Source organism: Parasteatoda tepidariorum, chromosome 4 (genome assembly GCF_982258835.1).
Source record: "Parasteatoda tepidariorum strain Cologne lab strain chromosome 4, Ptep-v5.0, whole genome shotgun sequence".
Classification (NCBI taxonomy): Eukaryota; Metazoa; Arthropoda; class Arachnida; order Araneae; family Theridiidae; genus Parasteatoda; species Parasteatoda tepidariorum.
In genome coordinates, this window is record NC_141758.1 from 114,424,307 (window position 1) to 114,568,485 (window position 144,179).

Below are 144,179 nucleotides of genomic sequence, written 5' to 3' on the forward strand. Positions count from 1 at the left end.
GCGCAGTTGGTAAAGCTGTGTTGCACGTTAGATTAGTAGTCCCGGAGGCCCTGGGTACGATACCCTGCGAGGGTCGATGTTCAAACTTTTTTAATTTTTTTTCGTATTATTTTTTTAATATATTTTTCAGTATTTTAAAGTGAATAATGTGTTCTGTACATAAAAATATCTATTTTTTCTTTGGGAAATAGCGAATAATAGCTTATAAACGGATAAATTTCGGTATAATTTTTATTTATTTATTTATTTTATTTTATACTATTTTTTTAACTTCTTTTTCAATATTTTAAAGCGAATAAAGTGTTCTACATACGAAAGGAATTATTTTTCTTTGTTCAAGAAGCGATTAATGACTGAAAAAGGGACAAAAGTCGTATCAGGAGGCACCACACATCACACCCCGTAAATCCCTATAATATTAACCTATAAATTTCAAACTCCGCCCAAAATAAGAGTTTAATGTATCGAGCAACTGTACCGAAGAATTTTTTTATAGACCGATTAGTGGGCCCACAATGAGCCAAAATAATTATTGTTTACTAACTGGGAGGAGGTGTTTTAAGCCTAATATTCGCATGGTTGGCATGTGAAGCGTGGCACAGTTGGTAAAGCTGTGTTGCACGTTAGATTATTAGTCCCGGAGGCCCTGGGTTCGATACCCTGCGAGGGTCGATGTTCAAACTTTTTTAATTTTTTTTAGTATTATTTTTTAAATATATTTTTCAGTATTTTAAAGTGAAAAATGTGTTCTGTATATAAAAATATCTATTTTTTCTTTGGGAAATAGCGAATAATAGCTAATAAACGGATAAATTTCGGTATAATTTTTATTTATTTATTTATTTTATTTTATACTATTTTTTTAACTTCTTTTTCAATATTTTAAAGCGAATAAAGTGTTCTACATATGAAAGGAATTATTTTTCTTTGTTCAAGAAGCGATTAATGACTGAAAAAGGGACAAAAGTCGTATCAGGAGGCACGCACACATCACATCCCGTAAATCCCTATAATATTATCCTATAAATTTCAAACTCCGCCCAAAATTAGAGTTTCATGTTTCGAGCAACTGTACCGAAGAATTTTTTTATAGACCGATTAGTGGGCCCACAATGGGCCAAAATAAGTATTGTTTACTAACCGGGAGGAGGTGTTTTAAGCCTAATATTCGCACGGTTGGCATGTGAAGCGTCGCGCAGTTGGTAAAGCTGTGTTGCACGTTAGATTAGTAGTCCCGGAGGCCCTGGGTACGATACCCTGCGAAGGTAGATGTTCAAACTTTTTTAATTTTTTTTAGTATTATTTTTTAAATATATTTTTCAGTATTTTAAAGTGAAAAATGTGTTCTGTATATAAAAATATCTATTTTTTCTTTGGGAAATAGCGAATAATAGCTAATAAACGGATAAATTTCGGTATAATTTTTATTTATTTATTTATTTTATTTTATACTATTTTTTTAACTTCTTTTTCAATATTTTAAAGCGAATAAAGTGTTCTATATATGAAAGGAATTATTTTTCTTTGTTCAAGAAGCGATTAATGACTGAAAAAGGGACAAAAGTCGTATCAGGAGGCACCACACATCACACCCCGTAAATCCCTATAATATTAACCTATAAATTTCAAACTCCGCCCAAAATAAGAGTTTAATGTATCGAGCAACTGTACCGAAGAATTTTTTTATAGACCGATTAGTGGGCCCACAATGGGCCAAAATAATTATTGTTTACTAACTGGGAGGAGGTGTTTTAAGCCTAATATTCGCACGGTTGGCATGTGAAGCGTGGCGCAGTTGGTAAAGCTGTGTTGCACGTTAGATTAGTAGTCCCGGAGGCCCTGGGTACGATTCCCTGCGAGGGTCGATTTTCAAACTTTTTTAATTTTTTTTAGTATTATTTTTTTAATATATTTTTCAGTATTTTAAAGTGAAAAATGTGTTCTGTATATAAAAATATCTATTTTTTCTTTGGGAAATAGCGAATAATAGCTAATAAACGGATAAATTTCGGTATAATTTTTATTTATTTATTTATTTTATTTTATACTATTTTTTTAACTTCTTTTTCAATATTTTAAAGCGAATAAAGTGTTCTAAATATGAAAGGAATTATTTTTCTTTGTTCAAGAAGCGATTAATGACTGAAAAAGGGACAAAATTCGTATCAGGAGGCACCACACATCACACCCCGTAAATCCCTATAATATTAACCTATAAATTATATATAATATTAACCTATAATATAACTATATAATATTAACCTACAATCTTTTTGGCGGAGGATATTTTTCTAGCCAAATTTATCGTATCATCAACGTTCTACTTAACAGAAAATAAGAGTAAGACATGTTTGCAAGTTGTTGTTTTGTTTGCGGGAAACGGGAGTTTTTGGAGTGATGGGTTAAATTTCAAAATCTTTTTTTTTTTTTTTCCTTGAGTTGTGGGAATAATTATCAAATTTTTCTTTTTAGTGGGGAATATTTTTTCCTGCTATGTCTATTAGATCTTCAATTCAAAATTTACATAATAAGAAAATTACATTTATAAACAGTGCATTTGTTGAACTAAATTATTTGTTTAAATTTTTTGGAGAGATTTTTAAAAAAATCTTTTTAGGTGGAGCACTTCAATTTACGAAAAAAGCTAGCGACTGCAGCAGTTACTCTGCTTTCAATCACTGAATAAATCTTATAGCTGAAATTATTCCAGTTTTTATATCAGCGCCGCGATGGCTCAGGGATTAGAGCGTTCGCCTTCCACTGATGCGAACGGGTTCGAATCCCAGCGAAGGACGGTCGATATGAACACCCATCCCGCTTGCACCGACCACAGTGCTGGCGTGAAATATCTTCAGTGGTAGGCGGATTATGGGCCAGAGTCTCTTTGCCGTCAGGCTAATCGTGGGAGGTTCTCGTGGTCTTCCTCTCCGTGTAACGCAAATGCAGGTTAGTTCCATCAAAAAGTCCTCGGCGAAGGCAAATTTTCTTCCAACACTTGATCCAGGAGTTCCCTTGTCTTCTGGACTGGGTTCAAAATGACAAGGCTGCGGAGTTGAACATCAGTAGTCGTAAACCCAAAAATTGGGTCGGCTGTTCAACGACGGTTATGAAACACGAAAAAGGTTTTATATATCAGAAATATACTGGATACCAGGCCTTACCCGGCAAAATTTTCATTATTACCAGATCCCGGAAAAGGAATTTTCCTACCCAGTACCAGGTGTACATAGATCCATTTTTTTTTTGTCCAAATTTATCGGCTTTGATTTTGTCTAGATACTGGAAGATGGCTGCTTCTTTGAATGTTGAACCCATTCAATAACGAAGCATACGAGAAAATATGCTTGTTGCTACATTCCATGCTATAGATGGTTTTAAAAATTGGTATATGTATTTACTTTGAAGTAGACATTTCAAACTTATTACAAAAAAAAATGAAGAAAATTAGTCAAAGACAGAAAAAAGTTCCTAATATCCAACTTCCTCTCTTTTTTTGGTTCACTATATATACAAAGAGTAACATTATACGTGTGTAGAAAGGCACGGGAGCGAACATTTCGTTCACTATATCCGGGAGTTCACTATAGAGAGATTTGACTGTAGTTAAACAAATACAGAATTATAAATGGGAAATTATTTTAATATTCATTTTAAGTTAATGAAATCATAATGATTAAAATTTAATGTTAACTGTAAAAAATACGATATATGTGCCCATTACTCTTACAGTAAATTTGCTTTCGGATTTGAAACAGCAATCCGAAACATTCATTATTATAATGTTATCAATAATTTAACATTATTAAAGATTAATTTCTTACTAAATAAAAGCATATCTATGCTAAAATCGTGACACTTGTTTTAACAAAATTTGATGTATAAGTTTTTTGAAGTTTATTTTAAAAACGAGTAAAACTTTTTTAAGTTTTACCTAACTAAACAAAGACTTAATAATAAGCATTTAATTGCATTTTCAATATAAGTTGATGTACATTTATATTTAAAAGAATCGTGTCTATACAAAGTTGGCTAATAATAATTTTAAACTAAATTTTTGCTAGAAAGCATGTATAATAATTCATAAATTCATTTTCCAATCAGTCTGATTAACGTTTTCCTGCCGTCGGGCTAACCATGTGAAGTTTTCGGGACATGTTGCGCAAAAACACGTTAGTTTCACTGAAAAAGTTTTTTTTATGAAAGCAAATTTGTTATTATTATTATTTTTTTTTGCTAGATGTAGGAGTTAATTTAACTTATAAGGGTTCAAAAACATTAGCATACGGATGTGTATCTAATAACCCAACAAAGAATGATAAATCACAGGAATAAAAATTTAAGAAAGAAAAAAAAAAGAAAGCAGATTTATTGAAATTGTATAACTTAAAAACTGTTCTCCTGATTTCGTTTAAATTTTGAATTTCATCATCTGAAATTGCATAATTTAAAACAATAGAAAAATTTGTATACCTTACAAATCCAAATTTTTTTCTTTTTTACTGAAATTATCATTGGACAAATAAATTTCATAATAATATGTTGTTTTTCTTTTGATTCGCTTAAAAAATTTCCGACATATTTAGTAAGCAAATTAATAAATTCTCTATGTAGGCAAAAAATTAAATTAACATTAAGGGACCCAGTCCCGAATTTTGACAGCTTTCCTGAGTTATATTTGAACCCTATTTTCACGATTGCGGCTTCCACAAACTAATGAAAATTGCATCTAATTTAATAAATAACACGAAAACTACAAAACTATTTCAGAACCATGCAAAAATCAGTTCTTTCTCTTCGTTCTCTATATAAAAGAAAAGGTCTGTACAACTCAAGAACGGAAATACAGATTTGGGTTCTGTTTTTTTTTTTTATTTGGTAAATTTTATTTTTATGAAGTGGTTTGTGAAGAATCACCTCTCTCGGGCGTCATTTAGTTTGCGCGTAATAAAGAAGCTGACGAAATTCCATTGCTGGAACCCATTGTTACAGATTTAACTTTCTTTAATATTTTTTTGAATGGCTTCATAAACTGACGAGCCGTTTCTTGAATCATTTTGAGATAGTTTCCAATTCATATTCAATTATTCGTATGAAATCTTGCAAAACAGGGAAATAGCATCCCTATAATTTAAAAACAAGTAATAATAAAAATAATAAACTTTAAGTCAATACCAACTTAGGTCAACGAAGAAAAATTTTATTTTAGTAATTTAATGAATGATTTCATATTTGAAAAAACTGAATTAACGTCAAGTGTCATCCACTACAAGTCTAAAAAAAATGTATTTGAACTTGAAGAAATGGAGAAAATGTATTTTATTAACGATTGAAAATTTGAACAAGATATAGGGAGGTGAAATAATTGTAAGAATTGAAAAAAAAAAAAAATCTTTCGGATAGACCTGAAAAAAGTTAAATAAAGCTGGTTGACAATCAAAAGTCCATTTTAATTACCAATTTAACGTGTGACTATGAAAACTGATTCGAACGGTTTAGCGTAAAGACATGCATGATTTAGTTCAAATCGAATTATTAACTGTTTTGGATCCGTTATTTATAACAGTAAAAGTTCGTTTCATTTTGAAGAAGAAAAAAAACTTACAAATAAAAGTCTTCGTCTCGCAAAAGAAGGATTTAATTGCTAACACAACGATAATGAACAACGATAATTGGATACCTGCAAGTGACGTAGCGTGGATCCCGATTGGTTGTTGAAACATGGCATTTGTTTACGTCAGCAACTGTTCTTTCCATTCTATTTTGAGTAAGCCAAGCCCATCAAGTATCAGTTCTCTTTAGCGACACATTCTAAATTCTTTCAGAAAGATTCTTTCTCGAAAATTTAAATTCTTTCACTATATATTTGGTCAGAGACTTAACACAAAGACAGGCACGAAGCCATGTGAACAAACAAATTATGCATGGGAGTTGCCAGGTACGCAAAACAAAAATGTATCACGGTTACAATAAAATACATAAACAAATAAATCTACGTTAAGTAAAAGAAGTAGACGAGAAATAATTATATTTCAACACATTCGATGTGCGATACGGCTCTGATAGTTCATTAACATTCTAAATTATGTAGAGAAGCTTTGCCCATCTTTAATACGCCATTTTGCTGATAAAGATTAGGTGGCTCTGACATACTTGAAATTCTACTTAATAAAAAAGGCGGATCAGCTGGTCACCGGCTAGTAAACTGTAAAAATTAATAAGATTTGTTTATACATGTACAGCTGAAAACAAATTCTTAAATGCTAAAAGCGATAACAAGTTCCTACTCTTTAAGCGTCATTATTCAAATATATTAGGCTTATGTTTAAAATGCTGGATTTTGCAAAATTATCAGCTGGTTTTTTTTTAAAAAAAATCCCTCATATATAAATGTATTGCAGACGATTAGATATAAAATTTAATTTACTTTTGATAATTAAATAAAATAAATTCTTCAAGAATTGCAAATATCTTAATAAATAAATTCTTAATTGCTAATTGTCAGTATTCAAATGATACTGTTAGGATTTATCAGTTGATTTATGATGGGATAATATTTTCTCACTTCATTCAATGTATTGCAGACGATTAGGTTAAAAATATAAGCTTCTTTTGTTAATTAGGTATACTATAGCCTACGTCACAGATCGTGTTATTCCTACTAAATTTAACTAGTAAACAGCATTTTCTGCGAACCTGATTTCTAGCAACAAGTAAAAGCATCAAACGAAGTGTCTTGTTATAAGTCGCTACTCGCCAGGTTGGAATTGTATTAGTCTAGTTCCTTTGGAAATAATTTATATTGTTGTTTTACCGAAGTTTATGAATTTAGTAAGCATATTTAAAACTCAGTTTATTAATTAAACTAAAAGGTAAATGTTATTCCTAGTAAGTGGAAGTAGTTGTGCTTTTTTCATATTATACCCAACTGAAATTAAATCAAATTCGTTGATAATGCCAATACTTCAATGAAACAAATCGCATCGGTAATGAAGTTCTGAACTTAATCTTTTCAGTTTATGATCTTTCTTCGTGATACCTATCTTCCAACAGAGAGAAAGAAAAAAAGTTCCTTACGAGTTTAGTGACCCAAAGAAAAACAATGCAAGGTCAAGAAAAAGAGAATAAGTAAGAAAACATGAAAGAAGATGCATTATGAAATTCTTACAAAAGTGTTTTGTAGGTTCTTTTTACTATTTTATTTTATTTACTTTTCGGACATGCAATTAATTAAGTTGTCTAATACCTTAAAATAACATGTCTGAAAACGTTCTGTATTGTTCTACAAGTTTTCTTGTCCTTAGACTTCAATGTTTCTGCTCTGTTTAATAAATTGCAAAGAAATGTTCTTTAAACATTGTTGGCCGTCCTGTTTGTCTTAACCTAAAATATAGAAAAGCTATTTAAAAGTGAGAATACTTTGAAAACATTTTAACATAGAATTCTCAACGAAATTTTGAATTCGTACTTCAAATTCTGTATTTCAAAATAGGTGTAAAATTAAATTAAGTTACCAGCGAGTCCTGGGGAAACTAAATATATTCGAAAAGGGAAATAAGATTAAAAAGTAGCTAAAATTTTTTTACAAAACTTACAACTAATGCAGAAAAACTAATTCGTATTTAAGAGAGTGTTTTACAATATATTTTCTATTTTATTTGAAAAAAAAATTAAATTAAAAATGATTTTGAAAATACATTATTCTTACAATCTTTTGCTTTAATATTCTTGTTTTTTCTCACATTTTAAAATATTTAAAAAAAAAAAAATGACACGGTCAATAGAGAGCCAATTTTTCTATTTTTTTAATAGATAATTTGAAAGATAAATTATTAATATTACAGGCGGAATCGTTAAAAACTTCTGCTATCGAGTTTAAAGATATATTTTATAAAAGGACCTAAATCTAAAGCTTAAATTGATCCAAGGTATATTTTATTGTCTATTTAATATAAATAATATCTGGTAATCTAATTCACTAACAATAACTAACCAAATTTGGCGAAAAATGTGGAATAACAATTTTGGGTTAAAGGAATGATTGCATCTCACTTTTGACCTGAATCAGATAAATGATAAAATGCGATATCAGCTCCAGCTATGCACTCAATTTGTGCGTTTTGGGATAAATTATAAGAAGAAGAAAAAAAAAGCCTAAAATTATTTTTCGATATACACGGCGCACAAGCAAGTCTGTATCCCCACCCTCTTAACTTTCGAACGTGAATGGTATCTAGTTTCAGTAAAATGGCTTTGCTCCACAAGATGTGCCATCTAATAAAATAAAACTGAATAAGCCGTTTCGATAAGGTCGCGAAATAGGGAAAAAATAGAATAACTAAGTTGTATGAAATCAATGATTTAGTACGGATTAAGAACGATTAGAAGGCGCGTTTCTTTGTTTTCCATGACAATTTTCGGTTAACACCATAAAAAAGGATGGCTACATAACATTTTCTACTTTCCAAAATTATGTTTTATAGAAAGGGTAATTTTGAGGTGATCTATGCTCCCGACTTTGCTCGTAAAATTGTTGTCACTAAATAATTTTTTTAATTAAAAGTTTTACAAATATTTATGGATTTTTATGAGTACTTTCGTAAAACAAGATACATTCTCTAGAAAATTGTTCCAAATCCCCAAAGAAAAAAGTTCAGCGGCGTTATATCAGGTGATCTGGGTGGCCAAGGAATTGGACCTCCTCGCCCAATCCATCTTCCTGGAAAATGGTCATTCAAAGAACTACGAACGATGATACCCCAATGAAGTGGTGCACCATCTTGTTGCAAAAAGACATGTGGCTGAAGCTCTTCTTGTTGTGGAAATACGAAGTTCTCCAACATGTCTAAGTATACGACTGATGAGACCGTCTTTTCTGTAAAAATGAAAGGCCCAATGACTCGGTCGTGCATTAGTCCACACCACACATTAACCTTTGGGGAATCCCTTTGTGTCTCACGGTATTCATGGGGGTTTTCAGATCTCCATACGCCGCTGGAGTTTTTTCTTTGGGGATTTATAAAGGACAATGTTTACAGGAGGATCGTGTCGAACATTGATGACCCAAAAGTCAGAATTACAACCGTAATAGCTTCTGTGGATGCCGACATGCTTGCCGCTACCTGGCGTGAAATTGACTATCGACTTGATATTCTCCGTGCGACGATGGGGGCACACGTGGAAGTTCATTGACAAGGGTCATGAAATTCAATTAGTCTATCTAACCATTTATGTTATTAATTTTAATCTATCTTTATTATTTTATGAGTTATTAAACATTAAAATGGGCCCGGGACTTTATAAACACCCTGTCTAATGAGCCATAAGCTCACCTATCGCAGAACTCGAATGTAATTCACATACCTATGAAAATGGTTACTATTTTCTTTTTAGATACTTAACACTAACTGCACATAAGGCCGCGATGTCTTAGTGGGTGAAACACTGAACTGTCCTTGTGAAGGACAGGGGTTCGATCCCAGTTACGGCTTAAAGCGCATGCAATTTCAGATCGATGTCTACTAGCTTGTCTGAGAGTAAAGCGGCCTGTGCCAACACCTCCTAGAAGTATGAAGGCCTCAGCACGGATCAATTTAGTAGTCCGATGTGACGAAGTTAACTGCGCAGTTGATGAAAAATAAGAAAGATGTCATTACGTTCGGGGTACTAAGCTGCGCAGTGGTTGAAAATACGATATATGTCATTACGTTTGGACTACTAAAGGATATTAAATTCCCCGATTCCACTGACCACAACGGGCTGCTGCTGGAATGTTTCACTTTTTTATTGTACACACATTCTTTTTTGACAGCAGCTTAATTACAATTAAAGAACTTAAACGAAGAAAGAGTTTTGTTACTGATGTTTATATTTTCATCCGTTAGAAGAAAACATAAATAACGAAACAAAAAAATTCATACAATTATAATATGATTGCGGTGCCTTTAGGCAATTTTAAATCATGCAAGGGTGCCATAACTTAGAAAAAGTTTGGAAACCGCTGATCTATCCTATAAATACAGCACCGAGTTTTCGAATTCATATTTTTTAATTTATAAAAGGAGAACTGTAACTTATTATGTAGATGTACGGCTATATATATTTTATTGGATCATTATTTTTTGCATTTTATAGACTTATTAGTTCAATAATAATCAGAAACAAAGAAAACAATTTGTCTTTACCACGTAACAAAGTGAAATAGTCTTTCACACCAGCAAACGCAGACGATAAGGAAAAGTTAGTTAAATAAAAAAAAAAGAAAAGAAGATTCAAACCCGGAAAGTCGAGCGAACTTCGACGGCGAGCGCGATCCATCAGTTTAGTTGGAACAATAGACACATGATACAAGGAAAAGTCGAGAAATTATGAAAAATTATTAAGGAAAGTAACAGTATTTGGTCGCTAAGTTTTGATTTATTTATAGGTAAACAATTATGATCAAAATGTCAAAAAGTAATCAAGCGAATCAAAACTTTATGGATGTTATTTTATCTCATTTTTCACTATAATCTGCTATGTGTTTTATCAAATTGTATAGATTTCAACTTTTGATTTAAAAAAAACGGAATAAAACAAAAATTTCACGAAACTATGCTTTTCGAATATACTGAATAAGAGAAATAACAAACAATTTTTTAACCGATAAAAAACGCAGGACACATCAGTTTCGAAAGAAAGAATAGAGGGAAAGACGATATAATAGCTCTAGATTTTATTGAAATTTTTTTTTTCTCTTTTTAAAAAAACGCAGTTTTTAAAATAGTAATTTATTTTCTTTTTTAGTTTTGTGTGTGCCAGTTCCTGTACGTTGAAAGGTAGAAGAAATTTTAATTGAGGATAAATTCTATTCGGTGATAAAATGGCGATATAAATCCTGCTTAATAGCGGGGAAGGAAAGAATATAACCTTGTATTGTCCTCATATGCAGAGTACTTGTGATTTCAGCACTCTATTAAAGTGCTCAAATCAGTTTTCTAGATTTATTGACTATCTAGAATCTAGTTAGTTGGAAAATGGTTGAAATTCTTAACTGACGATAAATACTGATTATAGCAGTCAGAAACGAGTAAGACTAAGCATCATTATCAGGCGCGGTGATCCAATATAGGTTTAGTTGGCCGAAAATCGGTTTGAAATTTTGATAGCAAGATTCCCAATATGACAAACACGAAAACAAAAGGCAGTAAAAATGTGTAGGCGATGTAAATAAAATTGAAATTTTTTAAATTTATATACATATAAGGCAATGACTATAACATATGTTATATACAACAGCGTATATAATTATAGAAGAAATTTTTGTATTAATAATGGGAAAATCAAAATCACTCAATTTTGAAAGTCCCCCCACCCCCGAGATAATTTTTGTAATAAATAAATATCTTGTATATTTCCTTGTTGAGAATTATTAATATATTTTGATGGGTATAAAAAAGTAAACATAATTTTGTCATCAGCTGTAAAATTTCAATTTTAGAAAACTCATGTTCGGAAAATTTTGCACAAGTGTCACGTAATCTTTTTGCAGCCGTGTTCCTAGCTTCTTATAAATCTAAATTCTGATATTTTTATTTCGCTTTCATTCGGTTTCGCGAGTGTGAGAGTGAAATCTAGCAGTCGAAATTTTGACTCCTTTCTGATTGGCTAGAGCACTGACAACTCCGCTGGAGCCGAATGGAAATGTAAATTGTAATCATTTCCATACCTCAACAAGCAAAATGTATCACGATATTATCGCTATCATCAATCAAAATTTAGATCACATTCCAACAAGTTAGAGTACTCAAATCTCAACTGGAGCTCTGTGCCTGATGGTAATGCAATGTTCAGTTATATCTTGACAGCTTAAAGTAAAATATATCGTCAATTCAAATTTCGACCACTTTTTAAATAACTTATAAGTTAAAAATCAATTTTTTAAAAAAAAACTGCAACTTGGTGATTGTCAGTATAAAAATAAATGTATTGTGAAAGATAAATTAATAGAAAACACAATAGTCACACAAACATACTTTTTATTAGAGAAACACATATTTCAATTTTAGCTGTTTCAGAATTGTGCAAGCATACACTTTACATGTAGTTTAGATAACTCAAATAGTTAAGTTTACTAAGGAAAAAAATTAAATCCTCCAAAGTCATTAACATACTGAATTCAAATATTAAAAATTATAACATACATATTAAAACATACATATTTTTTGAGGGAAAAACAAATTATAATGTGATAATAAACAGACATTTAAAAAAATAAATATTCCTTAAATTACTGAAATATAAGTATTGAATTGCCAATTGCTAGGAAACAAAAATAGATTTTTAAATGCAATTACAAAACTTATTTATTTATAATGAAACAATTAATAAAAAACACAATTGATTATTAATAAAATTTTTTTATAACTTTTATAATGAATGAAATGGTAAAAAAAAATACAAACATAAACCTGAAATTAAAAGTATTCACACAAAATTGAATTAATTATGAATCTGGATATTAATTTGAATAAATTTCTAAAAAAAGATAAAACTAAAAAAGGTCAACAGCGAATACAGGTTAAGAGTAGCTAAAAATGCTTAGGTTTTTTATTCGTAATAATAATAGAAGAAAAAAAAAATACTAATTAATCCATTTTAAAAGTTACTAATTTTTAATATAAAACTTCATAGGCTATTTGATATCTCTATTTTGAATGCAAACTCTTAGATTAGATGTCCCTGAAAAGAAAAGAGTGCAATTATGTAATATCTGGGGGAGATAAAAACAACTTATTTAAAAGGAAAAAAACATTGGAACCATATTTAGTCATAAAATTGTATTATTTCCCACAAAAAATCTTGAAGATTTAAGACGTCATTATTAAACCTGTTTCAACTATTTTTTTGTAAAACAAGTAAATGAAACAAAGCATTTATTTGCTAATATAATTAAAATTGAAATAATACTAATATTCAAGCAATAGATTTAAAAGTTAAGTGTACTTTGTTGTAAAAAGCATCCTTTAATTGTTGCCTCCTTTGGTTTTTCCTCTGCATGACATTGCATACTAATTAAGCCAAATGTTAAGTTTGCAGTTAGATTATTATAATACTACAGTTAAAAAATTATATTCACACCACAGTGAACTATTACAAAAATTATTATCACAATGAGAATATCCTAATATATTATTATTAGGGATGTTTTTTTAGCGAACATCATTCCCATAAAAAAATGTTAAAAAACTGTTTCAATTGCATGAAAAAACAAATAACTAATAAAAAGAAAAGATTGAGATAATTATTATCTCAAATGAATAAAAGTCGTCGCGGGTGTAACATTGAAATCAAAAAGTATTTACAGTATTCTCTCGATATCTCGAAAATCTTGCTACGTCAATACATATTTTCTTCCTTTGAATAATATATCCACCTCATGTTAATTCGAATTCCGATATCAAAGAGTTTCTTCTAATATATTTTTCTACACTTTTTAGAACATATTTAGTTCTGAGCTTGTTATCTCGAAAACTCGCTACCTGGAAAATTTTTTAGCGCCCCTTCAACTTCGAGATATCGGAAGAATACTGTATAATAAATCTGATAAATTTGCTTCAAAATAAAGTCAAACCATTGAAATATATATTCGATGCAATATCACAGAGATATGCAAAGGGGAGAAAAACAATATTAAGTGAAACTAATAAATATTTAAAAAAAAAAATAATAAAAGAATACAAATTGTACCAGTTGGCAGTATGACTACAAATTAAAAGTTTAAGAAGTAATTCTTTTAATAATAGCAATAATAAAAAAATTTCCAAAAAATAGGAAATGTGGAATATTTGCTTGATATTAAAAATAAATTAAAAACAAATCATAACTAAGTACAAAACTAGAATAAAATTTAAAAAAAAAAAAAAAATTGAAAGAGAAATGATTTTCAATGCTGTAAAACAACGTGTTTGTTATTCATTTATATGCACATAAAACATATTGCCCAAACCATTTAGAATCACGTTGGCAATAAAAATAACAATGGAATCAACAAAAATAGGTGCTTGTCATTTAACCATTGAATGCATTTTTTCATAAGAAGCAACAATTGACAAAGATTTTGCTTAAATAACGCCAAACTCATCAGACACTTAATTTAAAGAGCTAAGTGAATGAATGACATTTTAACTTTTCAGATATATTTAATTTCACAACACTGAATATTTTATCAAATCTTTAAATTTCACAGATACACTATAGAAGCGACTATCGTTCAGTATTTTTGAAGTGAAAAAGGTTTTAAGAGCACTGGACAACAAGCAGTTGAAACGTACTTCTTTTTTAACCGCTTCTCTGAGTTTACTCGAGTTTGTATAGATTGCAAATATTTATTATCCCGAGATAACTCGGGCGTAGCAGAATTTGTAAGTACGTTTCGTTTTATCACGTTTTTACTCAGCCAGAAACAAACAAACAAACAAAAAAAATAATAATCATCTGCTGTGATTGGAAGTTAGCCAAGTTTTGGTGTTGGATTGCACATGTGTTTTGTGCTATTTTATATAAGATGGTTGCTGAATTTACATTGGAAAAAAAAAGGGTAAAATAATGTCGTATCACTTCATTGGTGTTTGGAAAGAAATACTCTGTGTTGTTCCTTGTTTTAAAAACTATCATGCAAAGACAAATATTTAAATTTTTTTCCTTTCCCCTCGATAACTCTGGATAGTAAACTGATGGTAAATTAAATATTTTTTACACACAAGAAAAATTAAAATTTCAACTTAAAACTTGCGTATTAGGTTTCGTTTTAGTTCCTTGTATTTATTAATGAAATTAAAAAAAAAAAAATCTTTGATTTTTTTTCAAAACAATTTGTAAGGAAAGCGCTTAATAGCAAATAAAATACTAAGAATGCGAATGTTAAGAATTTAAATTAGTGTAGATTCCACAAACAGAAAGGACAAGTTAAAAAAAAAAAAAAAATCCTTATCATCATTTCCAAATGTCAAACTTTATAGGTAATTTATTCAAATGTACCCTCATTCACTCATCCCTTGAACTGTACTGAGAGAAGTCAGCCAAAGTTACTTCACATAACAAAAGCATTCAAAGGAATCACCACGCAGAAAGGGGCCATAGTTACTTCACCAAATGCACAAAAGTAGTTATACAGTAATATAAAATAATATCACATTTTCTTTTAGATTGCAAAAAAATCAGATATCTTCATATAAGTGACACCCTATTCAAAGCAAAGTGTCCACAAGCCATTTTTTTTAATATTTAAATTCAAAAACAAGCTCACTATATACAATACAAGTCGTCAACAAATAATGAACATTTAAAGAGTCTCGTCGATTAACCTCACAGCTAAATTTTTGGTAAATATTTACAATCAGCAGGTGCACATCTCTGGTAAAATTCTTTTTATATTTAAATATATAACTAGCAAAAACCACTAGTGTGTGCAGAAAGAGATCAAAAGAATGGTCTCTAAGTATTCTAAAAATAAACTATATGCTGTAATATGGGGGAATAGGATGCAGCTTTAACGGGGTGTGTCTCGGCTTCGTAATTGGTCTGTGCTAGCTGTTTTCGATCGCATGCTCATCAAATTACTTTTCACCTAAAAGAATACACACATTATATTAGTTAGAGTAAATAAATAAACTTTAAAAATTGGTATTCAAAACATAACATGACATTAGAATTTTTCAAGTGAGTATTTTAGGGTGTACTAAATTCAACCCTAAAGTTGAAAGCTAAATATTGAAGTACTAGTCCTTCAGACTGAACATTATGAAACAAAAGGAACAGCTTTAACATTAACCGGTCAGATGACTGCTCGAGAATTTTTGTATCGAAAATGCGCTTGTCGTCTTATCGATTTTGCACATTTGAATTCATGACTTTTTCTAAAAATTATATGCAGTTAATATTCTATTATTATTGGTGTTTTGTTTGTTTCAAATAATTCCTGTCGTTTTCCTATTTCGATTACAACCGGTCATTTGACCGGGAGAACAATTTATTGCTTTATAATGTTACTGGACCTGAAATGACGATGTAATGAACGTTCAACGTATTGCAATGAATTAGTTGCACATATCTGCAAAGACTGTTGCGTAGTTAGTTCAATCAGAATGACTGTGAATTCTAATTTCAAGAAAGCACATAAAATTTTAGATGGGCATAAGAAAAAGTGACAATTATAATTATAAGAATAATAGAAATAATAATAATTAGAAAAAATATGTCTGCGGAAAATGTACAACGGAAACACCCTGTATATGTAAAAAAATATGTTGAGTAATGACTTAAAAATTCTTATTCTTTGTGTTTGTAACACATAAAAATAACCAATATACAATTTTGTTTGATTATAATGAAGATTTTTCAAAATTTCCTTCCTAACATTCATATTTCATACATTCTATAAAGAAACATCAAGTTCGGTCATTTGACCGGCTATGGCAGAAATAGGTATATATTAAGTGATATGTTTAGAGTTAATGAACAACGAAAAAAAAAATAAATAAATTAATAGCTACAGAAATTTATTGTAAAAATAACATCCATGAATAACATTTAAGTTGGTATTAGAGCTACTGACTACTAGTTGAAGATATTAGCAACTGCAGTAACATTCAGAAATTGATTTATTATCCGACTTTATGACAAAAGTAAGATGCATTAAATGATACAATTTCCAAAAATATTTTGTCCACAGCATTTTACTTTTTGGGGTGAAGAGCTATTTAATTTATCGACATTGACAAACTATTGAAGAATTAGATGCTAATTATTGTTTTCCAGAACTGCTACCAGATCAAAATGGTAAGTAATATCTTATTTTCTTAAAAAATAAAAACTTATCTTAAAAGGAAAAAAAAAATTACATGTTTACATACTCTAGTGGCTTTCTGCACTACTTTTAAGACTAATATAATAAATTTACTTTCCTCAACAACTTGCATTTAAGTTGAATGATTAATTAAACACTGATAATAAACAGTAGAATTATTATGATAGCAAGATAAAGAAGATGTGTGTTAACACAATAAAACTAATAAAGATGACTCCCCTCCCCCAACATTTTGCAGACTATCCATGGATAGTTATTCATAATTGTTGTGGTATAGATAATTCTTTGATAATAAAGAGTTAACCACATCAGAAAAATAAAAAGCCGCAAATAAAAAATTACATAAATGTAAAGAACAATATTTTTTGCAGTCATAATTTGAATAAGTGGTAGTGGAATTGTACTATACAAACCTCAAATAATAACAGATTTTTCTGTTGTGCCAAAAAAATTACATTTCCCTATTTAACAATATAAAATAGCAACTATAAAATGAGGCACATCAAAATTTAAGGAATGTTTCATTTTTAACTAGCCTTGAGTCCTTGGCAAAATTGTACTGTAATTTTCCAGCTGTACACTAATTTCCCATTGTAGGGTTTCCAAAACGGTTAATAATATTACCATAAAATGAAAAATTAGCTCTTGTTATTTAATCGTCAAATTTTTACAAAAAAGAAACGAGTTAAACACAAAATATCTAAAAAAATACATAGCTTTTAAGAAAATTTGCCATGAAATGTTTTTTACTTTTTTAGATAATTTTATGTTTAACAAAAATTCTATTTTTCATAAATAAAAGCTGATATACTTTATCTTATTTTGTGAAATTTTGATACTTATTACATATTTAAGGATAATTGAATAGAAATCAAAATTATTAACCACATTAAGAAATAATTTTTTTATTTAAAAAACAATATTGCTAATATAGATTTAGAATCTTTACACAAATTTCGATTATCTTTGAGTAATAATAATAATAATAAAAAAAAAAAAAAAATGCAAATGTGCAGTTTAGGGAAAATTAGATATTTTTCTTTTTAATTGTTTGTACGAACATAAAATTTTTGCTAAAAATTTGTTTCAAATTATGGGTAGAACAGATACAAAATGTATCCTTTTTGCTCTGAATAAAGGGTATACATGTATCGCGATATTATTTTTTTAAACGCGGGAATATGTGCCCTGATTGATTTTAAAATTATGAGAAAATGAATAGTGATTTTTAATTTTACGGTCATGTAAATACTAATTGCAATATTTGATTTTTAAAAAAATTACATGGAAACAAATCAAGATGTTACATTTTAAAATTGCATGAATAGGAATACAGATGGGGCATTTGAATCACAATCATAATGAATCATGTTGCATTATCTGTATATAAAATTTGGTAGCATCAGCATTTTACTTTGTATTATGATCGTCAATATCAATGATATAAGAAATATATATTTTAAAGCAATTGAGATAATCTAAATAAAATATTCAAAAGGCCTTAAAATTATATTAAAAAAGAAAACATTAAACCTTTCTTTCCCCATATTCATAAGGTTTCCTGAATAAAAAGCTTTAAAAAGTAAAAAAAGAAGATATATTTTTTTTTTTTTGAATTAGAAATAAATAAAAAGTGCCATAAAATCTATTGCTCATTATATCATATATCACAATATATGAGGAAATGTATCGCCTAAATCTGCTTTTTAAAACAGTTATTTGTGGGTGCTTTTTGCTCAAAAATGTCGCCCAAGGTAAAAAAAAAAAAAAAGGTCTGTTTTTAGTCGTCAGTGGACGCTTTACACTGAATAACATGGAGAAATTTTTGATAATGATAAACCTTTTCCTAATCCCTCAATTGTTATTGAGAAGAAAAAAAATTTCAGATCCAAAACTGAAACAAAAACAATTACTGAACAAGAAAGTTATTAAATATTTTAAACATTTAAAAACCAAGTGCAGTGCGGCACATTATGAGCATAGAACCAAATCACATAATCTACAAATCAGAGGTGCGATTTACATTCACACACATTCACAAACTTATACAGGGATATAATACCTGTTCTTCTGAATTAAGCGTTGACATTGAGCTGGCTCGTTTCATTCTGCGAGAATAAAAGAATACAATTAAACCACAATAAATGCACAAGAAACTGACAAGTGATGATCAAGGAAACTGGAAAGGATCAAATTATATCAACTGAATACAACATATGGGGAAAAAAAGGAACCACAAAAACTCAAAATATAAAAAGCAAAAAATCAAACTCAAGAATTTCTTCTGCGTACAATTTGGAAATTTCTAGCCATACTATACTTCAGAAAACTCAAAATCTTTAAACTACCCAGAGATTTTGAGAATTTTTTTTTAATATAAAACAGAGAAGAATGTGTTGCTATAGTAAAATAATAAAAGCTATTGTAACTTACAAAAAATGAGAGGAAAATACTTTAAATTAGAGATATACCAGGTATTAGGCAATTACTTGTTGACCAACCAGGTTTTTATTACCCGGCAAATGATTTTCACTACCTGGACCCTTGTATTTAGTCTTAACCGCTTCCCTGATTATCCCGAGTATGTATAGATTGCAACTATTTACTATCCCGTGTAAACTCGGGCACAGCAGAATTCGTCAATACCAGGGCTCGAAAAAACTCAGAAATTTTGCCCGTCCCCGAGGACGGCTTGTCCAACAATGTACCCGTCCTCCTTTGAAACTAACCCGTCGCTTCTAAATAAATAAAAATATAATTTTCTCTTATTTATTACTAACATTTATATAAATTGCACAATGAATAAGTAGTTATTAGGATTACAAATACTAGGATAGCATTATACAAAAATAAATACTAGGTTACTAATAGTAAAACCTAGTATTTCTTTAATGAAATAATTTAAATAACAAAGGTCAAGTTATCTGTCAATTATCATGTCAATTTATCCGATGGTACTGCGGTTTTTAAATGAATCAAATACGACGTTTTCCAGTTCCACAATCAAGCCAATGATTTACAGAGGTTTCTGCACAGAAATCTGAAAGAGGTTTTCCATTTAGGTAGATGTTCATAATTGCGGTTGACGCTTGTTGCTTAAGACCAGCACGTAGTGTTTTTTTTTTTAATGTTCATTGCTGAAGAGCCCCTTTCAACCGCTGCAGTACTCCCAGACAGCGAAAACATCAATTCCACCATGCGCAGTATGTTGCTCTATTTCGAGATTAGAGGGTCATTTTAAAAGTGAGGAGCTAGACTCTTGTAAGATAACAAAAATTGAAAATATATCACGAACATTAACGGGAAAATGGCCGTCCGCGCGGACGTTGGATTCGAGAAATTTGTTGTCCGTGGGGTAGTTTTGACCGCCGAGGATGGGCGGTTTTTCGAGCCCTGGTCAATACGTTTTTGTTTTATCACGTTTTTACTCGGCCGGAAGCAAAGCAAAAAATAATGATAATTGGCTGTGATTGGAATTGCCAATTTTTATTTGGGAGTTCTGCTGTTTGTGGGACTGTATATGTGTTTTGTGCAATTGTATATACGATGGTTGATGAATTTACGTAGAAAAGAGTAAAAAAAATTGCGTTCGCTAGCGAAAGTAATGCAGGTGATTTTTCATATTATGAAAATGTGAACCTATACAAAGACTACTATTTAACTTTTTTCATTTGCCCGAGATAATTTGGGATAGTAAACTGATGGTAAATTAAATTATGTTTTGTTTTAGTTCCTTGGTATTTATTAATGAAATTAAAAAATATGTTGATTCTTTTCTTAAAAAGAAAAAAAAAAATGGTAAGGGAAGCAGTTAAGACGCAGTAACTGTCCAATTTTACCTGGTATCCATACTTGGGTAGCATTTATCCATTTATGTTCAACACTACTATATTTAAATTTATAGTAATTTAAAACTATTCATAAAAATAATAATTAGTAAACCACATATTCTATCAGTTTCTAACTAATCAAGCTAAGATAACCGATACCGGCACGGAATTTTCTTTTTCTCGTGCAGAATTCTATTTCAGGAAAACCTTGACAAAGTTAACACCTCTGTGAGAGAGAAATATGTTCGCTAAAGAGAAGTAAAATTAAAATCTAAAGCTCAAAACTATTTTGAACTAAATAAGTATGAAAGTTAAATAAATAAATAACAAAATAGAAAATTGTATTGATATTTATTTAAGTTAATGAAAGCATAATGATTAAAATTCAGTTGTAAAAGGTACATTAATATTTTCTTTCTCATGACACATTAATTATTCAAATGCTATTAATAATTTAAACATCACTGAAGAACTAATGTCCTAGTAAATAAAATCATATGCTGAAACTGAGACAGTTGATTTAACAAAAATTCAATAATATATTTTTTTTAAGGATAGTTTTTATTAATTTTTTTTTTTTTTTTTTTTACTTTTACACAATCCAAAACATTTTATTATATTTTCATCTCAAGGTAGTTTATGTTTATATCAAAAAGAAACATGCCTGAATAAAATTGACAGTCGGTAACTTTTAATTAAATTTTTACTAAAAAGCGTGTTCCCTACTCATTAGCATTTATAGTAATTAAATAATTAAAAATTAAACCATGAGAGTTCATCAATCATGATTAATATTTTTATTCAATATATTCCATTGCTTTATTAAAATCATCAAGTATTTAACAAAGGCTACATTAAAAAATGCTAATGAAAATTAGTTATAAAGTATAGTCTATAAGTAGAAGGCTTCACTTCATTGCAAAGTTTTTAAAATTTTTTTTAATACTTCGTTCGTTATTAAAAAATTTGTAAGGTATCAAAATTGCGTTTTGAGTGTTCAATTTAATGAAACTTCTAGTTTCGCTGTATAAAAACTATTAAACTAAGAAATTTGAAATGACTATGTGAAGAAAAGTGAACAGGGATTACCAGGGAATAAAAAAAAAATAAACAATCGACTAAACTCTCTAGCACCAATATCTTTCTCCAAGATACTTTCAAAAATAACAAACATATATGTTACTTATTTAAAATAATAATAAGAAAAGCGCTAAGGTTTACAAAAAAAACTTTATAATTTTTTTTTAAAATTAAACATGTAACAATATTTTATTCTAATATTATGGGTGATATTCTTGCATTTTGTTAGGGGGAGGGAACGTACAAATTATTTCTTTCTTTTCATTTAATAAATATTCCTCCCAGTAAAAAAAAAAAAAAACAAACATAAAAACAGCGAAATCCATAGAAGAATTTGCGGAAAAAAAGATCGCCGATGAAATCATGCTAATATGACTTCTTAAATACGTGTTTCGTTTCGAGATTAGGTTGTTGTAATAAACAATATTGCATAAAAAATATCAGATTTAAAAACTATGGAGAAATCAATAGCAATAACTGCATAAAATTCGATAGAATCATTTCTGCCTTAAAAAAGTATATACTCAAATGCACAATTCGAATTTTCCATATTGTTTGAAATATATCGGGATAAATGAATTGTTTGAAATATATTGTTTGAAATATATCGGAAAAAATAAAGTTTTTTTTTGTTGTTAACACAGCCCTTTTGATATTTTAAATTAGAGACATATATGTTCACTATTATCAAAAGTTATGTGCAGAATGATAATAGTGCTAGAGAGTTTCGGAGCAGATATCTCGAAAAAATTCTGCCAAAAGGTGCAAGAGAAGGGCGATCACAGAGATGCCAACTATCCGGACAGCAAATATATATTTTGGAATGGTAATTTATTAACGTGTAGTTCTTGGTTTAATAAATTCAATTTATTAGGTTTTTATTCACCACTATTTCCAAATAATTCGAAAATATATATATTTCATCACCTTGTTTCAGTTAAGGCATGCTACACTGTATAAAAAGTAAGCAAAAGTAGGCAAATGTTTGCAAATTTTAGTTTGTAGTTATTTACCGCTTATTAAAATTGTTATGGTGCGTCCGGAGTAGTTGGCATCTCTGGCCATCATATTAATTATGTCTTGTCTGTACTTTCATTCTTGAGTGTCTAGTACTTTTCGCCATTGAACTACTATAATTTATTTCCGGAGTAGGGATGCACAACCAATGGCCCACCGGAGCTTTTGAACGCAATAAAAAATTATTTTAATTTTATTTTTGTTTAAATGTTATACATTTTCTTTAATTTAAATATTTAATTCCAATTTATATTACTCTATAAAATGTATATATTTGTTACACTTTCATTATGTAAACTTTTTCTGGTTAGAAATCATATCCCCCCACTCAATATTCTTGTATGTATATATATAATTATTGTGAAAAATTTTAGAATACTAACATTTAGATAAAAATGATCATGTTTGCTGTTAACATGACTAAATATGCGTGTGGTCCTTTGTTAATCTATCTTCTCTGCAAGTGGCCCGTCATCCAAAAAGGTTGTGCACACCTTTTACAGAGTGTTTAAAAAAAAAATAAACCCTTTTTTTTTGAAAAAAAAAGTCAGGTACGGGAAAAAAAGAAATGCAATGAAAAGAGTATAGCAACACATCCTTTTCTGTGTGAGAATACCAACAAATGCCTACCTGGCAGCAAAACTGTCCACGTTTCCAAAAGCCGAAGGATCACCTTTCAATTTATGTAGGAGCTTGGCACTACTGAGACGAATCGAGGCCCTCAATTTGCTAAAGCTGCTGCTTCGTTTGAGTTTTCCATTAGTCTAGGGGGTTCAAGTGTAGGTGACACAAGTAAGGATATTTTGATAATAAAATAAAATAAAAATGGTGGCTGGAGAGGCTAAGCAATATTGCGCAAATGTTTGAGCCATGCACACAGTACTAACTGATATGTAACATTAAGTTTTATTGTGTTTAAACAAAATGATATAAGTTATGAGAAAAAACAACAACTTAGAAATAAGCTACGGACGGTAACTTTTTTTTTTTAAATAAGGCAGTTTGTATAAAATTTAGCTGAAAAAATAAACTAGAGGCACTTTTTTTTCTTTCTAATTTTGCATTAAGTATGAAGGAAAGCATTTCAAGTAGAAATATACTTTATGGAAATTTATTTTAGACACAGCATAAAACAAAAATAAAGTTAACATTTCAGAGCAGAGTTCCTTTAGGATAAAGACAGAATATCCAGTAAGCTACAAAAGAAAGAAAAACACTACTTCAGAGCAAAATTGCGTTTTAACTGTACTCAACAATACATAAACTCATTAAAATAGTTTTAAAAAAAAAACTATTTAAAAGGACAAACTAATGCAATCTATTTATTTTTGAAGAATTGTCTGACTAGAAAGAGACATAATTTTTAAAAATTTAAAGTCCCATGAAAATACGTCTATTTTCTGTCAATAAGATTTAACTTTGTGTGGATTGTGTACAAAATAAATGATTAAATGCATATTATTTAACTCACAAAAAGAGATTGATTAAAGATGCTTCATTAAAAAAAAAAAAATGTTTTTCAACTTCTTCAAAGAGTTTGACAGTTATGAGAAGCTAAATTAGATTATTAGTTATAAATTTTTTGAAATACTCAAGTTGTTAAGTTACTATAATTGGAACAATTAGGTTTAAATAATTCTGAACATCAATAGTCTTTCATTTTATTTATTTTAGTAGGCAGAATTAAACATCCAAACTATAACTTCAAAAATCAAAACAAGTTTGAGGTTAACATTAAAAGCAAACAAAAATATTAAAATAATATTAACAAAAAAAAAAGGAAACAAAAAAGAAAAAAGAAAGAAAAGAAAGCATGTGCTAAAAAATTACAAAGGCTAAACCACTCAGAAAAACTTAGTGAGCTGCAGGGGTAAACAGCAATTGATATTCAAATTTTTAAACAGAACAAAACACATATTACTCCCTATCAGAAATTTTTATAAGCAGATTGGGATTTATTATTTCGGAAAAAAAGGCTCACTAATAAAAGCTCCTCTTATTAACATAAACTAACGGAAATGTAAGAAGTTAAATTACATTTAACATGAGGTACATAATTTGTCAGAAGTGATAAATCAAAGGTCAGGCTAAAAATGAGTGCTTTTTCCTGAAATAGTGTTTTATATAGGTATCACTTTTTCTACTAAACCTTGTTAAAATATATTTTTTCAAATTTAAACTTCAAATTATTCTGGAAGTTGAATTCATTCGTTAAAATTATTTTCCTCTAGCTCATTCTGGACATAAAAATGTGCACACGGGAGACCTATTTCTACCATAAAGTCTCCTTTGAGACATAAAATGTGCAATTTTATATATAAATATCATATTATGGCATAATATCAATTACAATCTTATTGGAGCATATTAATTTCAATTGTAACAGGGTTTGCATTACATTGATATGTGCTAGTGTCCCGACAAGCTACTTTTTAGTGCAGATAGTGGCAGAAATTAACGTTAATATAAATTAAATAAGGCAGCTAAAACTGTCTCTAATTGTTTATAATCCTAACAGTTCTGATAAGTATTTGCAATTAGATGCCCTCTTGCGTGTAATAGGTAATTTCAAAATAACAGGAGTGAACTTCAGAAAGTATATTTAATCGTAGCAGAGTTTGAAATAATTAAATGAGCATCAGTGTCTCAACCGAGTGTTGATTAGTTTTCAAATATCTTTAGTTAAATAACATCTTTGATATTGGAAATTTCAAAGTGGCACATTTAAATTTATCTAACAGCTATATACTATGTTTAGTAAACTGAACAACAGAATTAATATTGTAAGACTACTTCGTCATTTAAGTATTCCCATTGAGAACAGAAAAGCAAGTTTTTTTTTTAGCGAAAAGTTTTTTTTAAGGAAACAGCAAATTTTGCGGTGCTGATACGTTGTTTTATTATTCTGGCACTATTAAATTTGTCGCAAAATTTTAACTTGGTTTTGTTAAAAAAAAAAAAAGAAAAAAAAGAAAAAGAAAGATGAGGTTGTCAAAGTGGGATTACATTAGGCTGATGTTGTATTGTGTGATTTAGTGTTACCATTTAACCAGAGCTTTTTTTTTGTGGGATTTCAAGTGAAAAAAAAAATTTCTTAAATGTTGACTTCTCTATACAGTTTGAATAGCAACTTGTTTATAGATTTCGTATTAGAGTAGCGCCTAAACTGAATGAAAATATCCAAGATATGTACTTTATCTAATCAACACGAATTCTGTTCTGAAATTTCTGATTAAAAATTAACACACTAATGTTAAGTAACGCTTATTTATTGATGTGAGTATATTTTAAAGTATTTGCAACTAAAGATTATTTTATTAATCTTCTTGGAGGAGGGAAGTGGAGGAATCTCGATGCAATTTATAAAATTTCACCGTTTGTTTCGAAGTATTACGTGGCTTGCACGCAATGATACGAATTTGCATAACATAGCCCTTTCCTAAATACTGAATTAAAAATAAATATAATTTTTGTAACTTTAAGAGTGTTTTTCTTTCATTTATTATTTATACAATTGGAACTATTTCTTTTCAAAAATTCTGACCAAATTCAAAGCAATTTAGAAATTAAAAAAAGAATTGTTAAGGTAAAAATTAGTAAGCATAAAATATAAAACATTAATATTATTGCACAAGAAACAAAGATAGAAAAGGTTACGCAAAAACAATAAAGGAGGAGCAAAGACAGTAAAAGAAACCAGAGATAAAAGGAAGACACATGCAATTATAAGACAAAATAAAGCATTTTCTACACCAATACTTAAACTTAGAAATGAATTTGTGCATGGCTCTGAGGCTTAAGATCTTGACTCCTTAAAAACAGGTGTGTTATTCGCGCCAACTAATATAAACAATAGTAAGAGAGAGAAAACATGCTTAAATAGCCAAAAGAAAAAACAGATAATGTGAATAATAAATATAGAAAAATAAATCTAATGCAAAGACAAGAAATAAAGGAAAGATATTAAAAAAAAATGTAATAAATTGCAAGGAACAGATTAAATTACATATTTTCAAAATTGCAACTCATTCTAGTTACAGCTAAAGCTAATGATTTGGACTTAAATATACTAATCATTATACGAAAATTAACCATTTGTTGGTTTGAAATAAGCCTGGTTTTAATAGCCATAATTGCAGCATTGGTGGCTGTTTAAGAGACAGTACAGGGCTGTCTATCAAGAGAAATGCATAAACATTAAATTTGACCACTGCAGGGGTGATTGTGGCTAAAAGTGAAAAAAACCCTGAAAATTTTTAAACGCAAAATGTAGATGTTAATTTATATATCATATATCTTTCATATTTTACATAATTTTTTGAATGAACATTTATAATCAAATAACGCTCTAACGCAAAATATATCACACCATTAGAGTAATTAATTCAAGAAGAAGCTTACTTCTAACAAGAACCGCGATATTAGATTTTAAGAAAATCGCTTGCATATCAATCACGCTCTTGGAGTTTAAAAAGGCAAATATACAACTTGCGATATTGAACTTTTGAATCGTTCAAATGCGAATCACTAGATCGTGTGAATACAAATTGTAATGCATAGTTTAAATATTAAAAAATCGATGTTTGGTATTACAAACATGTGAATACAAATTGCAAAATTGGATTTTAAAAAGTGTGAATACGAATCGCAGTCTTCGATTTTAAACTCACGTGAGTAAGAATCGCAATATTCGGCTTTAAAAACGTGTAAATACAAATCATTATTGGATTAATCGATATTGGATTTTTAAATCAAGTGAATACGAATCACAACACAGTTTTTAAATCAGGTAAATACGAAAATCGATGTTTGATATTAAAATTGAGTGAATAAGATTCAAAACATCAGCAGATTCCGTCGCTGTACCATATATTCAAAATAGCCAAAATCAAATCAAAACATTGGCAAAAGAATCACGTAGGACGTAATTCTTAATGCAATCGGTGGAAGAATGTACGAAAATGCCTCGTTAACGGGATTTAGCAAAATCTTCAAAATTTCACTGGATTATAAGTTTTGATTCGCAGAACCAATGGTCTGAGTTATGTGGAATTCTATGATATTCATGCAAAACTCGCATGCACTGCTTCTAGTTTTTGAAACCCGAAATAATTATACGAAAAACCCGGAATTCCGGGGAACTCCAGAGTACAATCATCCCTGACACTGAAAAATTTAATATTGGTTATAAATCACTAATGTTTTACAACAGCATTATTCTTTTCTTTTACAAAAACAATTTCTGGTGACTATTGCTTAAATCAAGAGTGGAAACAGTGACTAAAATTTAACATTGATAATAGGCAATATATACTCATTGGGGGAAGATAAAGTGACAAAATAATATTAAAATAACATAATTTATTAACAAAAAATATTTAAGGAATTTCGCAACGAATGCCATTTTTCAATTAATTCAATGGTTCGTAAAACAAAGAAATAAAAACTGTACAACTTGTAGTAATGTTGTTTAAACAGACTATCAATCAATAAATATCTCCGAACAAAGCTTTGAACACTCTTCATTTTATTATTAGTTGATAGAACTAGTTTATACAATAATGAGTTATCTTGTTTCAAAGTTGAAACATCTAAATTTGAATTAGACATTGAGAAGGCAATTAAATTTTTATAGCATTATGATCAAGATTCAAATTTATTTAAATTTATAAACATATTATCTTACAATAAACAGCTATATTTAAATAAACAGTTAATAGAGATAAATTTAAAATTAGTTTTGTGATAATGAAATTAGATACTTAAATTTTCAAAAAAGCAAGTTTGTACTGTGTGCATGTTGCATAGGCTATAAACAAAATTGGAATTTTAGAAGCAGCAGCATACCAAAATGATTTACACCATTTTTCACTTATAACCAAGCTTATAAAACAAAATCACCACTTAAAATACGGATGGAGAAATGGCTGATAAGTGGAAAAACTCACCAATTCAAATTTATTAAAAAAACGATTTTTAAAAAGAAAACTTAATCTAAGGCAATGACACACCAAGTAAAAAATAAATGTGCAAAACTAAAGATGAAAAGAAAGCTAGTAATAACTAAACCAATAAAACAGAAAATGAATGAAACCAACTCTAAAATAACTGCACAGCAAAAAATAAAAAAAGGCAAAAAATTATAAAATAATGTACTTCCATGCAAACAATAACTCAACCGTTGTGGAGAGACAATAAAAATGACTTAATCGGCAAATTAAATTTTTTAAAGCAACTCTATAATTTATTTGAGAGGCTTTTTGTGTCGAAAAGCCATAAAATAATATAAACCCAACTCAAAATTGCAAAATAAGATACAATGAGATAATACAGTAAAACTTCGCTACAACAATATTTTGGGGACAAAATAAATATAGTGTTGCAGAGGGCCTGTACATACTTTGGGGACACAATAAGATTCTTCTTTATTAATGTATTTATTATTAACTATAAATGTATTTATATATTATGCCAAAAATTAATTTGCAGAGTGTTAATTATGGTTAAATATTAAAAACAATTTAAATAAATTTAGAAAATAAGATCCGTAAACATACCTGAAAACTGTTTATTTATTTAAAATAATCTTTGTTTATTCATTTTTTTGAATGTCAAGTCCACCAACAAAGTATGCATCGGGTCTAAAGCACGAAAATGATTTTTGTTTGTGAATGGTGCTCCACCCGCCCACTACAGAAAATGTTCTCTTTCAGGTGTTGATGTGTGGTCACTTGTGACTCATGATCAGCTTTTAACATAAAGGAGTATGAAATCAGATAAGAATGTTGCACATGTGACCTCTTAAGAGATAAGGGGGGACAATTCTAAGCATGGAAGATCTTGGAGTGGTCAGCAGTGAGTCTTCTCTGGTCAGAAAAAAATGGCAAAAGCTGATAAAATAAGATTTTTTTTTGTTGCTTTATTTGAAAACCAACAATAAATGGGGAAAATAAGGTTGAAACTTGGAAAAAAAATTATTTTACAGTGGTTTATTGCTTCAGAGAATATCATAATATTGAGAGGAGCATGACAATAATTCATATGGAAGTTCGTCGGGACCAAGAAACATTATCGTAATAAAAAGAGCTATTGTTGCATTGGATATCGTAGTAGCGAGAAATTACTGTATAAATGATTTAAAAACTGCACACCCACTAAAAATGTTTTTCCCCCTAAACATTGACATTTTATAACCCATATGAAGCTCTCATAGTTTAATAAAACTATTAAAAATTATTATTCATTAGATATTTATTTGAAAAAAATAAAATATTAGGGGCCTAAGTTTTCTCTCGTTAGGTTACTCACAGAATGCATAATTTTCCCATATAAAGGCATTTATAACACACCTGATCATTCAAGGAGGATACAAAATATCATTAGCCTCTCCTTAAGAAAATAAACAAAAAGATATAATCAAGAGCAGGATAAATAAATTGTAATAAAATAAAATGACACACAAGGTTATAATAAACTAGGAAAAATGCATGCATTTTCACACCACAAAAGATGGGTTTATAAAACTTTTTCAATGACTGCTAAAAAGCAATCTTTAATTCAATATTGGGATTATTTTAACATAAATATTAGTAACCCTTTAAGGGTCACATTACCCTTTTTTTAAAAATAAATCTATAGTCATTCATTTCGTGGCTGTTTAACTTAGAAACAATAATTTATCTTCAAAAAATAGTTAAAGTGTTTAACTTTTTTAAAATTTAAAAAAAAAAAAATTGAAATATTTAAGGCTTTTATATTTTAACATATTTCCAAATTTTTTTTCTTCTTCTTCTTAGTGCTTACAGTATTCATCTTATAACTTTTGTCCATTCATTTGTTGATATATCAATTAGAAAATTTTTTAAAAATTATTTTGAAATATATATACAGTGAATTCGCGATAACTCGAATCTGATAGGACTAACGAAAAACTTCGACATATCGGAAGTTCGACTTACCGTTAGTTTCGGTTTTGGACTTTCAAAATATTGTCGGATTATTTAATTAATGCTTATTAATTACAAATCTTCTAAATGCTTGCAATATTTAAGATCATTTTCTGACAAGCCATTTACGATAAGACTGTTTGAAGCACTTTATGATACCTTGGTCCATCGGCTGCAACTTTGCTGTTGTGTTTGGCGGGAGAAACTGCAAGTTTACTGCTTTCAAATTAGGTAGATCACTTTGCGCTGTGCATTTATCCATAAAGTAGTTATCAGTTTTCTTTTCCTAGCGAAGAATTTCTGATCCAATTTTCTTACATAGTCTTCAAAAAATAATGATGTCATCCGAAACTTTTTGTTAGACTTGCAATCCAAAGGATACGTTTTTACATTCTTGAAACATCGGGGATTTCGGTATTTTCCGATAGCAAGTAAGGGCAATTTCTCTGTCCCAGACGCATTTCCTCCAACTAAGACAGTCAAACGTTCCTTGCTCATTTTACCCCCTGAGCAGTTTTCATCCTTAAACATCTTAGTCTTATTTGGAAGACATTTAAAAAATAAACCCATTTCATCAATATTGAAAACATCATTTTAACTGTATCCTTGAAGTAAATTTTGTAACGTTTAATTTAACCACTGTTCACATACTTCAAGAGGGACAGCTTTAGCTTCTCCATGAAGAGTGCGAAAGACATTGTGTGTGTGTTGCAAAGGAAGGGACAAGATATTAGCTCCTAGGTTTTTTTTCTTGCTTCAAAAGATCCAAAAAAATTCGAGTTAAAGGGAGTAAAATTCGAGTAATCGAGAATAATTAACATGAAATTGAAGATAAAAGGGTCGGGACCTCATAAAAAAATCGAGTTATAGTAATATTCGAGTTATCGTACTTCGAGTTATAGCGAATTGACTGTATATAGAAGAAAAAGGATAAAAATTCCTGTTAGGTACAATATATAAAATGCTGTAAAAATTGTAATACCTCATTAAATGCTTATTCCATGCACTGTTAAATAAGTGTATTTATACTTAAAATAAAAAAGCTTACTTCAAATCTTTATCTTAAGTGGAAAAAATACCCGAAGGATTTAATTAAGATTAAAACACAAAATTATCTTCTATGAGAAAAAGCACTTTAAAGCCTGTCTGCTGATCAAATTTCTGTTTTAGGGCAAAAATTATTCAAGAGAGATGATTATTTTTTCAGTGCATTTGAAATAGTTTGAAGTTTTATTATAAGCAATAAAAAAACATTGATAGTTTTGTCATTTTTTTGGGTACTGTGACCCCGTAAAAAATAATTAAAAATATTAAATTAAAAAAACATTAAGAAAAGTGAATTTAAATATTTTAATTAAAAATACAGAAATTTATTTTATTATCAACATGAATTTCAGATACTCAAATTAATTTTGAAAATATTATTGGAAATAAACACACTGTCTTCAGAACGTAATTTTAACAAACATGTATAAATTATAAACAAAATATGCTTGCAGAAAATATGCTACAATTATTTATCAGTACGCAAAATTTACTGATGATTAGAACTAATTATCAGTAAGCATAATTTTAGACGATTATATTTTTTTAGCTAATTTTTGCTCTGTCAAAAACTAGGACTCAAAAATCTATTGTGAAGCATTCAAACTACGGAATGCTCAATGTCAAAACATATGTTTAAGAAAGCAAATATACATCGAATTGTATAGATATATATATACATAAAAATTGTGATTAAAGAACTGTAATGAGACATTGTAAGATATTTTTTATGTTTACAAAATTATTTATTACAGAAAAACCCAGATTATGACACAAACGCAGGGTATTGCAGAAAACCAAAGCCATGATTTACAAATCATGTATGTAAATCGAACTGAATCAATATTATTTCAATAACAGAGAGATAATTTAGAAAAATTTTCTTTTAAGGGGAATTATTTGAGATTTTTCTGACAAGGAAAATAACAATAAAAGAAGGTCACAGTTTGAGAGCTCTAAACTCTAAGCAAAGATTTACTATTAAACTGTGTAGACTATTTTATTGAAAAAAATTATCTGAAAAAAACAACAACATTTAACCAAAAAATAAAGAGAGAAAAAATTACCAACTTAGTTGAATTTTTTCGACTACGTTAAACTAATTAAAAAATTCAATTTTTACATTCTTTTATGAGTCTAAACAATGCATAGCATTGTTGCAACTTTTCAAATAATAAAAAAATTAAATTGTAATTTCTTTTCATTGTGATTTTATAACTGTCAAAGAAGGCATTTGCTAAACATAGACAAAACAAAATTTTAACAGTCATGAATAACTGTTACAAACAGGCAACAGTAATAAAAATAGAATATTGTTTGCCAAAACGTGCTACTTCCTCCGAGATTCAGCCTTAAAAAAATAGCTTAATACAGTTAGCAATAACTAGATCTATTCAATAACAAGTCACAACAGGTATCAATACTGACAGATTGAGTTGTATAATCTAAGTTCTGCTAGCATATTAACAGAGTGAACGCTTCAAAATATTGTAATAAGGAAATGAAGTAATATAACAAATACAAAACAAGTTAATAAGTATAATTTAGAAAACATTAAAAATTTGTTTGCTATATTTTTTAGTTTTTTTTTATAGATATTGTTAGCGAAAGTATTATCTACTTTTTGCACAAGGCAAGGAACACTAAGCAGAATAAAGAACAGTTATACATTAGTGTCATTATCGTCTATATTACACATAGCAGTTTTAAACCAGGGGCAGACAATGTAAGGAAACATTTAAAAAAAAAAAAAAAATGCTGCAGAAAAGGAAAGCAACTAAATGAGCAAAAAGCAAATTGTTTGTTTGCTTAACAACATTAACCTTTCATCATAAGCACATTCATACAAACATTCACACAAGTCTTTTAAACATACCTGCAGAGTTGAAAGAAAAATTGATAAATACGTAAAAATTTCATCTATAATGAATACAAGGTATTGAAGATTGAATATCCTAAATTTTCAGAAAAAGAGACTGATGGATTTATCTTGAGAATAATATGCTTCATATCATTAACGAAGAAACTTGCCCCATTTTAAATTACGCAAAACAAGATTTCTACAAGTTGGCATTGAACATTCAGAAAAACAAGAACAGAACATAGACAAAGGTTTGCATTGAATATTCAGGAAGGAAAAAAAACTAGATTTTCCCTGGCTGACTTCACTGAGTTTCCCTGAATTTCGTTACCAGTGTCATAAATTTAATTATTACTTCTTCAAATATGCCTAGTTCGTATACAAAAAATAAGTTACAAACGCAAGGAAATTATTAAAGCGAAAATAAAAAAATTAAAAAATTATTACAAGACCCCAATATCGATTTCAGAGGGCAGGAAATGAAGCCTGAAATTGAGAATCTCTTGCAAAATGTAGCAGATTTACGGATGAGGGGCAAAAATCCTTCCAACTGAATATACTGATAATGTCTCAGTATACGCACACGTAGCACCCACAAGTATTTCATCAAACATGTAAAATGAATGGTGTTTTCATATGCTACAGGTATGCCAAAATTGACTGGGGTTGAATTAATTTTGAATGCATTGATTAGAATAATGTCTTTTTGTATAATTCGAGGTGCAAAAATCAATGAAGTAAAGAAAAAACCTCACTACACTTTCGAAAAGGGAAAAATTAAGCCCTTTTTAAAAACATCTAATAAAAAAAAGCACTTTTAAAAAACGAAAATAAGCATCTTTAAAGAATGCTGTGCACCCTGCTATATTTCTAAAAATTCATTTGTAAAATCACGTAGGACAATATATATGAAAGAATATACAGGTATCTCAAAATTGTCCTAAACTTTTATGGGGAATAATAACTAATGAAAATATATATATTGATTCAATTGTAATTCTAAACTCTAAGTAATTAAAAATTTCTCCTTTTTTTGTTAGTAGTGTGGCTAATTATGCAAGCAATAGGAATACAAATAGAACTGGAAAAGAATAATTAGAAACAAAAAGAAACAGCCAATAAAATAATCACTAGATATACAGAAAAATACAGGAACGTTGTTAAGTTTCAAGCATGATGGGAATTCGAATTAAACAAACAATTGTTCAACCCACGAAAAAAAAAAAAAAAAAAAAAAAAAAGATGAATTTTCCACAAAAATGCATGTCCCTTGTACTTACTCAAGCAAGATAGGACATGGAATTTCACAAACAATAGAAAAGCTCAGAAAAACAATAAATTTTTTATAAGATTATTTATGCACCTTAGGGATAAAAAGAAAGAATGAGAGATATGTTAAACAGGAATTAATGGAAGCATGGAAAATCCACAACACTTTGAAATGAAATCTAACTGATCCTAGTTTGATATCTCCTGAAGCCAATGTACATTATCTAGGTAAAAGCTTACATTCTTTGAAAAAAAAAAAAAAAAAAGAAGGCCGAATACTGCGCATACTAAATAATCCAAGAAGATTAGGACAGAATTCAACTTGACTAAAGCAGATTTTTTAACTTTAAGTTGACCACATTAAATACAAAGCAAAAAGAATGTACTCAAACAAGATTTCATTTTATAACCAGCGTTGAACAGCTCACCCAATTTTTAATTTATGATTATTAATTATTCAAATCCATAGCCTTGCAATTTTGAACCTAAAGCAGAAGATAAGGGAACTTCTGGATCAAACATTGGGACTTTTTAATGGAACTAACCAGAATTAGTCCTACATGGAAAGAAAAACTATGAATACCTTCCACGGATAGCCCAATGGTAAGGAAGTTTAAACCTTTGATTCATTTCCTAATGAGGATATTTTACATCAGCATTAGGGTCAGAATTCTAATCGATCAGCCATCGCTGGGATTCGTACCCTACTCCCAGTTTTGGAAGCGAACTTCTTGGAGCAACATATCATATTCTCCGACTTTAACTAGCAAAGATTGGTAATCTTAAACTATTAACCAGTTAATCTTAGGTTTCTAACATGGCTGCTTCATGCTAATATGTTAATAAACATAATAAATACAATTTCTCTATAAGTTTTACAGGATGCATAGCCAAATCTCTCAACAAAAAATAAGCACCTTTTAAATACTTTTTAGGCACCATATGCATTATCAAAATTCAAGATAATGTTCAAAGATTTTACAAGATGATAAAGCAACTTATTTCTGACAAAGAACTCTTTTCTTGATTATATTAGCCACCCTAAAAAGATACGAGAGATTTTTCGGTTCGATTTCAGAGGGTGGAAAAGGGAGCCTGAAATTAAGAATATCTTTCAAAATGCAGCAGAATTGCACACAAGAGTGCTAGAATCTCACCAAACTCAGCTCAGTAGACGCACATGCAAACTCGCAAATATTTAATCAAACATATTAAATGATCGGCACTTTCGTACCATACGAACCAAAGTAGGCCAAAATGGATTGTGGTTGAAAGAATTGTGAAAACGTCGAATAGAACAATGTGAAAAGCACGCTTTTGCATGATATGTGGTTAAGAAGAAAAAAATATCATTTTCCAAAAATGAAGCACTTTTTAAAAACACCTAATGAAAAAAGCATCTTTAACGTCTTTTTAAAGTCGAAACTAAGCACGTTTAGACACTTTTTAAAGAAAGAAGTGGCATTTCGATGGTAACAATGGAAATTCTTGGGAGGAGGAAAAACAATCCGCAGGTATAGATGTCAAGACAGAGAAAACTCTTTCACACAGTATTATGACATACACACACACAGAGGAAAAAGGGATCATTCACACTCACCTAAAAAACGAATACAGACAACATTATTCTTTTCTGAATTTAAAAGGTTTTGAGAGAGATCTTGCTGCACTTTGCAGGGTTCCTAAAAAGTTTTTTTGTTCCTAAAAAAGGTTGTTGAAATTGTGTTAATATTAAACCCAGGAAGGCTTTCATCTTGGTTAGTACCAAAGCATAAAATAATAAATAAAATTGCAAATAATAAAATAATAATCAAATAAATAAAAGATAAAAATAATATAATCGTTTAAATTCTCAGCTGTTGAAGGAGTAAAAATCCCTAGGTGGCACAAAAGATAATTAGTAAGTATTAAATTTTGCCATGCAAAACTGAAAAAATAATAGTTAACTTTCATGAAGATTAAACAGTAATTACAATAGACTCGGACGAAAGATTTAAAAAGACATACTACACAGAACTAACAAACAAGCACAAAACTTGAATGCCATGACCTTCAATTGTTTACGTTACGAACATCGGTTGGTACGAGACACAAAAAAGATGATCTAACATAATTATTAATGTTCCAAGAGATGCATTCTTGATAAGTTTAATGGGTAAATTTTTAGATAATAAATTTGGGAAGTTGCTAATAAAATAAAGGTGGCAACTAAATACATTTTCGAGGGAAAAACTTTGAAATTAAAGTATTTATACACTAAGTACACATTTTTAAACAGAATTATGACAACAGTTTTAATTATTGAATGAAATATTTATTTATATATAAATTTAACATTAATATCATTGTTGAGTTTTAGAAGGAAAATAATTTAAAAACCTCAGTATAAATAAACTTTAAATAATCAAAAGCAACATAATTTTCTTATAATCAGAAATATATTTAAAAGAAATCAAATATTTTTCTTAGAAAAACTACACAAAATCAATGGCTATAAATAAGTTTTTTTTCCCTCTATTTACTGAAACATTATTTAGACCTTAAGAGTTTTTTCTATGCCGTTGCCATTTCAATGATGCACCTATTTTATTTTTACCTCACTTAAAATAATTGTTTTTAAAAAAATACCAAAATAATTTTTTGTTTTTGATTTTTCAGATTTGAAAAATATAGCAAAATACATTAAGAATGAGCATTTTTAAATTGCATGCATAGAATAATATTCTAAAAAGAACAAATACTATGTTTCCTTATCACAGTCTACCCCCAAGTAACCACATTCATAATTCAGTTGGAAGTATTTTAGTACTCACGTCCTCAGGGTCACCACACTGGTCGTAGGCCATACTGTCCAGCGATTCCCTCGAACCCCTTCGACTGAAATCTTTAGATCGACGCTTATCTTTATTAATGACAGTCAAATCAGCACTTAGGAAATGAGATGACTTCCCTTGTCTACCCGAGTCTAGAGCCTGCAAACAATTATTCATTTTATTAACAGATATATAACATTAACCAATATATTAACATTATAAAAATAAAAAAACCTGGAAAGGATACAATGAAATAAAAAAAAGATAACAAAATTTTTATAACTTAGAAGAACACATAGAAATGGCACCAAGGCCAATTTTTTTTAAAAAATGAATTTTAACAATGTAAGTCCACATGGATAACAATGTTTTATGGATATTAACACAAATATGTTATTTATTTTAAGGACAATTGAACAGCAGTTAAGTTTAAGTAAGTGTGAAACTCTGTTGAGGCAGAATAAATGCGTAAGCATTCTAAGGTTCAAAACTTGCAATAAATCTTCATTCACTTTTTTTAATATCTTGACAAGAAGATTTATTTTCTTTACCAGCAGTTTTGTTGTTATGAAAGCTATATACAACAAACATTTGACAAATTTTTTTTTTTTAGATTCAAAGATAACAATTAGAAGATCACAATAGAATATTTCAGTACAATGTACAAGCAAAGGGGGGGGGGAACGTAAAACAAGATTTCGAAATTTTGACTTAACATATAGATAATTAAATATGCGGAGTTTTATTATTTTTGAAAGAGTTTTTATTCTGCACATATAAATTTAAGATGAAACATATGCAGAAAACTTAAACTGCTGGCTTTTTAACTTTTATTCAATCCTATTTTCTAAACATTAATTGAAAAAAAAAAGAAGTATAAAAATAGAAGGAAAAAAACCGAACACAGAATTATAAATATCTGATTAAACTTACAAAGTTAGGAAATAAACACATTTCTTACATTTCGAAGATGTTTTAATCTAAAGTGTGTAGATCTTTTTTTTTTTTGTGTGGATACGTTATGTATACAAAACTGATGCTACATTACTTTTCACAACATTATATGAAACAGTTACCGGGTTGTTAATTTCAAATTGCTTGAACTTAATATAAAAGGACAAAATAAAAATAGATACTTCCATTTAACTTTCTCACGCAGAAGTGTTGAACAAAAGTATGCAACAGCTTTATGCAGAAGAACAGTACAAGAAAGTAGGATACAAACACCAATTTAAAATTACTATTTCACAAAATCTAGAAATTTAAGAACTAACAAATTAATTACTTTCCAGAGTGAAAGACTTAAAAAGCTAAGAATTAGAGATTTAAATCATTTCATTATTTTTTAAAAATATATTTTAACAGAATAAGGAAATTTTGCTCAAAAGAAATGCATCAATGTTAAGAAAACTCCTACAAAACAACAGTAATGAAGTCGGAATTTATTTAACAAGCTTATAAAACATTTTTAATGTTAGTTTTGTTAACCTATCAGGAGTCTGTCTGGGTTTTTTTGAGAGGTACCTATTTTGTGAAAATTAAAAATTTTATTAAAAAGATAAAAATATTACTAGCACTAAAAAATATTTTCATTATGAGAACATTTTTGACTAGGTCATACAGAAAAAAGTTTCACAGAGAAAAAATTTTTTTAAATAAAAAATAAATGTCTGTTAGAATAAATTTACAATAGTGTTTAAGATAATGTTCGAATTTTGACTCTCTGTAAAGTTTACAAAGAGAGACCCCTGTTGTTTCATTTGAAAAAACTCAGCTAAAAAAAAGAAGCTCGCTTTGATATGGCATGAGTGACCATTTAGGTTTACCATATTGCAGTATCTGATCAAACATGTGCTATCTTTTCTTAAAAAACATCAGTCAAAAAAGCTCTTCTTTTCCCTAAATTGCAACGAGAACAGTGTTTGCACGAGAGCTTGCTTCATTGAAATTATTTTGTGAAACTATCATTTTTCCTAAAGTTGAATTTGTGAAAGTACCGCTAAACGGTAGTTAATATACCAGGGACAGACCCCTGCCTAAAATACGAAAGAAAAAGACGTAGCTATTTTACTGAAAAGAAATTAATAAAAATATATACTTCGACACAACATACTTTATACAGGAACATTGAAAATATATATTTCATTTAAGACCCTATTAATGCATTAATACAATACAAAAAACTATGAAATGAAATACATTTTCCTACATTAAGCAATTAAAGTACCAATAAATTACTTTAATTGCTTACCAGAGAGTCAAAGACAATATGATCGTAACAAAACAAAATGTGTAACAAAACAAGTAAACAAAATGTGTCAACGTCTTTAAAGCAAGTTTACCTATTATATATGGCCTTTAAATTTACTCTTAGAATAAAGTGCATAAAAAGTGATTTATTTTAAATTGCTCATACATATTTATTTGAAAAGGTTTCAAAGTTACTGATACTACAAATTCAGTGTTAATAAGTTACTAGTCATTATTTATTTGTTTGTTATTAATAAATTTGAGAAAATTATTAATTACTGAAATATATAATCCTGTATATACATAAATTATCTTAATCTTGAAAATACATAAATCTTCCAGCAGAAACTCTGGTCTTTAGAAATCTTTAGTAATTGATAATGCAGTATTTAATTATTCAATTTGAAATAAATCAAAAAGAAAATTAACTTTAAAAAAATGTTTTTTTTTCACCCTGTAGTTAATAATAAAAAAACAACAGTGTGTGTTAAGGCATAAAGCAAGCTGAGACTAATGTAATTACATTTTGAAGGGAAAAAAAAAGAATACTATTAAGTTTTCTAAAAGGTTAACTAATAATTAGAATGTTATAAATCAGGGTTGGCAAGGTTTAGGACATAATGGATTAATTCAGGGTTTAAACCTTGGTTTAAACCGTTCTGTCCAAAACCCTTTTACTCAAATTATGTCAAAATTTTATCTGAACAATATTTAAGAGGTAAAAAAAAACATAGAACTAATAACATATCTATATTATATAAAACGCTGATATGTATGTATAAATAAAACCGATGATATTTCTTTTCTCGCGTTGGCAACAGTTTTCATTTTTAATTGATAGGCTTCGGCGCGCAAGAGTACGTAGTGAGCATCATATGGCTAATCTATATTATATAAAACGCTAATACGTTTTAATTGATAGGCTTCGGCACGCAAGAGCACGTAGTGAGCATCATATGTCTAATCGGGTGAATTCTCACCAAATTATCAAAAAAATTCTCAGAAAATTATCTTCAGCGAAGCCGATGCTTTACATCCGCCGTTCAGTACTATTTCATGTTGTTTTACAACACATCGTTTTAGCCCTCTGGTGGGAAAGACTTTAAAACAAAACTTACAACAGTTACTTTTCTCAACAACTGAAATTTAGAATAGTGTGATTAAGAAAAATATGCGAACTGTTTTCAATTTTAAATTAATATTGAAATGCACAGGTTTAGAATTTTCTACAGTGAAAAGTTTTCGGAACTTCAGTGTTCAAAAAAGTATACAAAAGCTAGACGTTAAGAACATATCCAATGAGTGAGCAAAGTGAGCATCGGATTGCGAAGCAACCCGAAATGAACTGCGAAAGCAGTTTCGGGGTCGGCGAGCGCTAGCGAGCAGGGGGCGAAGCCTCCTAGTTGATAATTAATATACTAGAGAATATTTGTTTTTAAAAGTATAATGTTTTATTAATATTGTTTGACTCTTCAATTTAAACAAAGGAAGATTAATCAGTAATCAAGTTCATTCAATTGGTCCTCTCATTCAATAGTACATAACTGCAGTTTGGCCTTGCCATACAGGTTAAAATATTAGGGACTAAGTGCTTGGTTTGTCATAAACATGTTTATTTATCTATAGTACTATTCAAGAGTACTTTTATTTCATTCATGTTCAATTCTTTTAGCATAGTGGTGATACATCACCAGTGTCAGTAACTGAAACTGATGTTTTGCCCTTCAAAACTGTTAATACATTTTTCAGTTATTTTGTATTTTTAATTTAAACTAATATATTTATATTTAAAAACAATTTTTTTAAAAATAGATGTCTTTTTTATAATCCTGTAATGCAGAAATTATAAAATTTTTTAAAAAAAATATTGTGAAAAATAAAAGGTTAATTTTTGAACAAATTTAGTATTTTTTTTAAGAAAAATTATTCTTTTTAATATTGCCATATTTATCTTTATGCAAAAATATTATTAATCAGTATTAAAAGCATATTTATATTTAAAGGATTAGGTATTTACTTTTGTTGTTCAATGAATTGTGGAGATTCAAAAATTATAAACTTATTCCAATTATATTATATTATTTTCTTTTAATAAGTTATAGTAAATTGTATAAAAAATAGTAAATATTTATTGATACATGTAATTATTATGGGTACAATGGTTACAACTATAGAATTTTTACCTTATACCAAAGTTCAAGGTTTTGGACACTTTACCCAGTTTAGGACAGTTTTACCCACGCGTCCTGTCCAAAACCAGTTTAGGACGTCCAAAACTCCAACCCTGTTAATTTACAAACCCTGTTAATAATAAAAATTATTTTTCAAATTTTTTATATATATTTTATTTGTTTAAAGATATATTAATAGCTGTCAACATGGATAGAAAAAAATCCAGTAGATTTTACGAAATATTAATTTTTATGATAATTGTTGCATAATGTACATAATATTTTACACATAGGGAATTTTAGGGATTTTTATAGTCATCAAAATAGAAAAACTGCAATATTTTCAATTATGACAGACATTAAACATACATGTTATGCATTATGTTTATTCATAATTTCGAATATTAATAGGCATTTAATTCATAATAAATAGTTAAAAGATTTTTTTAAAGAGAGTTATGAATAAAAATAAACTGAATGTTTTAGAACAAAAAATGTTTTGAACTAATTACTATAAATGAAGTTCGCTTTCTCATGTATTAGTAATACTTATTTAAATATTCAAGCAAGCAATAATCTGCACAAAAATTCTATTTTACATTCATTCATCCACAGATCGTAATTTTGACCTGAATCAGAGAATGATCCATCTCCAATTCAGTACCTCCAGAGGTCTTGATTTACTATGGGGAACATGGAGGATTTTGCGACTTGACAGATTTAACGTGCATCAGTCACCATTTTACTACATGGGGAGTGTTCGGCCGGTGGAGTTTGAACCCACGAACTCTCGGACATGGGCCCAGCGCTCGAACGACCAGGCTATCAAAGCCTATTTAAATGACTGAAAATATCAAAATAAAGATTACAGTTTAAAAAAAAAATAATGAGTCACCTCTTTCCTTGCTCTTAATGCACAGTCTTCCAGGGTGTCTGCAGCTTCATATTTTCCCTGACGTCTATACAAAGCGCCCAAATTTTTCAGGGTTGTTGCAACAGTTGGACTATGAAATATAAAATAGAGAAAAAACAATAAAAAAAGGGCAAATAATGTTTTATTTCCATTATTACAATGATAGAATATTTCAATATTTCATTGTTACAAAAAAAAAAATGACATAAGGTACTGTAAAAGTTCTAGTAGTAAACATTGCAATGCAAATTTAACCATGTTCTAAGATTGAATGAGGCAAATAAAGTAAATTTTAAAAAATTCTAATAACGCAAACTTCACAAGCCTTTTCCAGGCACTTAGAAAAGAAAGAGTTGAAACAATAAAATAGCTGAAAAAAATTCAAAAGCAAATATTTCCCCCCCTTTTTTTTCTGCAAAATTATTATCTAAAGATACTTTTCTTGTTCATTAGAAAGGAAAGAAATACTCCTGATTTTTCTGTTCTCATTTTGGAATAAAATACATTTGCCACTGACTGGCTTGCTTCAGCTAGAATTTTAAATTGATAAAATAATAACAAAAATTCTGATATCACAGAAGTCAAAAAGATAATTCGCTCTAGAAATGATGTTTTTTCTTTCATTTTTTGAAAGAAAACCAAGAAAGTAATTTATAAAGAACACGATAAAAAACATTTTATATTTCAATAAAATATGACTGTGGGTGGGGAGGACAAATTCAGATATTCGGAACACCATGAAATTGGAGGGAGGGGTAAAATCCATTATGAAAATTAGATTTTTTAAAGACCTAAATCCATGATTTTTTTTAAAAAATAGTTAAAATCATGACAAATTTTGTTCAATGCCAAAATTCATGACTTTCCAGGTGTGCGATACCCTGCTTGAATTACACAAAACGTCATGCATTTGTACATTCCTATGCACTTTAAAAACTAAGTTAAAATTATAATTTTGAAAAACCTTGATGTGGAGAAATATTTCAGATGAAATCAGATATTGTTCACCATACTTTCCAAGGAATGTTTTTTTTTTTTTTTTTTAAAATCTCATTTGATTAGAATGCAATATCACAATAACAATTTACCATAATGGATGCACACTTTTAAAAGGCAGGATACTATAGACAAATTAGATTTTATTTACCAAGAAGTAAATTGTTGCAATTTTAGCTAAAATAATATTTAAACAACCATAAAAACATTTTAAAGATATCAGAAAAATAAAGTTTTAATAAAAACCTGTCAACTTTAGCAGCTTTATGCCAGCCACCATATTCCCCATAAGGGGAATTTTCTTTTTGTTTGCTCTTGTTTTCTTCCCTTTCTTCAGCTACTTGCCATATTGGCTTATTTTCACCTGTTTGAAAAATAGGATTAAACAAATTGCTATGATGAAAAATAAAACCTATATAGTCATATTAATTTAATAAATTTTTTTTCACTTCAACAAACTTCACTTATGACTCAATTTTAATTTTATTTATTACAACCAAAACCTTATAATATATCACTTAGTTTTTGTTACGTAAAAACAAAATGCAATACATATACAGGGATGAGATTGGCCAAAAGCCAAAAAAGCTGAATTTTCACGCGAGTAAATCTTACGAGTAAATCAATCGTTTAATAATAAATTTCAGACAATTCAAGATAATAAATAATTATGTGTTGATATAAAGTTAATTGTGCACTAATTTATTAATATAGGTATAATTATATCGACCCTTAAGATTTTGCAAAAAGTAAAATTACAAATTGAAAAAATAAAGCTGGAAATTATATTTTTCTTGAGTCACAAAGGAGTCAATTATTACTGCCTAGTTTAGCACACTAATCTATTGAGAACATACATTAACATTTAATTTTTTTTTTTTATTAAAAATTACTAATACGTGATTTATAGCAAAAATAATCAGCAACATATTCTCATCCAGTTTGGCTGATGTTGTAATGCCTATATACCAAAAATCGTCGATAGAACAACTGCCACCTATATAGTAACTAATTCAAGAAAAAAACTTACTTCTTATAATAATTGTGATAAAGGATTTTGAAATCGCGAGAATACAAATTGCGATCTTGGATTTTGAAATCACGTGACTACGAAACTCTATATTGGATTTCAAAAATGTGAAAATACAACTCACGTTGCCTTATCGCGTAAATACGAATCAAGATGCATAATTTTTAATTAACTGAATATGCACCCAAAGCCTAATTTTTAAATCACGTGTCACCTAATTTTTAAATCACGACATTCGATTTTAAACTCACGTGAATACGAATCACTACATAGGAATTTAAAAACGCGAAAATACAAATAGCGATATTGGATTTTTAAACCTCGTAAATAAGCAATGTACGATTTTGAAATTGCATGAATAAGAATCGAAATGCATAACTTTTAAATCAGGTGAATAAGAAAATCGATGTTTGATATTAAAATGCAGTGACGTCTGACTTACGAAAATATGAGATATCTGATAAAAATGAGGAAAATCTTATTTTTTGCTCGTAGAAGTGGAGAAAATAGCTAAAATTATTAAAAATGCGGAAAGGTTGGCAGCTACGTAGTTTGAATTTTCTGTTTATCTTTGAAAATCGAAAAGAAATATAATTATTTCATTTTAACGGTTGGATTTTCAGAAAAAGCGGAACATTTATATGAAAAAAAAGAAAAAAAACTTACATAATCGGAGTTTTTGATAAAAAGGCTGAAATTCAAGAGACAAAAGCAAAAAAGGCGGAAATCCGCTAAAAAGCGGAAAAATCTCATCCCTGCATATAGATATAGTTTGGCCCAACATTATTTTATTCTTATTTTAATTAAGATTAAGTTAGCAACAGTTATAGATCTCTCATAAACAATTTTTTAAGAACAAATCAAATTTTATAAATAAATTAGGCGAATACTCTTAGGCGTTGTAAGTACAGGGGGTGGTGAGAATACACCCCCTCAATAATTACACATAAAACTCCTGCTTTGTATTTTAGGCAGAAAAATTTTTTCTCAGAAAACACCACTGATTTAAATTAAGCTAGATTATAACAAGTTGAGATATAAGAAAAAATCATTTTAATTTCAAAAGAACAGAATAGCATTTTTCTTTTTCTCGACAAATATTTAATTTGGAAACATTTTAACCCAATTTTCAGTAGAGGTCATTTTACGTTTAATATTGAAACGAAGCAGGTATGAATAAAATTGTCAGTCGGTAACTTAAATCTAAATTTTTACTAGAAACTATGTTTCTTACTTGTTATAGCTAAATAAATTTAATAACTAATCACTTTAGTAAAAGTTCTATTACAGTTAACTGAAGGAAGAATTAGTTTCATTTATTTTATATGTGCTGCACAAATGCGCATTAGTTTCATTGATGAAATTCTTCATGAAAGCAAATTTGCCCCATTGTTTGTTAATTGATCTAGGAGTTGCTTCATCTCTTGTGGGTTCAACATTTGTAAAAACCTACATTTTCTCACCGAGTATTGAAAAGCATAAGATATTGCGTTAAGGTATATTTGATTGCACACAAATTATGTACATAGTTTTAGGACGGTTAAAAATTAAACCCTGTTAAAAAGAGTTTTAAAATATCCGACATTTAACAGAAGCTATACTAAAATACTACTGAAAATTAAATTATAAAGTTCACTTTAAGCAGTTGTCTCTACTTCATAGCTAAGTTTTATATTAATCATTCAAACTATCTCTTTTTACAAACTTTTTCTTTTTAGATAGTAATCAGGGGTCTGTCTAGGTTTTTCTGAAAGGTACCTATTTTGTGAAAATTTAGACATAATTTGTGAAAAATAAAAAATTGTATTTAAAAATCGCACAAAAATATTGTAAAAATATGGATTTATCGTTTCTTAAAGGATACAAAAATAAAATTTTAAGATAAAGTATTTTGTGAAACTACCGTTCTTCCTAAAATTGAATTTGTGAAACTACCGTTTTTCCTAAAGTTGAATTTGTAAAGGTACCGCTAAACGGTAGTAAATTCTGCCTGGACAGACCCCTGGTAATAAACCCAAATTTCAACAGGTACTTAGACAATAGCCTGGTAAAAGATTAGATTTTTACCGGGCACTTGTACCTGGCAAAATTTTAGAAGATGCCTAATTGCAATGTTTTAGAGAGGTATTCAGAAATTCACACTAATGAAACATACACACTCGAAAAATAAGTTACATAAAGCATTTTTTAGAATAAAAACCTACCATCGATACTCCCAAATTCTCTTTCATGAGCCCTAGTTAAAACTTGCTTGTATAAAATCTCAGCCTCTTTATATTTACCTTGCTTAAGATATGCAGATGCCTAAATATTTCAAAATTACAATTAGAAGTAATAAAAACAAGAAATAATTTTTGCAATAAAATTAAAAGCAACAGTTACTTAATGTAAGATCAAATAAAAAATTATTTTCCTTAAAATGCAAAAGTTTCAAACTACTGAACATGAATTACAGCAAATTAGGATAACAGGGTGCGTAGCCAAATCTTTTCACAAAAAACTGAGGTGCTCGAGCAAACACAAAAACGATAATAAAAAAGAAAGAGCTCAATCTATTTCAAAGAAATGTTTAAATCTCTATGGCGCTCCTAAAATGAACCCTGCTATGATAATTCTGGGTAGAAGTTCATACACTCATTATGTACTAGCATAAAAGTTTTCTTTAACACAGTTGAAAAGGTCACAAGAGTAAAGTAAGCTGATATAATCATAGCTGCCAATATGGATAGGAAAAAATCCAGTAGATTTAACAAAATAAATATAAATTTCAAGATAGCTGTTGCATAACATACTAAATATTTTACATATAGGGAGTTTTAAAGATTATTATTTTTATTTTTTTTGTCATAGAAAAACTTTATCACTCTAATAACTATATAAATGGCCTGCATTATTTTCCGTTTATGATCAAGATTAAATGAACTAGAAATGTTTTATGTTATTTTAATAGTAATAGACAAGTAATTTATAAAAAAAGTTAAATTAAAAAAAAAAAAATGCTTCTTACTGATTACTGACAATGAGGCTCGCTTCATTATGAATTAGCAATACTTATTTAAACATTCAAGCAAACAATAAATTCTATTTCAATAGGGATTTTGTTTAGGAATCTTACTCAATTTAGGGAATTTTTTAAAAAAAGTACAAACTCTAGGAAATTTTTTATCATACCAGTAGAAACTGGCAAAATCTAGTAGAGTTGGCAGCAATGTTAGCAACTTTCAATGCAAATTTATGGTCAAAATCAGTGTTGGCGTTTTGGACATGAGTGTGTTTAACCGTGACCTACGAGATGAGAAGGCCTTCCAACTGCGTCATCAAGCCCTCGTGACGTCACCATACTTCAATCATTCCCCGCGACATGTGACACTTTCTTCTTCGTTTGTTTTAGTCAGGCGTACTAGTATTTTGATTTGGATATTTGTAATCGAAACTCATTCTTATGCAATTAATTATTACAAAATTTTAAACAAGGTATGCCTCATCCATGTTGTGTACCAGCATGTCGAGGGAATTACAAAAATGGCCCTAAAGTCAGTGTTTTTAGCTTCCCTAAAAATGACGCATTGAGAGAAAAATGGATTCGCGCCATTAAAAGAGAGCATTTCAGTCCTACAAAACACAGCAAGGTAAGCATTATGCTAGTTTTCTTTTTTTTTCCTTTTCTTTCTCCCATATATTCTCTTGGCATTTGAAATTTTGGAATTTCTTCAAAGATTTAAACATGATTTAACCTATTCTTAATTGTTTTTAGGTGTGTGAAAAACATTTTAGTGAAGAAGACCTCCTTACAACTACATCTGCCTATGATAAGAAAACGGGCCTACTCATAGAAGCCGAACTAAAGATTAAGAAGTAAAATTTATTTCAAAATCAAGTATTTGTGTCTCTGGTTATATATTATATTCTAATTTTCTTTTTACTTATAGATTAAAGCCTAATGCAGTACCATCTCTCCATCCAAATTTACCGAAGCACTTCTCTTCCACAGCTGTTAGTAATCGAGAATCTTCGGATGACCGAAAATTAAGAAAGGAAATGGAAAGTATTCAAGCTGCAACAGCTGAAAATGTAAAACGTCAAGAATTGTATGATGCAACACAAAAATTTTCCTATTTTCAGACCTAAAGTCTAAGCTGCCGGATACGAAGAACTCCTGGAATATTATAAAAAGTGAGAGTTACATTCTTTTCATGTTATTAGTTGTTCAGCCAGTACCAGAAGTAACTATCTCTTTATATATAGATTCCAATTGTGAAGTAAAAGCTTATGTTAAAAAAACAGAAATAAAAGTTTTAAAAAACTTTAAATTTCCACATCAGCTTGTTGCTATTGATACAATAGATGATATTTTGAATGAATTAAAAAAATTAGCTTTGGATACACCACGAACAGATAAAGATGTAAAAATAATTATAAATACTGTTAAAGAATTTTTTAAATCCCTTTTAAATGTAACAAGTGTATGCAACGATGTAATTTTATTCATTATCGATCATTTTTCTTACATAGGCGATGATAAACATGCATACAGGTATTCTGCCGAAACTTTAATTTTTGCTTCCTTAATTTATACAATATCCCCTAATGCATATAGATTTGTACGTAAAAGTGGCAATATTATTTTACCACATCCAAACACAATAAGAAACATCTGCTTAAAATCAAATATTAGTCCGCAGTTCGAACAATCCGATGAATACTTTTTAAAGTATATCCAACAAAAGTTTAAATTTTTAAATGAAGACGATAAAACTGTCCTTATAATGCTAGATGAAATACACATAAAAGAATATTTTGATTATAAAAGTGGCAACATTGTAGGAACTTCTTATGATGGTAACTGTACTTCCAGTGCCCAAGTATTTATGTTCAAAATTGTTCTCTCTTCTTATAAAGATGTAGTGCACGTCTTAACCGTAAAAAAAATAACTGGGGAAATACTCCACGAATTCCTAACTAAAGTAATACTGGGATTAGAAGAGTTAGGATTCTTTGTTATTTCTGTAACAACAGATAATAATTCCATAAACAGATAAGCTATGTCCCTATTTGTTAATCCTCCTAAACTGCAATTTGTTTATCCTCACCCCATTGACAATAATAGACCTCTTTTTTTCTTAATTGATTTTGTGCACCTGTTAAAATGTATACGCAATAATTGGCTTAACCAAAAAAATCCCGATAAATGTTTTTTTTATCCTATGTTTGGTGAAAAATCAGGTAATGACGTAGGGCACAATTTTTACACTGCATCATTTTCAGCATTAAAAACGCTTTATGATATTGAACTCAATAGCCTTGCAAAATTTGGTTTTAAATTAAGTCTAAAATCTCTTAATCCTTCAAGTTTTGAAAGACAAAATGTTAAGTTAGTTTTGCAGATTTTTAATGAATTTGTCCCTCAAGGATTGCTTGAATTAGGTAAAAACCATAATATTGTTCATTATGAAAATACTGCCAATTTTATAAAAATTATTAATAACTGGTGGAATATAGTAAATGTAAAAACTCCAACTAAAGGTTTTCACTTAAAAAATGAATTTCAATATCCTTTTTCCTATAAGAACGAAAGAAGCATAAACTTTTTAAACAAATTTTTAGACTGGTTGGATGCCTGGGAATCAATGAAATGTGATACAGGAATGTTTAGTAGAGAAACACATGCAGCTCTAAAATTAAGTACGTAAGGTATTCTGCAACTTATGGATTATTGTGTCAATGAATTGAATTTTAAATATATTATGCCTGGGAAATTTCAAACCGATGATTTGGAAAGTAGATTTGGTTGTTATCGACAATTAGCTGGATGCCAATACAATATCTCAACTAGGCAGTTATTTGAATGTGAGGCAAAGCTTAGATTAAAGTCCCTTTTGTATTTAAACATCCCCACAAAATCATTTGGCCTTGTCCAAGTCACAGAGTTGCTACACAATGAACATTTTGCAGAAGAGTTTCAAAATGATAAGATATTCTCCTCTTTAAAAATTATGACACCTGATCTATCCTCTGCAAAAACTCAATTGCCTGTTATTGTGTATGTTGCAGGTTGTTGTGCCTTTAGTGCTTTAAAAAAACCAACTGTTTAGATTGTAGAGAAATTCATTTATTTGACAAAGAGCTACCTATATCTAAAGAATACAATTACACTCAAGCTCTTGACAGAGGGAGCCTCTTACTTCCAAAAAAACATGTGGTAAATGCGGTTTTGTTAAATTATATTATTGTAAAGAAGTTATGTTTTGAATATGAGGCCGAATTTAACAAACAAATTAATCAGCGAAATGTTGTTACAAATTTAACTAAAAATTATCTTGTAGAAAAGGATTTGCTTGGAAATGAGGAATTTTGCCCCTCTAGACATTATATGGAAAAATTTTTGGATATGGTTGTTTGGTCTTCCACTAATGTATTTTTAAACAACTACACGAAAACAAAAAATGATGCTTTACTGAAGGAGAGAAAAAACGCAGCTTTATTAGCTGAAGTAAAGAGAAATAAGAGAAAAATTGAAACATTAAGCAAGAATAAATAATACTAAGCATTAGTTAATCCTCAGACATAATAAACACTAAATTTTCAATAAGCAACTTTGTGCATGTCAATTTTTAGTTAAAACATTATTATACATAATTTTTGAGTTGTTAGGTTTTTATTTTTATTATCCAGAAGAAAATTATTTTATATCATTAAATATATTTTTATTAGTTTTTTTTATTTTTACTTTAATTTATTAAATAAAAAATAAACTAAAATAAATTAAACACTTCTACAAAACGTTAAACTCTCTACAAAATTAAAATAATTAAATAATGAAACAAAATAATTATTTTGTAATGTTTGATCACTGTTTCTCTGCAATATCAAATTTGTTATAAATACACTTCAGTAATATTGTTATGTTAAAATCCATATTATATTTCAACAATTGTATTAAAATTTTAATCACTCTTAGTTTAAAACTTGGAATTTTTTCTAATTGTACTTCAATAATTGTATTATTGAAATTCTTATATATTTTTCTAAGCATTTATTGCAATTTTTAACACTCATTGTCTAATGATTTTTATAATGATATACAATATATTTAAATGTTTATTTTTAAGTAGGTAAGAAATGGAATCTAATTTTTTTTTCATTTGTTGTGATAGAAATAATGTCAAAATAAGCATTAAAAGTTTGTTGTTACTTTTTTGTGTAATAAAATATTCCTTTTTTGTGATTTACCATGTTTCTTTTTTTATTTAGTATTTGATATGAAATTTTTATTCTGTTCACAAATAAAATATTCAAAAATGATATCTAAGCTCCAAAAATCACTTTTTTTTTAAGGACTGTGATTCATATATTTGTACGGATAACATATTTTTTGATTATCACGAATTTTTTAGTTTTCAAATTTTTCTATTAACAGTTTTATTAATTAAATTTTAAGAGAAAAAAAAAGTTTCAGTCCTTGTTCCCAACTATTTTTGCGGCATTTTAATGAGTGTCTAATATTATATGAAGAGACAAAGTAGAAATAATTATATTAGGAAATCTTTCCCCATGTTAAAAGCTCGCAACAAGCGGAGAGGAATGATCGAAGTACAGTGACGTCACAAAAGAGTTGTAAGGCCTTCTCATTCTCGAAGGTCACGGTTTAACTGTCCTAAACTGCCTTGAAGGGTCCAAAACCTCAAACTTTGGTAAAAGGTAAAAATTCCATATGTGTAACCATTAATATGTTATAATTAATATGTGTATAATATGTGTAACCATTAATATAATTAATATGTGTAACCATTGTACATATAATAATTACATATAAATAAATATTTGATACTTTTTATACAATTTGCTTTTACTTATTAAAGAAAAATAATAAAATAGGAAGAGATTTCAAACTTTTGAAGCTCCACAATTTATTGAATAGCGAATATTGAAAGTGAATATCTTATCCTTTAAATACGAATAAATATGCTTTTAATACTGATAAATTACGTTTTTGCATAAGGATAAATAAATCCAATATTAAAAATAACATAAAACTTTTAACTGTTTCTTGTTCATATAATGTTCTAGTAACATTAAACTGCTTCTTCTTCAAAAATTAACCTCTTATTTTTCCCTATATTTTTAAAAAATTATGACATAATTTGAATAAAAGGGTTTAGGACAGCACGGTTTAAACCCTAGTTTCAACCATGGATTAATCCACTCTGTCCTAAACTCTGCCAATTCTGGTCAAAATGACTGATCCTTTTAGAAAAAAGCTAATTACTATAAACAAGATTTACCAAGTTATTTTTAGTCTTAGCCACATTAGGATCATCAGGACCTAAAGTCTTTTCGTATATCTCGAGAGCACGTTGGTAGTATCTCTCAACCTCTTCATATTTTCCCTGGTTTTGACATAAAAGAGCAAGATTGTTCAGCTGTTTCGCTACATCAGGATGATCTTTGCCAAGAACCTAAGATAGATGAATAATGTTCTTTGTATTAGTATTATGCTACAAATATTCTTAATGAAATACAGTGATCTCTCGCTATTACGATATCCAATACAACAATTCCCTTTATTACGATAATGTATCTTGGTCCCGACGAACTTGTATATGAATTAATGTTATCTTCCTCTCAATATTACGATATTCTCTGAAGCAATAAACCCCTGTTAAACGATTTCCCCCCTTCAAATTTCAACCTTATTTTATCATCTTTCGCCATTTTTTCTGACAAGAGAAGATTCACTGCTGACCACTCCAAGAGCTTCCATGCTTAGAATTGCCTCTCTTATCTCTTAAGAAGTAACAATTATAACATTCCTATCTGATTTCATTTCCTTCATCTTAAAAGCTGATCATGAGTCACAAATGACCACACATTAACACCTGAAAGAGTAGAGGGTGGGTGGGGTATCATTCACAAACGAAAACCATTTTCGTGCTTTGAACTCAATGCATACTTTGTCAGTTGACTTAACAGTAAAAAAATGAAAAAATATAATTCATTTAAATTGTTCTTAATAATTAACCATAATTAACGCTCTGCAAATGAATTTTTGATATAATATATATATATTTATAATTAATAAATATATAACATTAAAATTTTAAAATTAAATAAAAATATTATCGTGCCTCCTAAGTATGCAAGCCCTCAATATATTCCCCTACAGCAATATATTTATTTGGTCTCCAAAATATTGTTGTACCGAGGTTTTACTGTATTATCCAAAATTTATAAAGCTGGAATCTATTTTATTTTTAAAATTTTGACATAAGTTAGCAACATACAACTGACACTATCTATAGAAGATCATCAAAATTGGCACGAAACATTTTTTAGATATGAGTATCAAAAATTTGCATTTCTTCAATTAAAAAAAAAAAAAAAACCCCACTTAAAATTGACTTTAGTAATTTTTATCCAAAATTAAAACTCTACATATAATGTAAGGAAAAAAATTGCGACATAAAATTCTAACTCTTAAATTCAATTTAACAATTATGTTAACCCAGGGTTCCCACTCTTTTAACAAAGCGAAAACTAAGAACCTTTTTTTGAAAAATTAAGAACTTAAAAATAGTATGATTGTTTATCATTGAATATACATATGCAATCAGTGACAATGTCAATTATTTACCTTTCTTAAAAAAGATATATAAAAAGTTCAACTTTTGCCTACCCGGGTTGGGTCTTATGCAGAAATACTTTCAGATTGTTAAGAGTTAACAATATGTATGAAACTAATTCATATTCCATTTTCAATGATTTCATTAAAATCAAATTGTAAAATGAAAGTGCAGAAATTAAAATGCACATTTTTCTTTTCGTTTATGAAAAAAAAAGAAGAAATAAAGAAATTTGGAAAAAATATTGAAAACATTATTAGAACAAGTTTTTATATTTTACTGTATCACAATTTCAGTTGTGAGCAATTTTGCTTAATATTCAGTTATGCCAAAAAAATTCTTTCTTTTCTATTAATAGAATGTTACATGGGTATATATTAAAAGATTTAATACTACAAAGTTCAATTAGAGTTACACATGAAAGTAGTTTTCTTAACTATGCCATATATAAATTATATTATAATTAAATCCTATTTCAAATAAATACAGGCCCTACTAATATCTAAGCACCTTAAATCATTCCACTATTTTTCAATTAGGCCTTTAAATTCATTGTAATTAATATTTTATAGAATAAAAATACAGTTATGCTTGAGAAGACTTATAGTTTTTAAACCAATATGCTTTTTATATTAGTTTTCGGTGGAATATATAAAAGGGTCAAAATGATTTTTCAAAGTTATCAACACATTCCTATGGCCAGAAAATTGGTAAGGTTTCTTAATAAACAAATTCTGATAATTATTTACTTTTTCATCATTTAACGATATTTATTTGTAGTACAGTCAAACCCCGTGAACGCGAAATCGCTTATCACGAAATTTCGCTTAACGCGAAATAATTGTTAGGTCCCGTCGATCGAGTCTGAAGAATAGTGTTAATTAATTCTTTTAACGCGAAACCCAAATCGCAAAATACCGCTTAAGACGAAAAGAATTTTTTTCACTCCAAGTCAAAATTTCTTCTTTTACAAGAGTTTGGAATTAGTGTTTTGAAATTTCTACTCCTACCCTCGAATCGAGGTCCCATCCTTCCATAATTATCTCTTTTGATTTGTTGCTGCTATTCTGTTTCGGAATGTTCTTTGCACGTGCGTGGAAGGGGGTGGAAAGTAGTGCATAAGCACACATGATCGTGGTAGAGTCCGACTGTCAGTTGCCCTTGAAATTTCGTAAAAATGAGTCGAAAACAGCAATCCTTGTCCTTAGAGACTAAACAAAAAATTTTGAATGAAGGTTTGTGATGGAATATTAAAGAAAACAGAGATCGCGACGAAATATGGAATTCCCAACAGCACGCTATCTACGATTATAAAAAATCGTGAAAAAATTGAAGTCGCATATGCTATCAATCAATTTAAGCCAGCTAGAAAGCGAATGAGAACAGGGGGAAATGAGGAGATCGAAGTAGCGCTTTTGCGATGGGTGCGTGAAGCAAGGAGTCAGAATCTGCCTTTAACGGGTCATGTATTGCAAGAAAAAGCAAAAGTTTTTGCGGATGCTCTTGGCGTGACAAATTTCGCATCTTCAAACGGTTGGTTAACACGATTCAAAAAGCGTCATGGAATTGTGTGTCATAAAATCTGTGGCGAAGAAGCAACTGTAGATAAGGAGACTGTGGAATCATTTTTGTCTGAAAAGTGGCCTGCTCTTAGGAAAAATTACGCGCCACGTGACATTTTCAATGCTGATGAAACGGGACTCTTTTTCAAAGCATTGCCCTCCCGTACATTGAGCATTAAAGGAGAAAAATGCTCCGGCGGAAAATGCTCTAAAGAGAGAATTACTGTTTTGGTCGCTTGTAATATGGATGGGACCGAAAAATTGCCCTTGTTTGTCATAGGTAAATCAGCGAACCCACGTTGTTTTAAGAACTTAAAAACTTTACCCGTTGTATATGCTTCAAATAAGAAAGCCTGGATGAATAAAATGCTTTTTAAGAAATGGTTAACAGACTTGGACAGGAAACTATTTCGGGAAAAAAGAAATATTTGTTTGATGCTTGACAATTGTAGTGCTCATAATGATATTCACGGACTAAAAGCGATTAAATGTGTTTTTTTACCTCCTAACACCACAGCAAAACTTCAGCCGTGCGATCAAGGTATCATTCATAGCTTGAAGGTGCAATACAGAAAAGAAATGGTACGCAAGATGATCCATTGCTTTGATAATAAAATTACATTTTCTGTAAATCTATTAGACGCAATGAGATACTTAAAATGTGCTTGGAACAATGTTTCTTCTGAAACAATTATAAATAGTTTCAAGTGCGGTGGGTTCACAGATGGAAAAGAAATGAATCTTCAAGAAATAAGTGAAGCAGAACCAGAAACGTTGACTAATTTGATCGAAGAAGCGGAAAAACGCAGGATTCTATCAGCCCCTTTGTTCAAAGACTACACCACTATAGACGAAGATTTGCTAACATCGGATATAACCACCGATCAAGACATAATCGCTGAACTATCGGCGAAAAATGATGATGTCGACATGGATACAACTGATGAAGAGTCCGATATTGAACAAGAAAATCCAGTTACTTTAAATGAGGCGACATGTGCAATGAAAGTAATTAATCGTTTCCTCATGCAACAAGAAAATGCTATGGATGCATTAGATAACTTAGAACATATAAATGACTTTATTAATAAGTGTTATCTTAAGAAATTAAAACAGAAGTCAATAACTGACTTTTTTCAACCTTGATTCCGTAACGGATAAATAAATTCGTAATTTGGCGTTCAATTCACTTCATTATTTCTTCTCCAAATTTCAAGTTATTTTTAAATGTTCATTGTTTTTAGTATTTTTAATTTTATGTTAAATTCACTTAAATTTGCAATATGTCTTCATTAGTAACTTTTAAGAACTGTAATATATAAGTAATTGTTTAGTAGTTCAATAATTGTTGACTAGATGCCGCCACTACCTAAACAGTTAACACGAAAAATTTCGGTGGTCCCGACGATTTCGTGTTAACGGGGTTTGACTGTATTTCTTTATCATCCTCTATCATGCTTAATATTTTTCCCTACTATTATCATGATTTGATATTTTAATTTTATCCTAAATTAACAGTTTAAAACTGAAAGTGGTATTCTTTTATTATAAAGTAATCCGGTAATATCACCTTATCAGGTAATGTTTGTAAAAAAAAATATTTAAAAGTTTGGAAAAACATCATGAAAACAGTATGTAACTTAACCATTTTAAAATTATTACTAAACAGCAAATGTTTTATATTTACTTTTATTATGAGCTTTACATAAAAAATTTTCCAGCCAAAACTGTTATTAAGAATTAACTTTACATAATATTACTAGACAATCTAGCAAGAAACATGGACTAATTTTAAAGCAACCAATCTAAATTTTAATCTAATAGACATTAATAACAACAAGTTGGGATCTTATAAGCAGATTTAAATTTTTATGTAACAATCTGCTTAGTTTTCGTTATGGATTCTAGTTCAAAAATTTTTTCTAAAACTTCTTAGGGCTTTATATTGTTCTTATAAGCACATGCGCTACCAGTAAAACCGAATTTCCTGAATTCTGTTGACTTTAAAGGTTAATGTGGGTCTTCTACTTAGAACTAACTGCCCCCTCCCACAAAAAATGGCATGATTTCATGTGCAGTATCCCACTAGTCCACACACTTTTATTTTAAAATGCCTTACTCTCCTCATAGAGTATCATTCTAGGCAAAAAGAATAATATATTAACGAAAGGACATGTTTTCTTGCCCGTAGCTCCCTCACACACATTCCTTCTAGTCTCTCTAAAATGCTCTACTCTCGATGCATGGTCAAATTGGAGGTGATAAAAGAACAGCTTTTTGTTTTAAATATTTTTACAAGACTGAAAAATTGTACCTGTCAACTACAGTGATGCTGAAAAATTAAGCACTTTTAAAAACCTTGTACCAAAATTAAGTACTTTTAAGGGCCCATATTTTCCAAAATAAGAATTAAGCATTTTTTAAGGACTTTTAAGGACCGTGGGAACCCTGTTAACCTTAGATTTATGTTACCACTAATGTTAAGTTGATCTATGATATAATATAATTAATGATCATAATGTTATACCATAGATCAACTTGTTAATCTAACAGGCATGAGACTAGTAATTTTTCTGAAAGTGTTTAAAGTTATGTGATCAATAAGTAACATTTCTGTCATTATTTCATATAAATGGCAAAATGCATACAGAATTTGAAAATATAAATTGGTAATTCACATAACAGAAGTTTCTGGTGAAGTTTTCCTATATCAATTTTTTGTTACTGTATTTTTTATTTACTAGTAGACTAAAACTTTCATATTTAAATAAAAAATGGGGAGCCGACTTCAACATGGCTATTGATACAGGACATATACTGATTGCAATATATCAAATAATTAAGTATGCACGAATTTTTTTCCTCCCAACTTTGTTGTAATTTAGAGGAAAAAACTATTTGTGCAACTGTGATTGACAAATACACAAAAACAAACATTTTAAAGTAAAAACATTTAAAGTTGAGTTACACACTGTGGCAAATTTACACCAAAAAGAAATTTTTTAATTACTAAATTCAATTTATAGAACTATTGGACATTGCACAAAATAAATTTTTTTTATCTAAAGTAAGCTTTAAAAGCAACTGGTACTAAACTCTACCGGTTTCGAATTTATTATACAGGTTGCCCAATCAAATCTAAATAATAAAAAATCTGTGTGTTTTCCCTGTACATATTATGCACACTATATTAAGAGGAAGCAACAGTCATTGTGCTCTTGTGTGAGCTATATTGGGCTAACTTTATTTATTAGTTTTAATTGCAGGAAAAACAGCTGAACATACTTAAATAATGCTATAGTAAATAAGTATAGCTGAAATATCATGGTTAAATATCCCATAGGTCACACTTTGAGTAAACACCATTTTTTAAGAGACAAAAATAAACAAAATTCCCTGAATTTTCCTGATTTGTAAAGAAAAAAAATCAAAATGTACTGCATTTTAGTTGATTTTTTAAATTCCCTGTATTTTCCAGGTTTTCCCTGTGGAGCGGCTACCCTGTTATAGATCTTTTAAACGCAATGGTTTACCATATTATTAAAAAAATAGTTTTTTTTTCAAAACAAATTCTATCATAACAGTTTTGGAAATAATATTTTAATACAAAGATATAAAACAAAGCTTACTCTTTCCCTTATCTCCAATGCCCTTTTGCACAATGGTTCAGCTTCACGATATTTCCCTCTTTTACCGTAGAGCACTGCTAAGTTATTTAAAGTTGCTGCAACCTATTAAAAAAAAAATCAAAGTTTATTTGGTACAACAATTACATATTGTTTTCATTCTTAAATCTGTCACATTAATGACACATAATAGTGAATTTTTTCTACAAATGTTATCTATGATTTCATAGATAATTTACACTTGTAAATACTTTAATTATAATTTATTCAGTCAACAGTAGATTTGAGGAATTGTTTCATGATTTTTATTTTGCTGTTTAAACACTTTCCTGATTATCCTGAATTCACTCGGATATGTTTATATTGCAAATATTAATTATCCTGAGAAAGCAGAAAAATAGCAGAATTTGTCATTACGTTTTGCTTTTACTTGTCCGGAAGCAAAAGAAAAAAATAATAATTATCTGCAGTGATTGGAAGTTTGTCAAGCTTTGTGTGGAAATTTTGCTGTTGGATTGTGGGACTGTACACATATTTTGTATGATTGTATACCCATAAGCAGAATATTTTCAAATGTTCTGCAACAGGACTTATTAATTTATACAAATGTTCTGCAAGCATTTCACAGCAAAAAAAAAAAAAAAACTTCAACTTTATGTTAAAATACTATATTTTCATTTATTAAAATACAGGATCATACACAGATACACTACATTATTTTTTAAACCAAGGCAAACATTCTTGATTTGTTACTTTTTCAATCACTTTTGAAGTACAAAATTTTGTTAATGATGATGATGAATTATTAATAAAATGCCTATAATATGAAGGTCTGAACATTAAAATAAGGGCTGCCATAATAATAATGTTTCGAAGGGACAAGTACCCAGATGGTGCACCATTTTCAAACACAAACATTTGCTGGTCTGTTGTGCCAACAACTTCTTCTGAAATGGGAATGGAAAATATAAAAGTCATAAACTTTAAGAAGTTGGAAATCTCGGAATTTAATTCTTTTACGGCTTGCTTTAGAAGCTCTCTTGATAAAAATGGTGATCAATTTCTCCTGCTGTCTGCTAAAAACTGATACACCCATTTTATAAAAATGTTGCAGCCAAAAGCTAATTCACTAATTTCCTCCTCAGAATGGCAAAGATAAGGGAGATAAATGTGCTGAAATTTGTGCAGGGTGTCAAATGTTCCTCTTCTAAAGAAACATCATTCCTGGGAAACAGCAAGAGGTCAAAGCTAAAGAGATTTTTATTCAAGATACAATTTGTTCTGCAGGACTTCGTTTGTTCTGCGATGTACGTCACAGTTTTAGGCACTTTCCGCTTATGGGATTGTATATACGATGGTTGCTTAATTTACATAGGGGGAAAAAAATAGTGTATCACTTCACTGGCATTTGGAAACTATCATTTTTGTGTTGTCCCTTATTTTAAAAACTATCAGATAAGAACTAATATTTAACTTTTCTCATTTGTAAGATATAACTCAGGACAATAAATTGATGCTAAATTAATTGATTTTTACACATAAAAATATAGTATATATATATATATATATATATATATATATATATATATATATATATATATATCTTGGCCAAAGAATACCTAAAGAGGCCTTTTCATTTCAATTCTAACCTTCAGTAAGGATAGGTTCGAAAAGGGACGAAATATATTGCACCTCCAAAACCCGTTCTACTGTCTCCCCTACATTTTTTGTGGGGGTGCGTGATATCTCCTCTAAGGTGTAACCCGAAACTAATCGACTAATTACTGTCGCAGAAGGGGGATTGCAACCTGCGGGGGTCAACTAGCTTTCAGAAGATATCAGAAGAAACTCACTCTTCATCTTATATTATGCTTTTTCTCTTTCTAAGAAAAACTTAAAAAATATTTTTTTTAACTCTAAAACGACTTTATTTATTTTCAAAATAGTTTTATTATTTTATTTAACATGCACTTTTTCTAATTATATCTTGAATTGTTTATTATTTTGATTTGATTATTTAGAGAACTAATAATAACCAGAGTATTTAAATTTATAAAATTTTACTATGTAGTCATATGAAAGTAATTCATATAAAGTAACTACATTAAAAATAAATTTATATTTTCTCTATAGATCAAATAAAGTTTGTTAATTTTTTTAAAATTGATTTGCTAATTTTTAAAACTTTTTATGTTAAAGTAAAACCTTGAGTTCAAGATTTTATTTTTTTATTACGTATTTAATTTTCTTCTTTCAATTACAATTCAAATACAAATATTTTTCACAATCTTTTTTTAATTTTAATTATTTTTTTTAAAGATTGTTACACCGTTTTGAAACTAATTAAATTCTACCACTTTAAAAAACTATGTTAACATTTAATCCATTGTTTAAGCAAATATGGTTGCTTACTATGTAAATTTGATTTAGACTTAAATATTTGAATTTCGCAATTTGAAAAAACTAAATTAACCTTCACTAAAAACTCACTTCATTTTAATTATTACTTTTGCTAACTATAATTATTATTGTACAAATAACTCCGAACTGGAATTATGATTCGATCTTAAAAAATAAACACCGGGGTTATTTGTCACAAACAAATTGAAACATCAAAATTGAAAATTATTCGATTTAATTATCACAAAATTTTAAATCATATTAAGACAGATCTAGTTTCCGATTATATCACTTAACTTATTCAAATAATTTAGCTCGGATACATTTAAAACTTCGCCCACAAACTCATATTCATCATTTTTACTTACATTATTTCTTCTCAGTTATAGTTACTTTAAAAACTTATCGCCAGAGATATTATTTAACAATAATACAAAAGAAATTCCTTATTGATCTAAAGCAGTTATTTAGTATAAATTTATTAAACTGCATATTTTGAGAGCGCAGTTTTATATGAAGTTTATTTTAAAGGAATAAAGGAAAATATAACTTATTAAAAAGTGAATATATTTTATTTATCAGCTTTTGCTTGTTAAAAGGTATTTATATTTTATCAAATAATTTTTATCAAGTAATATCTTGTGATTACTTTATATAATAAAGGAACTTCATTTTTAATTAAATTATTATAACCCTAATAACAAAGAATAATGGTAAAAGGGGGTAATGAACGCATTTTATTTGTAAATGTCGTAAATAAAAGGACAAATAAATAACTTACAAAAGTATAACTTATTTCTAAGAAATTCCTTAAAAACTATCTTTGATAAGCTTTATAATTTTCTAAACGTAGAAGTAATATTATAAGAAAATTGATGTAACTCTTTCATTTCAGTTATGAGGATTCATAAAAAAATACCATTATTTCTGTCGTAAAAATAAATTATAACATTTTCGACTAATAAGCTGAAGTGACAGTTTAAATTAATTTTTCTAATAGATCATTTCGATGGATCATTAAAAACAACAAAATAAAACAATTCTATGTTATTTTACATTTTAGTACATAGATTTGTGAGACTGCTCACTGTAATTAATATAAAGATTTATCAAAATAATCGAAATTAATTTATAAAAAGTACGATAACGAAATTTTTGAAAGAAAAGGCATTTATTGGTTTTGATTAAAACTTACAACATAACAACAGATTGAGACAAGTTTACTTCACAAAATTTTATCAAATACAAAAATACAGAAAATTATGGTTATCTAGGAGATATATTCATATAGATGGCATGCTGGCTAACCCTGGGAGGTTTTCGTGTTTTTCCTCTTTATGTAATGCTAATGACGGTTAGTTTTCTTATATTTTAATTAACTATAATTACACTAATTAAAGTTTGCAGTATAGAAATTTCTACTAAAACTCTTCTCCATGAATGGCAAAAGAGGGTCAGGGAAGAGAAATTAAAATAACACATTGATTACATACTTTGTTCTAGCAAAAAGTTATGAATAAAAATTACATTATACACTTTTAATATGAATTCCAAAAATTTCTCGTTATTAAATACATAAGATATTGCATAATTACTACTCTTAATATATATTTTTAGAATATTGCGAAAAAAAGTTTTAAAAAGTGTATTAATTAGGAACTACAGATCAGGGAATCAACTAAGGAATCAGGTCTGAAAACATCAAAACCAGTTTGACTATCTGAAGTAACAAAGAGTAGCTTAACTCTAAGTATTACAGCTTATTTTTATTTTTTAATTTATCGTGATGAAATTTCGTGGTGTTTATAATAATCACATTTCTCAATCTTTCTATTTCATCTGGCAATCAAACTGGTTTCAATATTTTCAGTGTTGCGTTCCTAAGCATCGATTCATTATATTTTGATATCGTTTGTATTTTTCTCTCGTGAATATTAATTATGACCACTAATGTTCTTTTACTTCCTTTTTTTAAAAAAGAATTTTACAATACATGCGTGTATTTTCATATTTTTCTTCATTTGCTGATTAAAATGAAAATTTCATAATACTTTAGTGTTCTTGTGTATTTACATTAAAGCACTAAAAACAGGGTTAAGTGCTTGTTCATGTTTGGATGATGCGTGGTCTTGTGTACTAGCTATTTTTTTCCCTTACCGTGAAAAAACATACTATCCCAGCTATGGGAGTAATTAAAACTATTTACGGAATGAAAAAATTGGAACCTTTTAAATTTTTTTAATGTAAATGTTTTTTTAAACCTACAAATGAGTGTACGATATATTTTTTAAAAAAAAAGGAAAACTGCAGTTTTGTGATGCTTTATAGTATATTGGATGATCTTTACGTCATTTATTCGATTTTAATTAATCTCACTTTATTCAGCAGCTAATTTTTTTAATTCTGAAACATCTCTAAAAAACAAGAAACAAAGTTTAAAAAAAGGGGAATCATGTATTTAAAAAATAAATTCCATTCTCAAAATAAATAAAAACAAGAAAATTATTACTACTAAATAAATAAAATGTATATAGAATGAGCGAATTATGAGCAAATATAATTTTCATAATAAATTACAAGCTTATAACTAAAAAGAAAGCTATCGGTTTTTAAAGCGTTCCCCATATCAGTTCTTCAGGAGGACAGAGAGTATATTGGATGATCTTTACGTCATTTATTCGATTTTAATTAATCTCACTTTATTCAGCAGCTAATTTTTTTAATTCTGAAACATCTCTAAAAAACAAGAAACAAAGTTTAAAAAAAGGGGAATCATGTATTTAAAAAATAAATTCCATTCTCAAAATAAATAAAAACAAGAAAATTATTACTACTAAATAAATAAAATGTATATAGAATGAGCGAATTATGAGCAAATATAATTTTCATAATAAATTACAAGCTTATAACTAAAAAGAAAGCTATCGGTTTTTAAAGCGTTCCCCATATCAGTTCTTCAGGAGGACAGAGAGAGAAAAAGATTTTCAAAAGGGAGCAAGACCTCCCACCGAGAAGATTAGTGAACTTGGGGGTGGAAGTTGCCTTCCTCCCTTACTCAAAGGTAGAAAGTGACTTGTGTTTCAAAGGCAATATTACAAAAAGTAATAAAGATTAAAAAAATTAACCTACATTTTCGTGGATAGGAAAGATTGAAAAAATTATTAGTATTTTTTTTTAATTGATCACTCTGATTCTTGAACAAGAAAAATCAATTCAAAGTATGACAAGCCCGCCATAGACTTTACATGTTAAAAGCAGAATTGAGGAGTCTGCTTGGAGCAACACTTTTCTCCCGGCAACCACGATTGTGGACCCGACTTTCTGATCATTTGAGCGCGCCCCTTGTTTTTTGTTCGCCAAGATATATATATATAATATATATATATATATATATATATATATATATATATATATATATATATATATATATATATATAAAATCATGTTTTAGTCCCTTGTTTTTATTAATGAAATAAAAAAAAATTTTGATTTTTTTCCCCTCCAAAAAATTGGTAAGGGGAGCAGTTAAGATAACCCTGCAAAATGATTTATCATAAGGATAAAAGAAGAACTTTAAAAATTAAAGCATAAATGCAAAAATAGGAAAGAGTCGTAACAAAAGTCAACTTGCAGTATTAAATCATAAAAAAGAAAGTTTAACAATGATGTTACTTACAGCAGGATGATTTTCTCCCAATGTTTTTTCTCTAATTCCAAGAGCATCATTCAACAAGTTTGCAGCTTCTTTATACTTATTTTGGTCCCTATATAAATGAATAAAATATATAAAAATTGAAATTACATAATGGGCAGTTTACATTAAACCCTAGAGAAGGAAATATGAATAAACTTCTTATATCAGTTTTTTTTATATTTCCACATAAAAAGATATTTACAACATCATTTCTATAAAAAAAAATATCAAAGTTTTTTTTTTATGAAAAAAGAACTGTCAATTAATTTAGAAATTTATTCTATTAATAAGTCATTTTAGATATCACATAAAAAGAAAATTCTCATTTTTGTAATGAAAGAAAGAACACTATTTCTAGAGCAAACTATCTTACCATCTTTCAAATTTTCGTGATTTTTGAATTTCTCATTTTATATTCTAGCTGAAGCCAGTCATTATGGACTTTTTTTAAATCCCAAATAAAAATAGAAAAATCAGGGTTATTTTTCTCCTCTCTGATGTGCAAGAAAGACACCTTTGGAAAAAAAATTCCACAGAAAACAAAAATCATTTTTCAAAAAATTATGCAGAAAAGAAAACCAAAATTTTTTCCTTTCCAAATGAAAAATCTTTCTGCAAAAATTCTAACGTTCTGCAACAATTTTGCCGCAATTCTGCAATGGAGAATTAAAGCTTTAAAAGTTTTTTAAATAAAAAACTTTTGATGACAAATTACATGAGAAATCTCAAATGTAATTCAAAACATATTGAAAAAAATTAATGCCCGCAATGAAACTAAGTACTATACTTACTTCAAGTCTTTTTATTGTTTTCATAAATTTGAGAGTTCATTGAAATAAATAAATTAATAAATAAATAAAGCATATGACTGACACCATTTAATAATAAAAATATAAACACAGGAACAGCTGTCAGTGAAACAATGGATTGAGTATAAAATTTAATGTTAAAAAGCCTTTATCTTCCTTTTCTATCCTTATTTACCATCAATAGACTTATGATTTTTTTTTTTAAACTAGTCTTTGATGCTTGTTATTCCAATATTGAATTCCATATTTTACTAAGAAAAAGAAGGTGGATTTATAGAAGAGGCAAACAAAAAGAAAGTATTTACAGGGTATCTGCTACATTTTAGATTCCACGACTTACCGAAGTTCCGATTTTCTCCACAAAAATATAACAATAAATTTTAAAAAAAAAAGGATTATAACAACATTAATTGAAAAGATAGGTATAACCAAAACTGTTATACTCTGAATTTTCATATTTATTGATTTTAAACTTAAAAAACACAGTAAAGAAAGAGTTGAAGCAATAAAAATAGCTGAAAAAAATACAAAAGCAAATAATTAAATACTGTCAGATATATGTAGTCATTTAAAGCTGCTTTATTTTTTCTTTAAAGTAAGTGTAATATAAAAAGCCTAAATTAGAATTTTAAATTGATAAAATAAAATAATAAATTCTGAAATCACAGAAGTTTAAAAGATAATTCGCTCTAGAAATTCGAGAAGACCACAATTTTTAAAGAACAGGATAAAAACATTTTATATTTTAATAAAATATGACTGTGAGTGGTGATTTTGATACAAATTTAGTTATTTGGAACATCAGAACACTGGGAGGGGGCGGGTAAATTCCATTTTAAAAATTAAATTTTTTGGGAACCTAAATCCATGACTTTCCACAATTTTTTTTAAAAAATATTTAAAATCATGAAATTTCATGGCAAATTTCGTTCAATACCGAAATCCATAACTTTCCAGGTGTGCAGATATCCTGTATTTAACACTTTTCAAAACGTATTTTCTAAAACAAAGATCTATTAAGAGGACATAATATATAAAATAACTATTATTGAATAGAAAACAAAAATGACCTGTAGACTAAGGCCAGAATATTAAGCATCGTTGCCACATCCGGATGGTCGTGACCGCTAGTTTTTTCCAGATCTTCAAGGGCCTGCTTACAAAGAGGTACAGCTACTTCATAGCGTCCCTGCGATGCATATTGTATAACGAGATTATGTAGGGTACGCAAACGAGCAGGGATCTCGTAACCTGCATTAGCTGACACTGACATTTGAGTAGATGGTGTAGGGGAGAGAGCTAAAAGGATTTAAAAAAAAGTAACTGAGATTCTAATCACAAATAATGCCAAGAAATCTATGTACAGAATGAAAATATAGTTATACAGTCTAACCCCACTATAATGAACACGATTTATAGTGAACTCCCAGATATAGTGAACAAAATGTTTGCTCCCGTGCCTTGCTACCCGCATATGTTATTTTTGTGTGGATATAGTGAACAAAAAAAAGAGAGAGGAATTTGGATATTATGAAATTTTTTCTGTCTTTGACTGATTTATTTTCTTCATTTATAATACATATTCGTAATAATTTTGAAACTTCAACTTCAAAATAAATTTTCCTAGTTTGCTTCATCATTGAATTGGTTCAGCATTCAAAGAAGCCGCAACCTTCCTGTATCTGGATAAATGCTTCACGTCAAAGTCGATGAATTTGCTAAGTGATTTGTTGAGACTACTTTTATGTTCTGGAATTGCTGGCTTTAAACAGCGGAATAACATAAATTCAGGAAAAATTATCGGATAGTCGGGAAGTGTTTCCACATCTAATGTTGAAGATTGCTCATCGGCTAAAGATTACTAATTTCTTTTGTACGCAAGACGAAAAGTAATAAAAAACAAAAGTTAACATATTTTTGTTACTACGTATGACTTTTTCAGTCATTTATTTTTGTTTAATTTTCATTGGTCATATATTTAAATGTGTAATAAAAGGGGGCAGTTTGGAACCATTAGTAAAAATTGCTTGCGGAACGGATATAGTGAAGTTCCGGTTATAGTGAGCCAATCATTTGGTCCCTTAAAAGTTCACTATAGCAGGGTTGGACTATATATAATAAAATTCATTGCAAAGTACAGTAATTTTTAAATAATATATCTGATTCTTACATAACAGTTTTCTAATGACTAAATCTATCTGATTTTATTCCATTCTATTGAAACAAATATAGATAATAATAAAAATGAATGCGATTAATTTTTTCACATTTTTCCAACACAATTAAACAAAATTAAAAAAAATCTGTCAAAATTTAGGAATTTTAGAAAAAAAAACTCATAAAAAAGTTCTTGATTTAATAATATTTAAATTATTATTCAAAACAAATAAAAATAAGAGCTATATTTGTTGTTCAAGTATTAAACAAGTGCATGCAAGTGTATTTCCCCTTACCAGAATTTTTTTTTTTCTCTTACATCTTTACTTCTTTAAATTAATAAAAATATTCTTATAATATTTTCTTTTTCATTTGCTCCTTTTTTTCTTTATAGTATTAGGCAGGATAATAACAATAAGCATTTTTAAACATTTATCATGAAAAAACCCTAATTCTTAAAAAAGCATTAAGAACCACAATAGCTTTATTAAACTGAGGACAAGAACAAATAAAAGGGGTCCAAAATCCTTACCAAATCCATTCAAATCATTGAAGATCTAATTTTTTATTTAATAATTTTGATTAGTTTTAAGATTTAAAACATGCTAAATATAGAAAAACAATTCTTTTTTAAAAGTTAATTCCTACTTAGGTCAACAAAGAAACATTTTATTTTAGATACTTTTTATTAAATAATTAAATATTTTCCCATATAATACTAACGAATATTTGAAAAAAACTGTATTTGAACTTGAGAGGATAAATAAAAAATATTTTATTAACGATTAAAAATTTGAACAAGATATAGGGAGAGTGTGAACTAATAGCAGAAATTGAAAAATACAATCAACTAAAAAAAGGAGATAAACTAAATTAAAAAAAAAAAAAAATACCTTCATGATGAGCACTGTCATCGTCATCTTCAGGAAATCCTAAGTTTAGAGGTTCTTCACTGTCCGGTTTCTTTTCAGATACGCTCTCTTCATTACCCTAGATAAAATAGAAATAAATAAAATAAATACACATTGCAAAAAAAAAAGAATTTAAAAAAGATAATAGTTAACGATATAGATGAAAAAGCACATACTTGAATACATACCGTTTCGCTGTCATATTTCTTAAGTGAATTCATAAATTCCAGTTGTTTTTTATCTTCTTCTAGCTGAACCACTTGCTGCTCTGAAGCCTGTAGTTTCTGCTGTGTGTTAGCTAACTCATCTCTCAGCCAGGCATTTTCTTGGCAGAGGCGACGAACCTGCGCTTTCAATTTTTGTTTTTCAGCTTCCACTGTTTGGAGGTGGTTAGCAAGGGCCATCATAACCTTCAAACAATTAAGAAAAATAAATTAAATACGCAAAGAATTAAGATTCGCAGGGATGGTTAAAGTGAAAAGTTTAGGGAAAGACTTAAAGCTGGAGTTCTGAATAAGGAAGAAATCTGAAAATCAGAATGAAACTTCCAAATTTATGTCATATAGATTCCGATTGAGATTTACGTAGCGAAAACATTGTTTGAATTTCATCGGTACAGGCAGGGTGCATAGCCAAATCTTTAAACAAAAATTAAGTACCTTTTAAGTACTACTTTTTAAGCCCCCAAAAAATATTTTTAAGCACTATAGACATTAACAAAATGCAATAGAATTTTCAAAGACTCTACATGACCATGATAAAATAACTAGTTTCTGACAAAGAACTCTTTTTTTTGATTATATTAGCCATTATAAAATAATCAAGAGATTTTTCGGTTAGATATCAGAGGGTGGAAAATGAAGCCTGAAATTGAGAATATCTTGCAAAATGCAGCAGAGTTGCACATGACAAGGCAATAATCTCAACGAACCCAGCTCAGTAGATGCACATGTGGACTCGATACTATATCATCAAACATGTCAAATGATTGGTGCTTTCACATGCTATGGACCAACAGTAAGCCGAAATGAACTGTGAAAACGCTGAATAGAACAATGTGAAAAGCATGCTGAATAGAAGAATGTGAAAAGGGAAAATTAAGCACTTTTTAAGAACACCCAATGAAAGAAGCACCTTTAAGGGCTTTTAAATAACAAAAATTTAAAATAAGCACCTTTAAAAATGCTATGCACCATGACTACATGCCTGTGCGCTCTATGTGTACACCTAATAATGCAATAATATACTGAAAGCATACCACCACATTACAAACTGACAGATGTAACGTATTGGTATAAATAATTACAGTATAATTGGTAACTTACTGACACACGGGGCTTTGAAATCACTTTGTAAGTTACTCGTTCTTGTTGAAAGCCATTTATAAGAAAACTCACATATTACAAGGGTTCAGATAGGATCACTGGGCTGTATCATTTTTATAGGGCTATTTCTTGAACTAATCACTTGCACATGATTTTAGGAAAATAGTGCCACCTATTTGCTACTTTTCAAACTGCATAATATTTGAAGCTCCAATCAGCAGAACCAGAGCTAAGAGACTGGTAGAACAGTTTAACTTTAGTTTATTCGGTATTTATTAAGATTGAGAGACTTATTTTTATGATTTTTTTCAATTACAATAATTAACTTCAGACAGAGAAATGTGAAGACGCAATTTTATCTTTGTATTGACATAACAAGATAATTTTTTTCCCTGATATTTGTCATGGTTGAGAACTTTATTTTGCATGACACAGAAGTCCTCTCACATTAAATTATACTCAAATCATTCTTTGGCACTATCTCTGAAAATAAGTTTGCTAAAATTAGCTTTCACACAACTTTCAAATTATTTCCTAACAGTTTCAACTCAGCAACTTTTAACCGAAAAATAAGTCTTTGTGTATCAAATTAAAAAAAAGAAGCTGAGGTTTTTTTAAGATATTTTTTGTACTCTTTACTCATGTATAGTATTGAAATTCAAGCTACTTGATAATTAATAAAATTATCATTAAAAATTAACTAATAGACTGTTTAAGATTCTTTAGATTTGTTTTTTCTCTCCACTGTGTGCTTTTTTTTCCATTCCAGAAATTATTTTAAAAACGTCCATTGAAAAAAAAAATTTAGAATAAGAGGCATAATATACAAATATATCAGTAGCTAACTGCACAAAATTATAAGAACTCAGAAAATTAAATGTTTGCAAAAGTAATCATTAGATCAAAAGGTAATGTTAAGTACCTAATTTTTTGCTTGACTATTCGGTTTACTAAAAAGTACCAGAATGTTGGCATTGATAATTTAGGGGGTCAATTATTTTACAGAGAGAAGGAATTTTACAGGAATCATAATTTACAATAATATTTTCACAGCTATTGATAAATAGCTGTGAAAATATTAAAGGAATCACTTTTTCCCAAACAAGAAAGGGACCTTTGTGCCCAGGGTTGCAAAAAACCCACCAACCCAGTAAAACCTACCCTAAAGTGTTTTACTAGGTTTTTCTATTCAGTTACAGAGATGTTTATTTCTTAACCTGTTACAGAGATGCCAACTTGCTCCGGACAGTAAATAAATATTTTTGAGTGATAGTTTATTAATGTGTGAATCTCAGTTTGATAATTTCACTTTATTAGGTTTTTATCCACCACTATTTCTAAATAATTCAAAAGCTTATATAATTCGCCACTTTTTCACATTCAATACATGTGACACCATTTAAAAAGTAAACAAAATGAGTCAAATATTTTCAAAATTTTGGTATGTAGTTGTTTAAGGTCTTTTAAATTATTATAGTGCGTCTGGAGCAGTTGGCATCTCTGCTATTATATTAAAGAGCTATTCTTTTGAAATATATATGTAGTCTAGCCTAAGAAATAAACTTAAGGTGAAGAAATTAACAACAATCTGAAAAGAAAAACTATGTGGAGAGTCACCTTGGTGAGATTAGTCAGTGCCTTTGATTCGCTTTCTATGAAGGAAAAAAAGATTTTCTGAAATATTTTTTAAGATTAAAATATAAATAAAAAAGCAATCTAGTGTTAAAATAAGTTTCAAATGTGTGATGTATGTGAATACATATAATATTTTGTAATGTCAGAAGAAACTTTTTTCAAACTTTTGCATCAAATTTATTTGTATTAATTAGAAAATACACTTTAATTACCTATATGTTAAGTCAATCCATAAAATTAAACTTAATTATTAATATTAATATAAGCTTTTTTAAAATAAGGTACTTATCCCTGTCCTCTCTTTTGAAAAAAAAAAAACCCCGAAAAGCCCAATAAAACCCACCCGGGTTGGATTTTTCTGGAAAAACCCGGGTTTTTAGTAACCCTGCCATGTGCCCAGGGGAGTGGGAATGAATTAGTTACAATGCAAGAAGAAGCAATCCAAATATTATTTACCTGAGCTTCACCAAGGCCCAGTTCAATAGAATCTAAGGTTTTCTTTATGATGGTTGTTTTCTCTTCAATCACATTGCTGTCATTAGGTTTTTCTAATTTAACAGCACTTAAGGATGTCATAAGGCCATTGAGAATTGAATTATGTTCATTTTTTAAAGCTTCTAAACCTTGGATTACAGTTTTTGTATTGGTAATTATTTCTTCTTGAGTCATCTGCGTCATCTTGCCGATATTTTCGATCTTTTTTCTGAAAAAATAAAACATCGAGGTATTAGTTTTTACATAAAAAAATCTAATTAATTTTCAGTAAATATAAAAAATCAGAATAGGCAGGACAGAATGGATTAATCCATGGTTTAAACCATCCTGCCCAAAACCACTTTATTCAAATTAAGTCACAATTTAAAAAAAAAAAATAAATACAGTGAAAAATAAAAATTTAATTATTATTTTTAATATAGCATTTATTTATCCTTATGCAAAAAAAAAAAAAAAAAAAAAGCAAAATAAAAAAAAAAAAAAAAAACAATTTATCAGTATTAAAAGCGCATTTATTTATATTTATATAAGGGATAAGGTATTTCACTTTTGTTGTTCAGTGAATTATGGAGCTTCAAAAGTTATAAATCTTTTCTTATTACATTATATTATTTTCCTTCAATAAGTTAAAGCCAATTCTATAAAAAACATCAAATATTTATTGGTATATGTAATTATTATACGTACAATAGTTACACATATAGAATTTTTACCTCTTACCAATCAGGGTTGCTACCCAAATCTGAAAGAAAAAAAAAAAAAAAATCCCTGTGTTTTTCCTGTACATACTATACACAATATATTAAGAGGAAACAACAATTACTGCGCTCTTGTGTGAGATATATTGGGCTAACTATATTTATCAGTTTTAATCGCCAGAAAAACAGCTGAACTTAATGTTTTAGTAAATGAAATAGTTTAGTATAGCTGAAATATCCCATAGCTTTGAGTGGTCCCCATTTTTTAAAAGACAAAAATAAAAAACAAAATTCCCTGTATTTTCCCAGTTTGAAAAGAAAAAATCAAAATTCCCTGCGTTTTCCCTGTCATTTTAGGTGATTTTTAAATTACCTGTATTTTCCAGGTTTTCCCTGGGGTGTGGCAACCCTGCCAATGTAGAAGGTTTTCGACAGTGTAGGATTAGTTTAGAACAGTAAAATCCAATAAGTCCAAAACCAGATTAGGACGTCTAAAATCCCAACCCCGATAAAAACTATTTTAAATGATTCTGTAGTGCATAAAGATTAGTTTAAAAATGTCAATACATCCTTTGTTTTCAACAAAATTGATGTTATGCAAAGAGATGACAGGTTTAACAATTGCTGAAATGAATACTAGCTGTTAAAAATTAAGTCAAAATGAGATTAAAAACACTTAAAATAAAAGAGTTAAAACTAAGTCTTAAACCATATTTAGATTAAATCATTAAATAAAAGCATACAGTACCTATAGTACAATATATAGAGGGCATATATTGTGAAACAATAAGTCACAAAAGGAAAACAAATTGTCAGAAATTTATTAAGATAATAAAATGTAGTGGAATTTCTTCTTTTGATACACAGTTTAATTTTAAAGAAGAAAATTAAAGTTGAAGTAGAAATTTTTTCCAGTGAACATAATTTGAGATTATTACAATTGCATGTTGTGCTTATTATTATTATTAATTTGCAATCAGAAACTTATAAGACTTTCGCACTTCTCTTTCTTTTTTTCTTCAAGAATCTTAAAAACAATGAAAATGCAGAAATATATTACTGTTTTGAGTATAATTTTTATAATTTATATAAAAGAAAATATAAGTAACACAATATTGTATTCTAAGGTATTATAAATATAATTATAATTTAGCAGTTTCATATTTATTACATTGATGAAGAAAACTTTTTTTAAATAAAATGCTAAAAAAAGAATATAAGTAACTCTTGAAGATTAAGGAGGCGTTATTATATTTAAATGTTAGGGCTGCTACTGCATTTTAATGATAATGTGCTTTAGTATTTTCTAAAAGATGTTAAAAATAGTTTTTTTATTTTTGAATAAACTAAAATTCATTCATATACAGAAGAGAAAATAATAAAAGCCAATCGAGTTTAATAATTTGCGATTGAATTTTCAAATATTAAGATGCAATCATTGTTAGCGAGATATATCTCAAAAATGCTAATTAGAGCAAAAAGTAATTTAAGTTACAAAAAAATATATAAAATAAAAGTCCAATTGTTAAACAGATTTCAACCAAATTTTGGAGTTTTGTATTTAGAATAATGAAGCTGCAAAAATTTTATGCATTGCAACTCAAATATTTCTTTATTATTAAATAAAATAATAAATAATGATAAAAAATTTCATGCAAGAAACTATTATTGGAAAAATGATTTTCATAATCGTGTGCAAAAAGTATTAATTCTTGAAAAAATTAGCTAAAAATATACAGCGAAAAAGAAAGAAAAAAAATCGTAATTTTGAACATAGTTAAAACTTAAACTTGACACTTCTTTGACTTAATTATTTTGAAAATATAATTGGATTGTGAGCAAAGGTTTTAAAGGAAAATTTAATAAATATGATTCATTAATTAAAATACATGCACACAATTTAAGTAATGGAAAAATGTTGTTTATAACATAAACAAAAGAAAAGGAGCAAGCAAATGTTTTTAGAAAATTGCGGACTTGGTTTTGGAAAATTTGATTTTATAAATATAATCCTTAAATTAGAATTATCCCACATATAAAGTAATGGAAAAAGCATTAATTATATTACTAAAAAAAGGGAGCGATCAAATGATATTAGAAAACAACGGGACAAATGCTTTAAAAACGATTGATCCTTGTATTAAAATACATATCTTTTGGCCAAGATACATACACACAATTTAAGTAATGGAAAAACATTGCTTATAACATAAACAAAAGAAAAGGAGCAAGCAAATGTTTTTAGAAAATTGCGGACTTGGTTTTGGAAAATTTGATTTAATAAATATAATCCTTAAATTAGAATTATCCCACATATAAAGTAATGGAAAAAGCATTAATTATATTACTAAAAAAAGGGAGCGATCAAATGATATTAGAAAACAACGGGACAAATGCTTTAAAAACGATTGATCCTTGTATTAAAATACATATCTTTTGGCCAAGATACATACACACAATTTAAGTAATGGAAAAACATTGTTTATAACATAAACAAAAGAAAAGAAGGAGCAAGCAAATGTTTTTAGAAAATTATGGACTTAAATTTGATTTAATAAAGTATAATCCTTAAATTAGAATACTCCCACAAAACGATTTAAAAAAAAATTTAACGAACATAATTCTTAAATTAAAACACATACTCGCACAATTTATTTAAAAAACAAAACATGGTTAATGAAATAAGCAAAAAGAAAATTTAAAAAAAAAAAGGGTGGGGGCGAGCAAATATTTTAATAAACGAGTTAATAAATATGATAGTGAAAAAAAAAATACAGCAAATAAAACGATTTAAAATGCTTACATTCTATAAACTTTTAAGCTGTCAGACATGGTTCTAGTTGTTAGAGTATAGTAGAGAGGAAAAAACAACACTACAAGCAGAAGAGGGATTGCGTAATCTTATTGAAACATCGTAGGAGATAAAAACCTTCGATGAACCGGCAATTCGACCAGTAGGCTTTTTTTTAAAAAGAGGATTGGATTGAAAAATAAATATTAAGAAGCAAAAACGTGATATGGACGAAGAGTTGCACACAAAAAAAAAGGTGCTCGAGTTTAAATGTTATAAAATAGAGAGCAAGTTTTCTTAGGGACGAATGAATCACAACAACCAGCACAAAAATAGCACACTTCTGATGATGCAAAAAGATCACAACTGGAGGATGGATATAATTAAAATATCAACAGCACATAAGAATAATTTCTTAATCAGCGAAAGAACACATTGAAGTTGGACACAGACGGTACATCTTCTTGGCTTCAGATTTTATCTTTTTTATATGGTGTGTATGTTTATCTACTCTATAGAAAGGCACTTGGGTACGTTTTGGACGTTTGAAATCGAATTAATTGACAACCAATATTCATTCTGCGTTTATGACAACTAAAACGGGATGGACGGTCGAATCATGGATAAGATTTTGCACTGCACATGCGCACCCAATGCAGAGTTTTTACAGTGGGAGTGGTTGGTGTATAGCGGGGAAGTTTCCGTACATTAGGCGCCTACAGGAAATATCAATGGTATCGATCGACAAGGGAGCACGTTTATAGACAGAGGCAGAACATGCTTTTAAGAAGAATAAAAACATATTCTATTTTATTACGTGAACAGAATAAATGGAGATGAGTTGAAAAACATTTCTTTCTTTTTAACGATTTAGAAAATATCTTTTTATGGAGTTAAAAAAATATTCCCACATGTTGCGCCATAAATTTCTCCTTTCTTTTTTTTCAAGTTCATGATATTTTCTATCATTGATTGAAAAGACGGTCTAGAAAATGGGATATGTTTAACAGACCAATTAAATAAGCAACAGAGACTGCAATTCCTTACTAATAATTTCAGTTTTCCATACTCATGTACCATATGAGTATGGAAAATGAGTTCATGTCGCCCCATATGTATATATATTTTCAGCCTTGAAACATTTTTGAACTTGACTGAAAAGACATCAGAGAAAAAGGGTAAAAATTTAACAAGCAAATTAAATAAACATGGGATGCAGTCTCTTAATATTTGCGTCATATTTATCTCTTGATACAAGAGACAAATGGAATATGTAGTTTTCACTATTTCAGTTTTCCAAACTCATGTTCCATATGCTGCACCATAAATGCTTATTTTTTTCCTGTCTCGAAATATTTTTGAACTTAATTGAAAAGACACCAGAGAAAAAGGGTAAAAATTTAACAGGCAAATTAAATAAACATGGGATGCAGTCTCTTAATATTTGCGTCATATTTATCTCTTGATACAAGAGACACATAGAATATGTAGTTTTCACTATTTCAGTTTTCCAAACTCATGTTCCATATGCTGCACCATAAATGCTTTTTTTCCTGTCTCGAAATATTTTTGAACTTGATTGGAAAGACACCAGAGAAAAAGGGTAAAAATTTAACAGGCAAATTAAATAAACATGGGATGCAGTCTCTTAATATTTGCGTCATATTTATCTCTTGATACAAGAGACACATAGAATATGTAGTTTTCACTATTTCAGTTTTCCAAACTCACGTTCCATATGCTGCACCATAAATGCTTCTTTTTTTCCTGTCTCGAAATATTTTTGAACTTGATTGAAAAGACACCAGAGAAAAAGGGTAAAAATTTAACAGGCAAATTAAATAAACATGGGATGCAGTCTCTTAATATTTGCGTCATATTTATCTCTTGATACAAGAGACACATAGAATATGTAGTTTTCACTATTTCAGTTTTCCAAACTCATGTTCCATATGCTGCACCATAAATGCTTATTTTTTTCCTGTCTCGAAATATTTTTGAACTTGATTGAAAAGACACCAGAGAAAAAGGGTAAAAATTTAACAGGCAAATTAAATAAACATGGGATGCAGTCTCTTAATATTTGCGTCATATTTATCTCTTGATACAAGAGACACATAGAATATGTAGTTTTCACTATTTCAGTTTTCCAAACTCATGTTCCATATGCTGCACCATAAATGCTTTTTTTCCTGTCTCGAAATATTTTTGAACTTGATTGGAAAGACACCAGAGAAAAAGGGTAAAAATTTAACAGGCAAATTAAATAAACATGGGATGCAGTCTCTTAATATTTGCGTCATATTTATCTCTTGATACAAGAGACACATAGAATATGTAGTTTTCACTATTTCAGTTTTCCAAACTCACGTTCCATATGCTGCACCATAAATGCTTCTTTTTTTCCTGTCTCGAAATATTTTTGAACTTGATTGAAAAGACACCAGAGAAAAAGGGTAAAAATTTAACAGGCAAATTAAATAAACATGAGATGCAGTCTCTTAATATTTGCGCGTCATATTAATCTCTCGATACAAGAGACACATAGAATATGTAGTTTTCACTATTTCAGTTTTCCAAACTCACGTTCCATATGCCGCACTATAAAAACTAAAGTTTTCCGAGCAAACGGATGATAAAATATATATCAGACCCAAAAATATATATAACAGACCCATAAAATATATAACAGGGGATTCAGTTCCTTAATATTCATCGAAGTTTAATAATAAACTTTTTATACGGAAATAAATATAATATCGTTTTTACTATTTAAGTTTTTTGCATTAAAAAAAAAAATTTTAGCATAAAAAATTAAGTTGTTTGCTTTTTCATTAGTCCTAGTTTGTTTTCCATTTTTTGAACTTAATTGAAATAAACAACAATAGGGGATGCATATGCAGTGAAGTTTTACAATAATCTCTCAATATAGCCAAATAGAATACCAATTAAATTATAGCTATTTATTTATCTATTTTTTTGATACAAAAAAAAAAAGTTTGCAAAATATTCTGTACTAATTTTAATCGCAATTTGTTAACTCTAGATAACTAAACTTAAATCAAGTGTTACCCTGTAGCTCATATTTGACAATTACAAATTAAAAACAGGCCTATTCATGTCAAACAAATTAACGTAGCTTAAGAAACTGTTACTTTCAAATTTTATTTTTTATTGACATTCTTTTTAACTTTAAATCGTAGTCTAATTAACATTCTTAAATTTCTAATTTTATTAAAATATTGTTAATGGATCAAATTTAACAATAGCAGATTTTGAATACGTTTGAGTATTACGATAATATACCTTTGTAAAACTTGACCATTCGGGAATCTATTCGACGATTCTTTTTCTAATAAAAAAAAAGTAAGTTATGTTTTCTCCTCAAAAAACTAAGAAGGAAAAAATTAGATTATGACGTTAAAATTCAGAAAAAATTACTACGCATCTTAACTCAAACGAAAGATTTCTATCTAATAAAGCAGTCAATTTGAAAGTAATTCACAAAAGAATACTTTTATTTTTTAATTTATACAAAAAAACTATACTTTTTCTAACTTAATTTACAATGATTTTCAAATGGGTAGATTTTTTGATGAGAAGTGTACCCATCCTATATAGACACACAATCTCAATAAATATGAAATAAAAATATTAATTGAGAACAGGAAAGTCACCAGTAGAAATAAATTACACTAAAAAGAAAAATTAGCAAGAAAGTTCTTTTTTGACAAAATAGTCTAGTCTGCACAGTCTGTTTTTGATACTAAACAAGACAGACATTATCGATCTTGGTTCGTGGTCAAGAACTTGGATTTCGACCCCCCCCCCCCCCATAGAGAATATAATGCATCCATTAAAATCAGCATTGCAAGGGTTTAATTTCAGCTCAAAACAGTAGTATATATGTATACATACAGAAAACATAAATATTTTTATAAATTGCGCGATCATATAAAAAAAAAAAGTTTTTTATTAAAAAAAATATTGCAGGATGTATTTTTATTTTAAGAGAGTTTCATGACAAGCAACTGAAGATCTAAAACAAAATGGGTTTAAAACAGTGATTCTCAACCACTGTGCCGCGGCACTTTTGTGTGCCGCCAAATTTTTAAAATGGGCAGCCAAATATTAGAAATGGTACAATAAAAATTATAATGCTTTTTTTATTACGAGTAAAGTTTAAATTAAAGAAAAGTGTATGTATATAATATTATATGTATATAATATTATATAAATACTTTTTATAATTTTTTCACGCTTTAACCGCGTGAACATCTTTCTCGGCGATTGTCTTGTCTCTGACAATCTTAAAATAAGAAGGAAGAGTTTAAATTGTCTTTGACAAAAAATGTTGAAATAAATAGAAAATTCAATGACTATTAAAATTATAAATTAACAAAAGAACGAAAGCTAAATATTAACTTTCAAACGGAAATAAAAGCTAATAATTAAAGTATGCTATGCAATTTATAATTCTTAGAACAAATTAACAAAGGATAACTTACTAAAAATAAGCTAACAATTAATATTTAACAATAAAACTAATTAACAAGAAATCGCAAAAATATAATAATTAATGTAAAAAACTAACAGTTAATAACAATAGAAAACAAGCTAAAAATTAATAACTAGCAAAAAAAAAATAAATAACTGTTACTAACTAATAACGAAGGAAATAATTAATCCCATAATAAACGTGCTTTTGTACTACATATTATTTTATTTCACATTCAAAATTATTATCACAAACTATTTAACACAGTGTGTTATAGGTAAGTAAACAACTTTTAAACTAATTTTTTTCATTGTGTGCCGTCAAATTTCGAAATCGTTAAAAGTGTGCCGCCGCCAAAAAAAGGTTGAGAATCACTGGTTTAAAACAATGAGCTTTATGAATGAGTCACGTGTGTTCTATTACTAAGCCTTAATTTTACCTAGCTGGCGGCATTATAATTAATTTATTGACATGAGTATATAGATCTTTTAAAATTCAGTATAAAAGCAGTTTATTTATTTATTTTTAAAAAAAAAGAAAGAGTAGATGCGAAAAGCTTATTAAATTTGTAGTACTAAATTACATTTGTTTAAATTTAAGCTATTTTTATAATACTTTTAACTATACGAATAGGTCTTTTTTTTTAAAATTTCTTCCATTAGGTCAAGTTTCTTTCGGGTTTTTTCCAGTTTCTTCTGGTGTGCTGGAAGAATAGGTTTCTTCCGGACAAAATGCAATCCTGCTTAAGATCCCAAATAAATATTTAAACATATGTATAGATATAAAATACCCGGGTAAATACCTAAAACTCATAAATACCTGGGTATTTATCAATCATAGTGAAAATTTTTCAATCGTTATGTTTTTCTCATACAAAATTATATATTTCAGACACGATCAAGTTTTGCTCACATTGTTAACACTCAATTTGTCATTCACTATGAAGAAGAATGCATTCAATTGAACATATAAATTATTAAAAAAATCCTTCTTTAATTTTCCTCATTTGTGGTTTAATCTTCCTTAAATTGAATATTATTCTCAGTACTATAAGTAAGACAAATCGTGTTTATATGCTTTAAAAAGAATACATATATATATATATATATATATATATATATATATATATATATATATATATATATATATATATATATATATATATATATATATATATATATATATATATATATATATATATATATATATATATATATATATATATATATATATATATATATATATATATATATATATATATATATATATATATATATATATATATGGGTCATTCTCACAAAAACTGTCATTTTTCAGTTCATAAAATCCCAAAAAAGTAAACTGAATAAAAAGCTCTGAAACTTTTTATATTAATAGAAATATGTAATGGCATTATAAAGAAAGTATATATCCTATAAATTATACTTAATATTTAAATTAATTAATTTTTTAAATAATTAATTTATAGTAATTAATAATTAATTAATTTAATAAATAAATAAATTAATTTAATAAATTAATTTATTAATTTTTTAATTTGTTTTTCAAATTAATTAATAAGTAAATTAATTATTTTCACTATTTAAAAAGTGAGGGAATGACACTAACAGTGAGGGAATGATATTTTATTTTAATACATGTTTTTATCGAAGTTACATCTACCTAAAGTTTGAAAATGATAACATACTAAGTATATCTAATATTTATTATAATTTAGTCCTATATATTTAATAGTTTTTACAGGCTTGGGAAATAAAATTGGCTGGCACGATTGGACAAAAAAAAAATTTGATAATATGCTCATCTTGAATCATTCCCTCACTTCAACGTCATTCCCTCACTTTATACACTAGTGAGGGAATGACGAATTCAATAAAATTTAAAAATAACAGTTAGGCCTAGTCAATCACATACAATTATATTCATACAAGAAAGCAACATAATTAACCACTTTCTCGATGAAGTTGTATTTTATTTTACTCTAAAAAATGACATGAGGGAATGACAAATGTAAAAAATTTTACCTGGTTTGATTCATTCAAATTTATTCCACAGCAAAGCTTCTTTAAGTTAAAGATGGAAACATACTGCAATTTTGTTCTATGATGCCAGTTGTTAACTTCTGAAGTTTTTATTAAAATATTTTTATTCTAAGGACATTGCAGGTGATAAAAACATTGTTGTGAGGGAATGACGCGAAACACTGGGGACAAAGTTTAAAATAGTGCTGTGTTAATATTTTTATCAGAAATTAAATTTAAAATTGATTTTCTGAATTCTATATTTTAGTATTCTGAAATAAAAAACATGAATTTGTAAAAAAAAAAATTTTATTGCAGAAACAATTTTTTTCTTTTTTTAAATCAGCAGTGGGGACAAGTGAGGGAATGACATATTGGTATATTTTAATTACCTAAAATGAATAAAAAATAAAAATTGATAATTTTATTTTTATTCTTTTGTTAGCTTGTATTCTGAAGGACACTTTCCCTGAATTTTTTTTTCTCGTAAGCTGTAAAACAAGCATAAAATATACTGGGGACATGAAAATGACTGTTTTTGTGAGAATGACCCATATATATATATATATATATATATATATATATATATATATATATATATATATATATATATATATATATAAATAAATAAACCCTGATTTTGGGTAAATACACTACCCATATCTACAATTATGGATAGGGCTATCTTGTTTCTACAAAATAAATCTTAATAATGGAATGAGTTTTCTATTTTTTGACAAAAAAAAAAAAAAAAAAAAAAAAAGGAATTGTCAGCTTAAAGACGTTAGCCACAAATAGATTAAAACTGAGTTAAATTATGTTTTAAATATCCTATTCCGCAAGTAAAAATAACGCAAAGATAAACACAACTTGAGCTAGGTCAAGGAAAATACTATTTGAAACAGAGCACGGAACAATGAGTTTAATTAAGTAATCGGAGAACAGGTAATAGGAGAACAGGTAGTATTATTTTACAACAGAATAAAGGGAGAAGAAAAAACAAGGTACTATTTCATTTAGGTTTTAGTATCAAATTAGTTGGCAATACAAACTTTAATTTTTAAAGAATCGATAAATAATGCTGATTTGAAGCAAAAATTACAAAACAAAAACAAATCATTATTTATTACTAATAATATGCGAGCTTATGCTTAACTATAAAACCCATATTCTTAACTATAAAACTCTCTATTAAAAGTAAGAAAGTGAACTTTTTGACAAACATTACATGGTAATTTTTCTTTTCGCATCTAAGCCACGAAAAAAGAAAAGTGGGAAAACACTTTCATTTTTTTTTTTTTAAGTTTAACTTAATGATTTTGCATACATAATAGATAAAACTACAAATAAACAGGACGGGAGAAGGTGAATATAGACAAACTGAGAGGTGATTCTGATATATAATTTATTTATTATTATTTATCAGGGGTGATTGTGAGTCCAAGTCAGAATTCCGGAAAATTTCTCGAGTAAAAAAAAAAAAAAACGGTTTAAATTGAAAAAAATTTAACTAAGGTTTTTTTCCTTTTTCTCAACATTTCTTAGTTTACTTAAAATATATTTAAAATTTTACATATACCTATGATGACCTGGAGAAGTAATTAAAATTTACAAATATGTCTGTCTTTCTTAAGTTTATGATTATAACAACTATTTACTGATAAAAAATGAATATTAATCATGAATATAAGCTTATAAAGTATCTCTCTGGCTCTCCTTTACAAACAAATAAAATAAACTGTGTTTTTAAGTTCCTCCTTTGAAAATTTGATTTCCGGAAACTTCTGTGATCTATGATTTTTTTAAACGTTTGGACCTTCGATCTCCGGACACTTCTGGATCGCTGTTAGCGAAAAATCCGGAAATCCGGATTTTTTCCGGAGCACAATCAGCCCTGATTTATATAAGGTTTTTTTTTCAGTTTTTTTATGCCATAAATAAAAGGGTTATTCTAGCAGATACACTAAGGGTATTTGAAACTGAATAAGTCACTTTTTAAATGAAATTTAATGTTACAATAAACAGTGAACCAACAGTCTTGATAGTGCGTAATCAATTATATTACTGGCTAACAATTGCAAGACAATAAAGAAAAAAACGAGAATTCTTTCATGTTTTTAACGGCAAATCAAATCAAGCAATTTTATTTCAATAGTAATTGAGATGTCAGGTTATAATACAGCAGCGACTAAAAACATTCTAAAAGAATTTAAATGACAATTTTAAAAAGGATTGATCAATCTTGGCAGAGTAATACGGCGAGCCGGTAGGATACGAACTAGACTTACACACAAAAGCATATGTAATAAAACTCGAACCTAATAAACAATATTTTGAGGTTATAAAATGAATGAAAATCTTATTTTTGACACGAAAACAAGCTGAAAATTATGATTTTGACGATTTCAGGGTGCGTAGTTAAATCCTTCAACGAAAAATAAGCACCTTTTAAGTATTAAAAATATTTTTAAGCACTATATACATTAACAAAAGGCAAAATAAATTTTAAAGACTATACATGATTCCGATTATTATCAGGATCATGTAATTAGTTTCTGACAAAGAACTCTTTTCTTGATTATATTAGCCACCGTAAAAAGATCCGAGAGATTTTGCGGTTCGATTTCAGAGGGTGGAAAATGAAGCCTGAAATTCAGAATATGCTGCAAAAGGCAGAGAGAGTTGCACATGCGAGTGCAATAATCTCACCGAACGCAGCTCAGCATACGTACATGCGGACCCACAAGCATTTCATCAAACATGTAAAATGATTGGTGCTTTTATACGCTACGGACCGACGGCACGCCGAAACGCATTGTGTTTGAATGAATTGTGAAAACGTTGAATAGAACAATGTGAGAACCACACTTTTGCATAAGAAATTGATATAGTAAAGAAAAAATAACCTCATTTTTGAAACTGGAAAATTTAAGCACTTTTTAAAAACACCCAATAAAAAAAAAACACCTTTAAGGGCTTTTAAAAACGAAAATAAAAAATAAGCACCTTTAAGCATTTTTTAAAAACGCTACCCACCATGAACTTAAAATGTATGTTAATGCATTTTATAAGTTAGATTTCACAAATCTGTATTAACTTAAGTGGACTAAATTGTTAATAGAAGCTCAATTTAAAACCAGCAGCATTCAGACTCATTTCAGGAGGTGACAAATAACATCTACACGGTACCGCACTTGCGTAAAAGACTATGAGAATCGCTGGAACAAATATCAAATTATCGTTTGAGAATTATAAGAAAAGCCAAACGATGGTATCGTGAACAATTCTGCAAAAACCATTAAAAGTCTAACAATGAACCGCAACTAGTTTTCTTGGCATTCCTTTCTAAATACAGGTCAACAGCACCACGTGAATGGGATAAGCTCCTTTTATTTCGAGTTTATATTCACTATTTATACGAACTATCCCACGCTTCAGTGAAAACGAATCGTCTTCAAACGCATCCAGAAAGTTCGAAACAAGATCAGAGGAAGTGGTAACATAGCAATAACAAGAATTCTACGATGATCCATCTTCAACAGACCGTTGCCAACCAAACAAAGTAAAATGCTTGAATACAGGGCATGATATCTACCACGGCGGCAAAAGACGTTAATAATAGTAACTTGATTAATGGGGAAATAAAATAATTGAGAAGTTAAAGAAAAAGAATTTTTTTTTTTTTTAAAGAAAGAAATCCAAATTTTTAAAAAAAATATTTTTAATCATAATGAGTAAATATTCTTGGAATATGTCAAGAATGAAATTGAGGGGGGAAAAAAAACATTAGAGACCAAAAATTAAAATTTAAGTGAGGAAAAACAAAACCGATATGGAAATCTAACAGTGCTCCTGCAAAATGCAGGAGAGTTTGCACATGAGAGAGCAGGAATCATTCCCACTGAGTCCAGCTCAGTACACGCACATGAGCAAGTATTTTCCTCAAACATGTAAAATAATTGGCTCATAAGCTATGGACCAAAGGTACGCCAAAATAGATTGTGATTGAATGAATTGTGAAAACGTTGAATGGGACAATGTGAAAATGGAACTTTTTTGTTGTTGTTGCATAATTCGTTGCGAAAAGCGACATGATAAACAAAAAATATCTCATTTTGAAAAATGAAAAATTAAGCATTTTTTAAAAACACCCAATAAAAAAAAAAGAATCTTTAAGGACTTTTAAAAAAATGAAAATAAGCACTTTTTAAATACGATATGCACCCTGTTAAAATCTGAGAATTCTTTTGGAATTTTCAGAATACAAATAATGAACAAAGTAAAAATTCAAAGATATATATTAAACATCTCTTAAAAATATCTGAATTGTTTTGAGAAAAAAAAATTATATTTAGTTTTCTTTATAAGTATTTTATAGTTTGTAAGCTATTGCTACGATTTATTTTCAATATGGTATTTTAATTATATTTAAAACTTTAAACTAATCAGTAAGATTTCTTGAAAATATCTTTAAAAAATACCGATTTAAATCTGAAAAATCTAATTTAAATCAAATTAATCAATCTTTATTAAAAGAAAGAAAAAAAATTGAGAAAATGCAACCACTTTTATAGCACAATTTTTATGGTAAATCATGAGGACTTCCTACTTTAAACATAAATTTTTTTAAAAATTATAACACAGAAGCTCGTGTTATAATTTAACCGCTTCTCTTACCAATATTTTTGGAGAAAAAAAAATCCAACATAATTTTTTATTTTATTAATAAATACAAACAACTAAACAAAACATTGAACACAAGTTTTAAGTTGAAATTTTAATTTTTTCTATGGGCAAAAAACATTTAATACACCATCAATTTACTATTCCGATCTATCTCGGGATAGTAAATTGATGGTAAATGAAATCTGGCAAATGAAAAAAATCTCGGATCGGGCAATGAAAAAAGTTAAACAATAGTCTTTGTATGGTAGTTTTTAAAACAAGGGTGACAACACTAAGTAACACAAAGTGATACTTTCCAAACGCCTGTGAAAGTGATACGCCATTTTTTTTTAAAAAAACTCTTTTCTTTTTATGCAAGTTCAGCAACCATCGTATATACATAGAATCTCACAAAAGACACGTGTGCATCCAACAGCAAAATTACCAAACAAAATTTGAAAAACTTCCAATTACAGCAGATCATTTCATTTTATTTATTTATTTTTGGCTTCCGACCGTGTAAAAACGTGATTAAACAAAACGTACTGACAAATTCTGCTACGCCCGAGTTCTGCTACGCCAGTTATAACAAATCCGTATCAGCGAATATGTCATCCCGTCAGAATACTAAATACATTGAGCAAAAAAATTTCACATTTAACAATTATGTTAACGTCTATTTTATATTTAAAAAAAATTTATTACAATAATTTTTAAGAACTCTTTATCCTTAAGTAACGAATAATTATACAACATTCTGTAATATGAAGATTTTCGAATAAATACAGATCTGCTATATTTTAGATTTTCAAATTCATGACTTTTCAGGATTTTCCAAGACTAATTCCAAGAATTTTTCATGACTTAATGAAGTTACTATTTTCTCCGACAAAAACACAACAATAAATAAATAAAAAAGCCTTATAATAACATTAATTGAAATGATAGGTATAACCAAAACTGCTATACTCTGCATCTTCATATTTATAGATTTTAAATTTAAAAAACTGAGTAAAGAAAGAGTTGATGCAATAAAATAGCTGGAAAAAAATACAAAAGCAAAAAATTCTTTTCTTCAGAATTATATCCTAAAGATACTTCACACTTTCATCGGAAAGGAAAGAAATACGCATGGTTTTTCTGTTCTCATTTCGGGATTAAAAAAATTCGCCAATGACTGGCTTGCTTTAGCTGGAATTTGAAATTGATAAAATAAAAAAATAAAAAATAACAAAAATTCTGAAATCATAGAAAGATAATTCGCCCTAGAAATGATGTTTCTTCTTTCATTTTTTGAAAGAAGACCATAATTTTTAAAGAACATGATAAAACATTTTTTATTTTAATAAAAGATGACTGAGAGTGGTGATTTTGATACAAATTCAGATATTCCGAACACCGTGGGGGTAATTTCAATTTTAAAAATTAGATATTTCGACGACCAAAATCCATGATTTTTTTTTAAAAAAAATAGTTAAAATCATGACATATATTTTTCAATACCGAAATTAATGACTTTCCATGATTTCTCGTGACTTTCCAGGTGAGCAGATACCCTGTAAATATAACTTATCAGGGGTCTGTCTAGGTTATTCTGAGATTTACCTATTTTGTGAAAATTTAGACATAATTTGTGAAAAATTAAAAATTATATTAAAAAATCAACACAAAAATATGGATTTATCGTTTCTTAAGGGATACAAAAAATTTTTTTTAAGAAAAAGTATTTTGTGAAACTTCCGGTTTTCCTAAAATTGAATTTGTGAAACTACCGTTTTTTCTCAAGTTGAATTTGTGAAGGTAGCGCTAAACGGTAGTAAATTCGGCCTGGACAGACCCCTGCTTATACATTTCAAAAATAAAATAAAAGCATAAATAATTCATAAATTATTTCGAAACCAAACCATCGTAACCGGTGTTATAATTTATTATAACCGGTTGCATTACAAAGCACACAAATGCACGGTCTGTAGACCCTCACAAGGCAATTTTTTTACTTTTATATTCTTAACAAGTGGAAATCAACTGCAAAAAGTAATGACTGAAGGACACGGAAAAAAAGTCACAGTTCTCAAACAACATAGCTTAGCCATGACGCATCTGGGTTTCACCTTTACATTTTGTTTATTGTGTGTGTGTAACATAACAATACTATCATATTTTATGAAGAGGATTTTTACGCTATCTTGCCGATTGATTTTTTCTTTTCCGAGGTATACAATTGAAGAAAGTGAGCAGAAAAGCGTCACGACGTTGCGTAAATTCGGACGTTAAGTAATTATGTAAGTTTTCGAAGAATTGATCCATTATTAAAATAGCAGCGCCATATAAAATGAGGAAACTAAAAAGATGATGAAAAAAACTGCAGCTGATATGAGAAAGCTTTTTAAATAAGCAGATTTTTCGGAATCATTTCCATTCAATTAGAAAATAAAGGATCTTGACCCCAAAGTTCGAAAAAAAAAAACTTAAACAAATAACTTTACATTTATTATTCATGAGTTACAATCAAGTTAAAGGCTCAGGAACAAAGTGTTTCGTTTTTTTTCCACCTACGAACACACAATTAGTAAAGAAAAACAACGAAGAAACCAATTTCAACAGACATATGAGCAAAACTTAAGTCCAGATTTTGATAGCCAAAATTGTTTTTTTTATATAAAACATAAAATACTCATAAAAACGTGATTAAAAAGTTTTTTTTTTTTTTGGTAATTAAACGAGAATTTCAATCTGAAACATTAGTTCTTCCTAACATTTCATGAAGTATATAATTATATATTATTAATCGCTTCCCCGATTATCCCGAGCTAACTCGGGTACGTATATATTGCAAATATTTATTATCCCGAGAAAACTCGGGCGTAGCAAAATTTGTCAGTACGTTTTGTTTTATCACGTTTTTACTCAGCCGAAAGAAAAGAAAAAAAAGGAAAAAAAAAAAAGATTTTTTTGTGATTAAAATTTTGCTTGGGAGTTATGCTGCTAGAATGTGGGACTGCAAACGTGTTTTGTGCGATTGTTTATACGATAGTTGCTAACTTTACATAGAAAAAAGTGTAAAAAAAAAGGGGCATCACTGATTGTAAAGTATCACTTTATGTTGTCACTTTTAGAAACTATCATACAAAGATTAATATTTAACACTAGGAGGCTTCGCCCCCTGCTCGCTGGCGCTCACCAACCCCCGGAACTGCTTTCGCAGTTCATTTCGGATTGCTTCGCAATCCTATGCTCGCTTTGCTCGCTCATTGGATACGTTCTTAACGTCTAGCTTTTGTATACTTTTTTGAATACTAAAATTCCGAAAACTTTTCACTGTAGAAAATTCTAAACCTGTACATTTCAATATTAATTTGAAATTGCAAACAGTTCACATATTTTTCTTAATCACATTATTCTAAATTTCAGTTGTTGAGAAAAGTAACTGTTTTAAGTTTTGTTTTAAAGTCTTTCCCACCAGAGTGTTAAAGCCATGTGTTGTAAAACAATATGAAATAGTAGTCTGAGTAGTAGAGAGAGAGAGAGGGAGAGAGAGAGAGAGGGAGAGAGAATTTCTTTAAAAACACAATTGTTAATTTGGGCATTTGGCGATAAAACACTTATAGAATTGAAGGATTTGTTACGTCAAGCGTTCAGGTATCTTAATTTTGATCTAGTTGCGCTTCTATGTCATTATGATTTATGTTGCTAAGTTAACTTTCAAAAAATTCTATGGCTGGCAACAGCACTTTTATTTTTTAAGTTGTTTATTTTTATTTCTTTTAGAATTCGTTATTTTTTTAGCGAAATGTTTTTTAACCTTACATAATTCTTTGCCGACTGTTCTTTCCATAAATGAAGAAAATAAAGTAAATACTTAAGTGTTGTGAAAAGAATCTTATTTAGTTGTACAAAGTACTTCAGCCAAAATTTGGGAGCCACGTAAGAGAATTATATATATTAGATCAGAAACACATCATTAAAAGGCAGAATGGTGTTTTCAAAACGTAAACAAAACAAAGCAAACGTTGCCACCGGCGGAAAAGAAATACAGCCGAAATTTGGGAGCCACGTAAGAGAATTATATATAATAGATTCTCCACTTGCCCGAGATAACACGGGATAGCAAACTAATAGTAAATTAAATATCTTTTACACATAAAATAATTAAAATTTTAACTTAAAACTTGTTTATTATGTTTTGTTTTAGTTCCTTGTATTTATTAATGAAATAAAATATATGGTGATTTTTTGCAATTGTTTCAACAAAAATTGGTAAGGGAAACGGTTAAAACATGTATATTAAGAGATACTAAAATGTGAATTTTATAAAAGTATTACATAAATTTAAATACAAAAATAATAAAAGTCTATAAGAGAAAACATTTTTAAAAAAATGTACCTTGACTTATCTATCTTTATTTTAAAATTAGAATTTTGTGGAATTACAAGAAATAAGAGTCGCATTTGAATTATTAAGATTCTTTCCGATTTCTCTCAAATGTATAAGTTAAAAAAAAAATTCCTTCTTATGCTTCTAGTAAAAGTTTTCCTTTTTCTTGAGTATTCTTGGAATTATTTTATTCTAACTTTAATTTTTATAATTTTCGTATCGTAACTTCACCACGAAATCCTGCAACATTTCTTAGTAAATATGTCGTAGTGTATGAGTTTAAAAAAAAAAAAAAAAAAAAAAAAAAAAAAAAAAAAAAAAAAACGGGTCACCGAAAAATGAAATATAGCATAGCTTAATTAAACCGTTTGTAATAATAAAAAGAGCACTTTTTAAATTAGTACAAAACGCACCGATGCACTTATAACAATAAAAAAAATTCAACTTCCAGTCAAAATTTTATCATCCGAATTGACATAATTTCTCCGTATAATATTCAAAACATCTGAGTCACTTTTTTTTTTTCATTTTGACATTCTCATTAGCAAGTTGGAGACTAAGTCTGTCAATTTCAAGGCTGATAAATACACGAACCTTCTAATCACAGGTGGGTGCAGTCAAGGTTATATCAATCGAAAAGAAACTTTAAAGAGGGGAAAAATGCCAAAAAATAAAATTTTCACTAGTCACGGGTGTTTATAGGTAACTAAAATCCACACAGAAATTAACGATACATTAAATAACTCAAAAATTTATTTCGCTTAATATATATAGATACACAAAGTATAATAAAGACAAAAAGGATAAAAAGAAAGGAGAGAAAAATGAAAAGAACTAAACAAAATTTAAAAAAATTAAGAACACATACACATTTACAACGCCCGCGCTAAGCATTCAAAACGGCAAAAGTGATAAAATCGTAAATTTGGCAAATAAAAATTTTGTTTTGGCGAAAGCAGCATTAGCGAATGACTTTTTCCACTGAAATTAAAATTAGGTCAAAATGAATTTTTCTAAACAAATCAGTATTTTTATTCGATTACTGTAATTTTCGGTAGATAAGCCACGTAACCAATTAGAAATATAAGCCCGAAACAAACTACCGTAAAATAGTTCTATATGAGAAAAAAAATTAATCATAAAAAAATTTTAAGATTTGCATTTGGTGAAGACTTTTGATATTTGGCTAATAATTTGAAATACTTAGAGATAGCGATATATATATATATATCTCTTATACCAAGGCGACAAAAAAAAAGCCTCATTACAACTCCCCGAATGGCAACACTAGAAAATCGAACAATGATTGCCGCTAAAAATGTCACATGCCAAATCTAGCTAAGGTGGCTCAACATATAGTGCTTTTAAAAAAGGAAACTGAAATAACCAGAGAGAGCATTCTCACCAAATGTGATCTCTTCCGAAATTCACCCTATCAGCTGCGGCAATCTCATACTATTAAGCTGGCAGAAGTGAGTAGTCTTTGTCGATAGATCTCTATATTAGTATTTTGTCGAAGCGCTTTTTTTCACGAATTTATTTCACGATTTTTGATTCATATCACGAATTTATTTGTTTTATTATTGCTAACAGTTATTCATTGAAAAATGAGTCTCAGTCGTGCTCTTACGCTTTAAGATTTTATACTATAGCACATTTCTAATAGGTTTAACGAATTACACGTCATTTGTTTGAATTCAAATTTATTTTAATGACTTTGTATTTACTAAAAAGTTGTTTTTTTTTTTTTTTAAGTTGTTATATGAATTTGAATGATTGTTTTGAATTCTTAGAATTTTGTGCATTCGCAATGACGTCCATGTTAGTAGCGAGCGAAGCGAGCTTGGTTTGCGAAGCAAACCATATAAGATTGCGTAGTAATTTTTGGGGCCGAGCGTTAGCGAGCAGGGGGCGCAGCCCACTAGTATATATACAGGGGTCTGTCTAGGTTTTTCTGAGAGGTACCTATTTTGTGAAAATTTAGACATAATTTGTGAAAAATTAAAAATTATATTTAAAAATCCAACACAAAAATATGGCAAGAATATGGATTTATCATTTCTTAAGGAATACAAAAATAAAATTTTAAGAAAAAGTATTTTCCTAAAATTAAATTTGTGAAACTACCATTTTTCCTAAAGTTGAATTTGTGAAGGTACCGCTAAACGGTAGTAAATTCGGTCTGGACAGACCCCTGATATATAAAGTATAAAATATAGAGAAAACATGGAAAAAATTACAGAATAAAGAAAAGATGAGAAAAATTATAAAATAATTTTTCTCCTAATTAAATAATTAATTCTAATTAAATCATTTAAAAGCAATAACTTAAATATTATGAACACATTTACAAAACTTGGTAAATGTGTATACCTGTAGAAGATACAAGCAATCACGTATTTTCTTTTGTTATTAACTATTGCCATCCATAAATCTACAAATACAGTTTTTTTTTATACAAAGCGTACGGATGTAAACTTTTTAAACTGTGCAATGAAATTGTATTTTATTTTTGAAATTACGACTATTTTTAATGGAAAAAAAATTATTTTGAAGACACAACTAATAACTTTTAACGACAGTTTTTCTAAAAAAAAACAGGGCCAATTAGTTTTGAAAATAATTTGTAATTTTAAACCCAATCCAGAAGATAAGTGAATTACTGGATCAGGTATTGTGAGAAATCATCCTTTGTAGAGGACTTTTTGATGGAACTAAACCCGCATCTGCGTTAGACGGAGAGAAAAACCACGAAGACCACCCACGGTCAGTCTGACGGCCCCATGATCCGTCTAACACTGAGGATATTTTTACGTCAGCACTGTGGTCGGTGCGAGCCGGGTGTGGAATTCGTATCGACCAGCCACCACTGCGATTCGAACCCAGTTCGCCTAATTAGAAGGCGAACGCTTTATCACCTGAGCCTTCGCTTTGGCTATATTAATACAATATTAGAAAGCACTGTTTTTGGATACAGTCGTGTGAGCTGACGACGAGATTGTATCGTTTTCTTGTTTATTTTTCCGCCTTATATTTTTTACTTTTAAATTTTAAAATTATTATTTTGTTTATTTTTTACAAAATGCTTTTAATTATCTTTTTCCGTCTATTCTCTTTAAAATATAGCAGTTGTATGTGCTTGCAGCTTATGGGCAGTAAATAGAACTTATTAGTATTTTTCTTAATTTTTTTCGTTAATCAATCCTTTCTTTTCCTTGTGTTCATATATATATATACAGGGGTCTGTCCAGACATTTTGTGAAAGGTTCGTTTTTAGTAAAATTGTGAAAAAATTACTCACATTCTTTCAACCAGGGTCCGCTTTTATGAATTTGTGCAAATAGGGTCCGTTATTGCGGAAAAAAAACTTTTTCAAGGAGTTTTTAAATTGTAAAGACATACAAGATTATGCTCAACACTGTAAAATTATAATTAAAAAAATTAAATTTTAAAAAATAAACAACATTTGCTGCTTCTAGATTAGAGATGCAACATACAAATATTTGGTATTTAGCCTATATACTGCTGAACGCAGAATATTCATTTCGGACAAATAATGGAAGAATCGTCTGCCGAAGACAAAACTTAATTCGTTTACATTCATTTTTCTTGTTTTCTGCCCTGGAAAGAGTTTATTCGATTAACAAAATAATAATAATGTAAAACAAATTTGTGAAGGGTCAAATTTAAAAAAAAATCATTTTGTGAAGGGTCCGTTAACGGACCCAAATATATATATATATATATATATATATATATATATATATATATATATATATATATCAGGGGTCTGTCTAGACATTTTGTGAAAGGTCCGTTTTTCGTGAAATTGTGAAAAAATTACTCACATTCTTTCAACCAGGGTCCGCTTTTATGAATTTGTGCAAATAGGGTCCGTTATTGCAAAAAAAAACTTTTTCAAGGAGTTTTTAAATTGTAAAGACATACAAGATTATGCTCATCACTGTAAAATTATAATTAAAAAACTTAAATTTTAAAAAATAAACAACAATTGCTGCCTCTAAATTAGAGATGCAACATACAAATATTTGGTATTTAGCCTATACTGCTGAACGCAGAATATTCATTTCGAACGAATAATGGAAGAATCGTCTGCCGAAGACAAAACTAAATTCGTTTACATCCATTTTTCTTGTTTTCTGCCCTGGAAAGGATTTATTCGATTAATAAAATAATAAAGAAGATAAAAAAATTTGTGAAGGGTCCGATTAAAAGAAAAATCATTTTGTGAAGGGTCCGTTTTTAAGTTAAAATATTTTGTGAAGGGTCCGTTTTTAAGTTAAAATATTTTGTGAAGGGTCCGTTTTTATGAAAAGATATTTTGTGAAGGGTCCGTTAACGGACCCAAATTTCTTCTAAACAGACCCCTGTATATATATATATATATATATATATATATATATATATATATATATATATATATATATATATTAAAAAAAAAATTTAAGCAGAATTTCGTACTACAGCAAGTGGTTAGTATCCATTATTTTATACTTATTAAGTTGGTAAAAAAAAAAAGAAAAGAAAGATGGGACTATTCTAGTCTACCTTGAAACTGGAAGCGCAAGTGCAACTACATTTGAAATTTTCAGTTCTAATTTTTCAGGTAAGGAAAATTTTGAAAAAAATAAAAAATTGAATTCTCAAATTATACACGAGAGAAAAAAAGAGAGGAAGTAGAACTAACGTAATAAGAATGAATTTCAAAATAATCAAATCCGTGGTTTTATCAGATGTGGCTGAATGCGTCCAATTATTTTTATTCAGTAATAATAATTATCTGGTTGACAATACGAAATTTTTTTTACAAAAAAAAAGATTTAATAAAGATAAGACAAAAAAAGTGTATTTTTATTTTCATAATTGTATGGAAAGCAATTATCGGATGTTGATAACATCATTGCAGCGGATGATAAAAAAAAAATGAAAATATTGTCATAACATATTTACTATCAACATTTACGAGAAAGATATTATTTAAAGGTGTCGATTATAACCATATATCAAACTGCATTTCGTGATGAAAGTTTTACAGGCAATACGATTTCGTAATTTCTAAAATTATTTCATAAAAAATAAAAAAGTTAAATCCTTTGATTTCAGTGCATGCTCTCTCGACGACACGCATCGTGGTAAGCGCGTATACTTCTTAAGGTATACGTATAGTTTCCAAAAATTTCTAAACAAGTTCTACGTATCGGTTAATACATTTCCCCTTAGTTAAGACCAGCGTTAAAAGACAACAAATTATTTGATAAGTCGAAATGACATTATTATAAATTTAAAGAGAGAGGAGAGAGAGAAACAAACAAACTAAAAGGTCTTTTTTGCATTAAAAATATAAGTATAATCTAAAAAGTACATATGTTTATTTCAATATGCTTAATTTAACCATATGTTTAATTAAATATATTAAACCATATTTTTTTTCTTCAAAAATTAAATTTTTAAATAAATTTTTTTCTAAGAAGTCTGAAAACCTGTAAGAAATCTGAAAAATCTAGAGTACTGGTGAATTTGAAATTCCTTCACTAATTATTTGCTTTAGATATTTCTTACAGCAGTACGGTAATTGAAATGAATCATTAATAATCTATCCTATCAATAACCTATATATTATTAATATTTAGCAACAGTTATTACGATACACGAATTTTGAATTTTAGTAATCATTTTTTGACTCACTTTATTTTTTACTAATTTCATGATAAATCCAAGTGACGTTTCGAAATCTCGGTACATTTAATGCTTATATATTCTTACTTGTGAGTTATCAATCGCGTATTTGATTAATCACTTTTGGGCGCGACTTATTTCTGCCATTAAATCGTATATCCGAAGTTTATTCGCCAGTTATAACATCGCATTTTCGCAAAAGTTTTAAAAATCTTGATATTTTTAATACGATATTAATATTAATCTTGCAGTTGAATCACACATTTAAATAATCACTTTCCAACGCGCTTCATTTGTACCAATTTTATCGTAAATCCAGAAGGATATTTTTAAATAGTTATTTCCACGTAATTTGGAAATCCCGCATTTTTGCATTGATATTATTCGACACTAAAGTTTCAAATCGCATATTTAAGTAATCACTTTTTGACGCACTTTATTTGTGCCGCCGATTTCAACGTAATTTTAAGTGAACTTTTTAAAATCTTTTTTTTTTTTTTTTTTTTGTTATTATATCTTTATTTTCTTGGCAGTTATTGCTATGCATTCCCACATAGTTTTAAAAATTCGATATTTTTATTATGGCATGCGAATTTTAAATGACGCGTTTTATTCGCGCTGATTAAATTTAAGTTCATTATTTTTTTTTTCAATCTTTGCAATTATTTCTATGTTTTTCCTCGTGATTTTGACGAACCCGTTATTTTAACTAAAATGTCATAACGACAAACGATTTTCTAATTGCGCATTTCAATAATCAATTTTTGATACAATCCATTCCGGTACATTTGCATCGTAAAAACTAGTTTCTTTTTTAATCGTTTTTTCAGCGACGAAAGTGATTGGGTCGAATAATTTGGCAATAAAAATCGGCCATATATTTGCCGTCAAAATACGCGTGCGACGCAAAATACGACATCATATCCATGGATGGAACAGTGCCATGAGTTCACTATTTACTACGTTTCCCTAAGGCAGGGGTGGCGAACCTTTCTGCACCAACGTGCCATTTTTTTCAAAAAATTGTTTAATGAGGTCATAGACGTGCCGTCAAATAATTTGGACTTTATGATTATTGGGAAAATAATAATACTAAATACTACCAAATCAAAACTCTTTATTTACTATAAAGGACATCTTGCAGTGTCTCAGTTATAAGTGTAATTCAACTTAAAGTATAATTATGTGAATTCTGTTGTTTCAGATTAGATGACAAATAATTTATATTAGGTTGTAATATGTTAGTTTAAGCAGAACTGTTAAATCTGTTTTTGCTGGTTATTGATTGTTAGCTTGTTTTTTATAGTTATTAATTTTTTGGCATTAATTATAAATTTTTTGTTAATAATTTTTAATTTTTTTGTTTGTTTTTGTGAATTTAAATTTAATTGTTAATATGCTTCGTAGTGAACTTTGTGATCAGCGGCGTGCCCAGAATAGTGTGTCGCGTGCCATAAATGGCACGCGTGCCATTGGTTCGCCATCCCTGCCCTAGGGCAAAGGTATGGGTGCCTACATGTCCGAATTCAAGATAACCCATAAGAGCAACCAGTTCAACACTTAATTTAACATCTGTTCATAGCATGATTATTTTAAACAAAATTTTAATCATTTTATTTTCATAATTTTAGGCATAGTCAGACTCAGGTCAAAGAAAAATTTCAATTTAGTTACTTTTTATTAAATAATTAAAAAATTTTCTCCCCTATAAAACTAAAACAAATTAATAAAATTTAATGAATGAATTAATATTTGAAAAAACTGTATCAACATCAAGTAGTATCATCCACTACAAGTTTTAAAAAATGTATTTGAACACTTGAGTGGATAAATAAAAAGTATTTCATTGAAAATTTGAACAAGATAAAGGGTGAACTATTAGTAGTTAATTGAAAAAGCACTGTTAAAAACTCGAGTTCCCCTCCCGAAAAAAAAAAAGGTCAGAAGTGAAAGGAAAGATAACATCCTCAAAATTGACACAACAGCTGGGAGTGATCATCTGCAATATGACATTTTGTGTAGTAAGGGAGGGAAAAAAAGATACGAATAGTGTTGAAAGGTATTTCAGGAAGTCGCTTGTTTTTTCCACGATATTACTAAAAAGAAGAATAAAAGGTTTCCTGGCATTTAATATAATAAACATAATTATCAGTATTTTATAGTTAGGATCATGGCGATAGAATTAATTAACCTACTATATAACCAACCAGGACATTACTCACAATTAAAAAAGCAGTGATATCTTTGGGTACCAAAAATTATATTTTTAATCAGCGATTTTAAGTTGCTATAAATCTTGTTTTTAAAGAAAACACATTTTCTGCAACAACCATGTTTTTAATAAAACATATCATAACAAACATATGTTTAGCATTTTTATCAACAATGCTACAAAATCATAAAGCTAGATATATGGCTGAATGCAAAATTCAAAATAAAAATACCCCTCCCCCCCCCCCAAAAAAAAAGCAGTGGGTAAGATTTACTACATTAACGGGATTTATTCGCTGAGGTGTAAAACAAGTCTTGGGTAATTGGTTCAAAATTAAAAAAAATAATAAATCTGGAATTTTGTTACATTTGGAAATAATAATAATACCACATTATTTCAAAATTTTTGTCAAATAAAATTTTCAGTTCTTTATTCTTAGATGAATTTGTTAGAATGAGGTTCTAAATTATAAGATATGTATAAATTAAAATTCTAAAAAAAAAAATTTTTTTTTTAATATTTAAAGTTAAAAGTTTAAAATTGGGTACTTGCACTTCAAGAAGAAGACGTCCCATACCCACACAAGTGGCCTATGACGTTAGCGTAATTAATACAGAGCCGCATCGAATTAGTTGAAATATAATTCTTTCTCATCTACTTCTTTTAATTCAGATTTATTATTTATGTGTTTAATTGTAACCTTTATGCATTTTTGTTTTGTGTACCTGGTAACTTCGATGCATAATTAGTTTGTCCCACGTGGCTTTGTACCTGTCTTTGTGCAAATATATAGTGAAAGAATCTTTGTGATAGAATTAAGAATGTGTCACTTAAGAGAATTGATATTTGACGAGGTCGTCCTTAAAATGGAAGGAACACTTGCTAGCGTAAACAAATCAACGCTTCAACAACCAAAGAGGATCGAGATACACGGTACACTACGTCACTTGCAGGTATGCAAAACGAAACAAAAAAACATACATCTTATAAAAGTCTGCTATTAAAAAAATTAAATTAATAAAAAAAAGTATTTTTTTAATCTATTTTTTGCAGTCTTTTTTCTTTTTTTCCTTTCAAGAATATGAGACAAAAATTTATAAGAAGACAGAATAGTCCATTCTCAAAATTAATTGACAGTGAGAAATAAATTTAATCAGCTGATTTTGTTTTATTTAAAACATAGATTATGGAATGAGTTTTACTTATTGTTGTAGGCGACAAGCGTTTTCTACCATTTTTGTTTGGGTTCATCTTCTGTGGAAAAAAAAAAGTTGCCATGTCACGCCCTTCTTGATTTGTCTATTAGGGGGGAAAGCTCTGCTCCTAAATGAAATGCAAATCGTATGTTTATGTAGATCACTGATATCTAAAAAGGAAGCAAAACTACAGAAGCTAAAATCTGATTTAATTTTAATATATTAACTAAAAAAAAAACCAATGTTTCAACAATAGGGTTACATTACCAATTATTTAAATAGCACTTAAAAAATTACCTTAATTCTGGCGAATCGACTTCATCAGTTTCACTGAATCGCCTAAGGAAACCCCTGAGCACCACCGGCACTTGGGCAACGTCTGAAGTATTGTCAATATTTTCAGTAAGAAAATTCACCCCTGTAACGTTTTCATTATCAATACTGTCGCTATGCACATTTTCACTGGGTACATTATCCAGGTTTGCGTTAATCCTATTTCCCTCATTATCCAGGGTTTCATCCACGCAAGCTACAAGCGTAGATTTTTTGACATACAAATTCTCGCCTAAATCAATATCAGGCAACGATTTCAGACTATCCAGTCGTTCCACTCTTTGCTTGACGCTCATTATCCGTGTATTAAATCCGATCAATAGTTAAAATCACGATCAGAGGAAAGGATTACACAACGCAACGCCTCTCGCCATCACACCGGAAGATTACAAGCTACAGTTTGAACGATGTTTCCTAAAGATAAAGCGCGATAAAAATCAAATATTTGAGATCTAAAAACCGCCAGCAGGTATCTCTAACGATAGAATGCGATAAGAAGAGTCAAAACATAACAATTCAGATATTTAGAAAAATATAATTAACTTCAGCACTCAATAATATCACTAGTTGATTAAAACCCGTTTATAAGGCAAATTTTTTTTTTTGTTAAAATATTCATGGAATTATAATTGATTATTAAGATAATTTTTTTAAGTGGGGACTTTTTAATGGTTCGAGGGGGTGACCCCAAATATGCTAATCAATAAGTGAAGGCGATATTGTAATTTACGAAATCAGATACAAAAACGTACTTTCTCTGAATAAACATAACTCTTATAGGGATTCGGATTTCGGACCCCCCAAGATTTAGGGGGCAGTCGCAATCTGGGAAATAGGGTCCCCATAGTTTAAGAGAACGATTCAAATTTTCGACCTCTTAATGTAAATTTTATTTTTTGCGTATTTTGCCAAATTTCGAGCTTTTTAAGCGAATTAACACAATTATAAAATTTATTTATTTCAAGGTAATATTCAAAAAATAAATTATAGTAGATATTTATTATTTTTAATGATTTTATTTAGCAAAAGTCTCAAAACAATTTTTTTTAATCGTAAAATACAATTTTTTACATTATTTTAAAGTGTTTAATTTTACATGGGATAAATCCAAAATTTGTGCGAAATCGGTGGAATAGTTTTTGAGAAATCGAATTTCAAAAATGTCGCACATTTAAAATTCAATTTCTCTGAAACTATTTGACCGATTTCACTCAAATTTTGGATTTCGCTATTACCATACAATTCAAAAATTTTCCGCCTATTATTATACAAAATAATAAGAACATGATGATGGGTGCAAAAATTTTTTCGCTTAAAGTTATCTAGATATGGTGAATTATAAATATGGGATGATTATATTTCAACAAATCCGATGTGCGATACAGAGCTGTATTTAATTAACTTCAAGTAAATTAACAAGAGAAACTTAGTTCAACTTTAACACGCAATTTTCCTTAAAAACGATCACATGGCGCTGACGCCATCGGTCACTCATATCCATGATCTTCTTAAAGTGCAAATAATCTATGATCTTCTTAAAGTGCAAATACCCAATTAAAATAAACTTTCACAAAATATTAAACAGAATAGCTAAATTCTACGAAGATAACTGAACTTCTTTACTGTCATTAAAAATATTATTGCTAATTTATCAATATGGAATATATCTCTATATATCTATGGTAATAATCACGGTTATTAATATCTTAAACATTAATTAAATTACTGGAATTTACCAAAGCAGCAAGACTTACATTTAGAGTATAAAGAATTAAAAAAAAAGATGAAAAACTCAATAAAACCTAGAAACCCAGGGGGGGGGGGGGAAATACTATATATATGTATATATTGTGTTGGGAAAACGTGGGTTTCTTTTTTACAAAGCTTTCTTAAAGAGTAAATATTAATATATAAATATGAAATAAATTTTAAAAAATATGAAAATCATCAAAACATTTTTTTAACAAGGAAAACAAAATTCTCTTTAATTAAGAAAATTCATTTACTTTTCTTAACTATCCTTTCTTTTCATTTACTATCCTGCATACTCATTTTTGTTTTAATCTGAGGAAACTTGAAATTTATGTCACACCCTAAATATGTTAGGATTTATTTTTATTACATTATTTTTTAATTATCTATAAAATTAATTCATATTTTTGGTATTATTAAGAACACGAAATAGTATTTTGCTAGTGGATTTTAAACACATTACTTTAACAGGGAGAAAAAGCTACATTCTGCATTTTTATGATTACAAAACTGCATTTTTATGAGAACAAAATTGTAATTTAGATTAGATCTCCAAATGATGGTACAGTCAACATTTGATAATTTTTTAAGCCATGTTAGGTAATTTCTTTTTTTAAAATAGGAAAAAAAAAAAAAAAAACATGGGATATAATCACCCAAGAAGAGACAAGATTCTTTGAAATCTTGAAGAAGAAACTGGTAGAAACTTAATTAAAAAAATAACTAATTATTATCTATAAAAAATAAAAAAAAATACACACAGATATTAAGAAGGGAAAAAAATTATGATGAAGATTTAGTGAGTTGAGAAATTTTTAAGCTAATGTTTTAAAAAAATATTCAAAATAATCAGAATTAAAAAATAAAATAATTCTTTCTTTCTTGGATTACAATTATTAACCTTTTGCTACCTTGTGCTATGTACAATGAAGTACCATGTAATTTATGCACCATGATGAAGCCATTCTGGTCTACTTATTGTATCAGCCGTAAGCAAAGGGTTAACTAAAAGTTAAATTTTTAAAAAATAAAATAAAATATTAAGTAAACCAATTAATAATATACAACACACATAATTTATCTAGAAGTGTTCACATTCATTTAGAAACAAAGACAACATGAATTCAACTTAAAAATAAATAACTATTTTCATAAGTAATATAAAATTTTGAATTCTGCATTAATATGAAATTTTTTTTTTTAGTAAATGTGAATAACTTTTAATAAGTTAAAGCAAATTGCATAAAAAGTATCAAATATTTTTAAATACATGTAAATAATATGTGTGCAATGGTTACACACCTAAAGAATTTTTACTTTTTACCCAAATTCAAGGTTTCGACATGTTTTGTGATGCTTTTGTCACACGTGACTGGGGGCCATGAATTTCAGTGCCCATGCACCACCACCGTTCCATTGAATCTGAGCTCTCGCAATGCCATGTCACTTGGTAATTCCTGGATGCCCCCCGGAGGGTGGGTAAGCTTCGCTTAAAACAAAATCGTAACAAAAAATAGTTTTACAAAATAGTAACGAAAAAGTTTGTTTTTTGCTTGGTACCAAGTCTCATGAAGAAATGATTTTAATGGAATTGAAATTCAACCGTGTACAGTAGAACCTCATTAACACAAAACTGCTTAACATGAAATATAACATGAAACACATGTTTGGTCCCGAGAGTCAGCAATCAATTATTGTTGTATTTTACATGTTTAACATGAAATTTTCAACCCTGATTATCGCTTAACACAAAAATTAACTACACACAGCACAGATAATAAGCATGTGAATAAAATCCCAATCATTTATGTTGAAGAATGCTATTTCTATTTTCTGTCATTTGTCAGAGGTAGCAGAAGGGCAAATAAAAAATAAATAATAATAATAATAGTAAAAATATAATAGTTTTATAAAGTAGTTAAAACTTATTTTAATTTGTTTGGTTCATAATAGTATTGTTTGAATACATTAATGTAGCACATAAAATGCATTAATAATATGTTATAAACAGTTTTCATAATAAAACAAAATTCAATTAACATGATATAATTATGAAAGTCCTGCTGATTTCACATTAACGAGGCTCGACAGTACTCCTATGGAACAATGTAATTCAATCATATCAGTGTTGGATTTTTGAACTTCCAAAACTGGTTTCGCACAGGACACATGGGTTTTACTGTCTTAAATTGTCCTAAAGGGTCTAAAACCTTGAACAATAGAAGGTAAAAATTCTATATATGTAACCATTGTACACAAAATAATTATGTATATTATAATAAGAAAAGATTAATTACATTTAAAGCTCAAAAACTCATAGAACAAAAATGAATACCTTATCCCTTAAATATGAATAAATATGCTATTAATAACTATAAATTATGTTTTTACATAAGGATAAATAAATGCAATATTACTAATTAACTTTCTTAATAAAACAAAAGCCCTTTCAATAAACTTTTTTATAGCTTTCATTATAATTAGCTTTAATTATAATGAACTTTCCTTTAAAAAGACGCCCAGTGGCTGAGTGGTAGCGCTTCGAGCTCTCATGCCCGATCCTAGGGGCTAGCAAGGTCAACTCAGCCTTTCATCCCTTCAGTGGGTTGATAAATGAGTACCTAAAACACTGGGGGTTTCATGTTTGGCTGACCACCTAACGGTAAAATCTGCTCCTGTACCCCAGAGCCCAAGGTCAAGAAAACAAAGATGGGCATAGTAGGCCTCGGCCCTCAACGGGCTGTCCAGCCACTGAGTTCAGTTTTTAAAAAAACAAAAACTATTCTTTATTCTATTTCGCGCTCAAAAATTAACCTTTCGTTTCTTAAAATATTTTTCTTTAAAATTGTGACCTAATTTTAAAAAAAGGGTTTAGGACAGTTTAAAACAAAGATTTTTTTTTTTGGAAAGAATAGTTTAAACCACATTCTAAACCGTGGATTAATCCATTCTGTCCGAAACCTTGCCAACTCTGAATCACGTAATTGTAAAACTCCATTTTTCTTTTTTAAAGTCTGTCTACCATATTAAGTTTTCATACGCTTGAAATCAATAGCTAAGTGGTCCTATTTAACCACTAAATGTTCATTACTGGTGTGAAGCATGTTGATTATGACATTGCAACAATATTCTATACAATTATAAATTTGATATACAACACTAATTTACTTAAAACATTGGGGAACTACAGTTATTTTGGAGTGGCAATCATAGTGACAGACATAAAAAGGGAACATAAATTTCCTAGAAAAACAATTATAAAACATAAGCAGGGACAAGCGTTTATTAAGCGTACGAAGGGCCCTAGGCCATTCAAATTTTTGGGGCCCCTAGATTAAATTTTTTCGCATATATTTTTTATTCATTCAAATATAAAAGTATTTATACATCTTTTCATTTAAGAAAGCATATTGAAAATAAATAATAAATTAAATTTTACTAAAAATTTACTAAAATTTTTTTTTTTTTTTTAAATTAGAACTAAAAAATAATCATAACACTTCGAAAAAATTTGAAAATCATTGTGTTTCTTAATTTTTTAAAATTTATTTTCAGAAAATCCAGTTTAAGGGGGCCATTGCCTAATGGGTAAGCCAGTCCTGAACATAAGTCTATAATCATAACATTTTTTAAACATATATTTAATACATCAAAACCTATAAAAAAACAATTAGTTTCAGGGTGGTGTTTTTGATGTCGAAAACTTGTTTTTGAATATCTGCGACAAAACTCTCTAACACTAATATCTTTCTCCAAGACACTTTTAATGATAAACATACATGTTATTAATTTAAAATTACAAAAGCTCTGCACCTGCAAAAAAAAAAAAAAAAACTACATTTTTTTAATTGAGCATGTAATAATTTTTTTATTCTAATATTATGGGTTATATTCTAGCATTCTATTGGGGGGGGGGGGGGTTACGCACAAATTATTTCCTTCTTCACATTTTTTAATAATCATCACAATAATAAAAAATTATGTAATCCGTTATCCAAAAAAAGTTGAGGACGAAATCACACGAATTTGACTCCTCAAAAAGGGGTTACAATCGGATTTAAGAACTAGTGAGAAATCAATAGCAAAAACTGTCAAAAATTTGATAGAATCAGTGCCTTAAAAAGTAAATACACTCCAATGCATGATTCGAATTTTCCATATTATGTGAAATACATCGAGGTTAAAAACCATGTGAAAATCAATATCAATAACTGCTAAATGCATGGTAAAAATATCATGTGCAAATTTCTGTAAAAAAGAAAATTAAATTTTTTTACTTTAAAAAAAGAAAGAAAGTTATCTGCCATAACTCTGTAACGTTTTGCAACAATGTTGCCACGTCACTGCGATTCTGCCACGGGGATCAGCAACAATCAAAACAATAGTTTCAAATTTTGGTCTTATTCATACAAAACTGAACTTTGAGTACAAAAAGCTTCAAAGCTTTTTTCTTGCAGTTGCAAGCTTCAGGGAAAGGAGGAGTTAAAATGTAAATGATTTCAGACAAAATGAATAAGAAGATTTTGATTTCAAATGTTTTAACAACTAAACAGATAGGATAAATTTCTATTCTACATATTTTTATTCATACTTATTTAAAAATTTCTACACAAAAAATTGGATTTTTGAAAGTAATTGTCAAAAGGAGTGTTTAATATCAAAATAATTCAAGATTATAACTGATTGATTAAAGTATGTTTATTTATATATACTTCTCATTTATAATAGCTAATAATTTTCTTTACAATAAAATTCTTGGTTCTGTGACACTCGTTAAAACTATGCTAAAAAGAGTTTGACATGATAGATAAAAACACTATTAAAACCATATAAAACTATTAATTGTCTAAAACTTGGCAATCCTGATTTAATTTTTATCCAACTCTATAAACATTATTTTTTGATTAAATAGTTTCTTTAAATTCATATAGTCTGCTATTTCCTAGTGGAATAGGTGTGTCAATGTATTTTCCATCCTGCAAAAGTTATTTAGGAAGGAAAAAAATAATTCCCTGAAAATCAATAATTTTAACTGCGTATATTAACAACAAGGTAAACAGAACTCCAATATTTCCATAAATCCAATAATTTTAAAAATTCAGGTATAAAAAAATAATAACTGTCACTAACATTTTTTTTAAATAACATGGGTAAAAATCCTAAAAAATGAGGAAGTTTCACAATTATTATAGAATAAAAAAAAAACTATTAAAAAATATGTTAAATTGCTCATTAAAAGGAAACAAGAAAACAATTTTTTTTAAAATTTAAACTGTTTTTTAAGAAAACTAAAAAATTATGATTTTATTAATTTACATATTAAATTGAATTCACTTTCTGTTATTTCAAATGTTATAATCCTTTACTAAACAGTCTACAGCTTATTGGAAACTGATAAATAAGTTAAATCCAGAGTTTGGACAACACCAGGTTTTTGACATCAGAAACCTGTCAAAAACCTAAGGCAAGTTTCTATTTTGTCATTGGGGGCATTTTATTAGAAACTAAACTATGCACAATACTTGTATTATATACTACTATAATTAAGAAATTAAGATTTATATTATATACATCATTTATTTAAAAAAAATTAAGCTCAAATTATTAAGATTATAAATTGGTTTTTCTAATAGCATAAACATAGTAGTCTGAATAATTTAAGATGTAATATTAAGTGCAGGGTTGGCAGGTTTTTGACATGTGACAGTTTTTGACAGTTTAAACCATGGTTTAAACCGTCACGTCAAAAACCTCACTGTCGAAAATGTCAAAAACCTATATTCATATGTGAAATTTAATTAATACATAAAATTTATATATTTTTTATAAAGGATAGTGTTTCTAAATATGTTCTAGAAAAAATAAATTTAAAATTTTGAAGAAACACTTATATTTTGAATAGTAACCAAAATCTTGTACTTTTGAAAGCTCACATCTTTTGTAATATTATGTATTCATTTTCATGTGTTATTGAAAATCTGCAGTGATATTATTAAGAAATTTATTTATAACCAAATTTAGTGTATAGTATAGATTATACTAAAAATTAGACATTTTTAAAGATAAACATTAGCAGTTTTGCACATTAGACATCTTTTAAAGAAAAATCTTTTTAATATTCTTTTAAATCTTCTTAATAATCTTTTTAACATAAGACAATACAAATTTAAGTGCTTTCTGTTAAATACACAGAGTAGTTATTGTCGATTTACAGTATATTCAGCCTATTCATTTACTATGCTGAAAATTTAGTTTATCCAAATACTTGTGAATTTCATTTTGCTGAATACTATATACATAGTTTTGTTGAATATCTAAATTTTCAGCTGTTGAATAATTACTTCTTGCTTTCAAGATATGCATTATTTGTATTCTTAATACAAGTGGGGGGAAAAAATTAAGAGGTAAAAATTGTTTTAAAATGATAAGTGTAATAATTATAAATAAATATAATAAACAATATGAATTATATTTATCATTATTCCCAAATATAACTACTTTTAAATTCAAATTAACATACTGGATAATAAATATATTCGGTATAACATTAAAATTTTTTTTCATACACTTGTATCAAGTTTGTATTTATACAACATAACTTGTAAGTTCCTTATAAATATTAGTTATATGTTCCTTATATGTCAAAAATGCATAGTAATAAACTTTTAATTTTCTTAAGTATCAAAAAAAAAATTTTTTTTTTTTCAAAATATAAATATTTAAAAAAAATTTGTGCAAAATTTTTCTGCACATGCATTTGAATATAAATTTCTGAGATTTTAAATCTGTTATTTTACCTTAATTTTAATTAAAAAAATATTTTAAAACCTGCTGATTACCTATAGTATAATTAAATTTCAATATAATGCATGGCAACTGTTAGTAGTTTTGAAGTTTATATATTTTTTTGGCAAACTTTAGTTTTTGACATTTTTGACGGGTTTTTGACGGTTTAAACCAGTATTATACCCTTGTCATGTCAAAAACCACTTTTTGACATCAAAAACCCAACCCTGATTAAGTGCTACATTATTTAGTTTATATTACTGGTAAATACTATGAATAGTTATTTATTCTCAATTTAAATATTGATACTTTTTATGCCATAAATGATTTGTTAGGAGGAGAAAGGTCTCTTAAGATTCTTCCCACTCTTAAAACATAATTTTCTTAGTTTTTTTTATAGAAAACAAACAAAAATCTTACTTAACAATTCAGATTGATATAACTTTTTACCTAAATGTTGATTTAATCTAACTACGGATAAAAGCACAAAAATATTCCTAACAAAAACTTTATTTTGACAAAAATTTATAATATTGAACAAACATGTGAAGCCCTTCATCCTTTTTAATTTTGATAAAAATTGCGGTTTAAACAGGTGCATAATACACATCAATTTAGAAATGATTACCTTGCCATATTTTAGGCTTCTTAATGAAAAAAAAAAAATAAAAAAAAACCTTATTTATTTACTTTTAACATCTTTAAATTTTTTAAGTGTTAATATACCATTTACATTACTGTAATAAAATCAGTTTGGATTGATTATGTAATTTTCAATATTGCTATATTTAACTTTCGAAACTATTTTAAAGTTTTATTATTTAAGCAAAATTATCCAAGGGCTCTTATACAAGCAAAACATTATAAGTTAATGTATCATAAATTATAGTTGATGTTGGAAAAAGTGCGTTTGGAAAAATTATAAATAGGGTGATTCACGATCACTCTGTTTCTGGGGTAAATAATGATCACCTAAGTTTTATTTTAAAAAAATTATTTTTTTTTTAAATTTAAGACATGGACAAGAATGCTTGTACACTTTACTAAAGTATAACTACATTTACTTAAGAATAATTTTTTGTTTAATCTTACAAAATAAGTATCTTTTAAACTGCTTTCTGTATTTTCCATTTCAAAATGTGCACATTTCTACAAAGATCTCCCTCCTTCTCTTAATAATGAATATTTTGAGTCACTTTCTTTTTCTTTGATATAAAAGTAGTGTAAGCTTTTGTTTAATTGTTTCACATCTACTGTAAACATTATAATTGATTATAGGAAACTATATCAAATGTTGCCCCCTACAGATGGGGTAATTATTGATCACTGGGGTAATTCCTGATCATTGTCATTTCTTCTTATAAATAGTATATAAAATAGCTAATTGTCTTTTCTTAAATAACAGTTTATATTTATTAAGTGGAACAACTATAAAATATATTTTAACTGTCATCACAAAATTTGTTTTTAACTGTATACAAGACTGTATTCTGATTTGCACCATTTCTGGTTTATCTTACCTTGCTTCTATCTTAATTTTATGTGTGTACATCATTAGAATAATTTTCTAAGTTTATAAATTAGCCTAGTATAATTGTTAGAATAATTTTTAAGTTTATAAATTAGCCTAGTATAAATATGATGAGAAATTATAAGCCTAAAAAGGATACTAAGTTTCTAGAAAACAAAATTAATGAATTTCCTTTAATGATTGAAAATGAAAATTTCAGTGTGAGAGCTGCTGCCAAAGTTGTTGGCATACCTTACTTAACTTTACACTTTCCTTTAATGAAGTTAAAAAATCCAGCAAAAGTAACCAATGTGAAAAAACTCTTATATTTCAGAACAACGTGAGAATGAGTTGGCTGATTGCCTAAAATTTATAGCATGATGCAAAGATTTTTGAAAATTTAAAATGTTAATCGTTCTTCTTGCTTTTAAATAAATCATATTATTAGCTGCTTAAACATATCTTTTTGGTTTATTTGTTTGATCTTGATGTCTTATTTGTTAATTACCATTATATAATTATTTTTAAACAGCCCCTTTACAATAAAAACTGGTGATCAGTAATTACCCCAGAAGTGATCAGGAATTACCCCAGGAATGATCAAGACTAGGGGTAATTCCTGATCACTAAAAATTTAAAATCTTTTAAATTCTAATTAGATTTTCAAACAAAAGAAGGTGGTATTGGACTCATCTCATATAGCCTCAAACTTCCCGTATATATTAAAATTCTATTTTGAATAGTTTTTTCACAAAATAGATGTTTGCGTTTTTTGATCAGGAATTACCCCAGGTCACCCTAATCACAAAAATTCTACTCATATGAGAAATTATTTACAATGATTACCAACTCATGTGTTTCTAAAATGTAATGAATTACTAAAATAATAATCAAAATGTTCAAGTATCAATTATATTATATGACAAAATGAAGAATTAATATTAAGTATAATACGATTCAGACTTACGTATTATCCAGTAATTTTGCGGTTTTAAAGGGTCATTTATATTCGTCGTTATGCACTATGAAAGTGACAAATCTACGAAGAACTGATGGAAAATTGAGGTCTTACTCTTCGCAGCAATGAATCACACTTAAAAATATGTACATATCGCTGATATTTTACAGTTTTTATACACGAAAACAGATATTAGGCTTCAACTAAAATATGTCCAATGAATTTGAACGAGAGCCAAGTTAATGTCATTCACCAGTTACCGGCAATTTCTGTTAAACATTCAATTCCAATAAAGAAGAGATCCGTTTAAGAATAATAGATATCTTTTACACGAAAATGAGACAAATTTTGTATAGAAAACATTAAAACACATATACAGATACAAGCAAAGATAATCAACGACTAAAATAGTTAAAGATTTCAAGAAGCCTATTGACAACACAGCATAAATTGCCTCCGTAAACATAGGTTACACCTTTTGCCAATAGATGGCAGAAGCTAATTCAGATCGAAATAACTTCAGATGGCGCTAATCGCGATCGCAACGCTCGAATGTGTCATCTGAGGAGAAGACCAGTTCCATGTCTTATTCCTACCTTCTTTTGGCCACCTACTCTTCGCAGTTGTAAGGGGATATTTCCCCTTTCCAAAATATTTTTTCATTATTAATTGGCGATCGAAATGGGCTGCAGGTGGCGTAGAGCAGAACTCTTTTCCTATGGCAACACTTCACATACTTTCCCCATTAGCGTGTGGAAAGTCATAGAGGAAGGAAGTACGTTAGTTTCTCTCTTGATTTTCATATAGATTGAAATCTTTTAACCTGAAAAACTATATGGAACTGAAAACTACATTAAACATAGTTCTAAAGAAAAGTATTATGGAAATTTTAAAAAATATTCTTATTAAATAAAAAGGAAAAATATTAAGAAAAGGGAAAATATCGTAGTACATTCCTATACAACTGAAAAGAGGAGGAGAGGGAAGGGAGAAGGGCTAAAGGCATGAAACCGGTCTCTCCCCAGATGGCGTATTCGAGTGTTGCGATCGCGAATAGTCAAAATTAGCATGTAGTGAGTCACAAGAGAAGAAAGTATGTTAGTTTATGCCTTGATTTTCAGATAGATTAAAAAACTTTTAAATTTGGATACTATATGAAACTGAAAACTATATTGATTGTAGTTCTAAAAGAAATCATCGTGGAAATTTAAAAAAAAAAATTAGACAATTGGGTATACTATAGCCTACGTCACAGATCGCGTTATTCCTACTAAATTTAACTAGTAAACAGCATTTTCTGCGAACCTGACTTCTAGCAACAAGTAAAAGCATCAAACGAAAAGTCTTGTTATAAGTCGCTACTCGCCAGGTTGGAATTGTATTAGTCTAGTTCCTTTGGAAATAATTTATATTGTTGTTTTACCGAAGTTTATGAATTTAGTAAGCATATTTAAAACTCAGTTTATTAATTAAACTAAAAGGTAAATGTTATTCCTAGTAAGTGGAAGTAGTTGTGCTTTTTTCATATTATACCCAATTAAATTAGAAAAATATTTAGAAAGGGGAAAATATCGTAGTACATTCCTATGCCATAATGAAGAGAAGAGAAGATGGGGATGATATGGAGACGGTCTTCTAAACAGATGCTGAATTCGAACGTTGAATTCGCGAATTCATACGTTAATGGAGAAAACATGCGAGGTGTTGTTAAGAGATAAATAGTTCTGCTCTGCGTCACATGTAGCCCATTTCGATCACCAATGGCAACTAGAATTCAACATGTCAGTAGAGTAGAAGGTTTTGAGCCTTGGTTTTGAAAAAAAATTAAAGAAAATGTAGAGTTTAAAAATTATGGAACTCAAACATTTGTCACGCTGTTTAAGTAACATGTCACTTCGCGATCACAACAATCGATTATGCCATTTGGCACTCCCCCTTCCATCTCCTCCTCTACTACGATATTTTCTCCTTCCATAATATTTTTTGTATTTAAATGTTTAAACTATTTTCTGAATTTCCACGACGCTTTCTTTTAGAACTATGTTTAATGCGGTTTTTAACTCCAAAAAGTTCGCTAAATTAAAAGCTTTTATTCCATTTGAAAATTAACGTGCTTCCTTCTCCTATGACTATCCATATGACATGGTGAAAGCGTGTCGTACTAATATTTAAGGGGCCATAGGTGTAACATAGATCTGGGCCAAAGGTAAAAACATAGTAAATTTTGCCATAGGTAGTGATCGCCTCTTAAATAATTAGACAATAGAATAAATGAAAACTACATACATTTTATTTACAAAGTAGTAATATGATATTTAAGAGACAAAGACATTATAAATTTGACCAACTTCAGACGATACAATTATTCTAAAAAGTATCTCCACATCATCCCCGTCCTGGAAAAAACTAATAATCAATATAATGTTTGTATTTAGCAGAAAAATACACACGTCTTCCTGATCGATTTTTTACAGGAACTACTAACTCAGTCGATGCATCAAATATTTTTCCATTTTGGCATGTCTTTTACTCTGGCTGCCTAATGTCTCATAAAGTGTCAACTTGAACTTCCGTGGAAGAATTTCTTGAATCCCCTTTTTAAATACACACTAAATTTATTCTATCAATGCTGATCTTATTTTTCACCAGAATGTCTTCTTGCAGCATTGAGCAACTCTTTAAGGACCAAGTATTGAGCTTTTTTGGAAGGTCCTTTCTGAGAAATATGTGAGATTATGTTTTCAAATTCTGAAAGACAAAAGTAGACATAGCAAAGTGGTTTTATGTTGATATTAATTCCCGTAGTTGCTTCAGCTTAATAACAAAAAATATTTTCAGAAATATATGCTCTTTTTATTTTCCTAAAAAATTGAGCTGGTAATCGTAAATTTTCACTACAAACCATTTCAGCAGTTGAGCATTTTAATACGTCTTTGCAAATAGCTCTTAATTCTAACGCAACTGATGGCATGAACAGGGTCCACAGAAAAAACGGGCGATAGCCGCTCAGATCAGTAGGTCATGAAAGCGCCGAACGAGACCCAAATTGAATGTTCATTAAATTAATAATTTGTTCTTTTTAATACATTTCATCAGTTCATTTTTCATTCTTATTACTAAGATTTAAAGCTTTCAGAGGATTGAGTGATCGACAATAAATTACGAAAGAAAACAATTATTTCTGAACACCCTAAGCTAGAAAATTAAGCACTAAACTTGTAACTTGTATAGATTACTTAAGTTGTTATTTTTAATTACCGCATAAAATTTCGTAAGCTTTGAGTAAAAATTTATGTATATATGGATATTTTCATAAAAAACTAAATTTTTTGCTTTACGTTTCTTTGCTATAACTTTATAAATATTCATTGGGATCAAACAAAATGATGGCAGCAATTTAAAATGAATTAATAAATTATTATTTTTTAAATTAAAAAGAAAAGAACGTTAAAAATTGCGCAAGTCATGAGTATTTAAGGTAGTTCTTTCATACTGCGTCTGCTCCGAAACAATTTAAGAATTTCTTCGTTATTTTGTTACTCTTAGTAGCTTTTATTTTTTTTTAAAGAAAGCACAAAACAATCAGGGATTTAGATGAAATTTCATTTTGTACTATTAGACAAGATTTATTAAAAATTAGACCGACATTTAGGGGATCATTCCCACTAAAAGCATGTTCCTTATTCCACCACATTTTGGTTTCCGGACGATTACTGTAAAGTATCATTTTTTATTAATTTTGCCTTATACACAATTAAATTTCAGGAACAAACCTGATAGTCTCGAGCTTTCCTTCAATAATTAGAAAAACTACTGAGAAAATCGTTTGAAACTTTTAAAAATTTTTAAGATGTTTAAATCAAACTTTTTCATTAGTTGCCAAATACGATTTTCAACAAAATGAAAAAAAAACTTTTAAAAATTTTTCCACGCACGCGCAGTATAAAAAACTTACCTTAATACCTTATATCTTGCATAGTTTTCTGCGAACTTTTTAATAAAAATAAAATAAATGATTTTGTAATTAATTTCAAATTGCTCCAAAAATTTTGTTTCATTCTATTGAATATTTATAAATTTATATTATAGCGTTAAGTCAATATTCTGTATTAACACACGGCACTATATCTCCCCTTAATATTTATCCATAATATTCATATTGAACCATGTATTATATCACCGAGGAATAGAGCAATAATTATAAAGGGGTACACAATATGATAATCAAGTTTAATATATATGTATGTATTATAATAGTGTGTTTATTAGCTTTAAAATAAGGAAATTCGAAGTCAATATTCTGTTTCAACACATCGCCTGATATCTTACCTTAATATTGACCCACAATTATTATATTGGAATGCGTATTATGTAACCGGATAATAGTGTACCCTAATAGAGGAAATAATTATAGGTTTATGAGGGGGTACACAATATGACAATCAAATTTAATATTTAAGTATACATTTAATAGTGTGTTTATTAGGGTTTAAATGAGAAAATTCAAAGTCAATATTCTGTTTTGACTCATGGCCCGATATCGTACCTTAATATAGGCAGATGATATTTATATTGAACCACCACGTATTACATTACCGGATACTAGTGTACCCTACCATAGGAAATAATTATAGGCTTATTAGGGGGTACACAATATGATAATCAAGTTTAATATGTTTAATATGATATTCAAGTTTAATAGTTATGTAGATATATAGTGTGCTTGTATGTATGTATAGTGTGCTTATTAGCTCAAATGAGGAAATTCAAAGTCAATATTCTGTTTTAACACATGGACCGATATCGTACCTAAATGTTAACCTATAATATTTACATTGGACCACGTATTAAACTACCGAATACTAGCGTACCCTACCAGAGGAAATAATTATAGGCTTATTAGGGGGATCACCTTAAAGGTCACTATAATTGTATAAATGTATAATATAGCGACCTTAAAGGTCGCTATAATTGTATATGGTATATAAGAGTGTGTTAAATACCTTTAAAATGAGGCAATTCGAAGTTGAAAATCAGCTATAAAACATGGTATAATCTCCCTTTAATATCAAGGTATAATTTTCAAACTCGGACCCTAAGTAGGGGTCTATGGTCCGAACATGGCTGAAGAAGAAAATTTTTATAGGCCTATTAGGGGGGTCACAGTGGGCCCCTAAAGGTATATTGCGAAGACGAGAGGAGAGAGCTTTTGAAGCGAAACTGTGGTAGGCTTCACGCATCACCGTGGACTGGATTGTAGGCCACCAGGCAAGCAAGATCGCTGCTGGAGGGAGGGGTCCTGGGTTCAGATCCCAGGAACCGACAAATTTTCAAAAAAAAAAAAAAAAATTTTCTTTTTTGTTTGTTTATTTTAAATTATATTATTTTCTTAATGTGTTTTTCGATATTCTGGAGGGTCCTGCATGTAGGAAATAATTTTTTTTTATTGGAAAAATGGGAAAAAACTGGGAAAATCCAGGAAAATCAGCTTATTTGCTCTTTTTCGACTTCTTTGTAACATTTTGGATATTCTAGCATGCATGGGGTGTTTTCTGTGTGTGAAATCCGGCAAAGAAAGCGTAATGGAATAATAAAAAAAAGAATAAAAAAATAAAATGGCGCGAGAAAGGTTCAAATTTCGAGACCCCCTAGCTCCCTTTAATATCAAGGTATAATTTTCAAACTCAGACTCTAAGTAGGGGTCTATGGTCCAAATACGGCTGCCGAAGAAAATTTTTATAGGCCAATTAGGGGGGTCACAGTGGGCCCCTAAAGGTATATTGCGAAGATGAGAGGAGAGAGCTTTTGAAGCGAAACTGTGGTAGGCTTCACGTATCATTGTGGACTGGTTTGTAGGACACCGGACAAGCAAGTTCGCTGCTGGAGGGAGGGGTCCTGGGTTCGAATCCCAGGGAAGTAAAAATGAAACTAGAAAGGGTTTGATGTTTGAAGCCTAATTATTTTAACAGGGAATAAAATGTCGTTCTTTTAAAGTTTGGTAAATCAGAATCATCGTTCACAGCTTTGAGATCTTTGTTTATTGTCGGAATTCCGTTACGACAGAAAAAATCATGAACTCATCAATATTATTTCCTTCTCAGCTTTACTTATGCAAGATTTCTTCTGCCGTTTTCAGGAGGACTTAAAACCATCACTTTATTTTCTATATTGCTCATGAAACACCTGCAAAAAGACATGATTGCGAAACAAACAATCCTTTAAAACAGTGTTTCCCAAAGTGTGGTACGCGTACCCCCATGGGTACGGTAGCAGTTTAGTGGGGGTACGCGTTCTTATGCGAAATATCTAGCAACAAACATAAATTTCAAAAAAGTTTATTTAAAAACAAAACTAGACATGTAATTCTATTGCTAATAGTTTTCGCTAAACTAAATCGGGAGGATCCCTTTTGAATAAAACTTACAATCTTTTGTAAACATTAAAAATATTTCCATATTAAGTTGTTTTCTTTTTGCCCAACCACGAAATTACCCATGTACCTACTACGAAGAGGGAGAAGCTATTAGAGAATAAATCGTATTATATGGGAACAATAAAATTTCAGTTCAAAAGTAGGTTTATATAGATGGGTATTTTCGCTATTGACAATAGTCCTATTCTCTCTCGATTGCTTTCAAACTTAACACGTTAGCTTTCAATTTGTAAGTTTTAAGAGTGGTTTAAACCAAAGTCGGTTTTTTATTTAAAAAAATAAATAATAGTTTTAGAAAAGGAAAATCAGTATTATGTTCGCCAAGTCTCAGAATACGTTTCCGCCCGATTAAAAAGTACCAACCCCACTACACCCCTGTGCACATCAGCAAATTATAAAATTACAGTATTGTTAAAGTAAGAAAGTGTATTTAATTCTATCAACTAATTTGCTAATAATTGTCCCTTTAGATGTCGAAAAATTAATTCTTAGATAATTATCTAATTATATTAACACTAAACATACCAACACGTAATATTACTACCATAGCTAAACAAATGACTGGACTTGTTTTCTTTTTCTTTCATTGTTCTTGTTTTCTTGGAGAATATTTCTTGATTGAATGTATGAAATATGGATGTTAGGAAGGATATAAACTAAAAAAAAAAACTAGTTATATTAAAATTGAACAAAATTGTATTTTGACAATTTTTATCTATTACAAACACAAAGAATAAGAATTTTTAATTCATTGCTCAACGCTTTTTTTTTTCTTCATATAATTATTATTATTTCTATAATTCTTATAATTATTCTAATAATTAATATTTCTTCTAAGAACTTGTGCTGCATCTATTGTTTCGACATTTTTCTGGGTAAAAACTAACAGTTAGTTAGAAATGAAGTAAAGCTATCAAAATAAAATATAAGCAACTTACCAAAAAACATTACGTTTTTGTCATTTTTTCTGACACAAAAATGGCTATCTAAAATTTCAGGTACTTACATGAAATTTGAATTCAATGAATTTATTTAAATTCATTGCTTGATTACTAAGTTTAGATGTCAATACATTTTAGTTCTTCCCTTTTTATTCAGATCAATAGAGATTTACATTTGAAACCAAAAATAGAAAGGAAAAAAAAAATATTTGCGAATTTTCATCAATCTTTCTTAACGTTAACATATGAATGAGTAACAATAAGTTATTTTTTCTTTTGTTTCATATGCTCTACTTTTACGCATTCATTTTTTATACGTTACTTTTCTTATGCGTTACGTTCATATGCCACTGGTCTTAATTACTTTTGTGCGTTACTTTCAAACGTTTGCTTTGATTATGCGTTGTTTTTTCTTGCATGCGTTTTTTGAGTTATAAATTTTGACTATTATTAAGCGTTTCTTTTCATAATGCGTAACTCTTTAGGTTTATGCGTTCTTCAACTTTTTCTGCGTTCATTTTATGCTTATACTTTACTTTAACCTTCAACGCGTTAACATTACGCGTTAATGCTTTACATTTTATTGTTACGTGTTACTTTTATTAACTTTTTGCTTTTCTTATTTTTAACATTTTTTTACTGTATAATTTTCATTTATTTTTTAATGCGTTACATTTACGCTTCTTTTCTTTGAGTTTTTTTCATCTTTGCATTTTTAGGTTTCAAATTTTTAGTGTAGCAATTCGTTATGTTTTGCTTTAATTTCACTTAATTTTACGTGTTTTTCTTTTATTACTTTTAAGCGTTTTACATTGAATTTTATTGTTTAAGCATTTATTTTTTATGCATTACTTTTACCTGTGTGCGTTAAACACATTTTATTTTACACTTTAATTTTCATTATGCATGTTGGTGTTCTACGCTTTAATTTGTCGCATTATTTTTCAATGAATTTACTTTCCTTATGCTTTATTTACCAAACTTTTTATTGCATATTTAATGCATTAGTAATTTTATGCAATTGTGCTAAATTAACGCGTTTTTGCATTACTTTGCGTTTACTTTTCTTATAAGTTTTCAAGCGTATTTTACGCGTTGCTTTTTAGCCTTATAATGTATTGAGTGTTACATTTCATTATGACTTACTTTTAATTTTATTATGCAGCTTTACTTTTCTTATGTGTTTTCTACGCATTACTTTAACCTACATAAAATTAAGTGTAATTATAACAATATACTTTTACTTTCTTATATGCGTTTATTTTATTATGTGTTACTTTTACGTCTTACTTTTTGTTATTCTTAAAATTGCACATTTCTTGTCTTATACTTTATTTTAATGTGTTACCTCCACTTAAATTCAAAAATTTCGTTTCACCGTGTACGTAACTGCGAGTTATTCTTATCCAGAGTTAACTAACTTTAACCTGAAGATATTCCCGGTTAGAGTAACCACGCATGGGCAGTAAACTGGAGTTTGTTTATTTACTTCGTTTTCTTCTTCGGTTTTTTTTTTTTTTACATTTCTGTTCTTTTTTGTTTCTAAATTTTGATTGTTTTGAATTTTGATTTTTATTTTTGTATTTTTAACCTGAAGATTTCCTCTGTTTGAGCTACCGCGGATGCGAAGGAATTTTTTTATTTATTTATATTTTCAAAAATAACACTTTTGATGTTCGGTTGCTCTTATAATGTTCAATGAGATCAATTCGTTTATTACATGTAACTATAATTAATTTATATCGAATAAATGCTTATTAATAAAATGAAAAGTAAATTTTCCTGAGTTAATATCTTCTGTAGAAGATATTATATATATTTTTCAAATTATTATTAGCAATTGTTGCAGCACTTAATAATTTTTCCCTGGAAGAAAAAGTCGTGAATAATACAGATTGTGGTTACAATAATTCAAATGAATAGTGTAAGAAGTTTCTAAATAATTTAACTAACTTTTATTTATTTATTTAAAAGAAAAAAAAAACAATCGATGCTTGAAAGAAATATAAAATTTAAAGAATATAATTCATTAAATGATTATAGATTTTGATAATATCTATCGAGATGATAGACCTTGCCCAAAAATAAGAATAGTTTAGAGATGAACTGGCAAAATAATGTGCAATATTTAGATATGAAGATAACGAAAAGAATTTTAAATTTTTTTAATCCATAAATAAAACTCTTAATAAAATTAAATACATATATTAAAAATTATTAAAAATTATATATATCAAAAATTATACTGAAATAAATATTATTTAGTCAATATAAATTTTTATCTGAGGTAACATTTAAACTACACAATAATCTGCATCAAATAACTTTGCAAATCAGGAAATTTAGAATTTTATAACTCTGAATATTTGGAAAAAATAGTATCATTTGGAAGAGATTAATTGCTTAAAACTATATAAAGTTAAAATGCCTGTCTTTAGTTGTCATTTTTATTGCATACTACTGATGTATTTTCATTTACAATTATCCAAATAAAATTTTTAAAGGCATAATTTTTTTTAAATTTTGAAAGTTTTTAAATATTTGTTCCGATTATGTGACATTTTTCTTTAAAAAAATTTATCTTATTCACCATATCCCAGACTGCTATTCTCTCTATCAACGGCAGATGGTGGCACAGCAATAGTCATTTAAAACTTCTGAATAATATGAATGATGAGCGTGTTGATTTATGCTTATCTGATAGAAGTTTATTTTATACAATTTCATTTAGAACTTTTTAAAAAAGAAAATTATTCTCACAATGGTTTAAATTATCGATAATATGTTATGAAGGAAAAAAATAGATTAAAAATGCGAATAAGGATGAGAATGATGTTTCTGTTACATTTCTATGGTTTGCTTGCGGCTTTATGATATCCATAATAACAAAATATCTAAATTCATAATAGTTAAGCTTGGATCCTTTTGTTCATCAATGGAAGTCAGTTAGGAAAAAGAAACTAAACATCTTTTTCATTTGTCGAGTAAAAGAAGGATTCAAATTTAATTACTAAATGCAATTTCTTTTTCTTTCAATAGAAAAATTGTTTTGAAAATAGTAACGAAAATAGAAAACAAACACTGTTAATAAGGTCAAGCAAGCCAAAGCCACCAGTATAAGTAACAGCGAGTTAGCAACCAGCAAGTTAGCTTAAGAAACCGGCGCTTTTCGACTCGAGGTCAAAGTTTTCAAAGAATTTCGCATTAAGGTTAGAGTTTACTGTGAATACTGGGGTAAGTGAATCAATTGAACAGTTGATTTTATTCAGTAAATTTTGTTCTGTTGAACCTAGTCTCAAAATGTTACTAAAATTTTTTTTTTATTTGGATTTTGAAAGTTTTAAAAATGCTCTGAAAAACTTTAGTAGTCTAATTTTTAAATGGAAAAACTGCTTAAATTTGGTAACCAGGTACATAAAGAGATTTCAATGAATAAAAAGAATTACATAAAATAGCGGAATTTAGCTTGATAACATGCTAGTACACAATGAGAAAAATTCTTTAACCGACGCAGATCGGACACCGGTATTCCTTATTTTCAAGCTCTCTAATTAAAAGTAAAATATATATTTTGAATTCGAAAAACAATGCAATAGTTACTGAAAAATCGGTACTTCATACTAAAATATAAAGTCCAATTACAAAATATTCAGTCATATTTCAGAAATTTGATTTTATAAATTACCTGTAATATTGGAAAATTAGGATTGATATTTAATAAAGGTTTTAAAAAGATCTCCGCCCTCCCTCGGCATTTGGAAAATTCTGAAGCAACAAAGGAAACCCTTTGAGCAGTTAATTTAATTCTTTAAATTTTGTTCTATTCAACCCAGTCACAAAATTTCACTCAAAATATTTTTGAAAGTTTTTAATTTAAACTTTAAGTAACTTTATTAGTCTAATCTTGAAATACAAAAACTTTTTAAATTTGGAAACTAGGTGTAAAAGATCTTTCAATGAATAAAAAGAAGTACATAAAATAACGGAACTTACTACAAATACGCAATTCCTTAACCTTTGAAGCAGATGAGACAGTTTCCCTTTTTTATATTTTTGACACCTTAATTGCAAGTAAAAATATTTTTCGGTTTAAAAAATCATAAAATCAATCTAATATTTACTAAAAAATCTCAAATAATCTGAAATCTATTCTGAAAGTAGTTTTAATTTTTTAAATTTATAGTCAAAAATTCAATGGTTGATTTTGTTAATTAAAGAAACTTCAATGATAAATTGCTATTTCTTAGATGCAATTAATTTCTATTAAGTGTAAATTTGTAAATTTAGAAGTGAGCAGCGTTACAAGAATTTTACCTTTACAGCAAAAAAAAAAAAAAAAAAAAATTACCATTTTCTATTTTATAACCATAAATGATCAAAATGCTAAATATTTTATTTTCATTTGTTTTGACTTTACTTTTTAATGAAAAATAAAAGAGTTAAGAACATTTCATTAACTTTATTGGAAGTGTGTACACTTTAGTCAGTAGAATGCTTATCATAATGGAGAACTTATATAACTAAAATATTACGTTCTAATAATAATGGAAAATTAAAATTGAAATTTAATAAGGGTTTCTACAAGATCTCATCCCAGCCCTTCAGCAATTGGACAATTAGAATTCTGTAGAAACTAAGTGAGCCATTTGAACAGTTGATTTCATTTAGTAAATTTTGTTCCATTTAACCTATTCATAAAGTTTTGAAAGTTTTAAACATGACTTAAAATTTAAGAAACTTTATTAGTCTAATCTTTAAATACAAAAGCTTTTTAAATTTGATAACTTGGTTCAGAAGAGATGTCAGTGAACAAAAAGAATTGGATAAAATAACGGAATTTAGTTTGCTAACCAACTAATACACAATGGAAAAAATTCTTTAACCTTTGACGCAGATGGGACATCGGTATCCCTTTTATACATTTTTAAATCTCTCTAATTACAAGTAAAAATATATTTTGTTACTTTTAATTCTATAAACAGTTTAGTAGTTACTAAAAAATCGATTAGATTATCGGTACTTGATACTAAAATAAAAAATCCAGATAAAAAATTCGTCATATTTCAAAAATTTGATTTTGTACATTACATAAATTTAAATGATGAATAACTGTTTCTTTAGATCTAATTAACTGTAAAAAAAAGCAAATTTGTAATTGGAAGTGAGCCACGGTTTAAAAAATGTACCTTTACAGGAGCAAAAAGTACTGTCTCATTCTGTATTTTATAATAATAAATTAAAATGCTTAATAGATTTTCATTCGTTTTGAACTTAATACAATTAAAAGGTATGAAATATATCTATTCTAGGAGGCTTCGCCCCCCTGCTCGCTGGCGCTCGCCAACCCCCGGAACTGCTTTCGCAGTTAATTTCGGATTGCTTCGCAATCCGATGTTCGCTTTACTCGCTCATTAGATACGTTCTTAACGTCTAGCTTTTGTATACTTTTTTGAACACTGAAGTTCCGAAAACTTTTCACTGTAGAAAATTCTAAACCTGTGCATTTCAATATTAATTTGAAAGTAACTGTTGTAAGTTTTGTTTTAAAGTCTTTCCCACCAGAGGGCTAAAACCATGTGTTGTAAAACAATATGAAATAGTACTGAACGCGGGATGTAAAGCATCGGCTCCGATGAAGATAATTTTGTGAAAATTTTTTTGATAATTCGGTGAGAATTCACCCGATTAGACATATGATACTCACTACGTGCTCTTGCGCGCCGAAGCCTATCAATTAAAACTTATTAGCGTTTTATATAATATAGATTAGCCATATGATGCTCACTACGTGCTCTTGCGCGCCGAATCCTTTCAATTAAAAATGAAAACTGTTGCCAACGCGAGAAAAGAAATATCATCGGGTTTATTGATACATACGTATTAGCGTTTTATATAATATAGATTAGACATATGATACTCACTACGTGCTCTTGCGTGCCGAATCCTATCAATTAAAAATGAAAACTGTTGCCAACGCGAGAAAAGATATACATGCATACGTATTAGCGTATACATACATTCGATTGATACATACGTATTAGCGTTTTATATAATACTAGGAGGCTCTGCCCCCTGCTCGCTAACGCTCGCCAATCCCCGAGAATTGCTCCGCAATCCTATGTGGTTCACGCCGTGAACCATGGCTCCCTGCGCTCGCTCGCCAATGAACACAATGTTCTAGCACAAAGACATAGTATATTATTATCAAAGACATAGCATTTTATCATCAAAGACATAGTATTGTACTTATGTAGAAGAATTCTATCAATGTTCTTATTGGCTTTTAAAAAAGTATATTAGCTATTTAGATTGTACATGGCGAAAAAATCAAAACATTAGCTAAATGAGAAACATATTAGCAAAATAAATTATCAAATATTGCAGTTACTCACCTAAATTCAACTAAATGTGTATAATAAATTAGTTAATGCTAGAAATTCTGAAAGTCTTAGAAAAAAAATTTATTATTTAAAAATATAAAATTTAAACCCTAATTTTTCCTTGTGAGATAATAACCCTCAAAAAGTCTTTCATTTTCAAGAACACAAAAATTTGTTTTATCGCCAAATGAAATATTTTTTGGTGATCAGCATTATTGAAATCAATTTCTATATTAATTTACATTTGTGATAAAGTACATAACATTTTAGAACAAAATAAGGATGCTTTACATACAATAAATGAAAATGCATGGCTGTTAGCATTACCCGAGAAATATCACGTGGAGGTCGCCATGCTGCATTTCTAATCGGAGAGTTTTGATTTTGGCAGTTCCCCTTGCCTAGTGCCAATAGAAGTTTCAATTAAATTTTTTCCTTATACTCTTCAATTATACTCTTCGACATCTACTGTTACATCTTGAACAGTTATTATTGCACTTGATCTCTGCAGTCTACGTCTTCCATAACATTCCTCAACACTTTCTTGGGCTCTTCGAACACGTTTTCTTTCATTACGTTTAAAAGCCCTAGCAGATTCACTAATATTCTGCATTTTAAAGTGTGAAAATTCAATGCATAAATAAACGCGAAATATAAAAAAATTCAATGCATTCAATACAAACACTTAGACGTTTTTTAGACGTTTAGGTAGCTCCCAGTAGAAAAATATCAATTCAACAGCGGCCTTTTAAAGCATTCTCACTTCAATTAATTAATTAATTCCTAATTGAGTTTAAATTAAATATTGTCATGTTTTTAGTGCATGAATCTGAATTGAACAACCTGATAATGCTCACTCTGGTTATTATTTCCGTTTTTAAAAGCGCTATATGTTGAGCCACCTCAATTAGATTTGCCATGTGACATTTTTAGCAGCAATCATTGGTCAATTTTCTAACGTTGCCATTCTGGGAGTTGTAATGAGGCTTTTTTTTGGTGCCGTGTAAGAGAAATATATATATAGATAGATAACATAAATTTTTGACACAGTTTTCTACTGTTGTCGGAGCAATTATTGGCTGGAAAAATCACGTGGTAGGATTCAGTTTTTCCATATTGTTATCAGCAAAAAAAGGCAAAGATATTGTTTTTCTATAAATATGTCTGTATCCCTAATTTAAAGGTATTTTTCTCTACTGCTATTATTACGTTTTTAATTCAAATTAGAGTTTAAAGAAAATGAAGTGGTTTTAGTGAAAGGTGAGGATAATTCAAGGATACTGAATTCAAGGGTATTGAAATCTTGCTAAAATTATTAAGGTTCACCCAGGCGATGTTAATATAATTAGAGTGGTGACTTCAAAAACAAATAAAGGTATCGATAAAAGACCTGTAAACTGTGAAATTATACATTTAATTCTAACCAACTTTAAGTGAATTTTGAATTATATATTGCACTGCAGTTTATGTCTGTCGTTTGTGTCTGTTGAAAATTGTTTATTTTTGTAAAATTGTCAAGGCGGGTGTCATGTTGTGCATAGCCACTGTTAAAGCGGCGCTGTAATCGCAAGAAAGAAAGTAAGAGAGACCGAGTTAATTGTGGAGGAGAGAGTGAAATAAAAATGTGAAAGAAATTCAGCCCATCTGTGGTTTCACAATTTGAGATGTATTTAAAGATTGAGAGCTATCGAGAGACAAAACACCGAAGTTGTTCAATTTTTAGGATCTGCTGGACAAATTGTAAACTTTTTGTCACCGCATGATTCATTTGGTTTCATAAGAAGGAATAGCCCCCCCCCCCTTTTTTTTTTCAAAAAAACAACTCGGTCTGCAATAAATAGTTGTTTTAAAGGCAAAACGATGGTAAATTCTGCTTGCTAGCATTATCAACAGGAAAGGATTTCTTGTAAAGATTTATGTCTCTTAGCTATTCCTAAATAGTTTGAATGCAAAATTCTATCCTCACAGACACGAAAATGAATTAATAGTAACGAAGACAATTATAGGTTATTTTATATTATAGCCCAATGTTGAACTGCCGACCCAATTTTTGTCGTTACGACTACCGTGTTCAACTCCGTAGCCTTATAATTTTATACCGCGCATCTCTTTGGGAGGCGAGTGTTCTATTCCCTTAGCCACCATTGCTCTAACTACAGATTATTTTTATTTTATAACCGTCGTTGAACAGCCGGCACAATTTTTGGGTTTACGACTACTAATGTTCAATTCGCAGCCTTGAAATTTTGATTCTAATCCGGAAGACAAGGGAACTCTTCGATCAAATATTAGGAGAAATTTGCCTTCGTGGAGGACTGAAACCAACCCGCATTTGCGTTACATGGTGAGTAAAACCTCCCACGGTTAGCCTGACAGTAAGGGGACTCTAACCAATGATCCGTCTACAACTGTCTATTGTCAGCACTATGGTCGGTGCGAACAGGGTGCGGAATTTGCTCCCTGTTCACTTCATTGGAAGGTGAACGCTCTATTCCCTGAGCCACCACGGATCATTGCTTGTTTTTTTTACTTTATAGCCGTTGGTGAACAGCCGATCCGAAGATTGGTAGCCGTTTACGGCTTCCAATCTTCAATTTCCTAATTTGAAATTTAGAGCTCAACCTAGAAGACAAAGCAACTCCTGGATCTAGCATTGGGAGAAATTTGGTTTCGAAGAGGACTTTTAAGTATTTTTTAAGTGAGTATAATGGCATTAAAATGGAGAAATTGTTGCTGATATACTGTATATAAAGCCCATATCGCTCTTTATTATTAAGCTATAATTTTCAGACTAGGTCAGGTGATATATTATAACATACTACACTAAAAATTTTAAGGAAATAATTATAGACTAATAAAAAGGCCCACAATGGGACAATATGTAAGTATGCATGCATATACTTCAAATACCCTGCAATAGCGTTAAAAATGGAGAAATTGTAGCTCATATACTATGTATATATATATATGACCCCATATCTTCCCTTAATTTATTAACCTATAATTTTTCCATAATCGGTCAGGTATTATATTATAGTATACTCTATTAATAATTATAGCGAAATTAGGAAAACCACAATGTGGCACAATATGATGCTATTGGTAAACCTCAGAAATTACTTATAATAAGCTTATTATAAGTCGGATGATTAGATGCGACCGTTATGGTTAAGTGATATGAAGCCTTAAATTGCTAGTCCAGAAGGTTCGATCCCCGTACATGATCAATATTTAAAAATTATATTTTGTAAAAATACTTTTTTTTATTTATTTTACGACATCGTAACGTAAATAAAATATTCCGTTACTTAATTTTTTTTTCTTGGTACACCTATTACTAAAAGCTTAAAAATGAAGAATATGTTGCTTGATTACTGTGTGCATATATGGCCCCAAATCTACCCTTAACAAAATTCACGAATTTAAAACTATGAGAATTATTTTATTTTATTATTCTAACGAAATTCTGGACAACATTTTAAAATAAAGTTTATTAAAAAGGTGTATTCTTATTAAGAGTTTTATAATTATTTTTCTTCAAACATTAATATATTGTTATAGATACAGTTAGAGATTCTTTAAATGATTTAGAACATAAGGCCAACTTCATGCACAATGTGATACAAGCAAAAATGGTATTAACATATCCGCCCGTTGGTAAGCGAAAATATTAAATAATGGTCGTGAACTCAAATTTGTTTGAACAAATAAATGTTAGTTTAAAAAATGATTACTTGGAGAAATTACATCTGTTCATCAATAGATCTAAATATTTATAATACTAATAGATAATATTTGGACATGGAAATAGAGGCACAAGCGTAAGCAAACGGAATTACTTTTAGTACGTATACGTAAATGAGTCATTTTAACTTTAGAATAAAACCTGTTTTCTGTCAATAAATAACAATTATTGCGAAGCAATCATAGGGGTTGGTGAGCCGCAACGAAAGTGGGGGATCATCCCTTTCTGTTTAATAAAAATTGTGCGTCAAAGAACATAATCTGGGTCTCAATTCTCAAGAGTATATAAGATAAAAGCACATATTCTTGTTAGTAGGGAGAATTTTACTGTCTATTATTCTTCTAAATACTTGTCCAGTGTCTCAACATTTAACTAAATTCGGTTCTGATAAAATCTACATTTGCTTTGGAAACTATTCGTAAAGTATTTAGAGACTAGTCCAAGTAACATAATATTTCCCTAATGCAAATTTCAAATAAAATTTCAAGATAAATTTGAATATCATTAATCTGTAAAATAGTAATTTAAAACTGAATAAACTTAGTCTGGAATAAAAAGAAATTCTTATGTATAACAAAAGTAAAACTAACAAATTTGTCCATCAAATAATTTTATTAAAATATTTCATAATAACATATATTTCAAACTGCATCTAGGCATTACATGCGTCTCATTTACAAATTAGTTTTAAACAATATCTTCTTTATTTCACATGAAGCTCTAACAACATTTACAATGAATTTTTCTTAGCAACATTTCACATTAAACTTGCGCTTTATTTGCACATCAAAAGACATATTAACATGGATTTCTTAAAGTATACAATAAGCTATCATATATACCATATATCTTTGATATTTAATTACACAATGCAAGAGTCATGAATATTTATAATCTATTGAAAATTCTCCTTGTAAAAATGTGTATCAGAACAAAAAGAATTAACCTGTATGCATTAAAATTTAATTCTCAAATTTTGTCATTTTAAACAGTATCTAAAAAAAATTCTCCAAAAATTTTTGAAAAAGATTTTAATTTTAAAATTAACAAGTCTCTATTACACCTGAAACTTAATTTCTGAAAAATTTTAAAAATTTAATTTGTCAAAATATAAATTAAAACAAATTTATATGAAAGGCAGATTTGCGCATTGAGTTTTTCACTAGATTAGATTTTAGACTGCAATTTTACATAAAATTGGCACTACATTTCACTTTCAGTTCAAGTTATAAGGCTGCATAAAATTTAAACTGTTAATTTATAACTTTCAGAAAAGGGCACGGTTAAAAAAGTAAATTTAAAAGAAAAATTAGCTACATTTTTCTAACGAATTTTTTCACTTTTAGTCTGGTGTATAGTAAAATCCTGAAGATTTACAGCTACTTAGTGTTTTGAGCAAAAATAGATAAAGTTTGATTTTTGAAAACACGATCGGTATAGAGTCTGAAGAAATCGGGGAACTCTCGCATTCGAAAAGTCAGTTGTATCCTATTTATTCTGTTTGGAGTCAAAGCTGCACGAGTACATATCAAAAAAGAATAACTAGTTTCAAGTTCTTAAAGAAAGCCAGCCGTTAAATATTTCTACACAGCACAAGGATACTGATCCACTACAGAAGCGCACATGTGTGAATCGAGAAGTTCCGAAACGGCTGGACGAGTATGAAACATGACGAGAAAGCAGAACGGCCGACTACCACCTCCACGTCATTATCCACACTAGTCTAGAACATTCCGAAGCTTCCGATTCACACTTGCACACTCATGCAGCAGATCGATATCCCCAAATAGCGCAGATCTGCTATATTATCGAATATCGCTCTAATACTGACTGCACTTCATTCAGCTGTGTTTCAATCGAAGTCTTAATATTTGCGTACTATTAGGTTTAAATTTAGTTCTAGACATTTATAAACTGTTATATACATTTATATACAGTTGCAATTTCGATTTAGTATCTCAAAATTTACCCGAAAGGATCAGATGTTTATGATGGAATCTCTAATGGCATTACCATGTGAATTTGGTTACTATGCTGTTCTTTGTTTGCTTTGAGTTAAGCGGTGCTATTTTAACCGTTTGAGTGAGGTGAAGAGCTATCGCGCTTCGCTTGTTATGTGCCAAAAATGCGGAGAAGCGCTATTGTACCGAAAATGCTGAGACGCTGCTGTTGGTTAGTAGTTGGTTGGTAGTAGTTAGCAGTTTGTTAGTAGTAGTTGGTTAGCAGAGTTGTACGCATTTCATTCCGCACTATTAGCATATATATAAAACTCTTCAGCACTCAAACGGTTATAAGTGGAACCTACATCTAAAAGTAGATAATGAGAATTTCTTAGATATTATACTTCAGACAATTTAACTTAATATAGGTAAACACTATTAGCGATTCCAAAAGTTGGTTTAACGTTTTGAATTATATGACCCTGATTTCGTATCATTTATGACATCTAATATACATAATTCTCTTATGTGGCTCCCAAATTTTGGCTGTATTTCTTTTCCACCGCTGGCAACGTTTGCTTTGCTTTTTTTACGTTACTATTTCTCTTACACGGTGAATCGACCAATGATTGCAGCTGAAAATGTTTCATGCCAAATCTAGCTGAGGTGGCTCAACATTTAGCTCTTTTAAAAACGGAAACTGAAATAACCAGAGAGCATCAGCTGCGTTAATCTCATACTATTAAGCTAGGCAGAAGTGAGTAGTCTTTGTCGAAAGATTTTTATTTTAGTATTTTGTCGAAAGCGCTTTTTTTTCCACGAATATATATTACGAATTTATTTGACGATTTTTGATTTATATCACGAATTATACTATAGCACGTTTCTAATAGGTTAAACGAATTACATGTCATTTATTTGAATTCAAAATTATTTAATTGACTTAGTATTTACTAAAAAGATGTACTTTTTTTTAAAAAAGGTGGTATATGGATTTGAATGATTGTTTTGAATTCTTAGAATTTTGTGGATTTGCAATGTACCTAAGTTAGTAGCGAGCGTATAAGATTGCGTAGCAACCATAACCATATAAGATGCAAACCATATAAGATTGCGTAGCAATTTTCTGGGGTTGGCGAGCGCTAGCGAGCAGGGGGGAGCAGCCCACTAGTTTTATTGAATTTATATTTGCACAGAACATTTCACCAGTTTTAACAATGATCCGCTTAGGATAGAACGCAAATCAATGAATTTTAAGACTAAAAAACATATTTCTCGAAATTTGCAAATCTGCTTTTCATATAATAGATTAAAACACACAACATTTAATGATTAAATTAGCTTATTGTTATCTACGTCATTGGTTCTTAAAGTATTCAACGCAATTGCAACTTACTATGAGAATCTGAAAATTATTCAAAATTTTGCTGTTAGATATAAAAATGAAGACATTAAGAAAGTTTGTTTATACTTTACCTCATGGATTATTCGGGTATCTGTTCAAATAGTAGATTCAAACTTCTATCCGAAATTTTTGCCCTCTCTGACCAAGAACCTATATTTGTAGCCCTTTTGTACGAGATCGGTACAGTTAAAAGAAATAGTTTAGTTTAAAAATAAGAGAACTTTTGAGACACTCATTTGAGTCGAAATCTATATATTTACTTAGCACCAAACTTACAATTTTTCAAATCTTAAATTGGCAACATTTAATTTATACGTGAATACGTTGAACGTATTTTTTAAAACACATAAATACATATTTCATTTCATTAGAAACATATGAATGTTGAAAAATTTAAATCCCTTGCTTAAAAATATATTTTAAAATTTTAATAAATTATCTTGAATTTGGATAGGTCGAATAAATCTGGTATTTATACTAAGTTAACATTCTCAACTGAAATGGTTTTAAATTTTCGAAGAGATTTAAAGAGACTTTTGCTGCAATATTAAATTTAAGTTCTAATTTTGTCATCCAACTTATATTTAAACTTTGTTTTGAAATAAGTTTTATAATTTATTTGGAACTTTAAGTACCTTATAGTTTATGTACCCATTTTCGAAATTATCAATTAAAACAAGTTTTGTTTATCAGGATTATGGAATATTCTGCATCCTGTAACGATTAATTTATCTACGAACCTTTAAAATAAGCTCTACCACTTATGCTTTGAAAGCTAATTTGTCTAGTACCCAAGTACTTTCCAGGATGTGGATGGACGGCTCTACGTGTAAAACGTCGTTAACCTATAATTTTGAGTCATACTTAATCGAGAACAATTTACAACGAAACTAGTTTAATACACAAGATAGAACGTTTTCGAAGTCTACCCGTATTACAGAGGGATTTCAGCCACGATAGTTAGCTGGACTGCAAGAACTAACATTTGACTAAAGTCTGCGAATACCTTTGGGTTTTGACAACTACAATGAACAAAAATTCAACGATATTTTGACTTAAATACCTGCCGATTCGAAACTAACTTCACATTAAACTAAGATTTGTTTTATTAATTTATACACTAAACGTATAACGATTTCATATACCCGCTAATCAATTCTGCACTGCTACGCTCTGCCAATGCGTTAAATGCAGATTTTTTGCGAAACTTTGTAGAGCTAAAATATTACTTAACTATGGCCTGGCCAGTCAGGATCGGGGATTTAACATTTGGAGCTGGGCATCCACTATGAGAATGTTATGGTTTGTGATAAGATTAACTCTGCAAAAGAGTTAATGCGGGAAAAATTTCAACCCTACGTCATTTGAAAATGTTTTTATTTTTGATCAAATTTTACTGCCAATTAACATTCTTTCCTGAATCGCGCATAAGTGACCATTATTTAACATTTCACTTTTAATAAAATATTGACTAATTCAACATTTAACAAAAAATAATTATAAAATTTTAAACGTTTATTTATATTTTATTCTTCAAAAATCTTACACCTTTCTGAATTGTTTTCTTACAGTAAGAGGATGGACAATTACAAGACTATGCATTTAAAAAAGATTCACGAACTTAGACTGTTTCAGGGCATTTATTGTTTATGTTGCTCAAGAGATCTTCAAAATTAAAGCTAAAAAGTTTAATTTGTGTTTGTATTTTATTAATTTTAGCTTTTTGGTATAAGTAATAAGTCATCCAGTCTTAGTACAAATCACTAGATCTAAGATGTCTTCCGAGTTGAAAATTTTATTTTTTAAACTAAAACAAATTCCTAATTCCTGACTTTGTAAATAGTTATTAAAATAGACGCACGTTTTTAAAACTTTGTTGGTACCTTTAATGCACCTGTTACAAAATTTTATTCGAATTAGAAATTTCAAAATTCGAACAAAGCTGAATTTCAGTATTTCTAAAAGTTTTTTCCATGCAATTTTCACTAAACTTAATAAAAATAACTGAAAATGATCGAAACTGCATAACCTTAATTAAAATAATTTACTATCTCATAATTGATAAAAATTTAATTTTAAATTTTAAGTATACTCTTAATATTATAACTTTTACCGCGTAACTATGCCCCATTGTTTAAACTTATTTTGCCGCCGAGTCAATGAATTAATGTTAGCTTATGGTTAAAATATTTTTTATAGTTAGTCGTATGTTAGTAGTTAGCCAGAAATAGCATGATGAATGAATATGAATGCATAACGAAATTCCTTAAACATGAATTGCTTCAAATTTGCTCATCCAGGCATATTTACATTAAAAGGGGAAAATTTTCTACATTTATTTACTTTTTGAAACTATGGCTCGATAGTGTCACAGATTCTTTTAAATTTTTAAAATATCCTTTTATCACGTGCTATGCTCATAGCCAGTTTCGAATAACTAAACGAGCCGAATCATCCGTAATAAATATTGTTCAGTGTTGAAATTTTTATTTGAACAAATACTTTTGACACTGAATATGCACTTAAAACAGCTAAAAATATTTGATAATAATGAAGTAACACATCATAATAATGAAGCAAATTGAGGCAAATCCATTTAAAGATTATCGTTATGCAAAAAGACTCGGCGGAGAAATAAGATTAAAAACAAGACTAGTTTTGTAGAGACCCATTTATTAATGTATTAAAAATATCTTATTAGAAATATAATTTCAGTTTATCTTAAGAAATCAACTGGCAAGTTGAAATATTTTATTTACCAAAATTCTAACTTATCTAACATTTTCAGTGCATGAGATAATGTGTATAATTAGTTCGATCTACAGATAAAAATTACTGTTACGCCAAAGCGTGTTAGCGACCAGTTTTCTTTTGAGTAGCAAAATTAGAACATTTCTTGAGCAAACCTAACGCGTTCCGCTACGCCGACTTAATTACTAGACAGTCTTGATTTTTCATGATTTTTTTTAATAGTTTCGTTCTCAAACTTTATATAAAGCACATTCTTTTAAATTTGGAATAAATACCTAGAATGGTTATTGCCTATACTATATAAATGATCGACAAATTGTAAATTTAAATTTGTTTTGTGAAATTTATCTTAATACAGTTACGTAAATGAAAATAAGACCTAATGTGTGAAGTGTCAACTTAACTATACAACATTGTTTTCCATCAAAGCTAACTAAGATTAGGACAAAAATAAAATTTGAAAAATGCGATACTATGACGAGACAGGTAGTCGTTATTGCATGAATGTTTTTAAATAATTTAAGTGATGGGTACATAAACAGACAGATCCGGAATAGTAAGATAAAATTGGTATTTCGAACAGTACGGGATAACTTTAATTCGAAAACTGGTATTTAATAAGTATTTTACTGGTGAGGTGGGGATTAATTAGTAACTATCAATTTCATAACGAGTGTTTTATTAAGGTAACTCTAAATTTGTGATATTTTATGTACTCGTTTTCCGGTTTCTAAGCATCTCGTTACCTCAAAGAGTTTTAAAATGTCGATTTAATAAATACCGGTTTTTACCTGGACCCTGGAATTTTTTTTAAAGATCAATTAAAGATAAATTTATTAATTTTTAAAGATCAATTTTTTTAAAGATTAAGACAAATTTAAGAGTTAGTTTATTTTAATAATATCCTATAAATTTGAGATACGAATTTTGTCTATTAGATACAGATTCCTCAAATCTTTTTTACTTAAACTTCAGATTAAGTGTATTTTAACAGTAGATTTTGAAATTAACTCACCCCCTCTCCAACCACACATTTATTTCAACAGATTCTAAAATATGAAAGTAACGCATGATGTATTTGGTGGAAATATATTGAAAAGGAATATTTAAATATTTGTAATACCAAAATTAAATCCGATATAAAGTTTTATTCATCTAAATAAGTTTCGTCTGAGAATCAAATGAAAGTATTTTAATTTTTAACAATTCTCTGAATGTAATGATTTGAATTTAAACACCAAAACAATTCTTTTGAATAATACAATTTAGATTTTAGTTAGTGTACTAGACAATAGTTCCGAGGAAAAACAATAAGTCAAAGTTAGTTCTTTTGCGCTAATATTTAATTTTTCTTAAATATTATTTCATAGCTGATAACGAGCAATAGATAACAATAAGCTTGCCTTAATAATTTTAAGACTATTAACAGTACGCATATAGACATTAGAGAAGACAGCCGAGACATTGCAGAAGGTGCATTCCATTTTTAGAGTAAATTTAATTTAAGATATTTAATGGGTAAATATGACTCAAAATAATTTAAGACTAAAAATTTCTAGGTATGATAAAAAGGAATATTTAGCTAATTAAGATTTAATTATTCTTTACGCTTAAGAAATATTTCTGAAATAAACTTTTAAGTAATGTACACTTAAATTTCATATAATTTATAAATATGTGTTTAGATTTAATTTAAAATATTTATAGAACTTAATTTTTATAAGAGAAAAATTTTAATTTAAATAATCAAAATATTGAAAATGGAATTTTCATATTCAAGGAGAATGTAAAAATAAACCTCTTTTTCAGTTAAAGAAATACGATCAGCGTTTCTATTATGTCATGACGACTAGGCAACTGAAGTAGGTCATCTTGGCAAACTACGATCCTCGTGGCAGATAGGTCAGCAGTGGACATCTTGGCAAACTACGCTCCTCGTGGCAGATAGGTCAGCAGTGGACATCTTGGCAAACTACGCTCCTCGTGGCAGATAGGTCAGCAGTGGACATCTTGGCAAACTACGCTCCTCGTGGCAGATAGGTCAGCAGTGGACATCTTGGCAGACTGATCCTCGTGGCAGATAGGTCAGCAGTGGACATCTTGGCAGACTGATCCTCGTGGCAGATAGGTCAGCAGTGGACATCTTGGCAGACTGATCCTCGTGGCAGATAGGTCAGCAGTGGACATCTTGGCAGACTGATCCTCGTGGCAGATAGGTCAGCAGTGGACATCTTGGCAGACTGATCCTCGTGGCAGATAGGTCAGCAGTGGACATCTTGGCAGACTGATCCTCGTGGCAGATAGGTCAGCAGTGGACATCTTGGCAGACTGATCCTCGTGGCAGATAGGTCAGCAGTGGACATCTTGGCAGACTGATCCTCGTGGCAGATAGGTCAGCAGTGGACATCTTGGCAGACTGATCCTCGTGGCAGATAGGTCAGCAGTGGACATCTTGGCAGACTGATCCTCGTGGCAGATAGGTCAGCAGTGGACATCTTGGCAGACTGATCCTCGTGGCAGATAGGTCAGCAGTGGACATCTTGGCAGACTGATCCTCGTGGCAGATAGGTCAGCAGTGGACATCTTGGCAGACTGATCCTCGTGGCAGATAGGTCAGCAGTGGACATCTTGGCAGACTGATCCTCGTGGCAGATAGGTCAGCAGTGGACATCTTGGCAGACTGATCCTCGTGGCAGATAGGTCAGCAGTGGACATCTTGGCAGACTGATCCTCGTGGCAGATAGGTCAGCAGTGGACATCTTGGCAGACTGATCCTCGTGGCAGATAGGTCAGCAGTGGACATCTTGGCAGACTGATCCTCGTGGCAGATAGGTCAGCAGTGGACATCTTGGCAGACTGATCCTCGTGGCAGATAGGTCAGCAGTGGACATCTTGGCAGACTGATCCTCGTGGCAGATAGGTCAGCAGTGGACATCTTGGCAGACTGATCCTCGTGGCAGATAGGTCAGCAGTGGACATCTTGGCAGACTGATCCTCGTGGCAGATAGGTCAGCAGTGGACATCTTGGCAGACTGATCCTCGTGGCAGATAGGTCAGCAGTGGACATCTTGGCAGACTGATCCTCGTGGCAGATAGGTCAGCAGTGGACATCTTGGCAGACCTGATCCTCGTGGCAGATAGGTCAGCAGTGGACATCTTGGCAGACTGATCCTCGTGGCAGAATAGGTCAGCAGTGACATCTTGGCAGACTGATCCTCGTGGCAGATAGGTCAGCAGTGGACATCTTGGCAGACTGATCCTCGTGGCAGATAGGTCAGCAGTGGACATCTTGGCAGGACTGATCCTCGTGGCAGATAGGTCAGCAGTGGACATCTTGGCAGACTGATCCTCGTGGCAGATAGGTCAGCAGTGGACATCTTGGCAGACTGATCCTCGTGGCAGATAGGTCAGCAGTGGACATCTTGGCAGACTGATCCTCGTGGCAGATAGGTCAGCAGTGGACATCTTGGCAGACTGATCCTCGTGGCAGATAGGTCAGCAGTGGACATCTTGACAGACTGATCCTCGTGGCAGATAGGTCAGCAGTGGACATCTTGACAGACTGATCCTCGTGGCAGATAGGTCAGGCAGTGGACATCTTGACAGACTGATCCTCGTGGCAGATAGGTCAGCAGTGGACATCTTGACAGATGATCCTCGTGCAGATAGGTCACGCAGTGGACATCTTGGAGACTGATCCTCGTGGCAGATAGGTCAGCAGTGGACATCTTGGCAGACTGATCCTCGTGGCAGATAGGTCAGCAGTGGACATCTTGGCAGACTGATCCTCGTGGCAGATAGGTCAGCAGTGGACATCTTGGCAGACTGATCCTCGTGGCAGATAGGTCAGCAGTGGACATCTTGCAGACTGATCCTCGTGGCAGATAGGTCAGCAGTGGACATCTTGCAGACTGATCCTCGTGGCAGATAGGTCAGCAGTGGCATCTTGGCAGACTGATCCTCGTGGCAGATAGGTCAGCAGTGGACATCTTGGCAGACTGATCCTCGTGGCAGATAGGTCAGCAGTGGACATCTTGGCAGACTGATCCTCGTGGCAGATAGGTCAGCAGTGGACATCTTGGCAGACTGATCCTCGTGGCAGATAGGTCCAGCAGTGGACAACTTGGCAGACTGATCCTCGTGGCAGATAGGTCAGCAGTGGACATCTTGGCAGACTGATCCTCGTGGCAGATAGGTCAGCAGTGGACATCTTGACAGACTGATCCTCGTGGCAGATAGGTCAGCAGTGGACATCTTGACAGGACTGATCCTCGTGGCAGATAGGTCAGCAGTGGACATCTTGACAGACTGATCCTCGTGGCAGATAGGTCAGCAGTGGACATCTTGACAGACTGATCCTCGTGGCAGATAGGTCAGCAGTGGACATCTTGACAGACTGATCCTCGTGGCAGATAGGTCAGCAGTGGACATCTTGACAGGACTGATCCTCATGGCAGATAGGTCAGCAGTGGACATCTTTGAAAATATGCTCCCCAAGGTGACTTAATGACGATGAAGTACTCAATGCAAAGCCTAGTTTTAAACATAAAACAAAATGTCTTTACTCCTATGGTCAAATTAAACATAGGGTTAGTTAGTAAAAAACTTAGAGGCAGCGTTTGATATTATTGGGTGAAGTTTTATAACTATTAGCTACGCAAATCTCAGTAAACCTCCCGAGTCATTTACAAAAACTTCATCATTTTACAAAATCTTAAAAACTTGTAACGATGTTCATATCAGTCCGAACAATTTAAATTCCTACTCACAGGACCTCTGAGCTATGTGCGTGCTTTTCAAATATCTATCACAGAAGTCTATATTAACAAATGCTGACGAAGTTTAAATGAAAACGAAATTTCAATTACCAAAAACTTTAAATAACCACGGAATTAAAAAATTTACAGTCGTAAAAGTTATTTTGGAGGTTTGGTGAAATGACCAAATTTCATTAGCCTCCTGATCATTAGGAGCTCTTATCAGCAGAAGTTAACACCCCCCGTACAACCAAGTATTTAAATGAAACACAAATATTTTACACTGCTCAATTCTTAAAAAATAACTGATACATTGCTGTAACTTGTTTATATTTAGAGAGAATATTAAAAAATAATTTTATACATAATTCATGCTATAACAAGAAAAATTTTAAATTCTTAAAAAAAATTTTCAATTTTTAAGTTTAAATAAGATCTTTGCACTAAATTTCTCTTTAAATTTTAAGATTTGATAATTTTAACTCCATATTTCTTTTAAAATGTAGGGAAAATCTAGACAATTTTCAACCTAATTTCCATACTGAGTAGAAAAAGCAAGTTTCGGCAAAAAAACATGAAAATAGTCCCTTTATTAACGTTTTGGAACATTAAAATTACTATAAAATATGTTGCAGCGAGAAAATTTCAAAATAAGTTGCGAAAAGTTTTTATTGGTCTAGAGTGTCAAAAAAGTTTCATGGTATAGTCAAAATTATAGAGCATGAACTAAATCAATTTTCAGTTCAATGCAAAAGTTTTTATTGAGAAAAAACTTTTTCCTAATAAAAAGCAAAATAACACTAATATTGTCAAATGTTTTTACAAATTCTTGATTTTATTATGCTTTTTATATCATTTTATTATAAAATGGTCAAAGTTAGAAAATAGACTCGAGAGTTTCACGATTTTGGGAGTAGTTCACTGTAGCCTTAAAAAAAACCAATTAAGAGCCGTGGTGCCCCCCCCCCCCCTCCTGAGCGTAAGCCTTCCAATGATACTAGTACCTTAGCATAGGCTGATAGATACCAATTCTGCTCTTCGCTGTAACCGACCACAGTTCTGACGTAAAATATCCTCAGTCTGTTCATGATTTAGAAGCTCGTTACCATCAGACTGATCGTGGAAGGATTTACGCAATTTTTAAGACTTTTAAAATTAATATTTAATGTAAAGATTAAAAATGTATAAAATATTAGTCAAAATAAGTTCAAAACTACACATGTTTCATGCCACGCTAACGGATCTACAGTAAATTCTAATTCTAAATTTCAAAATACCTAAATTAATGTTATTACCCGAGTTTTTGACTATTTTATAATTTCAAAAAAAGACTTAACTACACATTAATATTGAATTTTTAATGAAAAATGTAATATTCTTAAAGCTTGATAAAAACAACTAATTCACAGTTGCACCCTAGCTCTTAGTTCATCGCCAACATTATACAAAATCTACATGCAAAGTTTCAAGCAAGTCTAAAGTAAACTGTTATGTGTGCTGGAGTAAAAAATCTCCAAATCTACGTTCTGGAAATGCATTTAAATTGTAACAAAATATCTGAGAGCAAAAACTCGAAACTTTCAGAAAATGCTATGTCTTTATATAAAGTTTATATAATATATAATAAATTGAAAATTTAATCTTTTAATTTATTCAGACAAAAAAGGTTAAATTTTCAAAGCTTAAAAATATTCAAGTGTCTTTATGAGTCTACTTTCATTTTCATTTGTGAGTGCGAAAAAATTAATATGATTTCAAAAGATAGATCAAAAATTTAAAAAGGTTTTCAAAAGCTAATGAATAAAACGTTCTAACGATGAAATGTTAAACAGTAGACTCAAGGAATAAAATTTCTATTAAAAAATGCATTGATCAGATCAAAATAATTCTTAACTTCCTTACCCAATCTAAATCGCATAATGATGACCAACAACATCTATTTTCAGGTAGCTTCTTGGATCCTGCAAGAAAATAGGAAACCTGTCATTAAAAATATAAAATTTGTTGCATACACAGCGGAGTATGTTTTTATTACTTTACGTAATATACTTTAAGGTTCGTTGATGAACGTTGTATACTTATTACTAATAGATAGATAATATTAAACGAATACTACGACAATATTAGAGTTCGATATTATATATTCAGGAGGTTAAATTAAAATCTAATTCTGAGAAGAATTGGAAAAAATTAAAGACTTAATATTTTGGTTCATTTTACAGTTCTCTGACAAATTTCTTGTCTAATGAGATTTTAACTGTTTCGAATCTGTTTAACTCAGAAGCCCTGAAAAAATTAGTTTCTGACAATTGCAGAAGAACCTAACGAAATTTTAGATTGATATTCGTAGCTAGATGTGGTTGACCTACGAATGAAATTTAAAGTACGCAGTAAACTCCCCAACCTCATAGGAAGTTACCGCGCATTTCTTAACATCGAATAAAATCATGAAATAGATTATTTTCATTTTATGCATAATCTAACAACATAACATAAGCTACCATGCTAAATCTTTAGTTTACAGTCACTAGCCAAACTATTAGACGCACTATAAGATTCTATGTAAAATCTTAATTATCAAGTGATACAGCTGTATTATTTTTACGCAGCTGAAATCTGTTTGCACTTTTTTACCATCGTTTGTAAATTTATTACCACTGTTATGCAATACGGTAAAAAATTATTAATAGGACTATATAAAAATCTCCTAAATAAAACCCATTACATGTGTGTTTAAATATAAAAATATTGCATATAAAGTCGTGCAAAACAAGTTAAAAAACTACAGCGCGTCTCATAATTTGGTCTAATTATTATAACATACTAAAACTTCATAGAATAAATATTCTATATTTATATAATAAATAGCCTAATTTATCCTATCGTCGAATTTATATTATTTATAGTCTAATTCAGCCAATTGATACACGAACGTAAACGAGTACAAACGGGTTGCAGTAGCGTAAAAACAATAATGCTGTATCGTATTACGTTATAATCAAGATTTTACACAGAATCTTGAAATGCGTCTAATAATA

The 144,179-nt window shown here is 29.2% G+C and overlaps 2 protein-coding genes and 1 long non-coding RNA gene across 14 annotated transcripts in view; 1 reads left to right on the plus strand and 2 right to left on the minus strand.

The window, feature by feature from the left end:
- Positions 1 to 11,997: 11,997 nt before the first annotated feature.
- Positions 11,998 to 113,260, minus strand: Klc (kinesin light chain). 12 transcript variants are annotated; one of them, XM_087161929.1, is made up of 15 exons: positions 101,748 to 102,473; positions 73,259 to 73,505; positions 70,031 to 70,252; positions 69,825 to 69,921; positions 67,845 to 68,073; positions 65,948 to 66,035; positions 59,875 to 59,976; positions 53,346 to 53,519; positions 47,268 to 47,367; positions 44,280 to 44,397; positions 43,020 to 43,128; positions 37,704 to 37,862; positions 23,401 to 23,534; positions 18,906 to 18,951; positions 14,918 to 15,604 (listed from the first exon to the last, which is right to left on the minus strand). In XM_087161929.1, exons 1-15 carry the CDS (start codon positions 102,077 to 102,079, stop codon positions 15,527 to 15,529), a joined length of 2,235 nt encoding a protein of 744 aa, XP_087018055.1. In that variant the 5' UTR covers positions 102,080 to 102,473; the 3' UTR covers positions 14,918 to 15,526. The 12 variants fall into 12 exon arrangements, 11 of the variants coding, with proteins under 11 accessions (XP_087018058.1, XP_087018056.1, XP_087018055.1 ...); XM_087161938.1 differs by lacking the exon at positions 101,748 to 102,473 and adding an exon at positions 112,799 to 113,260 and having other exon boundaries at positions 15,172 to 15,604; XM_087161937.1 differs by lacking the exon at positions 101,748 to 102,473 and adding an exon at positions 112,799 to 113,253 and having other exon boundaries at positions 15,172 to 15,604; positions 70,019 to 70,252.
- On the plus strand, positions 48,416 to 49,215 carry LOC147812579 (THAP domain-containing protein 1-like). Its single transcript, XM_087161939.1, has 3 exons — positions 48,416 to 48,692; positions 48,818 to 48,918; positions 48,993 to 49,215. The coding sequence occupies exons 1-3, from the start codon at positions 48,540 to 48,542 to the stop codon at positions 49,189 to 49,191; spliced, it is 453 nt and encodes a 150-aa protein (XP_087018065.1). The 5' UTR covers positions 48,416 to 48,539; the 3' UTR covers positions 49,192 to 49,215.
- A 27,378-nt stretch (positions 113,261 to 140,638) lies between the features above and the next one.
- The window catches only part of LOC147812580 (uncharacterized), a 6,109-nt gene continuing 2,568 nt past the window's right edge, over positions 140,639 to 144,179 (minus strand). Inside the window, exons 2-3 of the long non-coding RNA XR_015432906.1 lie at positions 143,044 to 143,102; positions 140,639 to 140,917 (exon numbers count right to left, since the gene is read on the minus strand). This is a non-coding gene — a long non-coding RNA (uncharacterized LOC147812580). The remainder of the gene's footprint in view (positions 140,918 to 143,043; positions 143,103 to 144,179) is intronic.

Coding starts and splice junctions, on each gene's coding strand:
- Klc (XM_087161928.1), bottom strand. CDS start 102,079: ATGAGCGTCAAGCAAAGAGTGGAACGACTGGATAGTCTGAAATCGTTG. Junction 70,253..73,258: donor TGGGCCTTGGTGAAGCTCAG/GTAAATAATATT, acceptor AATTGTTTGAAG/GTTATGATGGCCCTTGCTAA. Junction 47,368..53,345: donor CTAAGACTAAAAATAACTTG/GTAAATCTTGTT, acceptor TGAAATATTTAG/GCATCTGCATATCTTAAGCA.
- LOC147812579 (XM_087161939.1), top strand. CDS start 48,540: ATGCCTCATCCATGTTGTGTACCAGCATGTCGAGGGAATTACAAAAAT. Junction 48,693..48,817: donor GTCCTACAAAACACAGCAAG/GTAAGCATTATG, acceptor AATTGTTTTTAG/GTGTGTGAAAAACATTTTAG. Junction 48,919..48,992: donor GCCGAACTAAAGATTAAGAA/GTAAAATTTATT, acceptor TTTTACTTATAG/ATTAAAGCCTAATGCAGTAC.